The 138,576-nt window shown below is 55.6% G+C and overlaps 4 protein-coding genes across 11 annotated transcripts in view; 1 reads left to right on the forward strand and 3 right to left on the reverse strand.

Annotated features, from left to right (window-relative positions):
• The first annotated feature begins 17,144 nt into the window (after positions 1 to 17,144).
• TLE2 (TLE family member 2, transcriptional corepressor) lies at positions 17,145 to 53,054 on the forward strand. 6 transcript variants are annotated; one of them, XM_075070893.1, is made up of 22 exons: positions 17,145 to 17,379; positions 17,855 to 18,007; positions 18,997 to 19,382; positions 19,570 to 19,667; positions 20,382 to 20,445; positions 22,254 to 22,298; positions 26,119 to 26,181; positions 26,463 to 26,537; positions 27,151 to 27,337; positions 32,198 to 32,214; positions 38,664 to 38,765; positions 40,682 to 40,726; positions 41,706 to 41,846; positions 43,829 to 43,970; positions 46,492 to 46,652; positions 47,698 to 47,774; positions 48,370 to 48,619; positions 50,498 to 50,745; positions 50,921 to 51,068; positions 51,194 to 51,344; positions 51,788 to 51,864; positions 52,346 to 53,054. In XM_075070893.1, the coding sequence occupies exons 3-22, from the start codon at positions 19,359 to 19,361 to the stop codon at positions 52,451 to 52,453; spliced, it is 2,223 nt and encodes a 740-aa protein (XP_074926994.1). In that variant the 5' UTR covers positions 17,145 to 17,379; positions 17,855 to 18,007; positions 18,997 to 19,358; the 3' UTR covers positions 52,454 to 53,054. The 6 variants fall into 6 exon arrangements, with proteins under 6 accessions (XP_074926994.1, XP_032636452.1, XP_032636537.1 ...); XM_032780561.2 differs by having other exon boundaries at positions 27,154 to 27,337; XM_032780646.2 differs by having other exon boundaries at positions 19,582 to 19,667.
• Positions 53,055 to 57,879: 4,825 nt separating this feature from the next.
• On the reverse strand, positions 57,880 to 84,364 carry LOC116825171 (transducin-like enhancer protein 1). Of its 2 annotated transcripts, none has more exons than XM_032781059.2 (21): positions 84,320 to 84,364; positions 83,039 to 83,181; positions 82,163 to 82,302; positions 81,413 to 81,476; positions 80,690 to 80,734; positions 74,687 to 74,749; positions 74,416 to 74,457; positions 71,170 to 71,356; positions 70,325 to 70,341; positions 68,277 to 68,381; positions 67,982 to 68,026; positions 67,367 to 67,522; positions 65,854 to 65,992; positions 63,831 to 64,015; positions 63,670 to 63,746; positions 63,094 to 63,343; positions 59,953 to 60,200; positions 59,650 to 59,797; positions 59,374 to 59,524; positions 58,683 to 58,759; positions 57,880 to 58,408 (listed from the first exon to the last, which is right to left on the reverse strand). In XM_032781059.2, exons 2-21 carry the CDS (start codon positions 83,060 to 83,062, stop codon positions 58,301 to 58,303), a joined length of 2,271 nt encoding a protein of 756 aa, XP_032636950.1. In that variant the 5' UTR covers positions 83,063 to 83,181; positions 84,320 to 84,364; the 3' UTR covers positions 57,880 to 58,300. The 2 variants fall into 2 exon arrangements, with proteins under 2 accessions (XP_032636950.1, XP_032636865.1); XM_032780974.2 differs by having other exon boundaries at positions 74,383 to 74,457.
• Positions 84,365 to 107,431: 23,067 nt separating this feature from the next.
• Positions 107,432 to 119,679, reverse strand: PLPP2 (phospholipid phosphatase 2). 2 transcript variants are annotated; one of them, XM_032781185.2, is made up of 7 exons: positions 119,495 to 119,664; positions 118,459 to 118,548; positions 110,966 to 111,117; positions 110,247 to 110,524; positions 109,996 to 110,053; positions 109,347 to 109,523; positions 107,432 to 108,465 (listed from the first exon to the last, which is right to left on the reverse strand). In XM_032781185.2, the coding sequence occupies exons 1-7, from the start codon at positions 119,544 to 119,546 to the stop codon at positions 108,331 to 108,333; spliced, it is 942 nt and encodes a 313-aa protein (XP_032637076.1). In that variant the 5' UTR covers positions 119,547 to 119,664; the 3' UTR covers positions 107,432 to 108,330. The 2 variants fall into 2 exon arrangements, with proteins under 2 accessions (XP_032637076.1, XP_032637148.1); XM_032781257.2 differs by lacking the exon at positions 118,459 to 118,548 and having other exon boundaries at positions 119,495 to 119,679.
• Positions 119,680 to 133,916: 14,237 nt separating this feature from the next.
• LOC116838490 (granulocyte colony-stimulating factor receptor-like) overlaps positions 133,917 to 138,576 on the reverse strand; it is a 22,382-nt gene continuing 17,722 nt past the window's right edge. The window contains exons 11-15 of the mRNA XM_075071361.1: positions 138,440 to 138,576; positions 138,212 to 138,352; positions 137,433 to 137,529; positions 135,939 to 136,020; positions 133,917 to 134,543 (exon numbers count right to left, since the gene is read on the reverse strand). The exon at positions 138,440 to 138,576 is cut by the window's right edge and continues 10 nt beyond it. Of these exons, the coding sequence (XP_074927462.1) occupies positions 133,917 to 134,543; positions 135,939 to 136,020; positions 137,433 to 137,529; positions 138,212 to 138,352; positions 138,440 to 138,576 (1,084 nt within the window). The remainder of the gene's footprint in view (positions 134,544 to 135,938; positions 136,021 to 137,432; positions 137,530 to 138,211; positions 138,353 to 138,439) is intronic.

Genomic DNA, 138,576 nt, shown 5'->3' on the forward strand with positions numbered 1-138,576 from the left:
ACTGGTGTTGGAATGAATTTGCAGCCTCAGCAGGTCAGTCAAGGGTTGAATGAACAACAAGACAGTGTTTACTGTGAGCTGCGGGATCCTGACAGCTCTGGGGGAAAGCATGTGGTGTTGCTACCTATGCTGTATATAGAGCATCAGTCTCCTTGGGCCCTAACCCACCGTAAACAGCCATCTCTGGGCAGATGCTGTGCTCATCTGACATTTCTCTTCTTTTCTGAGCGTGATTTCTATGGGTGCCTATTGATTTCATGCCTCTGGCTTTCCCACCAGGGCATATGACTTCCCAGGCTAGTGCTAGCAAAGCACGGTGGGTCTCTCTGGTGTTTCTGTCTCTCTCTGGTCGGTTTTTGATCACTCAAAGAATGTTTGTCTTGGAGGCATATGAAGGCAGCTGGGTTTTCTGATGCATTTTTTTCTCCAAAAAAAAAAAATCACCCTAAAATTTCCCCCTTCGCTAGCTGAAACCAAGGAGACGTGTCACTCTGGTTCCAAATGTGCTCGTCCCTCTCGGCCTGTTCTCTCCTCAGTACACGCTTCTCTCCTGCCCTAGTGCAAGAGGCAAATGGCTGGATTTTTCCAGAGCCCTGTTAGTGTGATTTAAGTCTAGCTCTTGGATTCAAGGCAGCTCTGCTTTCTGAGCAGGAGGTTAAAGCACGAGCCACTTGTTAATGTTGAAAGAGGAACCCAGGCAGGCAGGTTGATAAACAGCCCCTGGCACCAGGATCTTTAAATCCTGCAGAAACGCAGCTCTTAAAGGGACCCCCCTCACACACCCGTGTTTTTGCTTTGCTGGGCTGTCTGGCTCCCAGCACCTCACCTTTTGCTGTGTGTGTCTCACCTGGGATTTATCTGGCATGTCTGTAGTGCCTTTAAATGCAAAGGGCCTCGCAACTATACTCCATAGCACCAGTGAAATGCAGCCACATCTGGGGTGGAATGTGGGAGGAGGGGAAATTTTGGCCGGAAACACCTGGGTTGATCCTTGCTCTTAGGAAGAGCTCCCGGGGGATCTCTGACATCCAGGCAGCACTAACCAGTGCTCAGTTTATCTATCATAGGAGGACAAAAGTCTGAGCTGCCTCAATCAGGATCGGAACCTGTCATTTCAGGGAATCCAAGTATTTTAAAACTGCTGCTTAGAGCTGGCTGGCTTTAGTGCTAGCTGCATTTGAGGAAGGAAATGAAGCCAGGTGAATACAGAATGGAGCCCGTGGCTTTTTGCTGGAGTTGGTGTTTCTGATCCTAGTTAGGGGAAAGGAGGCAGAGCTGAGAATAGAATCCAGGGGTCTTGGCTCCAGTCCAGTCCAGGAGCCAGTGCTGTGAACATGGACAAAGCCGGTTTCACGGGGTGGACACTCAGAATTGCAAAGCAGAAAGTTACCCAAGCTCAGGTGAAAAATACAGAGGCAAATTTTCATTCTTAATGCTACAGTGAATGTGTAAAACTCCAGAGCTGTAGCTTGCAGGTAAATTTCTCTTCAGTGAAGAGAATTAAAAAAGAGTTTAACTCCTTCCCACCTGCTGCTTCCTGCAGTTGCTGCTGTCATGGGAGGCAATGTCCAGCATTCAGGGCATGGACATCAGAACACCTGGGTTCTTTGCCACTGACCTGCTGGGTGATCTTGGGCAAGTCACTTCCCCTCTGGGTTTCTAAGTCCCCTCCCATCCTTTGTCTGTCTTGTCTACGTAGATGAGAAGCTCTTCAGGGCCAGAACTGTGTTTTGCCACGTGCCTAGCACAGTAGGGCCCTGCTCTCAGCTGGGGCCTCCAGACATTGCTATCATACCAATAAGTAATGCAGCCTCTGCTTCTCCAGGTGCCTCTTCTCAGAGCTGTCTCTGCTGCCCCTGGCTTTCCTACGAAGATCATCCGGTAAGAGGTAAGAGTTTTAGAGGAGCCGGTGCTGGTCGTGTTCACCACTGGGATGGAGTTCAGGGTCTTGGGATGATTGTGCTGTTTGTATGGGGCTCATCCTATTGGTGGAACATCCTTAATTGCTCCCTGGGGTGGGCAGAGCACAGGGCTTGGGCCAGGAACTCTGCAGTAGTTAATATTTGTATGGCCATAGTCCCTGGGGGACTTAGCTGAGAGCAGGGCTCCATTGTGCTAGGCGGTGTACGTACATTGAAAGAGACAATAAGAACGGCCATACTGGGTCAGACCAAGGGTCCATCCAGCCCAGTATCCTGTCTGCAGACTGTGGCCAATGACAGGTGCCCCAGAGGATCCATCCCCTGTCGCCCGTTCCCAGCTTCTGGCAAAATACAATCACTGCCCCAAAGAGCGCACAAGCTACATAGACACAACCGAGCCAGGATGGGAGGAGAAACAGCAACACCAGAGCGGGGAGGTATCTTGCCCGAGGTCACCTGCTAGGTTAGTGACAGAGCCAGAAAAAGCTGGTGTCCTGGTTCCCAGCCAAGTGTCCTCTCCTGGGACACACTGCCTCTTGGTACAGCAGTAAACCTGCAAGAGAGCGGTGGCGTAGAATCCAAGTCTTTGCTCAGCCTAGTGCCCCACCCACTGGACAGCACTGCCTGTTATCCTGGCTCTGACACTGACTCCTGCTTGCAGCCTTGGGTGAATCAATTAGACTCGACTGCCTTGGTTTCCCCAGCACTATGGCAGGGATAAAAGCACCTCCCTTCCTCGTTAGGGGATTAACCTGTGCAAGACGGAAGCAGATGATATTTGTTTGTTTTAGGAAGCAGCCTTACCTAGTGGACAGAGCACTGGACTGGGATTCAGGAGACCTGGGTTTTATTCCTGCTTCTGCCAAGGCATGACAGGTGACCTAGTGCAAGTCATAGTCCCCTCTCTGTGCCTCAGTTTCCCTATCTGTAAAACAGGCATGATGAGACTGGCTTCCTTTGTAAAGCGCTTTTGAGGTTTATGGGTGGAAAGTAATATATAAGCAGTGCTTAATTTCTGCCAGGGCTGAGCCCCAGCATCTCTGGGCCTGGCGGTTCATAGCTCTGGCACCCCTGGACCTGGCAGTTCAGAGCCCCAGCACCTCTGGGCCTGGCAGTTCAGAGCCCCAGCAGCCTTGGGCCTGGCCGTTCCTAGATCTGGCACCTCTGGGCCTGGCCGTTCAGAGCCCCGGCGCCTCTGGGCCTGCCCGTTCAGAGCCCTGGCGCCTCTGGGCCTGGCTGTTCAGAGCCCCAGTGCCTCTGGGCCTGGCAGTTCATAGCCCCAGCACCTCTGGGCCTGGCCGTTCGTAGCCTCAGCGCCTCTGGGCCTGGTCGTTCATAGCCCCGGCGCCCCTGGGCCTGGCAGTTCATAGGTCCGGCACCTCTGAGCCTGGCAGTTCATAGCCCCAGTGCCTCTGAGCCTGGCGGTTCGTAGCCCCGGCATGTCTGGGCTGCCATGTCAGTTATGAAAGTAAAAAATTGCTTGAGCCCCAGCACCTCTTCCATTATAAATTATGCCTGGCATATAAGTGCTAGGAAGTGGCAGCAGTTGGGTCCCATGGGTTTTGTCACCATATTCCCTACTGCGGCCTCCCTCTCTAATGACTGAGCCTGTGAGATCCCTGTCACCTCTGCAGCAGCAGCTCCCCCGGGGTGCCTGGGCTCGGGGGGCGGTCGGGAGGCATCGCTTTGCTCTCAGCTGCCTTGAAACGGTGCCAGAAGCCACAACCCGGGAGTGCTTTGTAAGGGCGGGAGCTGGCTGGGGGGAACAGTTCCTCCTTCCCAATTCATCACTAATGCAGGAGCCGCCAGCCCCTTATGGCTGTGGTGAACATGAGATAAAAGCTAACAGAGACATCAATAATTAAAACCCACTCAGGATCCGGTAAGTGCAACCAGAAGCAGATCGAAGGGAGCGCCGGAGGAGAGGCGCTGACAGCTGCTGTGCTCCTTTAAGGACTCAGGGCTTTTTGCCTCCTGCCCCAGCCCCCCACCCCTGGAGTGATGTGGTGACAAGGTGTCCTGGAAGTGTGACCGTTTGGTGGCTTGGCCCTACCTGTCTCCCCTGCAAGGAGGCAGCGAGCTCCTTGCCCAGCATGGCAGGAGCTGAGAATTTAGCTTCCTGGAAGTAAACAGCCTCCCAGGTCCTATTAGCATCAGCAGCTGGTCTGCTGGAGCAGCCCTGGGCCCTCGGCATGGCTGCAGCCACAAATCCGAGCGCTGCGGGAGGAGGGAGCCTGTGGCAATACAGATCAACTAGAGGTTCCGAGGTCGAGGTTCTTTTCCCAGGCCTGCTGCTGATTACTTTAATGGGAGGCAGCGAAGTCCAATGGATGGAGCCCTGGACTAGCAGAAGACCTAGATTCTAGTGCTGGCTCTGCCACTGACCTGCTGGGAGAGCTTGGGCTAGTCACATCACTGCCCCGTGCCTCAGTTTACCTTCCCGTCCTGCATTTGTCTTGTGTCAGCTCAGAGCAGAGCTGTGGCTGTCAGATCTTGTTGGAGGTCTCTAAGGGCTCTCAAAGTCAGTGTTGGCTGAGGGGGAGGGCTGTGTGGGGCCCTTCCTGGGTTAGAGGGAAGTGCAAATTAACAGCCCCGGAGACAGATTGTTAGCAGATTGGGGGCAGTGGGAACTCCTGTCTATTGGTATAACACAAGAACTAGGGGTCACCCGATGAAATGAATAGGCAGCAGGTTTAAAACAAACAAAAGGAAGTATTTATTCACACAACTCACAGTCAGTCTGTGGAACTCCTTGCCAGAGGATGTTGTGAAGGCCAAGACTATAACAGGGTTCAAAAAAGAACTAGATAAGTTCATGGAGGATAGGTCCATCAATGGCTATTGCCAGGACGGGCAGGGATGGTGTCCCTAGCCTCTGTTTGCCAGAAGCTGGGAATGGGCAACAGGGGATGGGTCACTTGGTGATTCCCTGTTCAGTTCATTCCCCCTGGGGCCCCTGGCATTTGTCGCTGTCAGAAGACAGGATACTGGGCTGGATGGATCTTTGGTCTGACCCAGTATGGCCGTTCTTATGTTCTTATGGCGTGTTTCTACCCTGCAAGGAACAAGAAGGGAATCCTGTCTCCACGGGGCGTTGTGTCCTTGGTCTCTATGCTCAGGCTGCCCACAAAGGGGTTAATTAGTGCCAGGAGAGCCATGCCATGTGGATAGCCAGCTGCTGGGCTGAGACCCGCCAAACTCATCTCATGCGGTCCTAGAAGCAAACTTCAGCTGCTGCAAGCCTGGGTGAAATTCGAGCCAGCAGCTTGGAGGCGAAAGGCTCTGTCGGCCTTTGCTGGTCCTGTGGAGACCGCGTACGTACAGCCAGAGGGAACTCGTTTGTCCTGTCTGCCATCTGCAGCAGGGAGCTGCCTCCCAGCAGCCATCCAGGTGAGCCATCTGCCCCAGGCGAAGGCTGTGGGTCCCGAGGCCTTGGTGCTGTGCTTACGGACCAGCTAGACCAGTCTGTAGGATGGGGTGTGGGGTTAGCACCTCCCTACTGATGAGTTTCAACAGCAAAGCATCTGTGAGTGCAGCGTGGTTTGAGCATTGGCCTGCTAAACCCAGGGTTGTGTGTTCAATCCTTGAGGGGGCAATTTGGGGATTTAGCTGGGGATTGGGCCTGCTTTGAGCAGGGGGTTGGACTAGATACCTCCTGAGATCCCTTCCCACCCTGAGATTGTATGATTCTAACATGAAGCTACACTGAGAACAGGTCTGTCCCTGGAGGGGCAGGGAAAACCCTGCCTTTACATCCCAGTGGCCAAGGAAGGACTGAATGCAGCAGGGTCAGTAGGGGGCAGGGTATGAGGAGTCTCTACAGGTGTCCTGCAGCCCCTACTCGCATGGAGCACAATGCAACCAGCGCGCTGGGTGCGTTGAGTCTAGCCAATGGCCAAGCATCCTCCACCCCAGCAGTGGCTCCATGGTGGGCAGGGAGAGAGGGCTTTGCAGCCATCACAGAGGCTACTGCAGCCACAGGACGGTGTCACCACCCCTGCCGGCTCTCATAGACTCAGACTTTAAGGTCAGAAGGGACAATTATGATCATCTAGTCTGACCTCCTGCACAATGCAGGCCACAGAATCTCACCCACACACTCCTGCAACAAACCCCTGAGCTATTGAAGTCCTCAGTTTGTGGTTTAAAGACTTCAAGGTGCAGAGAATCCTCCAGCAAGTGACCCATGCCCCATGCTGCAGAGGAAGGTGAAACCCCCCCATGATCCCTGCCAATCTGCCCTGGAGGAAAATTCCTTCCCGACCCCAGATATGGCGATCAGCTAAACCCTGAGCATGTGGGCAAGATTCCCCAGCCAGACACCCAGGAAAGAATTCTCTGCAGTAACTCCATTTCCACCTCATCTAACAGCCCATCACAGGCCATTGGATATATTTACCGCTAATAGTCAAAGATCAAATAATTGCCAGAATGAGGCAGTCCCATCATCCCATCCCCTCCATAAACTTGTCAAGCTTAGTCTTGAAGTCAGATATGTCTTTTGCCTCTGATTCCTTGGTCTGTGCACGCAGGTCCTGACCCAAAGCTCAGCTTCCCCTGGGCACCAGTGGCTCTGCAGCAGGCAGGGGAAAAAACCCTGAAGGAGAACGCTGGGCCCAAGGATCAGCATCGAGGGGTGCTTTGTACCCAAGTCGCCTGCAGGATGCTGGAGAGAAAAGCTTGTGTCCGAAGTCATCGAACTGTATTTATATCCTGAAAAATTGTATGTATGGAGGCCCCAACCAAGATCAATGCCCTGTTGTTCTGGGCATTGCAGACACACCCTGCCTCATAGAGTTTACAGTTGAAATAGCCATGGGTGGGAAGGGAAACTGAGGCACAGAGAGGGCAAGTGACTTGCTTAAGGACACCCAGCAGGTCAGTGGCAGAGCTGCGAATAGAACCCAGGTCTCCTGGGTCCCAAGTCACTGCACTAGCCATTGCTGTTCAATAGCTGCTGGCCCCTCTGTTACCAAACTGCTGCAACTAAGCCAGAGACCAGCCCCCATGCAAGTGAAATCTTGCCTGCAGTTTTGGTTCAGCCTGGCTGTCAGGACTCCCATGTGCTTCTAAGCGAATAGGGCACTGAGCCCTAGCCAACCATCGCTTAATCTGCCGGTGCCTGATCTGAGACCGCTCCTCAGCCGTTCGCTTGGGAAGATTACACAGTTATCCGATTTGGATTTGAATAGAGTGGAGCCCCTGGCCTGTAATCGAAGTGAGTGCACGGTGGATACCATACATCTAATATTCTGTTCCCACCCAATCTGCTGTGCTCAGGAATCTCCTGCTGACCCCCAAATGCAAATCAACTGAGACTCCGGAGATGATCGTTGTAAATCTGATTTCACAGACTTAGCAGAATTTTTCATTCTCTAATGGGGAGGGGGTGTTTACGGGTATTTTAACCATAACCCCTTCAGCCCCAGGATTACCTCCCAGCTCCAAAATCATCAGCAGAGGGAGGATTTTCCCACCAATTGGTTCCCTGTAAGTTATTTTTCTAAATGAATTTTTCACCAGGGCAAATAACTGCAGGTATATCTGCTGACACTTCATGACCTCAAGCCACCCAATTTGCTATTGAATGCACCTGCCAAATTGCGTGCACAGTTAATCTGCAAGCACAAAATCAAGGCCCTTAAGATCTTGCGCTTATTTATCACGCATGGCTTTTTGCGAATGATTGTGTTTGGATTCTCTTGGAAAGGCTGAGGGGCAGCGAGGACACAGCCCTGGGTTCTGTTCCCAGCTCAGCACTGACCAGCTGGGTCACAGCCCCTCTGTGGCCTCAGTTTCCCCTCCCACTGTAGATCTGTCTTGTCTATATAGATTGGAAGCTCTTTGGGACAAGGATTGTGTCTCATTGTGTATTTGCACAATGGGGCCCTGATCCTGGCTGAGGCCTCCACACGCTTATGAAGAATAATAATGGGTGTTTGCGCCACTTGAGTTATAATGAAAATCGGTTTGAGCAGCAGAGTTTAAACTCCCAGCCATAGTCTGGATGGCAACCAGAGTAACTTCCATTCCAGGCCGGCTCTGGGTTTTTTGCCGTCCCAAGCAAAAAAATTTTGGCTGCCCCCAACCCCAGCCCAGGGCTCTCCCCCTCATCACCGCTCCTCCCCCACCCCCTGCCACCCCAGCACTGGGCTTTCCACCCCACCCGCACCTCCTACCACCCCAGCCCTGGGCTCCCCCCACCAGTGCTGATTCTGACCACTCCCCCGTTCCCACCAGCTGGTCCCGCACTGGCAGAGTTGGGGTAAGCAGTGGGGCTCCCAGGCCACACCTCAGCCCAGGGTCCCTCTAGCCAGGGCTCCCGCCTCCAGGACCGGCCGGGACCCTGGAGGGCAGAGCCGGGGGACTGCCCCGGCACGGGGCTGAGGAGCTAGGGCAGGGTAGCCCCAGAGGGAGTGGAACCCCGGAGAGCAGGACGCGGGCCCCACATGGCAGCACCCCACCCTCTATGACCTTGCTGCTGCTTCTGGCCACCCTGCCGCAGTCTCTGGGCAGCTTGGGTAGCTTCTCCCAGCCCCGTCTGTGGCGCTGGGGGCAGCCACCCTGTGGCACCTGCAGGTGGCTACGGAGCGCCCCCAGCCTGAGTGTCCCCCTCTCCAAGCCTGCCCAGGCCAGCCACAAGGTATGGGAACTGCTCCCCCTTGGCATGAACTGCAGCATCCCCAGGGCATCCCCATGCACGATGCACTGCAGCTGCCAGGGCCGGCTGTAGGCTTTTGCCACTCAAAACAAAACAAAACAAAACCCAAAAGATGGCTGGAATGCTGCCTCTGAAAATGCGCTGCCCCAAGCGCGTGCTTGGTTTGCTGGTGCCTAGAACCAGCTCTGAGTCCGTTAAGGTATGCCCAAAGACCCGCCGAAGGGAGACCCCTTTTGTGTGGATGTGAGGCCATTCCCCACATCCACACACAAGGGGCCAGCAGCAGAAATTTTCCCAGGTGGGCAAAGCCTAAGAAGAGAAGGTAGGTCTCTGCTGCAAGAAGCGTACGCTCATTATACACTGGGATTTGCCCAGATTCCAGCCCTCAGCCGCCAGCTGCTTTCAAGCAGGGGGGAACTCTGTGTGAAGACCAGCTTTGCAGGCTGCGCTAGGGGTCGGTGCCAGCCACTGGGACTGTGTTGTGCAGGAGGTCTGAGCTGGAGAAAGGTAAGGAAGAAGGATGATGGATTTCGGAGAGAGAGAGGGTGTGTATGGCAGGGGGTTTCTATTGCACCGGATCCGGCGTGAGAGGAGCTGGGAACTGGGACTGCAGGGGAGGGCCCGGGTCTCGGCCATTTCTATTCATATTACAGCTGCCCCTGGAGACACCAGTTGAGATCAAGCCCCTGGTATGCCAGGTGCTACACAGACACATAAGACAGCCCCTGCCTCCAAGAACCTACAGCCTAAAGATGGGATGGGCAAAGGGTTGGGAGCGGAGACAGCAGCCCAGCAAGGGGTAGTGACTTGCCCAGGGTCTTCTAGCAGGTCAGTGGCGGAGGTGGGCACAAAGCCCAGGTCTTCTGCTGCCCAGCCCCATACCTTATCCACTGAATCTTAACAAGGGGCAGCCCTTACTGGATCAGAATGGATGGGGCATCCAGCACCACCACACTGCCTCCATGGCGGGGTGGGGAGGGGCAGCCCATCGGGTCTCTCCAGCTGGTGTGCGCAAAGGGGGTTCATGGTAGCTGACAGCAAAAGTTCCTTCTGTCCAACGCTGTCACTGAGCCGCTGGCATGGCTCAGAAGGAATCCTGCCAGCACCTGCCCAGCTTGGCACAGGCCCCAGCTCTCTGGCGGAGGCTGTCAGCAGGTTGAGCAGCATCCGTGTTCTTGGAAGGGGGGCTTGGCTTGACTTTTGGCTTTCCTCTTATTTTCCAGACAAGCTGCAATAAGCAAGGCTGGGTTTGGGGTCTAGAGGGAGGAAAGTTCAAGAGGGTGCCTAATTTGAATAGCCTGTCACAGCTGGAGACCCTGACAGACCAGCGCCCTTTTGTGCTAGGTGCTGTCCATATGCATAGAGATGGTCCCTTCCCCAAAGAGTTAATACCCTAAGCAGAGAAAGAGTAGGAGGATTTTTTTGCAAATGGGGAAACTGAGGCACAGAGTGTGTGTGTGGAGGAAGACTTGCCCAAGGTTATGCAGCGAGTCAGAGCCAGGAATTGACACCAGATCTCCTGAGCCCTAGCCTGGGACCGTAACCCCCAGACCACCCTTCCTTCCACTGTGGGGTGGAGGGGGGAGCAAGACAGAGCTTTCCCCAACATCGCGTCTCCTGGCCCGACTGTGTGAGAACCAGCTAGGGTCCAGTCAGATTTTGAAAGCAGCAAATGAATCGTGTTGAAACAAGCAGGCTGGGCTGGGGATCCCGCCCTCCAGGGTCACCAGAGCTGCGGAGCAGAAAAGGGTTGAACCTGGCTTGCCTGCAGATAGGGGCTCACCTGGGTGACTCTTCAGCTGAGACGATGCACAGGTACATTTGGGAGATGCTGCAGCAGCCATTCCCTGCCAGGTGATGTTCATGGTGGCTGTTTGGTGGGAGCAACATTTCTTAAACTAACCCAGTTTTGTTTGGGTCGGACTCTGAGTGCAAACCCCAGCTCAGGAATGCCCTAAAGGCCAGGCAGGGTGGTGGATCCTACTTGTTGGGTTAGAGAAGGGCTGTTTTCAGCACACGCCGCTGGATCCTGGCTTTGATTTCAAACACCCCCATCATACTGATGTCGGTCGGACTCATTGCTGACAGACAAATGGACATAGCTATATGTGGGAGGCCACATGGCTACTGGACTGGGACTCGGGACACCGGGCATCTATTTCTGGCTCTGCCACTGGGTGACCTTGGGCAAATCACTTACCCGCCCTGTACCTCAGTTTCCCCATCTGTAAAACAGACAGAATGATAATGACGTCAGAGGCAAAGGGTTCCCATATCTACTGATGATAAGCGCTAGGTGGTTTTTATAGCCTAGTTCCAGTGCACACTGATCCAAATTACTTCTGGGCTCTAAATTAACCTGCTTCAAGGGATGAACCAATCACTGCCTCAGGGTTCTGAAGATTTTTCTTCCTCATCCTGGTTATTCTATAACTGCCTATTTCAGGGTTACTTGTAACTTCTTCTGAAGCATCTTGTACCAGCCGGGGTTGGAGACAGAATAGTGGCTAGAGCTGAGTTAAAAATGCTTTTGGTTGGTTGGTTTGGTTTTAGAAAAACAGAAAGAAAAAAAAGCTTTTCGTTTTTGTCAAAATATCCCACAAAAATTGGTTTTACCGCAAAAATCCAAAATTGAAACGTTCACCTCTCCAAAAACCAAAACAACCCCTCCTCCCCTTCAGATTTTTTGGTTAAATTTTTTTTTCAGTTTATAAAAAATGAAAAAAGTTGACAAAAATCGGTTTGTGATTTTTTGCGGTGGGCGGGGGGGTCAAAAGCTGAAATTTTCCTGTGGAATTTTATTTTCAACAAAACACCATTTTCTGTTAAAATGACGCAACACAAACATTTCTGTCAGCTATACCAGTGAGCTCTGCTTGGCACGAGGACGTCTTTGCCCCACTAAAGTCAACAGAGTTTTCATCTCTTATGCCAGCGGCAGTTAATCGTAGCTTATTGCTAGAGGTCGGTGCTGCCTTTGCTCCATCCTGAGAAATGTCCAAGGGGGATTTTTTTAATGAAGAAAAGGAAAAGCAGCATGAGGAAGGAGTTTGCTGGGCAGGGAGGCAGGTTGGAGCTGCATTTGAGCATTTAACTGCTGCAAGGCGAGCCGCTGTGTTCCACTGGAGGGATGTACCTGGAGGTGAAATGGGGGAAAATACCAACTGCTTAGTAAGAGAGATGAATTTAATGCAGTGTGTGAGCTGAAGAACTCGGGTGTACCTCTACTGGTCCGATAGCCTCCATCATGCTTTTGACCAAACAGTTATGCCACAGATGCACTCTCGTGACACCTGGCAGCCCTCGTAGTCTGGGCAGGATGCAGTTATCTTGCGATTTTTTGGGGAGCCGATTAACCCTTTTGTGTCTGTGCCAGGCTACAGAAATGGGCCAGCTGGGCATGCAGGGAGGGGAGCTCTGCGAGAGAGGCAGGCTCTTCATCCAGCAAGTGTGAAAGGACTTGTCCTCTTCTCAGCTAGGATCCGCCACATATTGTTGTAGGAGAAAGAGCAGGGCCCAGGTGCGAGGGTGCATGGACACATAGTCCAACCCAGTCCCTGCCCTAAATCGACAAGACTGACCCAGGGTGGGAGGAAGAAAGGAGCATTCTCCTTATTTTACGTATGGGGAAACTGAGGCACAAGAAGATTATGGGGCCAGATTCTGAAAAGCTCTTGGCACCAGAAGAATGGAGCAGCTTTTAATAAACCCAGCGTACCGAGCGCTATTCAGTGACTTGTCCAAGGTCACTGAGGGCCTCTGGGGCAGAGCTGGCAATCAAACCCAGATCTCCTGAGTCCCACCCCTGTGCCCTAACCCCCAAACACCCCCTCCCCACTCTGTGTTCTGTACACACCCATGCCAGGCTTGTCCCACCTCTGGGAGTTCCCGGTGCAGACGTGGCCCCGGTGACCTCACCCCCCATTAGCCTTGCTCTGAGCTGGAGCGGATGCCCGCGGTGGTGGAAACACCAGCTCCCGTCTACACTAACGCACTGACTGTTGCTGTTGCCGGGGCTGCTGCTCCGGTGGTAGCAACAGCGGATGATTTTAGGGCTGGGGGGTTGGAGGAGTCTTAGCCTGTATGTTTGTCAGCTCTGCTTCCTCCGATAGCCTCCATCCTGCGGCAAGTAAATAACATAATTAATAAAAGATTAGGAAGAAATGTGGTGTATTAAATATTTAACCTCCTGGCTGCCTGTGTGCAGAGGGCCAGGTACAGCTGGCTCCTGCAATATTTAAGGGTTGGCTCTTCCCCATCCCCTCCCGCCAAAAGTGGGAACTCTCCAGAAGCGTAGGCCAGCACGGGATGCAGCGCGGGCAGGGCGGCTGAACCCTTCCAGGCGTGGGGGTGCCCGGTGGGGACGCATGGGGCTGCTGGGTGAGATACAGGCATCAGAGAGGGAGAAAAGACTCAAGGCTGTTCCAGCTGGGAACTCAGCTCCTTTCTACAGCCAGGAGCTCTCTCTCCCTTTGTGGCTGGCAGCAGAGCCCCTCTCCATGCCAGAAACCTCAGCTCCTGGGTGCCTGGGAAGGAACTCAGCCCTTTTCCACAGCCAAGAGCTGTCACCTCCCACCATGGTTCTGAAGGGGGGCACCCGTGGCGGCCAGCTTCTCTCTCCTGGGTGCGTAGCCACTCAGCCGGTGCCCACAGCTGGGAATATCTGCCCTTTCCAGGCCTGGGAACGACATGCCCTCATCATAGCTGAGGCTGGTCACTCATTCTTTCTGGGACCTCTGCTTTCCATGGTTAACAACTTCCCTTCATGGTACAGCCACACACCCACAGCAGGGCAGGGTCGTGTCCTGACCAAAGAGAAGGATTGGGTGCCACAACAGGTCTCTTCCAGTTCTAACGTTAAGGACCTCTGATTAGGTGAGGAAATGTCTAGTGGGCAAAGGAGAGGGCTAGGAGCCAGAACTCCTGGGTTCTAGGCCCAGCTCTGTGTTGGAAATAGTACCTAGTGGCTAGAGCATGGGGCTTCTCAGGTTCTGTTCTGAGCTCTATCCCTCACTTGCTGCTGTGCCTCTTGGGAATATCCCTTTGCCTCAGTTTCCCCTCATGTGACACGGTGAGAGAAATCTTTTCCTGCCTCCCAGGGGTGCTGCTACACTAAATTGATTTGAGTTCTCCCCTGACAAAGAGCTTTAAGGCACACCAAAGTTCTGTTATTCCAGGAGCTGAGACTGGAGAGGGGAGCAGCAGGGCTTTGACAGCTCCATGCATTTCAGGATCATCCCTTCTCTTGAGCCCTGAACACAGTTTTAATTGGACAGCAAGCCCCAAGAAATCAGCGGTCGATTAGCAGTGGCAGTAAAAGGTTTGTTGCGTATTAGCCTGATGCCAAGCCAAGTGTGGTTAATACCCTGAAATCCTGGGAATTTACGGCGGTCAGAAGCGGTTGCTGGGGCGGTATCGACGCTACATCCCATGCGCTTGCCGGCTTTCCTAATTGCAGCTTTTCTGTTTACAGCGAAACATGCAGAAAGGATGAAATCATCCCTTGGAATCTTCTTGGCAACAATTCTAGCACTTTCGGGTTTGTCTTTTTGGTTTTGTCTAGGTCCCACCACCCCCTTCTCTCTTCTTGGGGTGTGGGGGGAGGGGGAAGGCCTGCTGAAATCCAGTGAATAACCACACATAGCATCTTCCATCTGTCAATCTCTCATTGGGTCTATATAGCATTATCTTCTTTTCAAAGCTGGAGAAACTGAGGCATGGGGACTCGTCAAAGGGGATGCAGCACATTGGTGGCAGAGTCCAGAATAGGACCCAGGCATCCTGGTCCCTTCTGGCTTGATGGGGGGAGATGAATCAGTCCCTGTGCCTCAGTGATTCTCAACCTTTTCCATGCTAGGACCCCTTTTCTGTCTGGCCTGGGACTCAGGCCACTCTGGGTTCTATGCTCAACTCTGCTGGGTGACTGTGGGCAAATCACTTCCCTGCTCGCTGCCTCAGTTTCCCCATTTGCAAAATGGAGATAATGATGCTAACCCCCTTTTGTAAAGCATGTTGAGACCTCCTGATGAACAGCACTCAGGGCCAGCTTTAGGTCTATTCCACCAATTCTCCCGAATCGGGCCCTGCGCCTAGTGAGAATCGCTTTCCCTGGCTAGAGGCGCCTTTTTAATTTTTACTCACCTGGCGGCGCTCCAGGTTTTTGGCAGCAATTTGACAGTGGGTACTTCACTCGCTCTGGGTCTTCAGTGGCACTTTAGCGGCTGATCCTTTAGTGCCGCCGAAGACCTGGAATGAGTGAAGGACCCACCGCCGAAGTGCTGCCAAAGACTCAGAGCACCGCCTGGTGAGTACAAGCCTGGCTTACTTTTTTTTTTTAAAGTCATCCCTGTCAGGGCCCTGTTGAAACTGTTTGAATTGGGCCCCGCACTTCCTAAAGCCGGCCCTGACAGCATGGTATAAACGCTAGCTACATTATCTAATCCAGGTTTCAGCAATATGGGAAGGGCAAGGTAATGATCACCCCCTGGCACCTGGTCATCACTGCCAGCATGGGAATCCCAGCTGTGTGTCCTTCCATCTGTGGACCCTCTGATGAGGCTGAGAAGAAGGGAGCTAACAAGGGCTGACTGTGCTGGGGGTTTTTTCCCCATTAGAAATTGGTCTGAGAACCAACGACTTATTACAGCTAAGCAAACCATCCAGCAGCCTGGGTTACGCAGAAGGGCAGCTGCAGCGATCATTTTCTATAGCCTCTTGCACTGCTAAGGGCCACCCCCACCCCTACAACCATGCTTCACAGCTACAGACAGCCACACAAAAACAGCCACTTCAGGGGTGGTGCGTGGCCCATAACACGCCACACAATACTGGAAGGAAAGTATCAGAGGGGGTAGCCGTGTTAGTCTGTGTCCACAAAAGCAATGAGGAGTCGGATGACACCTTAAAGACTAAGAGCTTTCGTGGGTTCTGGAGAAGTGGGTTTTTTACCCACGAAAGCTTATGCCCAAATAAATCTGTTAGTCTTTAAGGTGCCACCAGACTCCGTTGTTTTTATTGTGAGGAAAGGACATTTGGTTTTTGGGCTGGGGGGCTGTTCTTATGATCCCAGCAACTTGAGGATCTTTAACATCCCTGCAGCTGGGACAAGACCTCAGTTTGTAAGTTGGGAGGCCGCAGAGGGGAACTCTGGGGCTGCATTCACCCAGCTGTGCGTTGGAATTTTTAGGGTTCCAAGGGGTCAGATGCTCAGATCACTCCCCAAAAAGGTGGTTCTGTCTTTGGGGCAGTGTGAAGGGAAGAGACAAAAATAAGCTGGGTTTTTACTTTGCTTGTTTTCACTTTGCCGGGGTGGGCGGGGGAGACTGGATTTGTTTGCTTCTCCCTCTGCTGCGGGTGCAGCCCAGTGGAGAGGGAGCTGGGATGTGTGTGTGTGTCTGCAGAGGCCCTATGGTGATGGAAGGTGCTGTGCTTAATGTTAAAGGGACATGCTCCTCTCTGGAAAGCCTGATTCGTGGCCAGCAGGAAAGCCTTGCTCAGTTAGATCAATGTGCTGTAATTATACCATCCAGCCACTTCGGGTGGGGATGCCGAGGAGGGAGCAGGGCCCACGTTACTTTGATTGACAGGGCAGAGGGACTAGTCGCAGGAGCTTGTGGGCAATGTAGTTTGCAGCTGCCCTGCGCTTTGGGGTTGCTGGAGCAAGCTCGGGGTTGGAAGATCAGGGAGTTAATTTGTTTGCCGGGAGGGGGAGGGGCAGGAGCAGCTGGCTCAGGCACAGAGCGAGGACAGCCCTGGCCCTAAAGAACTGCCAGGCGGGGGCCAGCTAGGGAGGAGAAGGACCCTGTCAATAAATCATAATCCCTAGCTCTTATCAGCTGCAGCTCACCCATCAGTTTCCAACGGTGCTCAGGCTCCTTCTCCCGTTTACATCTAGGGAAACTGAGGCACAACCCAGCAGTTCTCAGTCTGTCCCCAAAAGGACACAAGCCCTATGGGTGCCGTTTGGGGGACAATGGCCCCCTCCCCGAATGCAAGCCTAGGGCAAGTGTGGAATTTGCTCCTCCACGCATGGCCACACTGGCTTGACAGGAGCTTCTGCCCCCAAATCTAGAAGCCAAACTACACCTTCGATAGGCCCTCTCTGGTACATCGCCTTTAGCCCAAAGGCCAAGAAGCAGCGACTGATTCCCCTGTGTGTCTGGGTGTCTATCCAAGCAGGATGACATTGAGCAAGGAAGGATGCTTGGAAATTGAGACTCCCTCCTTCCCTCCCAGGAGCACACCAGCCCCCAGCCTGTGCAACCTCCGACCTCCAACAAAAACCAACTCTGGGAGCTGCCCCAGCTGCAGCTGTGCCTTGGCAAAACCAGGCGCTCGAGGGGAGGAGCAGAGAGAACTACAAATCCCAGCCTGCCCCGCGGCTGTTCCCTCCCCCACCCCCAGCTCACTCCTGTTTATCCTCCAGCTGCTCTCGCTCCTGATTAGCCTCTGAAGCCTTTGACATCAGAGACCCATGTGGGAACGGGCGGGGCCGATTGGCTGGCGCTCGCAGCCAATGGAAGCAGGGCCCCAGTAGCAGAGGCTGCAAAGCTGTTTAAGGTGGACCTAGGGGCTGGTTTTCTCACCAGCATGAAGGCTTGGGCGTAATAATAATGATTAATAATGATCCTGCAGGGAGTGGGGGCCCTACTGGAGGATTCTGTTTCGGGGAGGAGAAGGCATCCATGGCCTGGCTTTTCGGGTGCCTGGAAAGCCAGGCTGCCTCCCTGCCTAATAATCCGTGGTTGTCATTTAGGGGGACTCTCTTCTGTTGGAGTCACACGCGCACACGCAAAGGTCTGGAGAAATTGCTCCTTACAGCGGTTCCAGCAGGAGGCACTGTAGGGAATTCCGGCTGAAAGGCCGTTCACAGCTTGTCTGGGCTCAGGCCCTGCCAGCAGGAGGCCCGGGAGGGAAGGGTGCAGGAGAGGTGGGTGTGGGGAACTTCCAAGTCCCACCTATGTCATGTGTAGCTTCACTCAGTAAGAACCATGCTACAAAACCCTCCAGGGAGCCATGCCGGTCTGCTCCCAGCAGGAGGCGCTGGAAGGAACATGGCACAGCGGTGGGGTGGCTAACCACCTGTGCCATCCTACCATGAAAACCAGCTCTGAATTTTTTCCTTGTCTCCCCAGGAAAATCTGTCCCAGTGGCCTAGGGAATGCCACTAGACTGCAGCCTGGCTTGGATCACTGGGTCAGACAGAGGCTTTAAAACCCTGAGTATATTTTATGATTATATATTTATGATGCTTTTACTGCTGTGCGAACAGCACGTGCTATTTCCAGTGCCCAGTGTCAAGCCATGGGCTGGCGAGATGCTGCTGCGTAATGCTGGCAGACTGTTCTGTTGTCCAAAGGGCCAGGAAGAATGAAACCAGGCGGATGGAGGCAGCGTGGGCTCCCAGAGGGCAAAGTTTATTAAAGTTGGCTTCATTTGGGTCGGGGGGGGTGGGGGCTTACAGCCAGGCCCAGATCTGGGCCCACCTGTCTGAGGCACTGGCAGTGGGGCAGGATGGATCTCTGTGAGAGCGGAAGATCTCAGTGGGGTGGGAGCCCTGTATGGAGGAGAGAACTGGGGGCAGAGGAAGGGAAAGTGGGATGGGCTGGAAGAGGCTGGTGTGTCTGGGGTGCGAGGGAGAGACTCTGCAAATGGGAGCTGCACAGGAGTGGAGGGACATTTGGGAGGGGTCCCCATCATTTTGGTTGAGGCAGCCCAGCCCCACACTTAAAGGGGGCCCACGCAGGGATATAGCAGAGCCAGCTTGGAGCTGAACAGCCCAGGTGATGCAAAAGGCCAACGAGGTGGCCAACCCCAGCTCCCCAAAAAATCCAGGGCCCTGTCCTCAAAGGCTAATGAGGAGGCCAAACACCGCCCTCCCCCAAATCCGGGGTCTTGTCCTCAAAGGCTAACAAGGAGGCCAACCCCTCCCCCCTCCCCAAATCCAGGGCCCTGTCCTCAAAGGCCAAGCAAGCAGGAGACTGAGCGGGCCAGGCGGCTAGCAACCCATCCTCCCACAGTCCAGCAGGATGTAGGGGAGCCGCTAGGGAAGTGGGAGCAGCTGCTTCCCTCATGCCTTCCCACCACCCGAGGAGGGAGGCGGGCATAGAGCAGGGGTGTGTAGTGGGGGGAATCTGCCTCCCGGGCCTCGCTGCCCTCCGACACCTCTAGCGGGTGGGAAGCATCCCTGGCATGGAGCCCAGAGCCAGCGGGCAAAGCCCCTGGTGCCACCTCCTACCGAGAAAGGACCACCTTAAGGATCCGGTTGGACAGACTCCCCTGCTCTGCCTTTGCCTTGCCAGGAGGCAGTTTTCATTCTAGCCAGGGACCGCTATTGAAATCCGGCCAGATTTTCTACTGACCTTCTGTTCCTGCCTTTTTTTTTTTTTTTTTTTTTTTTTTTGGTGCTTTAAGACAGATTATATTTCCCCCCAGCCCTGTGTCCGATGGGGGGGTCGAGGCGACCCGGCCAAGCACGACCCACTGGGGAGGAATTCTCTCTCCCCTTTCACCCGACGGAAATGTTCTTCGTCCCGGCTGAGCCGTACCCACAACAATAAATAATTGTATTTCCAAAAAAAAAAAAAAAAAAGCCCATCGGAGGAAGATTCCAATATCCGTCCATCCGTCCCTCCCGGAGACAGGATTCCTTCGCCCTCTTGTTCTCCTGGTGACCAGCGGCTCTTGGAGAAGTTAAAGCAGCAGCCAGGGTGGGGAGGTTAAAGAGGGTGTTCTCCCTCCTCCGGTGGGCATCAATTTTGGGCAAGTCCTCCAGGATGTACCCACAAGGACGGCACCCTGTAAGTACCATCCTGGGCTCCGGGTGTGCTGGATGGGCTGGGGGTGAGGAGAAGGGTTGGATTTTGGAATGGGAGGTGGGGGCTGATGGAGAGGAGAGGATTGGGGTTGGAAGGTGGGTCAGGGCAGTGCGTTGGCGATGGGGTGGGCTGGGCTGGCAGCAGCGTTGTTGTTACTGATCCACTCTAGGCTCCGCTTCAGTCTGGGCAGCCCTTCAAGTTCTCGATTTTGGAGATCTGCGACCGGATTAAGGAAGAATTCCAGTTCCTGCAGGCTCAGTATCACAGGTGAGGGGCAGGCTGTTTGGGGAGGGGCGGGCAGGCGTGGGGGCGGGGGCCATGGGGAAGGGACCGTCCTGGGGTCGGGTGAGAGATGCAGATAGACAAATGTCTAGGATCACAGGGGAAAGGGGGTTGGGATTGAGAGAGTGGTGCCCAGGGGTAAGGCAGGGGGTGATCACGGAGGGGCAATTCTGAGGGTCTCAAGTAAGGAGTTTGAGGCAGGGCTGGGCGCACACAAATCAGAGGGGGAGCTCCGAGGGGTCTTGGGGTCACAGATCAGGAAGAGGGAGCCGGGGGGTGGGTGGGACAGTTAGTTCAGGGGATACATGTCAGGAGAGTGCCAGAGCTGTGTTGTGGGTCACAGGCAAAGTGGGAGGAGGCAGGTTCATTTTCTCAAGCCCCAGCAAGGCCTTGCTGGACTCGGTGTTACAAAGGGAACAGCAATGGGAGGGGAGCTGGGACCAGAGGGGAGCTCAGGGGGTGGGGCTGGGTGGGTGTCAGGCCGGGGCCAGATTTATACCATTCCAAGCCACTGACCAGCTGGTGGAACGCCGCTGGGGACGTGCGTGGCACGGAGCGATGGCTGACTCCTGCTGCAGGGATGGCCCCTTCCCCTGCAGTGGGGCTGGGTGGGTGGTGTGCAGGGTGGCTCCTGCAGCCAGCGCCCCTGGGGGTGGAGGTGGATCTGGGGCCGCAGATGAAGACGGTTTCCCCTTGCAGTCTGAAGCTGGAATGTGAGAAGCTGGCGAGTGAGAAGACCGAGATGCAGAGACATTATGTCATGGTAAGAGACCCTTCACTGGCCCCAGGGGTCTCTTGATCCTCCGCTCCCCCCCAGGCCCTGTAATGATCCTACTAGGGCAGGTCAACAAGCCATTCAGCCTGAGAGCTGGCCTCCAAGGACCGCCACTCCTAGCTGGATGATGTTGCACTCGCTTGCCTATGGGTGCTCTCCCAAGGGGGTGGGGGTGGGGGTGGGGAAGGCCACTGGTCAGGAAGGAGTTAACATCTATTCCTGGCAGCGGTTGGTTCCTGCTGCGCCGTCTGCTGCTGCTGCCATGATGCTGTTAGATGCTGGGAATGATGCCATTTTTTCATTTGGCCTCGTAACTATTGACGTCCAGCCCTTCCAGGTGGAGAGAGGGTGGCTGGAAGCAAACCGAACCCCGGGGGTCGTTTCGTACGACCCCTTTCAAAGTACTGCCGGAGGATGAACTCTGAGAGGGGCGTCTTGAAACAGCCATCGCGGGGTTAATCAGAATTGCTACTTGCCATTGCCCATAATTCCAGCAAATTATAGGCCTCTGGCGATCAGCCCGGTGGCATTAGGGCTGAGGTTGGAAATGGGATAGGGACACAGGAATTGCTATGGTGAATTAAACCCAGGGTCTGATTCTAGCCCAGTATCTTGTCTCTGACATTACCAGCTGCTTCAGAGGAAGGTGCAAGAAACCCCTCAGTAGGCAGTTATGAGACAAGCTGTGTCCAGGGAAAACCTCCTCCTGACCCCAATAGCTAGGGGTTGTGCATGCCCTCAAGCATGAGGGTTTATTTCCCTTCCAGAACGTTCATTGATTCTTTAATCTTTACTGTTGTCACTCTGGCTGTTGCCGTTCATACAAATGTATGATCTCTGTCCAGATCCTGCCAAGTTCTCAGCCTCAGTGACTTCTTGTGACAAGGAGTTCCACAGGCTAAATTGAGCTTTGTCTGGAGAAAAAAAATCACTTCCTGTGATCAGTTTTGAATTTCCCATTTTTCTGTTTCATTGACTGCTCCTTTGTCCTGGTATTATGACAACAGGACAAATCAAAGATCCTGAGCTACCGGCTTTAAACCATAATATACCTTCTCCAGGTCACCATCCTGAACTCATGCTAGATTGTAAGTGACTGAAAAAACATTTCCATTCGTGATATGAGTTTGGTGGGTCTCAGTCCAGTCCCTGGTGGACAAGTGCCTCTCCCACCATCACGAAAACCCATTGTTGCCCTTGGTGCTCATTGCCAGAGGGAGTATTGCCCAGTGGTTAGTGCTGGACCCAGACAAGTCAGCCCCTTAATCTCTGGGTGGCCCAGAGATTCAGAGTCCAGCGCTCAGTGGTGATCAGCTGTGACAGGCCATCATCAGAGTTGGCCTGGGTTAGATTGGGCTATGGAGACTGAACTCCCCTCCAGGGACAATGCTGAGGAAGCTTGCCCAGGTGGCTACACACAGGCCTTCAATCTCCAGGGCTGGTGAACCATCCCCCTGTCCTTGTTTTCATCCTCCCGGCTTAACTGAATCCTGGTCCTGTGGCCCCTCCCTCATCTGAAGGGGCAGGCCTTCTGTGGGCTCCTCCTACCTTCCCTGAACTGAAAGAGGCCAGTGCCTATCCTGGATCTGTCCCTCAGTCAATAAATCTGAGCCTGACCCTGGGAAGAGCGAAACCCATCCCTGTAATTGACTGCTGATGGAGTTACATCAGGGCCAATTTGGCCGGGGGGAGGGAGCCGTGTGGAGTGGCTACTAAGACCTGCTGGTAGCTGGTTTGTCATCTGGTGGCGAATGGGGAGTCCTCTTCTAACCAGCTGTCCTCTGCTTTGCTTTCAGTACTACGAAATGTCTTATGGGCTGAACATTGAAATGCACAAGCAGGTGAGTGAGGTGGGCTCTTGATTAGCTGGGGGGAATGGGATAAGGATGCAGGAGCAACCCCCCACCATGGGTGCTCAGCATCTCTGGAAACTGTTCCCCAACCCCAGTTATCTCTGAGGCAGACCGTTCTGTGTCTTTGTCTGGGGTTGGGGCTGAACGCAGAGCTTCTGGCTTAGACTCAGGGTGGCTGGGAGAATTTGCTTAATCCCATAGGACTACAGCCTGGAGATTGGAAACTGAGGTTCCCTTGGGGGCTGGACCTCCAATCTGCTCAGGGACTTGAATTCAATAGGTAGCCAGGTGAGGAGACCAGTGCAAGGCGTTCCCAAGGCACCGTTAGCCGAACAGCCACATACCTGCTTCAGTGTGTAAGCTCTTACCAGACCACGGGCCCCTTTCACCGCTGGCCTGTATGTTGACTTGGAAGGGTTCCATTTGTATTGGTAAATGTTGGCAAGCGTCATTTTCACCCCGCGTGCACACACCCCAGCAAAAAGATTTCTGTCGCTGATCATCTAAATTTACAGATGGACAAAGGAAGAAAAATTCAGCCTGAGAACTTTTGATTTAAGGCTGTTCCCTTTGTGGATTTTGACAGGTGATGTTGACAGGTTTTGTGTTCGAATGGTTCTAAAGCTTGAACTTTCTGGATCTCAGTATTAAATATTGTCTGATGCCACGCTCCTCCCCAACAATTTCCTGCAACTGTGAAAATGTAAATTGATAATAACCGGGAGAGCTGGGGCGGGGGACCTAAAACCCCTAATTTTGTGCAACTGTGAATATTTAAATCGATAACAATTGCAAAATGCACATGGCAGAACCTCTGGGTGTGATTATGAATTACGGAGAACCCCGAGTAAGATACTGCCCTTACCCTGAAAGTCTTGCAATCCTAACAGATTAGACAGACCCAGGGGAAGGGATCAAAGACCTAAGCAGGATGATCAATGTGATAGCTGCAGATAGCATGGTAGCGCCATGATTTTTCTTTCGTTGAATAATGTTTGGGTGGGTTTAGTTAGGAGGAGATCAGCTAAAGCAGAGAGACGTGGGAGGCTGCGAAGGAGAAAGGTGTGAGGGATAGGTGTGGAACCAGTGTAAGCTGGTGGTTATCTGTGTGCTTAGGTAAAGAACCTAGCAATGGGCTGGTAGGGGGTCACTTGCTGCCTTCGGGTCTTAGCCAATCTGAGGGGGGCTAAGGGTCAGATTTGTTAAGGTACTTCGGCATCTAAAGACACAGCGCCATTGATTTCAAGGCATTTCTGCAAATCCCACTTGGGGCCAATTTTCATCTGCAGGCACCAAAAGACCTTTAAAAATCTGGCCTGCAGCCCCCTAATTAGGCCTCAGCACAGTGGGCATTAGCACCGCTGGCTCTTAGGCGATGGTTTATCTGGCACCTCTGTTACAGGGAAAGCTGGGGGTGAACAGCAGGGAGCTGGAGAGAAGGCTGAGAGGAACTGAAAATCAAATGGATCTTTTCTTTTCTTCCCTTCCCAAAGAGGCTGGAGTGTTTTTCACCATCCTGGTGTCCTTTTGTTCCAGTTGTAATTTGCTTTCCTCTTCAGATTTATCAATCTAGTCATCGCAGGGCTCTCTGCCAGGGAAATTAGTTTGGAACGGTGCCTGACAAAGTGGCAAGTCGACTGCCATATTTCTCCAGCTGGCTCAGCCCTCCAAGTTTGCTCCTTTTGTTAGCAGGGTGGTGCGGGAGAGTCACTTTCATTCTCAGCTTCCTAATTTACTCCAAACTCTGGTGGGATCCCGAGATCCGGCAGGAGCCCTGGGAGCTGAATGAGAACAAACCATATTTGTTTGTTCTACAAGGCAACAAAGCTACAGTGAGATGGAAGGGAGTGTTTCCAAGTGGTTAGAACAAAGGAGCCTGGGAACATGGACTCCTGGGTTCTAAACCCATTCCTATGGGTTTAGCACCCATATGGGAGTGGGTCCCAGGACTCCGGGGTTCTATTCCCAGTTCTGAATGTGTGTGATCTAGCGTTAAGAGCAGAAGCCTGAGTCTGCAGACTCCTGGGCTCCAGTCTTTAGCTGTGGGGGGAAGTACGTGTTAGTGGTTAGAGCAGGGAGTGAGTGGCAGGACTAGAGCTGCAGGTGAGGAGTCATGCTACTTTTATTTCCACTGGGCTGAATGAACCTCATTTGGTGTCTGGTTGCTGCAGCTCAGGTGCCCTGTCACTGGCGGGTGTCAGGAGGGAAGACTGGGTGGAGTTGCCTGTGCAATGTGCTGCCCTGGCTGTGGCAGGGAATGCCCGGGGCTGTGTTACTTAAGGAGCCTGGCAGATTTCCTTTGTTCTTCGCTGGGCTTTATATTAGCGCTCGCGAGCTCTCTGCACCTCTCTCAGAGAGTCCTAGAAATCTGAGATGGAAAAATAAAGCAGACCAGCTTGTCTGTGTCCCCAGGCGAGTGCCAAGGTGGATTTGCTGCATGAGGCATGTGGTTTAAATGTTATTGAGCTCTGAGGCTTTCACTCCTTCCCTTGGGAAACTATTCTCGTGCAGGAGGCAGGGGGCCGGAAGCGAGGCTGAGAGGTGGGAGACCTGGGTTCTACCCCTCTCCCTGCTACTGACTCCCTTTGAGATTGTGGGCAAGTAACCGCGCCTTGCGGTGCCTCAGTTTCCCCCTCTGTAAAACGGAGATGATTGTGTTGTCTCCTCTTCATAAAGGGCTGTGAGATCAGTACATGGAAAAGCCAGCTGAAGGGTGAAGTGTGATCATGCATCTAAATAAATACCAGGGCATAAATCATGTCTGGGCAGCCCACCAGCCTTGGCAGTTTAGAGATTCCATGAGTGGGGGTGACAGATCAAGCCCAGTGCAGGGGGTGGAGCAGATGTTTATATCCCTAGCTACTGCCCTGTAGTGAAAAGCCCCGAATCCCCCGAGCAGCCTGCCAGAAAGAGCTCAGTGTCGGGTGGATGAACTGCTTTTGCCTTATTTTGAACCCACTCGAACTCACTGTGGGTTGGAAAGTTTGACTTCAGCTCAAACGCTCTCGGTATCAAGTTCCACTTGGCAGGGAAGGGAGAGAAACATCATTCAGAGGAGCCAGTCCTCTCTAGGGCGGTCCCTCTGCTCTGGCCATGGGCCAGCCAAGCGTCGGGGCTCTTCTGTGCCCCGCACTGAGCACAGCCTGTCCTTTGGCTAGGAAGAGTTTTTCAGTTGACTTGGCCGTGAAAGAAAAGACAGCTGTTAGGTGAGCGAGGAGAGCCAGGGGCTCAGGAGATCAGGGTTAAATCCTGTCTTGTAAGGTACTTAGTCTCTCTGTCTGTTTCCCCATCCGTGCAACGGTGACCGTAATGCTCCCCTCCTCGGAGGGGTGTCGTGAACTCCGCGTGTCTGGGCAGTGGTGCTTGGGGGCAGACGAGAGACCCCCTAGGAAGTGTTCTGGGTGAATACCGACTCCTTTTGCAAACTCCAGAAAACGGGGGTTAGCCAAGCACCCAGCCCTCATACCAATGGGCAAAAGGCACAGGCTGCATGCAGGATCTGTGCCCGGCAGGATTGGTGGAGCCCGTGAAATCGCAGGGCATGTCCCCAGGGTATTACATGCACTGGAAGTCCCCACCAGGACTCTGGAGCAGGGATCCCTCGAGAATCCATCCTGGTCCTTCCACCGAGCCCCACTGCAGGCTGGGAGGGGAGGCTGGGAGTTTATCCTAGGCTATCAACACAGCTGCTAGCCCTGAGCCTTCCTATGGAGCCTGGGCTCGGAGGGGGGCACTTGATTTAAAAACCCCTTGTCCTTCTAAGCAGCACCAGTGCCTGGCATGACAGCGCTGCCTTTTGTGCTTTCAGGCTGAGATAGTGAAGAGGCTGAGTGCTATCTGTGCCCAGATCATACCGTTCCTGACGCAGGAGGTAAGAGGGCATGCACCGGGCTGCATGCAGGATGGGTAGAGTTCTGGCATGGTGGAGGAGGAGGACACTAGGTTGCACTGGGTTAAAAAGTTGTGCTGTGTAAGAGGGAGATCCCCAGGAGGGTGAGCGCCTCTGGGGGTGTTCCGCCTGGGAGGGTCCCCTGAACCATAACCCAGGAGGGGGCAGCTCCGCCTCATCCCCCGGATGCTCAGTTGTCTTTTCGATGGGGCGTGAGCTCACACCCGGCCGGGCTCCTGACCTGCCGTGCCTTCCTTTCCCAGCATCAGCAGCAGGTGCTGCAAGCCGTGGAGCGGGCCAAGCAGGTGACCATGGGGGAACTGAACAGCATCATTGGGGTGAGTAGTCCAGCGATGGGGGAGGGGAAGGGAGTTCTGATCAAGGAATTTGGAGCCGGGATGCCCCTGGCAGGGTAACCCCAGACCACAGCTCTGGGCTGCCCCCATCCAGCTGGACGGATGCTCCCTTGTGTCCTCCTCCTTTGCAGCCACCTTGAGCAAGCCAGACGGTGTCTTCCCCCTGTGGCACACGCACCACTCGGTGCCCTACCGGCAGCAAAAGGCAGGGAAGCTGGGTGGAGGGGAGGGAACGTCACGGCTTCAAGGGCGGTGTTGGGTGGAGACCAGGAGCCTTGTGACAGCAATGGCCAAACTCCCACTGACCTAGGAGCTGCTCCGGGCCTTGGGAACTGTTGAAATAGCACAGGGAGCCTTGGGGGTCATCCTGCAGCAGAGAGGCCTGATCACCCCCCACCTTCGACAGGGGGGCCCTGTTTGTGCTCAGCCCTGGGCACCGTAGGCCTCAGCTGCTGTGGCTCGTGGCTGCAGCTGGGCAAAGGGTCTTGGAACCGCTTTGGGACAGGTAGCGGGGTTAGGGGGGTTGGGTGAATCAGGGGGAAGGGACCTTCCTGGGAAGGGCGTCTCCCTGCAGCCCTGGCTCTTTCTCCTTCAGCAGCAGCAGCTCCAGCACCTCTCCCACCATGCGCCTCCCATCCCGCTCACCCCACACCCTTCGGGCATGCAGCCTTCCAGCCTGGCCGGCGCCTCGGGACTCCTGGCCCTGTCAGGGGCACTGGTGGCCCAGTCTCAGCTCGCTGCAAAGGAGGACAGGGGGGCTCAGGATGCTGAGAATAACAGAGGTAAAGGAAAGAGACTTGCATGGTGCGGGAGTGGGGAGGGACAAGGGGCAATTAGCCCTTTGAAGCCTGAAAGATGCCCCTTCCTCCTGGGGAGCAGAGCCAGGCTGGCTCGGGCGTGGACTGGAGGAGAAGTGATTGGTCCCTAAGGAGCACTGCCATTTGGTGCCAGCCAACAGCCCCCCCACCAGGGGCCTTCTGCAAACCACAGCAGTGAGAGCAGATGTCGCCCCACTCTGCCCTTTACCCAGGGCTTGCTGGTGTGCAGCAGCTGCCGGCTCTGGCCAGGAAAGCGCCGGGTGCGGCAAGTGACAGATAAAGCTAATTAAGTCTCTGGAGCCTCGCGAGGTTGGAACAGCTGTGGCACCAAGTGGACCCCAGCAGGCGCAGGCGCGTGTGCAGGATGTGTGCCTGGTTGTGTCCGTGAAACCCATGCACAGGATGCATGTCACTCTGTCAGTGTGCCCCATGCATGCAGGGGTGTATGTGCCACTGTACATGCATGGATTTGTGTATGCACGTGAGTGTGTGCTCGTGAACGCACGCGCAAAGGCGCGTGTGACGGACTCTGCTAGGGAGATCAGCGGGGCTGCTGCTGTTTCTTTGACACTTTGCTCCGTATGCCTCCCTGGAAAGCGCCGTCGTTTACCAGGGGCTTTAGCTAATAAGGGTCCTGTTATCCAAACTGCTTCTTAGTCCGGTCTCCAAACAGTTTGGGGCGGACGATGCCATTAACAGCCTGTTCTGTGTGGCTGCAGCCTCTGCACTGCCACTCGGGGACTGGGGGGGGACCCCCTATTGGCTAACATCCAGCTTCTAGTCTCCTCCTCCCAGCGCGGCTGAGGGTTAGGAAGGCTGCAAAGGTAGCACAATGGGCCTTTGCACCTCCCAAGGATTAGTGCCAACTGGCTCGGACTGGGCCCCTCTTGGATGAGGTAGGAGGGTGGGGTATGGAGCCAGGCCCTGGACCCTCAGGTGCCAAACAAGGGCAGGGAAGATGCCTGAGAATCAGCTTCCCCGAGCCAGGTGGAAATCAGGAAGGAGGGTAGCCCTGCTACAGTGTGTGTGCCATCCACCCCCTTGGCATCTTTCTGGGTTCCAGCAGCGGCTGCAACCTCCAGCGCTGCCCCCTCCATCTTTCTCGGTCACGTCCCGTCATTGTTTTTTTTTTTTTTTACCTTCTGGACTCAGCCCAGCTTGTTCTGTGTCCACCTGCTCCTTGGGCAGAAATTGCTTTGCAACTGAATGAAACAGCCACCTCCACCTCTCGCCTTCTGTGGCTCTGGTCCTGTGTTCCTCCTCTCCCTGTCCTACGCTGGCGTTTTTCTTAGACAAAGCATGGATTTGAGCCTGGGTGTCTCAGTCCTGGTGAGTGCACTAGGCTATTCTGGGGTGGAGAGAATCCATTTCTCGCCCCCCTGCTTGCATGTGTGTGCTTGTGCTCACTTTCTGTCTTTTCTCATGACAAAATTTTGAAGGGTTTCAGTTTTGCTCTGATAACAGAACGAAACCAAAGGTTGAAATGGAGTTGTTGTTTTCCAGCCAGCCCTACTTTTTATATCAGCATCAGAAAATGCTTTACAACCCCTTACCTACTATCTTAATAATCATTAAATTAGCTAAAGGCTAATGTGGGTCATCAGAGTATTTAGCTCTAAAGCGCTTCTTATCCACAGAGCTCAAAGCACCTTGTGACAGAGGTCTCGCAACCCCTATTTTACGTATGGGGAAACTGAGGCATTGCGTAGTGAAAAGCATTGCCCAGAGTCACCTGGCAGCCTAGATCCTCCTGGAGCCTTATTGCAATTCCTCCCAGCCAGAAATGAAACCCAGGGCTCCTAGGTTAAACACTGGTGCTCTATCTGCTAGGCCATACTGCCTTCCAGCAGGGGCAGTGTATGTTAAACATAGGTTGTGGTTAAGAGGGATAGCTCAGTCCTTTGAGCATTGGCCTGCTAAACCCCAGGTTGGGAGTTCAATCCTTGAGGGGGCCATTCAGGGAACTGGGGTAAAAATCTATCTGGGGATTGGTCCTGCTTTGAGCAGAGGGTGGGACTAGATACCTCCTGAGGTCCCTTCCAACCCTGAGATTCTGAGTGTGTTCTGAGCCCTGGAGGTGCTAGAATTGTTGTTGTGATTGATTTAAAGGAAACAGAAAGGGTTTCCTTTAAATCCACTTGTTTTGTTTCTCTACACACACATCCCCCTGTAATGTTAGCAACCCAAACGCAACGGCCCTAGTCCGGTTTATGAGATGCCAGAAGCGAAACCGACCAGTCTAAGGTCACTGCTCAATTGCAGACAAGACCTAGACTGCAAACTCTTTTTTGTCTTTGCAATAAGCATTACGGTGCTTTGGCCCGTTCCCTGATGGAGAACCCTCAGGTGCAGCGCTATATAAACAAGAACAAAAAGGGTGAAAGGGAAACGATGTTTTTAACATTATTAAAAGCAAAACTAGATCATTGTAAGTGGAAGAAGTGGCACCAGCAATCGGGGCTGAGTGTGTGTGTATACACCCCTCACCCATCTGCACACGTTGGTGCACGCTTTTAATTTTGACAGTGTCTCTTTAAGGGTGCACCCCACCCCCCAAAGAAAGACAACAGTTGGAAGAGGAGAAATGCAGGCTTTACACTATCTTGCTTAACCCTCGGAGAACCAGACAGGTAGGCCGATGGATGCTTCAGGAGGAAGCTTGTCCTGTGCACTGCTGGGCTAGATGCAGGAGACAGTAGGTGTCCTCCTGTGGGCTGGGTTGTGTTGGATTAGATGGTCCCTGTTGCCCTTAAAAACCCGTGCAATGCTACATACATCTAAGGGGTAATCCTAGTATCTCAGGGGTGAATTATTCAGGAGCTGGTATGATTAAATCCATCCTGCATTATGAGATTGTAATCCCCACCCCTTAGTGCTGGCCGGTGAGTCCTGGAGCGGTTAAATATGTTCAGAAACCCCCATCTCTTGATTTCCGTCTGCTTCATCCCCGAGCATCTGTCCTCCTGCCAGAGAAGATTGGGACTCTGCTGGGAGAACCCACTTATCCTCTCCACATGCTGATGCGATCATTACTGGCCAGGATCTTCAGGGAGCAGAGAGTGTTGTGCAGAAAACCTCAGGCTGAAAATTTGCAGTCAGACCCCTGGTGATCTCGGCTCATTTGAGGAGATGGTGTTTGTGTCACATGTGTTGCATGCAAAAGAGGCCTGGCTGAAGCCTGGGAAGAGGGAAAGCACACACAGGGCCTGTGGGTATGGGGATGCACCTGGCTTTTTTCTGCAATTGTGTCCAGCATCTGTTAGCCTGTCTCCCTTTAGCCAAGGTATTGTGTATCTGCCTCCTGCACCCAACCTCTGTTTTCTCCTGCCCCCAGGCTGAGTATCCTCAAACTCTGGGGAAGTTCAGACCCTCCCTTTGTAGCTAACGAGATCACAGAAGGGTGGTCTAGGGCAGTGGTTCTCAGCTGGGGGTTCACAGACCCCTGGGAGGATGCAGGGATCTTCCGGGGGAGTATTCGCTTAGTTTCACAACAGGCTACATAAAAAGCAGTAGGGAAGTCAGGGCAAAGTAAAATTGCACACAGACAACGCCTGGGTTATATTGCTCTGTGTACTATACACTGAAATGTACGAACAATATTTTTATTCCAGTTGATTTATTTTATAATTATATGGTAAAAAGGAGAAAGTCGGCCATTGTTCAGCACGAGTGAGCTGGGACGCTCTGTTCTTTTATGTCTGATTTTGTAAGCAAGGAGTTTTGAAGTGAGGTGGAACTTGGAAGGATCCAAGACAACGCAGACTCCGGAAAGGGCACAGTAATCTGGAAAGGTGGAGAGACACTGGGCTCTAGGCTGGGACTCAGGAGATGTGCTTTCACCTCTCAGCTCACCCACAGATTTGCTGTGGGACCGTGGGCAGGCCACTTCATCTACTCTGTGCATCAGTTCTCCATCTGTGAAATGGGGGTAATGTCCCTATCGTGCCTTTTGAGCTTTACACAACGAAAACAATACAAAGACACCTCACAGGTATGCCTGGGCTCCAAATAACCGTTCTCTCTGGCCAGACATGGACAAGGCCAAGCTGCTCTGGCTGGCCTCTGGCAGCTTCTAAAACACAGAATATAGTGAGACCACTAGTGGGCTTACAGACTATTCAAAGGGATACCACCCAATTTCTTGCCGCTGCACTCTCCCTATCTCACTTGGTATTCGAGAACAGTCCGTTAGTGATTGTGAAGTGCTATAATACACACTGATGAGACCCGAAGATTTTGCAGTTCCCGTATGGGTCACGAGTACAAGCAACATCAGCCCTGCAGCCCAGGCCAAGGATCAGGGGTTCACGCTGTCCTCCACCAGAGAACATTTGCTTTTGTTTTAAATGGACTGTTGCTCTTTATGGTACAAGCTGCTACATCACAGCCCTCAGGCTTTGGGGTTCTCTGAATTCCTGCTTGAGGGCTGTACATCAGACTCAGATGGGTGTGTTTCAGACGCTTACCTGTGATTATGTGGAGTGACCGGACCTCGTCCTCCCTCCAAGGTAACCCTTGATGCTGGAATGAAGCCCATGGGGTGGAAAGATCTAATTCTATTCCTATGTGATCGGGACCATCCATTCACTAGTGCAAGGAAATGATTGTGCCCCATAGCCGGCTTGTCAGGAATGTCTCTGTCCAGCCTTTCCTGGCTGATAGAGAGCCCTGATTACTCTGGGGACGTACAACCCAAATCAGACCCCTGTGGCTTGGGCATGGCCATGTGACATCAGAACTAAAGGAATCTCTTTGTTCTCCCTTTATGTTTTCCCGATCTGGGACTATCTACGCACCTGTGTCTGCCTGCTGGCTGGACCCCAGAGCGCACGCCAAGCCGGGTAAGCCATGCGACGGGGGCCTGGAGAGGACCTGTCTGGGCGAGGGTGGATATTAGCTTAAGGGAAGGTGTTGGACCTGAAGCAATGAGCGAGGGGTCTTACTGAAATGACAGTCTTGGTGCTCTGGCAGGGTGGGTGCATCTCATCCCCGCCCGACCTGCAATGATCAGGAGACATGAGGTCAGCTGGGCTGTGCACAGGCCTGAAAGCTGAGTTTGGATCCCAGCTCTCAACCTGACTCTGGGCAAAGAGGCTTCTGGCTTTGGTGTCCAGTGGGGCCCTGGAAAGCAGAGGTCAGCCACAGTGCAGGGTACTCCAGCCAGGCCATAGGTGGGAGCAGGTTTGGTGCATAGGCCGTACACCTGCGATGCCTCCTGCATGGCAGGTGGATTCCTGGGGGCCACCCTTTGAGGCCCCAGAGCAGCAGAGAGAATGAAGGGCTGAGGGGTTGCTCTGTTGGTGAGAGAGGCTCAGGGCCACCCAGAGGATTCAGGGGGCCTGGGGTCTTCGGCGGCAGGGGGCCACTGCCACCGAATTGCCGCCGAAGACCCGGCACTTCAGTGGTGTGTCCCGGAGCTGAAGGACCCCCCACCGCAGGTCTTCGGGGCACTTTGGTGGTGGGTCCTGGAGCGGAAGGACCCCCCACCAGCGAAGACCTGGAGGGAGTGAAGGACTCCACTCCAGGGACCTCAAAAAACTGTCATGGGGGCCCCTGTGGGGCCCGGGGCAAATTGCCTCACTTGCCCCCTCCTCTGGGCGGCCCTGGACAGGCTCAGCCAGACTCCGCCTTTTGGTGCTTTCAGGAAGAGCCGTGAGGGGTGTCTTTTCTCCAAGCCTTGCGCCCGGCTACCTTCTCTTGTGGTTGCACTGGGATTCCCAGCAATGTTTTGTTGCCTAGACTTTTCAAAGCAAACAGCCCCGAGATAGCATTCCTGCTGCCCTTTGTTTTCAATGCCAGGGCTAGAGACTGAGCTGGGGTTTGGGGGAGGATTCGCGGCTGGAGGGGAACCAGCAGGAGAGAACCTGGGATGTTTCTGCAGCACTCGGGATCCACGTTTAATTTGCTTCTGTGGACAGATTATTTCCAGGGGCAGAGGGTGGAGCAGTATTAAAGCCCCATTTGGAGCTGGTGTCAATTGGCATCACTCCATTGACTTCATGGGAGCTGCTGCTACCTCCGCCAGCTGGGGATCTGACTCCAGTGGGATTCTCCCCTGCCCCGGGGGGCGAACCCCATGGACTTCAGCAGAGCTAGGCGTATTGACAGCAGCTGGGGGCTGGGCCCCACTGAGTTCAATGGAGCTATGTCAGTTTACACCATCCAGAGATCCAGACTCATTGAGGTAAATGTAGCTACAGCTGTTTGCACCCGCTGAGGATCCGGCGCAGAACTGGAATTTGCATCAAGGAAGCAAAGATCCTTGGCGCATTCCCGAAAGAGCTTTGCTTTTCCCTCTCCGGGGTGAGTGCACAGGATGGGACTTGCACTCAGATCTAGCCTGTCTGATGGCCTTGAGGAGTGGGGGATGAGTCATGGTCCCGTGTTGGTGGAGAAGGATGATGGCCTTGTACTTGTTTGTGCCGCTCAGTCGCTTCTCTGCTCGATGCCTCAGTTTCCCCCAACTGTCAAACGGGGACTGTGATCCTCACAGGGCCGGTCTGGAGGCTCAATTGTCTGTGATTTCCAGAAGGAAAGAGCCAGGGAAGTGCCAAGGTGATTTGTCCCGGGAATGAAGGCGAAGGACCGTAGAGGCTGAATTCCCCTCCCGTTCCGATCTCCAGGGCGAGTGCCCGCTGGCAGGAGCCAGGGGGAAGCTTACAGAGGGCTGCCCTGGGCTGTGGACGGAGGAATTGGGTCTCCCAGCACTAAAGAGTTGAAGGCAGATCCCTTCCCCTCCTCTAGAAACCAGCCTCGCTCAGAGCTGGCCTGATGGAAGGGAGCTCGAACCGGCCAGGGGCGCAGCACCGGCCTCACCCTTGTTTGTTGTTCTGTGCAAAGTGTCTGGCACTTCCGCTGTCACCGCCAAGCTGGGAGCAGATGGGTCCCAGCTTGTCAGCCCAGCGCCCTCCTTCCTAGGCACAAAGGCTGTGTGCGGTGCTGCAGTGAGAGGCGCGCTTCCTGTCCCCTCCAACACGCGTGTGCACACCCCCACACACCCCTGAGAGCCTTTATACACACACACACACGCGCGCACACACACACACACGAAGCTCATAAATCAAAGCTGCAGTGACTGTCAAGAACACACAGTAATAATCATGGCCAGGTGCCTGCAGGTTGCAATGTGTAAAACAGGTGCATCTATTACACTCTTGTGTCCACTGAAGGGGTTTCTGGGAACTGGGGGGGCCTCCCCCCCCCCATGGCTGTACAGTCCGCTCGAGCCAGCCCCACAGGAAACAGGCATATCCCTAACAGATCAGAAAGTGCTACCTGGGGTATCTCCTACTGTCCTCTTCACCCTATGTAAAAGCGCTACAAAAAGCACACAGGAAACCCATTCACCCACCACTAAAATGCAGCCACCTCTGGGGTGGAACATGGTGGCCATTTAACAGCACCCCAGCAATGCCACGCGGCAGCTCAGGATGGGAGGCGAAGGGTAACGGATCCAGATGAAATCTGTGGGGAGCTCTAAGCAGAGTTGGGGAGGGATCAGTGATCAAGTCTGAGCTGGGAATGTGCTAGATAAAGGGGTTCCTTGTTGGGGGATAAAATAACCCCCTTACTTTGACAGGTGTGCACCTGTAGGGGGCAGTTTAATGATGGAGGTGCTCAGATCTGACTTGGCCCATTTGCCTGTTCGCTGAGGCTAGTGTCTAAAGGTCAGGCTCATCCCAAAATAGCCTCTTACGTCCTTGCCGAGGAGAGAGCTGTTCTGCCCTGCTCTGGCAGTGATCATCTGCGCGTGCTGTGCCTCCCGATCCCCGTGCTGCCATAATCCAGCCTTGCCTGCCAATATACCGCTGTCACCTGCGTGAGCAGGCTGGGCCAGGCCAGGGGATGCGCCAGGGTAGGGGTGGCCTGGTTGTTGCATTCCTCCATACCACAGGCTGCACACAGCACGTGTGGGTTCGTACGTGGCCCTCAAGGACTCCAGTTAAAGCCGCTCCCTTGCATCTGTGCCTGGCATCAAACCCCAACTTAGCAAGTCCCTAGCTCTAGCCAACCAAGGGTCATGGAGAGGGAAACTGAGGCACGGAGCAGGGAAGTGAATTGCCCACTATCTAGCCAGGGCCAGGAATAGGACCCACGTGTCTGGAGCTCCCAGTTCTAGGCTTGAACCACTCCTCCACCTTTTGAGCTCTCTCTCCCTTTGCATGGGCTCTGAGTGACAGCCCACAGAACTGGTATCTCACCTGACCCGTGTCCACCTGTGAAAACCAGGTGACTCGACAGGAACCTGGTGGGAGGAGGGGGAAGAGGAAGTGTGTTCTGATCTCCCCAGTAGAGCCAAAAAGACCCTATTCAAATGTATCCCACATTCATGCTACTCAGGCATTTGTCCTGGTGGAATAGGAGGCTGGGGAATGCTTCAGGGCACAGGGAGCAGGCACAGGGCACAGGGAGCAGGGACTGGCGGTGCCTTGGTGTTAAATTGCTTTGTGGTTCATCCTTTCTGGTCTGTAGCGAACGGTGGAGGCAGGGCAAGGAAGGGTTAAAGATCTCGCTGTGCCCCTCAAGCTGTCCAGTCATTTGCATCGATCCCCCATGAAGGATGGTCTTGTAATTCCTCCGAGGATGAGCAATGACGTGGGCTAGACCCGTGATGTGCTAGGCAGCCAGCACACACAGCACGGGAAGAAAGAACCGTGGTTACTGTGCCACAGCAGGGGGATTGATCCAAAAAGGGTCAATTCCAGATCCTTAGAGGAAGGCGTAAGCTCTTTGGGGGCACGTACGATGTGTGTTCATACAGCACCTTGCACCGTGGGGTTCTGGGCCCTGACTGGGGCTCCCAGGCATTACCGCAGTACGTAAGTGGGGTAGACTGGGGGAAATTCTGCCTGACCACAGCCACGGCTCTGCTTGTGCCCTGAAGCCTGAGGATTGATGGCCCTTTGTCCTTTTCATCTTGGCACGTTGTCACCGGAGAGGCCAGACAAGTGACTAATCCCTGGAAGCTGTTTGCGTTCTACAGCAGGGAGTCCCGTGCATTAACTGTCTGAGTTTACTAGTGGGAGATCTTTGCTCCAAACAAATGCCAATTCATGGAGAGGAGGAGGGTGGGGAATGACCAATTTTAGGCCAAAACTTACCAGCCTGGCCACTGATTTTGTTTTCAGATCTAGGTGCCCCAGGGCCTTATTTTCATAGATCCTGGCCACCTACAGCTTGTAGGGAACTGCAAGTGCCCAGCAGCCTGGCACATCAGGCCCCAGGATGTCTCTGGGGGAGCACCCCAAAGCCCAAGCACCCTGACATCAGTGCCCACTTTGCAACCCCCTGCAGACCAGTATCCTCTCAACCTAATCAGGTAGATTAGATTTCCTGTAACGCCAGTGTCAATCCAGTGTCACTCCAGATTATACGCCAGATCCACTGGGATCAGAATCTGGCCAAAGCAGGTGTGTGGAGGTTGGGGGAGGAAAGAGTTGTTTTTATTATTATCAGAGGAAACCAAAAGACATGGTAGCAGGAGATAAAGGGATTGAAGACGCCCACACAGATTTTGTTACAATTGAATCTACACCAGGCCAGAGCCAATGGGGCTGGGGGGTGGGGGGAAAGGGATGTACTAACTGATCTTCATACCCCACATCCCTAGTTCCAGCGGTGAAGGGGTTAAGGCGGGGAAGTGCAGAGTAAACAGGAGACTGCTGATGAGGATTTTCCATTCCTGTCATGCCTCATTATCTCCCAAAGGGGCAAAACTTCTTTCAAGTCCAGGGACTAAGGGAGGCCACTGTTATTGGACGGTTCTTTTCATTTAGCCAGTATACAAACATCTCTCTTAGGACTGGTCTGCAAAGAGACCACAGCGCTTCCTCCAGTGGTGGTGGGGAGAGGGGTGGCCCAGCGCCCCCCCCCCCCCCGCTTTTGCTTCTGGAAAATGCTTATTTAAGTAGGTCATTTACGAGGCCCACCTGCCGCACATAGATCTGTTTGCATGTGCCGGCTTCCAGCGGCTGGTATCTCTCCTTGAACTGATACACACACACACACACACACCACCCCCGGCCAGATGCACTGGCGGTGCCTGACTGTGGAAAGGCATGTAGCCTTGTTGGGCTGGGTGGATTTTTTTTTTATTTCTCCGTCTTCCTTCAGTGCAAGCACAAAAATCCTGCCAGCCCAGCTGTGGAATGATTTACTGAAGAAATGACATGCTGGCAGCTGAACAGTGTTCGTGCCCCAAGGTGGCTGAGCCCAGGAGAGGAGAGATGGTTGTTGTTGTTTTTTAAGGAAGGCGTGTGGGGAGCAGGCAGATCTCAGTCTGGGCAGTTGCACAGGCTCCCAGCCAGCGCTGGATGATTCTTGGCCATGGGAGCTAAGGGCAGAATGTGAAACTGACAAAACTCAGCAGCTGCTTGGTGCCTTTTCAGGGAGCTCTTGAAGTGTTTCGTAACCGTTCAGTGAATTAATCCTCCTGGTCTTTGCCTCCCCCTTCGAGAGGGAAGTAAGGATCATTATCCTAATTGTGCAGATGGGGAAACTAAGGTGCAGAGAAGTAGTTTGCCTGAGTGAGTCGGTGATAGGGAACGGAGGAGTCCTGGCGCCCAGTCTGTGCCGTGTTCCTGGAGTGGGCAGCAGAACCCAGGAGTCGTGACTCCCTGATCCACGCTTGACCCTTAGACAAAATTCCCCCTCCCTAAACCAGGGGTAGCCCCGCGGAGTCCTGACTCCTAGTACCCCCCTGCTGTAACCCGCTAGATCCCACTCCCTCCCCAAAGACAGGACTCCTAATACTCGCTCTCTGCTCTAACTGGGAGAAAACCTGCCTCTGCCTTTTAAATTTGGGGTGTGAGTTTGCACAGTGCCAATCTGAGAGTTTGGGGGTGCGTCCAGGTAGGGGCAGGGTCCCAGGGTGCTAGAAAAGCAGCTGGAGGGCGGGGGGAGCTGAGGGCATGAGCTGACCTCCCTTTCACATCCTGCTGCCAAGACAGCGGGTAGGATGGAGGTCTGGGCCAAGCAAGCCCCCCCCCCCCCCCCCCCGACTAGCGAGGGAGATCATGTGAGCGGCAGCATTTACAAGACCCAAAGTCTCCACCCTGGCCTTTGAAGGGGTTCAGATGCCAGAGCCCAGGGGCCCATAATGTTAATTCCTCACTCTGAAAAGAGTGAGGCCACACAGGCTGCCGGCCAGCCGCAAAGCTGGCAGCTGCGGGCCGAGCCCCACTCCCCTTGGCCTCCGGGGAGGAAGCTGTGGGAAATGGCTTGGCAGCTTCTGGGACTCTCCACCCTCGCTGTGCATTAACTCTGGTCTCCTCTCGCTTCCCCTGTGCAGAGCATTTCTGCCTCCCCTCCGGAGAGCCTGCAGGGCGAGGAGCGCCCAGGCGGCACCGGGCTCAAGCGGAAACGAGAGGAGAAGGACTTGCTGGGACATTACGTGAGTGCAGCCAGGATCCCTGCCCCTGGGAGAATGGGCTGGGTATTGCTGTGGGGGGAGGGAGGGTGGTGCTGGAGGTGGCAGAGGGCAAGGTCTGGTTTTGCCATGCAGTGATATGAAAGGGAGATCCCGCTCCTCTGGGGCTGTTCGGAAGAATGGGTAGACAAACTCCTGTCCGGGATTATCTTCAGTTTACTCAGTCCTGCTTCAGTGAAGAGGGCTGGACTTGTAGAGCACTCGAGGTCCCTTCCAGCCCTGCAGTTCTATGATTCCATAGCCAGGGCCGCCGAGAGCGGGTTCAAGCCCCGGTGAAAACATTTTTTCGGGCCCCCAGTGAGGGCAGACTGGTTAAACAGGACCAATGAAGCCAGGAAAGCCAGGCCTCAGGCCCCCTTCCGGACTGCTGGGCCCTGGTAATTTGTACCGGCTTTCCCCTGCCCCCCCATCAGCCCTGTCCGTAGCAAACTCCACTGCATCAGGCCGGGGGGCTGCCCATGTGTGAAGCTTGAGGCCCCCCTGAACCCCCAAAGGGTTATCTGAGAGCCTCAGGCGGGGTAACAGCCTAGCTGTCATCAGCAGACGTCCCCACTAGGGCCTCATGCAGAAAGGTCGCATGGTTCAGTGGATAATGCAGTGGGCTGGGGACTCGGGAGACCTCAGTTCTAGTCCTGGCTCTGCTGGGTGACCTTGGGGACGAGCAGCTGGGTGCCTCCCCGGGAGTTGCTTGAGAAGAATCTGGGGCAGGAATGGAGCGGGCCTTATGCTGATGTTGCTTTCAGGGTGTAAATCAGCTTCAATGCCATTTAAGTCAATGAGGCAGATTCTCTGCTGGGGTAACCTGCACCCTGGGGGAGCTCCCATCCCTTATGGAGTCTTTGGAGGCAAGGCCTTGGTCTGTCTCCAGAACAGAACCCCAGAGGGAGTCTGCTCCAGCCTCTCTCATTAGGGGTCGCATAGGCAGGTGGCATGTTCACTGGATTGGGGACCAGCATTTTTTTCTCAGCTCTGCCACTGACCTGCTGGGTGACCTTTAATAAGTCACAGCCCTCCCCCGTGCCTCAGTTTCCCCCTCTGACCTTTTTCTCTCATGTCTAGTCAGACTGCAGTCTTGCAGTCTCTCCTTAGTTGTATGTACAGCACCTGGCGCATTGGAGCCCTGATCTCAGTTGAGAGCATTCGCCTCTTTTCCAATACTGCTAACAATTCGACACTTGTCCAGACTGTTGTTTTTAATGTTGCCCGGATGCTATGGAATTTTTCTTCCAGATTCTGCAGGAGATTTGGGGGCAAAATCTGGGGGATGATGATGATCACTTTAAAAAAGAAAATTCGGTCCGGACCCTATGGAGATTGGAAATGGCGACTCTGAAGAGACTTTTTAACTAAAAGAGACCTTTCAACATTGCTTACTAGCTTTAAAGTGCTGCAGAAAAATATTTGGGAAAATACCTCATAAAAGAATTCCACAGAGAACCCTTAAATCCAAGGCATTTCTGGGTCTCTGCTCTATCTGACGCAGCCTTTGCTTGTGTGGGATCTCATCCAAAGCCCATTGAAGTCACCAGGGAAACATTTCATTCACTTCCTTGGGCTTTGGGTCAGGGAGATGAGCCAACAGAGTGGAGAGAGAATAATAATCCTTAGGGTTTATCTAGTGTTTTCCAGCAGTTTGCGTCAAACACTTTACAAAGGACATCAGTATCATTCTGCCTGTTTTCCAGATAGGAAAACTGAGGCACAAAGAGGCGACGTAACTCTCCCACCCAGCAGGCCAGTGGCAGAGCTAGGAATAGACCCCAGGTCTTCTGAGTCACAATCCAGTGCTTGAGCCACTAGGCAGCACTGCCTCGAAGATCTGCCCTGTGTCGGTATTTTGCTGTTTTAATTGTTCCTGGCTCTGTTTCTCCCCTCGGCAGGACAGCGACGGGGACAAGAGCGATTATAACCTAGTAGTGGATGAGGTAAGTGAGATGTTTTTAATTAGATCTCTTAAGGCCTTGTCTAGACACACAATTCATATTACTTTACTGTTACAGCTGCAACCTAGGATAGAGGCAGTTCTCTCAGTGCACAGGTAATAGCTGTGCAGAAAGGGGAATGAATTATGCTGGGGTAAGGTACCTCTAGCAGCTGTACTGATAAAACCATATCTGGAAACGTCTCTCCCCGAACTGGAATAATGATATTGGTCTGAAATCTGTGTATAGACCAGGTCTAAAATGGTAACTGAAGGTGATTCTGTTAGACAGAGTTGCGCCTCTGGTGGTTGTATCACAAGTCTCGTGATATTCAGTGTTTTTGGGGAAGCCCCAGTTCCGTGACTGTATCAGAATCTCAGTTTTCTTTTTTAAAAAAAAACAAGTCGGTTTCTAGCCTTCCTGACTATGGAGAGAAGCTGGGAAGTGTGACCTTGGAAAGACAAATAGAAAGAACCCCAGAGCTGTTATTTTAAAAGAACGAGTCTTCCTGGTCGGCCAGGTCCATGGGTTGGCAAACTGGAGGTGCCTGTCCCTGAGTGGAGACTCGACTGATTTGCAAACAGTCGTTTTGTCCGGCTGGTTGATTATATTGTAGCAAATCGGCGGGTGTCCCCCAGTTCTTCCCAGTTGCTACCCAGCTGCCTGTTGCAGCCAGTTGGAAAGCACCCAAAGCATTAAAAGAGAGAGAATTAATATGGCTTGCAAAATTCCCAGTTCATTCAAAAGCAGAGGCAATTTTCTCATGTCCTCCTAGGCTACATCTGCAAAAGCAGGTCTGGAACCTGCTCCACCACCTGTGTGACTCTGGAGCGTCTGCATTCGGCCCCGCGGATTGACCCTGGGGTGTGGCAAGAGGAGAGCCTGCTCTGCTGCTGGCCGTGCCGTCCCTGTGCAGTGGGCGCACACTGGGCCCCGGTTCCCTCTCTGAAGGCCTTGTCTGCTTTTCTCTTCCCCGCTGCAGGACCCGCCCTCTGAGCCCAGCAGCCCTGCCCATGCACCCAGCACTAAGCTCCCACCCGCCCGCAGGGACGTGCCCGAAAGCCCAGCCTCCCTGGCCTCCAGCCGGAGCACAACGCCCCTCAAACTGAAGGACCAGAGCCTGGTAAAGAGATGGGCTGGCGAGCTGGAGAGAGGCCGTGGGATTGGGCGGGGGGTCTGCACCTACCTCTGTTTCCTAGGGCACTGCCCCAGGGTGTCTGTCCCTGCTGCAGCACAGGGAGTGGGGAGGGGGAGCCCGGAGCTCCTGGCCAGTAGATCTGGGATTCTCTGTCCCTGCTTAGAGGGCATGTCGCAGGCAATCCAGCCTGGAGGATGCACGGGAGGCTGCCCCTGCTGGAGCTCTGGATTGGGGAAAGGGATGCTGCCCCCCGCAATCCCCTCCCATGCGCCTTTCCCCATCACATGCAATTACTTGGGCTTCCCGCCTGGTCCTTAACCCCTCAAGCACTTAATGAGAGAGCTTCTCACCACGCCCTCTCCCCATCATCCTACTGCTCCCTGCCCACCCCACATCTTCCCCTGGCTCCCCTGCCAGACACCAGGGAAGAACCCAGCCCCCTCCAGAGGGAAGAATTGCATTGCACTGCCTCCTATCCTGATGCAACCCACGTCCCTGGAGGGGTCATAGACTGGCAATGGGGTAAGAGGGATTGTGGCAGGTGGAGAGGTGGCAGCGGGAGCCAGGGCAGGGGGCACAACAGACCAAGGGTTACTCCTCCTAACAATCCTCTTCTGCCAGGATCCCTCCCTCCTTCCCCCCACTGAGGGCCAGCCAGAAGCCTAGGAAACAACTTGGTCCCTAAAGGGTTAACCCTCCAGGCCACCTTACGCTGGAGTCAAACCCAGGGTCTGTGTGTCCCCTGGAGGTTCTCCAGCACTCTAAGGGTTAACAGCTGCCCAGCGAGACAGAATGGTTTGGGATGCAGGCAGTATGTGGACTTTGCTGTGCAATCAGCAGGCAGCCTTGCCTAGTGGTTGCAGCAGAGTGGCTCTGGGAGCCAGAATGCCTGGGTTCTGTTCCCACCTCTGTACTGACTTGCTGCACATCCTTGGGCCACTCAGTTCCCCTCCCCGGGCCTTGCCTCATCCCATCTGTGCAGTGTGTCTATTGCACCGTGGGAGCATGAGGAGGCTCTAATTAATGAGTGTGCATCAGGTGCTTGGAGATCCTTGGCATGCTGATTAATTAATAACGAATCCCTGCTCTCGCTAGTGGGTCTCCCGCGCTGCCTGGCAAGGGGCGAGTGCCTTTGGAAGGGAGGTTAATACGCGGGTAACTGGAGCCTGGCTCTGTAGGTATTTTCCATCCGGCTGCCTGCAGAATTCCCCTGGGCTCCTCCGTGCACTGTGCAATCTATCGATTTGCCCAGCAACAGCCTGATTCTCAGATTGAAACATCAGCGGGAGGGAAGCATGGGGAAGGAGGGTATTGATTGCGCTGTCATTCCCAGCCCAGCCATCAAGCGGAGGACCAAGAGACACTTACCAGATTCAGCGGGAGCAATCTGTCAGATGCAGGGGTTTGGGAGCCCTCTGTAGGGTTGCTGGCACTTGCTGGCATTTCTCCCCAGGATAATCTGATTAGAGCAGCCGAAATGCCCTAAGTGGTGTGAGATTCGCGGGCTCCGCTTGGATTTCTATCAGTCTCCACAAAATCCCAAGGAGAGCAAAAATGGACACCCCTTCAGTGAAACACTGGGCAGGATGGGGCAGCTGGTCGATGGGCCTGATCCTGGGGCAGGGGCTGCAGACTCTCTGTGCAAGTATTAACTCGAAGGGGGTGTTCTCTAAGGGGTCAGAGCAGGGGGCTGCGAGTCAAGACTCCTGTGCTGTCTTCCCAGCTCTGGAAAGGGGTGGGATCCAGTCCCAGTGGTTGAAGTAGCAAGAGGGGCCGGGAGTCAGGACTCCTAGGTTCTATACCAAACCCGGGCATGGAATCTCTCCAGGAGCTTGGGTAAATTACATCACTGCCTCAGTTTCCCCACTGGGGTGTGTGAGGTTTCATGAATTTGCAGGTAGCGCTCTGGGGGGCCTTGGCTGGAAGGCTCTAGAGCAGGGCAGGGCAACATCTCCTTTCCATTGCAGAATGATGTCTCAGCCAACACTCCCACCTCCAAGTCCTCCAGCTCCTCTCCTCCACGGGACTCCCTAACGCCCGGCCCTGGGCCAAGCTCGGCCTCCCATCTTCGGCAACTGTCCTCCAAGCCGCCTGCCACGGACACCATCAGTGAGTCTCTCTAAGGCATCTGCATCCTTCTGAGAAACTGCCTGGCCTCGTAACACAGCATGTGTGTGTGCGGGGATGCGTGGCAGCTGCTACAGTTACCACAGGGCTCTGGATCAGTGGTGGATTTCCACCCATATCACAGCCAATTTTATGGAAGCGCTTCTGCCACGGTAATATGGCGTGTATGTCAATTACAACAGGTCCAGTGCGTTAAGCTGCTGAGAGCCTGCTGTGCAATGCAAGGCCCTCCTTCTCAGGTGTGGGTCCATCGTATGTTTGTGTCAACCTGTGGAACTCACTGTTGCAGGAATTCAGAGTGACAAATACTGTGTCAGGCTTTTGGAAAGGGTTCTGCATTATTTCTGACTCGTAATGTTTCTGGATATTCATGTGAAAACAAGGGTGATCAAAGCGCATGCTTCAAGACATTGGCTGAAGGGGTCAGGAAGGAACTGGCAGAGGAAGGATGATCTTGTGGGTATGGCGCTGACTGGACAGGGACTCAGATCTGGATTCAGTTCCCAGCTCTGCCACAGACTCTCTGGGTGGCCTTGAGCCAGTCATTTAGGCCCAGATCCTCAAAAGTACCTAACTCCCATTGATTCAGATGTCTAAATACCTTTTGAGGATCTAGACTTTACTCTCTCTGTGCCTCAATACTCCATCTGTGCAAATGAGGTTGTCGGCTTTTCGTCTCTTTCAGTGTATCTACACGGTGCCTAGTTACAAAGGGTCCCTGGTTTTGGGGGCGGTGGGTTATTTTGATACAATTATTTGATCCTAATGTATTTTCGTCCCCACCAAAGTGCGTGTTGCTCTGTAGCCCAGGTGCCTTTGGAGAGTTTTCATCCTCTTCTGATGCATCAGATACTGGCCACTCCCGGAGACCAGGACCCAATGCTGGATTTTTTTGTTGGTGCCGGGCGTGTGTGTACCCTGAGGCTACGTCTACACTGCAGCTGAAAGGTGTCGTTCCCGGCCTGGGTTCTTTGAGCGGTTAGCGAGCGCCTAAAATCACAAGATAGCTGCAGCGGCTCGGGCTAGCTGCCCGAGTGAAACCCCATCAGAGTTCCTCAGAACGTAGTAGGTGGCTAGACTGAACCACTGTGGCTACGTTGTGATTTTAGGAACCAGGAAAGAAAGACAGAAGCAGACGGAAAACAAGCAAACTCTTACACTGGACACTCTTGGTCTTGTGCTAGGAGACAGGACGGAAGCTCCCAATTCTCCCTTCTCTGGATCATTCAGTATTTTGAGACTCTAGCCTGTGCCCTCCGTTCGTCTCCTCTTGCAGGTGATGCTCCCAGTCCGTTCCGTTCAATCTCTCTTCCTAGGAGAGTTTTTCCAGGTCCTCCGTCATTGGTGGCTCTGGGTCCCCTCCAGTTCTGCAGTATCCCTTTGGAGATAGGTTGGCTGGTAGCCAGAAGAAGCCGCACCGTTGACGTATTACTCCATTGAGAAAGCGGTGCAGGATTGGGCCCTGCAAGGGTTTGTTGTTTATTTCACAGTTGTGCCCAGAGGCCCCAACTGAGATCAGGGCCCCGTTGTGCTGGATGCTCCACAGACAGCAAGACACACGGTCCCTGCCCTGATGATGTAGCTGTATAAGTGGGGATCACTTGAAAGCCCACAGGGGTGTGGCTCAGTGTTAAAGGCCAGCTCTGCCTCTCTCGGTGATGCTGGGCAAGTTACTTTGCCACTTGGTGCCTCAGTTTCCCCATCTGTAAACCGGGAGCATTACCGACTTCAGAGGAGTTGCCATGAACTGGTGTTTGGAGAGCGCTTTGCAATCCTCCCGTGAGAGGAGCTGTGGAGCATCGGGGGGGATTTCGGCTAATAGAAATGCATCCCAGCTGAAAGCTGGGTAGTGGTTGGGAAATGGTTTGATCAAGACTGGCAGTTTTCGAAGTGGAAATAGAGCAAGAATTTGAGAAATGAAGCCCCTTGTCTGTGCTAGAAAATTACTCTGAGGGGATGGAAATGGATCTCGATAAACCAGGAGAACTTCTGAGATGAATGCACCAGGATCAGCTTAGAACTCACTTGCGCTGGTTTAGCTTAATTCAGTATGAGCCCAGTTTAAAGGGATTTCGGGGTTTACTGCATCAAGGGTTTGAAAGGCAGCATGGCTAGAGCCGCTGACTTGGGACTCAAGAGACCTGGGTTCTATTCCTGGCTTTGCTGCGATGCCCCAGGTCACCCAGGAGAAGTCCTGTTGCCTCTTTGTGCCTCAGTTTCCCCTTTGTCTGCCTTGTCTAAGACATTTGAGGCAGCAGCTGATCTGATCTCAGGTGCGGCTTCGTGGTGCTACTGTGGTACAAATATTAACTACTCACAAGTTCCTGGCTTCCAGCCTTGGCTAGCAGAGCTGGCTCTTGGCACTCAGGCATTTAGATCCACTGGTCCCAGGTTCAATCCCCACTGGCCATGACCCACCTTGGGGCGTTACGCTACGATAATGCAGGTAACCAGCGCCCAGGGGTGCTGCTCAGTGGCTGCGTCTCTTCTCTCGAACCCCCAGCTCTGCGCAGCCCCCTGAGCGTGCCCAGCACCTACGCGTCTTCGTTCGGGATGGTGCCTCACGCCACCATCAATGGCGAGCTCGCGGCCCCCAGCTCCTACGTGAGCATCCACCTCTCTCCACAAGTCAGCGGGACGGTGCTGTATGGACGGTCCCCTCTGGTGAGTCGCGGACGGGCCAGGGCAGAGGCCAGCTCAGCTCCAGCCGCCTCCTGCAAAGGCCCTTTCCCCACCCTGCTCCCCAAAATCCCATATGTGCGGGGGATGGAGAGTAGCAGTGGTGACCTCAACAGGGGGCAGCTCAGTGCAGGGCATGGGCCAGTCACATACAGTGGGGCACCTTCAGGGCCGGATTAACCTTTTGTGGCCAAACGTATCTGTGAGCTCCCAGAGAGGCAATGGAACATGGCATGAGGAGGTCCATCCCCGGAGTGAGGGGCCGGCCAGGGGCAATGGGACAGGGCATGGCAGGGGCGGCCCTACTCCGCCCAGCCCAGTGCAAGGGCACTATTTACAGACTGGCAGTTGCCAGGCGCATAGTGGCCCACCTGGCCCTGTGCTGCCATTATGCCCCTTGCCCTCGGGGGCAGGCCCATGCCATGCAACGTGGCCCCCTCACCCAACACCTTCCCCCGACTCCCAATGGCCAGAGTCCCCCTGGATCCACTATGGCCAGCACCCCTCCAACCCCCGCACAAATGCACAGTGCCCCACTTATGCCCCTTGCCCTCGGGGGCAGGCCCATGCCATGCAACGTGGCCCCCTCACCCAACACCTTCCCCCGACTCCCAATGGCCAGAGTCCCNGCACCCCCCTGGCCACAGCCCCCCACATAACCCCCACTCCCTAGTGCCCCAATACACACATTTTCCCCTCACACCCCAGCACCTCCCCCAGCCGGCACTGGGCACCTTTCCAGTTAGATGCCCGGCTCCGTGTGTGTGTGTGTGTTTTCCAGGGTGGTGCCCTGGTCCCATCAGCATTTTGCTGCCATCGTCAGCAGGAGCAGGTCTCAGCCATGGGGGCTGTGGCCACTGGTGTCAGCCGCTACCCCCTCCCGTATATTCTTGGAGGAAACAGGCTGCAGAGATAGCCAGAGAGGTTGTCCTAAGCCAGGGTGGCTGGACACTGCTCCTCTGTAGGCCCAACTCCTGTGGCCCCCTTCCCACCACGCTGCTTTGTGGACCAGGTTCCCTTTGCTTTGCAGGTGGCGTTTGAGTCTCACCCTCACCTGAGGGCGTCCACCGTCTCCTCCTCTCTGCCGGCCATCCCCGGTGGAAAACCGTAAGTGCAGTCAAATCTGTGCTGGGGGCTTGGGGTGCGGGGAATCATGGAAATGCCCCAGGGGGAGGTGGTGGGATGCAGGTCACCAAGCCAGGCTCTCACCAGCCCCGGCAGAATTCTCCACAGGAGCTTCTGCGTGAATCCGGTAATAAACAGGCCAAGGCCGTGCTGTAGCTGGGAAGAAGGATGGCCTAGTGGTTAAGGCTCTGCTGTGAGACTCCAGAGCCCTGGGTTCAATTCCCTGCTCTGGCCCTGACTGAGTCGTGTCATTGTTCTATGACTCAGTTTCCCCATCTGAGTGCTGGGGTTTACAGCCCTTCCTCTTGGGATGGGGGCTGTGAGGACCAACACAGTAAGGCTGGGAGTAGCTCAGCTACTACAGTAATGGGGCTGGGTACCTACCTGCTTGGAGAGGCTCCCTCCTTGTCTAGCATGTGTCCCCCACCCTACCCGGCAGGGGGAATCCTCAGCACAGCCAGCCGAAAGCTCCGGGACAAAAGTGAGTGACAGAAGCCCAGCCACGGAGCGTAACGCCCAGGAGAGCTGCCTCCCTTTAAGGCCTGCCAGCACTTACCTGCCTCTCCCCCTCCTCTAGTGCCTACTCCTTCCATGTGAGTGCCGACGGGCAGATGCAGCCGGTCCCCTTCCCTCCCGACGCCCTTATCGGCACCGGCATCCCCCGGCACGCCCGCCAGCTCCACACCCTGACCCACGGCGAGGTGGTCTGCGCCGTCACCATCAGCAACTCCACCCAGCACGTCTACACGGGGGGCAAGGGTTGCGTGAAGGTGTGGGACGTGGGGCAGCCTGGGACCAAGACGCCCGTGGCGCAGCTGGACTGCCTGGTAAGGGTCGGGGCATGGGGACGAAAGAGCTTCAGTTGGCTCCGACACAATTCCTTGCTACCCTTGAGGGCCAGATCCCTGGCTGGGGAAAATCGCTGAGGATCTGGCCCTGTATGCCACAGCAGCCTAAGGCACCGGTCCTGTGTCACAGTCGATACGCACTGGAGATTGTCACTAGGTTTGTTGGAGTGGCAACTTCCCCAAGGCCCCTCTTGGCTGGCGGACTGGACCACAGACTTTGGACTCAGGATCCCCGAGTTCTAGTTCTGGCTTTGCTGCTGTGTGCCCACTGTGGGCTGGGCTCTGAGGCAGGGCCTCAGTTTCCCCTGTTGAGCCGGCAAAGGAACCTTCCCAGGTGGTGGTGGGAAATGATCTGTGTGCGTCAGCTGGGGCCATCCCAGGCCCACTTTCCCAGCGTGCTGGGAGCAGCGGCAGAGACTGGAATTGCTCGATCACTAGAAAACCCTCATCAAAGGGAAAAGCAATTAATAATTGAGCTGCCCCCTGGGGGCCCTGCTCATTAGCATGCCAGAGACTCTGGCGCTGCTGCCATGACTGGAAGGTGCTGTGGAGTGTGGCAGGACGGCTCATGGCTGCAGCACTGGGGGGAGAGGTGGGGGTGCACTTGTTCTCCTCCCATCTCTGCCCAGTTTTTGTCCCTCATACCCCCCACCCCGACACACACACACTGGGGCTTTTCTGCTTCCAAGGCCCCCATGTGCAATGCCATGATCGCGCCAGCAAGCGCAGGGGCATATGCCAGCCTGCCAGCCAGGCCAGGGCAAGGGGCGCCGCCGAGGCTGCTTTACAAGGCAGGGGCGATCGGGAAGAACTCAGGAGCAGAACCTGCAAGGTATTTCGGCTCCTAACGCCCTGTGAGGAGGCCGCAGGCCAGGGAGGAGCACAGCCTAGCGTGGAAGCTGGTGGCCTCAAATGCCTGTATCTGAAATGCCTAATCCCGGCGGAACTTCCTGAAGCCCAGAGCTCCCAGGCCAGTGACGAAGTGTCCCAAGCGCGGCGGGTCTGGGAATGAAGCAGCAGAAGCTTGGGGTCACTTCAGCGCTGGGCCGGATGCTGCGGTGCTGGAGGTATTGGTGGGGGCTGGGCAGGTTTGGCTGACTGGTATGTGCTGAGAGCTCCCTGTGCTTTGCACTGCTAAGAGCCTGCGAGGGGCGCTCTCTGTCTCCCCCAGGCCTCAGAAGCCCTGACCATCAGTGGGATGGAGGGTAAAACAGGCCAGTCTCTGTGACACCTTCAGGCACCCGGGACAATGAATGGGCTCGTGCGTAAGGTGTTGGCCGGGGCTTCAGGAGATCTGGGTTTAATTCCTGGCTCTGCCACTGATTCCCTGTGTGACCTTGGGCAAGTCATTTAATTGCCTGTGTTCCAATTGTAAATCCCTGGGGTCAGAGCCCAGCCTTTGTTTTGTGTGCGTGTGCTGTGGGGCCGCTAGGCAAAGAATAAAGCTCGTCTCAATGGCTTGATGCTGAGACCGGACCATGGGCTGCTTTGCCAAGGGTCCTAGACTCTTGGCAATGGGCAGGACACTGGGTGAGGTTGGGGGGAAGCAGAGGTGGGGAACTGGGCTGCTTTGGAGTAAGGTAGAAATTGCATCAAGGCCTGGAGGGCTTTAGAGCCTGGCGGCTGAGCCCTGCAGGGTGAATTCCATTGACCTCCATTGAGTCCCTCGCACAGGCCCCCCATCCTGGCAGGACAGGTGGCACAGAGAGGCAGCAGGCCTGCAGCTGGCCTCGGGGGTCTGATCCAAAGCCTGCTGAAATCGGGAGACTTTCCACTGACCCTTAAGGGGCGCTGGATCAGGGACCCCCACTCTGCAGTGACTGGCTTTAAGGCTGTTCCTCTCTCTCTCTTCCCCAGAACCGCGACAACTACATCCGCTCCTGCAAACTCCTCCCGGACGGGCGCAGCCTCATTGTGGGCGGAGAGGCCAGCACCTTGTCCATCTGGGACCTGGCCGCTCCTACCCCCCGCATCAAGGCGGAGCTGACCTCCTCGGCGCCCGCCTGCTACGCTCTGGCCATCAGCCCCGACGCCAAGGTCTGCTTCTCCTGCTGCAGCGACGGCAACATCGTGGTGTGGGACCTGCAGAACCAGACGATGGTCAGGTGAGACTCCCGCCCCCCGCCACCCATATCTCACAGGGCCTTCTCTGCACAGCCCCCTGGGTCAGGATGCAATGCGGTGCAGCTGGCTAGCACTGGAGAGGGGAGGTGCCCCCTGGCCACAGGACCCGAACCTGCAGCAGACGACGGTGCCTGATGGCCGCGCTCTCCCCTCCAGGCAGTTCCAGGGCCACACGGACGGTGCCAGCTGCATCGATATCTCCAACTACGGCACCAAGCTGTGGACGGGGGGACTGGATAACACGGTGCGGTGCTGGGACCTGCGAGAGGGGCGCCAGCTGCAGCAGCACGATTTCAGCTCCCAGGTAGGTGGGTGACGGGGCGCTGCAGAGCTCGAGCAGGTGGGGGCGGGCGCTGTGCTCTCCCCTCCTCCAGAGAACCAGCCTGGCAGGGACCCGTTTCCTGGGGCCTGACTCTGCCTTCTCCCCAGATCTTCTCGCTGGGTTACTGTCCCTCGGGGGAGTGGCTGGCTGTTGGCATGGAGAGCAGCAACGTGGAGATCCTGCACGTGGCCAAGCCAGAGAAATACCAGCTCCACCTCCACGAAAGCTGCGTCCTCTCCCTCAAATTCGCCTCCTGCGGTAGGAATGTGCGCGCAAGTGCAGACACGGGCTTGGGCCGGCTGAGGGGTTGCATGGCCTAGTGGGCAGAGCTGTGGCTGGGACTCGGGAAAAGGCATCTGTTCCGGGCTCTGCCGCTGTCCTGCTGGGTGACCTTGGTTCAGTTACTGCCTCGCTCTGTGCCTCAGTTACCCCTCCAGCCCCAGAACATGGACTGGAGCTGGGCAAAGCTTGGAAGGCTGCATGGGTAGGACTCCATGTTTTCAGGCAGGCTGACAGTTAATCCAGCCTGGGCTGTGCTTTGGATGCTCCCAATGCATCGTTCTCTGCTCCCAGGGCTGGTGGTTGCTTGTGGGATGCCACTGGAATCCCCCACGCCTATGGGCAGCGTCTCCCCTTTTGCTGAATCTCTCGTCCGTGCACGTGACAGGCTCCCGCTGACCCACTGGACTCTCCCGCTGCAGGTAAATGGTTCGTGAGCACAGGGAAGGACAACCTGCTGAACGCCTGGAGGACGCCCTACGGAGCCAGCATCTTCCAGGTGAGGAAGGGGCACTCTGCCGGGAGGCACATTCCGGTTAAATCCCTTGCTCCCGGCAATGCGTAGGGTGGGAGCAACTGCCCAGCCCATCAGTAGCTGCCCCAAAGCCAGGTTCGTAGATTCCAAAGCCAGAATGGACCCTGGTCTGACCTCCTGCAGGACGCAGAACAGGAGTGTCCTGAATTAATTCCTGACTGACACAGAGCATCAGTTAAATCAGTGGGAGGCTTTTTCCTTGGTTTTAATGACCTTCAGCGCCAGCCCTTCCTGCCCCAGCGGCCCCCAGCCGGAGATCAGGGAGTGCTGCGAGAAAGAAAGTTGGGGTCCGATTTTTAACTCCTCTCAGAACAAGGCCTCGGCCAGTCTTTGGGACTGGTCTTTCTGGCCCTGCTTTCAGCTTCCCCCCCACACACCCCGGTTATTCCTCTATCAAGGCCACCCAGGGGGCAGGTTCCCTGTCCTAACCTCCATCCCCTCTCAGTCCAAAGAGTCCTCGTCGGTGCTAAGCTGTGACATCTCGATCAATGACAAGTTCATCGTCACGGGCTCCGGCGACAAGAAAGCCACCGTCTACGAAGTGGTGTACTGAAGCGTGCGCGCGGGGGTGGGCCTTGGAGCTGCCGGGACCAAGCTGTACCCTGACCAAAACCCCAGGGCCACCCGGGGCAGCCTGGCCAACCACCTGCCGCAGCCTCAGGAGGCGGCATGCTCCGGGAGTGGGGCCCCCTCCCCACCGCTTCAGCTGCGGAGCAGCCCGAGAGCCTCGCGCAGTCGTTCCCGGCTTGGAAACGGGCTCTGTCGGTGCTTCCTCAGGCCGAGTGCGACGCTTCCGCCACATGCAAACAGGTGTGGGCGGATGGAGACACGAGAGGCCTCGCTTCCTTTCTGCATCTTCCCCGCGTCCTCCCAGGAGCAGATGTGGGGGAATAAGGACGAGCCGGGATCTGACCCGCATGGGGGTTTTGGAGGGAGAGGCCAGGCCCGAGGGGCTTCCCAGCTCGGGGACTAGCAATGGCCAGGTCCCAAGACACGGAGGGGAGTTGCTACAGGTGCAAGTGATGCTGTTATCACTCAGCGAGTGAAGGGGCTGGGTCCTGCCACTTCTTCCACATTATTGCTACTGATTTAATGACGCCAATTTTCTGTTGAGAAAACAGCTGTAATTTCTCCTCAGTAAGTAAATGTATTTGACAGGCCCCGGGTTCAATCCCTGCATAATGAAATGTGGGGAGTTTCTGCATGGCGGGGGACACGCACGGGGCTCAGTTCAGCACATCAATTTGCCATGTCAAATGGAGCCTGGAAAAACACAGGGTGGGGAGAAGATTGGCTGCGGGCTGCTAACGAGACACCCCCTCCATGAGCGTTCTGCCCGGATTACCCCCAGAGCCCCCCCTGAAACACACCTGCTGCTTCAGTGACCTGTAGATACTGATGTTGGCTGGGTCCTTTCACTGGGGTGGGGGCTAAGGTCCTGGGCTGGACCTTGGGCGAGCTGGGTGAGTATCCCAGCTCTGCTACCGCCTCTCTGGCTGACCTTGGGCAAGTCACTTCCTCTCATGAGGCCTCAGTCCTTCACCTGTAAAGTGGGGATAATCCTTCCTGGCTCCCAGGCTTTTGGGGGTTTACTGTGAGCTCTTCAGTGCAGGGCCTCCCCCTCCCCTCCCCCTTGGAGGATGCGCAGTGCCTAGGGTTCCCCATGGCCAATGGAAGCTGTGGGGGTGGTGCCTGCAGGCACAGGCAGTGCACAAAGCTACCGGGCTTCTCCTGCCTGTGTCTAGGAGCCACAGGGGCATGCTGCTGCTTCGGGGAGCTGCCAGAGATAAGTGCTGCCTGGAGCCCCCTCCTACCCCCAAACTCCTTCCCAGAGCCTGCACCCCAACCCCCTGCACCCCTCTCCTGCACCCAAACTCCCTCCCAGAGCCTGTACTCCAACCCCCTGCACCCAAGCTCCCTCCCAGAGCCTGTACCCCCCCTTCTGCGCCCCCCAACCCCCTGCACCCAAACTCCCTCCCAGAGCCCACACCTCCCTCCTGCACCCCTGCCCCAGATGGGTGAAAGTGAGCAAGGGTGGGGGAAGTGAGCAAGGGTAGGGGGGCCTTAGCCCAGGGAGTGGGGCAAGTGGGTTTGGATTTGTGCCATTAGCCACTTGGCAACTCTAGCAGTGCCTAGCCCCACTGTGGGGCCCACCCTGAGAAGTGGGAGATGCTAATGACGCTAAGAGGTGGGAAATGGCTGTAAAGCCCGAGCATTAAGAGCCTCCTACAAAGCTCTATGGACTAATTAAAGCAGGAGTAGGCCCCCCCCAGCTGGGGGGGGGGTGTGTCTGTTCTTCCAGGGAGTGACACTGGCGCAGCAGGGGCTGCAGGCGCCACGCTGGAGAAATGAGCTGTAGCTGAAGGGCTGCCTGGAGCCAGGGCAGCGGTGTTGGCTGCAGGCACATAGGTCAGAGTGCGTGACGGCTAATAAGGGCTGGATGCGCTGATGCCCTGCGGACGAGGGCCTGCGCCTGCCAGCCACCAGCCAACCAGGCCCCTGACAAGACTTAGAAGCCTGTGGCTGAGCGGCCAAGAGGCTGCCCATCCATTGCATAGTAGCCGGTGGGGATTCAGCATTTGATTTTCATGCTGCAGGGGAACAAACATGAGCCCCGTTGAAGGCCGTGCTCAGCCTGCTGCAGAATCTTTTCTGGCCCAGCTCCCTGAATGTCAGGTAGGGGAAGAAATTCAACATTGGGTTGGCCCCAGCTCCGACCCATCCACAGCGGTACAGTGCCTGCGTCTGCAACCCCACTATGAGCCTGCTGCCAGCGGCCTGGAACTAAGTATTGCTTCAACGTTGCCAAAAAGCCCCGTTTTAGTGCCAATGGCGGCTACGCTGGCTGAGACCGGGGTTCCGAGCCCCAGCTTTTCCGTGACCAGGTTCAGGGAAGGTGGCTGCCTCCCAGCTGAAGTTGGAGCTAGAGTTCCAGGAAACCTACCTGAGTTCCGAGTCCCCCCTGGTGCCTTCCCGCCCCCAGCCCTCTCACCAGCTTCCTTGCCAAGACACAACTCTCTCACCATGGCCCCTTGCCCAGCAGAATACAGGCTGGAGCAGCCGAGCCCCAGCCCAGCCAGCTTGAGTCACTGGCAGCTTGATCCCAGCAGCAGCCCCTGCCCCGTGAAGAGGAAAAACAGGTTTTGAGACAGCTGAATAGAGGGCGGATCCAGTCTGGGGCTGAGCTGCCACCCACCTCTCCTTCCAACTGCCTGGCCAGCCCTTGCCAGCTCAGCACCCCCTCGCTTAGCTTCAACGCCAGGGAGCTCATGCCGAAATAGCAGCCCCTTTTCTGCAAGGGGATGCAGCTGGTCCTTGGGGGAGTGGAATAGTTTGGCAGAGTCTCCCTCCCGTGCTCAGCTAGAACCTGGGCTTCTACTGTCACCCCAAGCTGGGGCAACAGGCCATTGCACAGGACCAGGGGGTGAAGGGCTGGATGGCCTCATCCTGGGCACAGGAAGCTGCAGAGAGCAGGTGGCTCAGTGCATAGCCCCTGGGGTGTGGATCATTGCAGTGGGGTGTATCTCACACCCATCGCTGTAGGACGTGGATACCACCAGCATTCACCACCCCCACCTGCTGCTTCTATAGATTTGAGCAACTTTTATTCTCTCTCCCTTTGCTGGGGGCAACGCGCTGCCCGAGTCTGCCTCTGCGCTTGGTCTCAGCCTGAAGACACACCAGGGGAAGCCCAAGCATAGCTGTCCCCCTCCCTTTCCTTCTCCCAGCCCTGGCCTAAGGGCAAAGGGAGGCTGGTGCGACGCTGCCAGAGGGCGCAAAGCATGTGCGAAAACACACACGAGGGCTGCACTGGATTGAAGTGAGTGTGCATGCACAAGACCAAGGCACACGCAGCATAGCCAGCTCTCTGACCTTATTAATACCGAGCGCTTTGCACAAGTAGCTCTCAAAGCATTTTACAAAGGTCACCCCCCACCCCACTTCACAGGTGGGGAAGTGACTTGCCCAACGTCTGCGGGCAACAAGGGGTTAAGACTCAGCACCGCTCAGTACTGGGGCAGTGCACTAGCTGCTCACGCGCACTGCCTTCCTCCTCAAAGGCTCCCTGGGCAGGAGAGAGAACTCGCCCATGGGCCCCGCTCTCCCCACAGCTGCAGAAGGTCCCTCGCTCAGAGACGGGGCAGTAGTGGGGAATTCAGAGGGAAGGATGATCCTCAGCGCCCAGCCCCTGTACTCACAGTTCACCACTGATACCACAACCGCAGCCTGGGCATTCCAGTCTATGCCAAACGGGAGCATAAAGACAGGGCAGGAAGCCAGCGCTGGAGCCAGTTGAAAGTCAGACAAATCCCCGCCCCATCCAAAACAAGAAAGGGCCATTTTCTTTTACCCAGTTTCCTGGAACTGTAGCTCCTGGCTGAGAATTTCAGCCGGAAGCTGGTGCAGGTTCAGGCTGGAATTTCTAGGCAGAGCCAGGGCTCCAGCCCTCCCCCGAGACGTGGGAGTAAAGATGCTGTTTCCAAACCCCATTCTGCACCCTTCAGAGCAGGGCTGAGATCCTGGAGCAGCCAGGTAGTTGCCCGACCTCCTGGGCTAGTGGCCGTTCTGGCCAGCAAGGCCAGTTCTAGCACAGAAGTTCCAAAGGTCATAGTTCTCCCCTTTCGCAACAGAACAAAAATCCTTAAAACATCCAGTGCTTATCTCTCTCTCTCTCTCTCCCCCCTCCACCCACCCCGCCAGGGCCACACAACAGAATAGTTGTTTTCTGGCCAGGCTGAGCCAGTGCTTCCAGCCCCAGCAGGGTAGAAAGCCAGAGGTCAGGGCAGGCAGCCAGCAGTTTGCTGACACACACCTGGAGGAGGGGGAAGGCAGGCATTGTAAATAGGGCAGCAATTAGAAACACGCCCGCCCCCACTGCCTGAAGCAGAGAGCTCCCCCTCACACCCAGAGGAAGTGATGGTGGGTGGGAAGGAGGAAGAGGTTTTTGCTGAGGAAGCTGAACAGTTGGGCCCAAGGAAGCGGCCTGTTCTCTCCCTGCTGTACGCATGCAGGCAGCATCAGATGCCAGCTGGAAGGGTAAATTGCTGGAGCGACCCAGGCGGGGGGCCCGGTCACAGACCTGTGCCCAGCTCCAGAGCTATACCTCCCCGCAAGGCATGTGCACTTGCGAGGGGCAGGGCCTGCCCCTCACTTCTTGCAGGTGACTGAAGAGGAGCGAGAGAGAGTTCTCTACCCCTGCCCACGGCGGCTAGGGATGGGGACTGCTCCCACGCTCAGAGCATCGGGAGCTTCGGCCCCCAGGCAGCCAAACACAGACCCTACAAGCAGCCCTCTCCCCTCTGCACCTGTAGCAGCAGAGGCACACAGGGGAGGCCTAGGGAACATTGGCACCAGCCCCTGGTGCCCGCACATCTTTCTTTAGGAGAGAGGGAAAACCTGAAGCAGGACAGGGGCCCCTTCCAGCTGGGGCGCCATGTTCCCTACCTACGCCATGAAACCAGGGGATTTGCCTCCGGTCAGTTACATGGCTCCTGCCCAAAGCCAGCTACGTAAGCAGCAACCTCCACGCCTGGGAGCTCTCAATTCCATACAGATCAACCCTCTTTTACAGGCATGGGGCCATGTACTCCACTGCACCAGGTGGAAAGGGGTGGGTGGGGGTAGGAATTCCAGCAAATCTCAGCCTTTCACCTCCACCCCGTAACCGAGTAAGTGTCCACCCAAGCTGCGGGGTGATGGAAAATGAAGCCCATGCAGGAAAAACGATTCCAAAATCGCTTAAGGCTCAACCTCTTGCTAGGCACTGCCATTATCCCTGCTTCGAGGCAGTGGCGGGGGGGGGCAGGCGGCAGAGGAAGGATCTCTCAATACACCATCACCCCCGCTCCACTAGGAGCTGCCGGGGGCTACCCAGGAGCAGTTCTGGTTTGCCAGCCCTCGCTCAGGATTGTTTCGGAGCTCCACAGCACCGTGGGCTGCAGCTCCTTACGGACTTCTAGGCTCACCGCTCTCACAGGGGATTGTTCAGGTGTTTGGTTTTTTTATTAAATACAGCCCAGAAGCCAGACAGCCAGAGGTGGAGTGGCCGCCTCCTTCCCAGCTCAGCCTGGAGCATTAAAAAGAGGAGAAAAGGAAAAAAAAAAAAAAAAAAAAAAAAAAAGTGTCCCCCAGTGTTCAGATCAAAAACCCAAAAGAATAAGAACGCCCAGGAAGTTAGATCTAGGCAGACGCTGTCCCTTCGGGCCGAGAGTGATGATTTCCTCACTGGAACTCCACGGGTCCCCCACTTCGCTCTTCTCTCCAGCTTCGACGACACACCCCCCTCCCCGCTCCCTTCCAGGGGTTCTTTGGAAAGTCACTGCTGTGGATGTTTGTCCATGGGGCAGAGGGGCCAGCTGGCATGGACGCCCGGCCTGTTCCCCCCCCGTCCAGCCACCTTTCAGTAAATGACTTCGTAAACCGTGGCCTTCTTGTCTCCCGAACCAGTCACGATAAACTGGTCATCGGTGGAGATGTCGCAGCTCAGGACCGAGGAGGATTCCTTCGACTGCAAGGAAGAGCACGGAGAGGAGACTTTGCAAAGCAGCTCATTTATGAGGCCGTGGAGCAGTGCAGTGATTTATATTAGCTGGCCCTGAACCACTTAGCAAGGCCTCCAGGGAGACACTAGGCTGTGCTAGTTCAGAGAGCCGACTGCTTGAGGATAACAGATTAAGACAAATTTACTACTCGGCTAAAAATTGGTCTCCTGCTGAGACCGCCTCTCCTGCTGCTGCCCCAAGTTTAACCCCTTGCCAGGGCAAGCAACCCCCTTTGCTCACCTGGAAGATGCTGGCTCCATAGGGCGTCCTCCAGGCGTTCAGCAGATTGTCCTTCCCTGTGCTCACAAACCATTTACCTGTGGCAGAATGTCAGCACGTGAGCAGAACGGAGGGAGAAGTAGGGAGGGCCGCACCAAGCATGTGGCCCCATCCCCAGAAGAGTCACAGGATAGCCCCAGGACAAAGAAGCAGGGGTGTGTGTGTGGGGGTGGGGGGGGATGTCTCCCCACCCCCTGCACGGAACCAGAGTCATGCACCAAAATTATACTCCAAAGCCAAACGAAGCAAAGGAAAAAGGGATTGCTCTGATTCAGGCAGAGCAATCAGTGGATTGATGCCAGTGGAGATACAGGTGAGGCACTCATGCTTCAGGGAATACCAGACTCGCTGCAAAAGGTCAGGAAGGAAGGCTCCTCTGCTTCCTCCTACCCCCACTGCAGAGCTGCTTAGGTGCATGCTGCAGAAGGGGCTGTTCGCCTTCCCCTAGGGGCTCAGACATGGGACTCTGCTGGCAAGAGGGTCCGAGAGCAGAGGGGATATGGGGCTGGGGCAGGACAGCTCCCTCCCACTGCAGGTGGGACAGTGGCATGGCTCCAGAGGCAGGACGCAGGCCTTCACATGGAACCCTGGTACAAAGGGGTTCACAGCTCCGCTCGGCCCAGGCAGCCCACAAGCAACTGGGCGTCCCTACCACAGGAGGCGAATTTGAGGGAGAGGACGCAGCTTTCGTGGAGGTGGAGCTGGTACTTGTCCGGTTTGGCCACGTGCAGGATCTCCACGTTGCTGCTCTCCATGCCAACGGCCAGCCACTCCCCCGAGGGACAGTAACCCAGCGAGAAGATCTGGGGAGAAGGCAGAGTCAGGCCCGAGGAAGCGGGTCCCTGCCAGGCTAGTTCTCTGGAAGAAGGGAGAGCACAGAGCCCACCCCCACCCGCTCGGGTTCTGCAGCGCCCCGTCACCCACCTACCTGGGAGCTGAAATCGTGCTGCTGCAGCTGGCGCCCCTCCCGCAGGTCCCAGCACCGCACCGTGTTATCCAGTCCCCCTGTCCACAGCTTGGTGCCGTCGTTGGAAATATCGATGCAGCTGGCGCCGTCCGTGTGGCCCTGGAACTGCCTGGAGGGGAGAGCGCGGCCATCAGGCACCGTCGCCTGCTGCAAGTTCGGGTCCTGTGGCCAGGGGGCACCTCCCCTCTCCAGCGCTTGCCAGCCGCACCGCATTGCATCCTGGGAGGGATGCCCAGCAGGTGGCAGGCAAACCCTGGTGCTCACCTGACCAGAGTCTGGTTCTGCAGGTCCCACACTACGATGTTGCCGTCGCTGCAGCAGGAGAAGCAGACCTTGGCGTCGGGGCTGATGGCCAGGGCATAGCAGGCGGGCGCCGAGGAGGTCAGCTCCGCCTTGATGCGGGGGGTGGGAGCGGCCAGGTCCCAGATGGACAAGGTGCTGGCCTCCCCGCCCACAATGAGGCTGCGCCCGTCTGGGAGGAGCTTGCAGGAGCGGATGTAGTTGTCGCGGTTCTGGGGAAGAGAGAGGAAGTGGAGCGGAGGGGTCAGCTATGGCTATGGCTCAGACATCCGCTTGAGTCCTAGCCAGTGGCCAGTCACAGCCTCCCAACTCCAGAGGGGACTCCCAGGGAGAAACCCCAGCAGATGGGCTGATGTGGGTGGTGGAGAGAGACTTGCAGCCCACACCCTCTGGAGCTTGGCTTTCAGCAGTGAACACATACACCCAGGGGACCAAGAGGGGGGCCTTGACCTTACTAGCACATGATTGTTAGTGCTTCATGCCCACAGCATTGGCTCTCCCCAGCAGCTGCTCAACAGACACGGCTGGTTCTGGCACACGAACAAGAGGAGCAACCATGCAAGAGCCTGTGGGATAGGGCTCATGGCCAGGAGCAGATTAGTCAGGAGGGACACAGGCCCTTTTCCCAGGTGGGAAGAGCTAGTGGTCAGGACACTGGAGGAGACTTGGAGTCTATTCCCAGCTCTGCCACAGACTCCACATCTGACCTTGGTCAAATCACTTAGCCTTGCCGTGCCTCAGTTTCTTCACCTGTAAAACAGTGACAGCAGCACTTCCCTGCCTCAAAAGTGGTCACAGATTTTTAAGGCCAGAATGGGCCACTATGTTCATCTACTCTAGCCTCCTTCCTGACATAGAACAGAGAACCTTACCCAATAATTTATGTACCACCTACAATTACTAAAATACAGATTTCCCCCTCTCCTGGGTTTCCAATGCAGCTTGAAGTGATCATGACTCATCCTCTTTCTTGTTTATGCATCAGTATCTTCAAGGTCAGCACAACTCCGGGGAGAAGATTTGTTACCAGACTGCTGCCTTAAGGCCAGCGGGAAGAGAGCGCTCCGGATTTTGTTGTTAGAAAGGGACATACTTGAAATCTAGTCAATGTTAGAAAGAGTTCCAGGTACTGTCCCCGCCTCAGTGGCCCCAGAATTCCATTTTCCAGGATGTCTCATTAAACAAGGGACTAAAAGACCCCACAAGCAAAAGCAGAAACTGACTATGGCCAATCCTGCAAACCCATATGCAAGTGCTTAGCTTTAAGCACATGTGCGAGTATTTGCAGGATCAGGGCCTCAAGGACTATATCCAGGGGAAACAGTGAAACTGGTTACCCACATCGCTGGCAAAACAGACCGACTCATTTCCTGTCTGCAATAGTAATCAGTTCACCATGTCCTAACATCTCAGCAAGGGAATTCATTCTCACCAGATCATAATGAATCCGGACAGAGCTCTGAAAGCCACGTGCACCCACCCCGATGCACAGGTCTAAGCTGGACTGTGTGTGTGTGTACCATAGTTGTGCGTGTTCACACAACACTGGGCTTGTGTGTGTTCCTCAGTTGGGGTGCATGCTACTGAAAGATTTTTGCTCTTTGTACACACATAGAATCTTTTATCTAAGAATCAGAGTGCTTTATAATACCACTTTTCATCCAAAATCTTAAAGCATTTGACAAAGGAGGTCAGTATCATCACCCGTTTTACAGATGGGGAAACTGAGGCATAGGGAGGCAGCATGACTTGCTTGTGGTGACCCAGCAGGCTAGCAGCAGAGCACACGACAGAACCCAGCCCCCTCCCAAAGACCCAATCCAGCACACAACGCACTAAAGCCATACTGCTTGATTCAAGGCCCAGCTCTCTAAGGAAGTAGGCTCAGTTATATTAGCCCCAATTTACAGATGGGTAAACTAAGGCACAAACATTAAGTCATTTGTGCAAGGTTTAAAGGGAGGTGAAATTTGCGGGCGGGCCAAGACACGGAGCAGGGTTTAAAATCTATGTCCATTATTTTTTTTAAATGACTCACTGGGACAGAAATGCCTACACGCTACTGCCAGAGGATGAAATGCACTGACGGGGAGAGACCAAGACATTCTGATGACGGGGGGGCCAGGGAAGTACCTAGACAGAGATCCCCAGGCTGCTAGTGGCCACCAGTGGTCACACAATCCTTTGCACCCAGCACCATATCGAAGTACCAAGTGGCAAAGCTGCTGAGCCCAGATCCTCTTTGTGGCGTTTCTACTGAATTAACTTCCTGTCTTAAACCCTCGCATTAGCCCAGTGGCCATGTCCCACCTGAAAGGCGGCAGCTAGAAGTGATGGGATGAGGGGGAATATTCAGGCTAATTTGCAGACAACTTCCCATGTGTTTCTCTGGGTGGGAACTTTGCACCTGCAGTTCACTGGGTCTCCAGAAGCACCTCCCTTACTCATCTCGGGGAGCTGCTTAAATACAAGATGCCCATTGAAATGCTTCCCTAAACCGGACACACCCATGTGCACCCACAAACACTGGAGGCTGCATCCAGCCTGGCAGGGTCTGTCCCCCCCGAGGCTGCAGTGGAATTCCGAGGAGGTAAAGAACATAGAGACGCCAAACTGGGTCATTTAACCCAGTATCCGACAGCAACCAGTACTAGAGCATCAGGGGAGCGTGTCCAGAACAGGACAGCTGGAGTGATCCACACCCGTCTTCCCCTCCTGGCTGTCAGAGGTTTAGGGCTGACCCGAGCATGGGGTTGTTGCCCTGGCCATCTTGGCTAATAGCCATTGATGGACTTAACCTCCATGAACTTAACCAGGTTCAAAAAAAACTAGATATTTGGCCAGAACAACATCCCCTGGCAGTGAGTTCCACAGGGTGATTGTGCATTGCACTTCCTTCCATTTGTATTAAACCTGCTGCCTACTAATCCCATCAGGTGACTCCTGGGTTGTGTGTGTGATGTGAAGGGGTAAACACCACTTCTCCAAATCACCTTCTCTACACCCATCACGACTTTATAGCTCTCTCCCATATCCTCTTTCTAAGCTGACCTGCCCTAATCCATTTCTGCTTCTCTTGCTCTGCCTTCCAACCCTTCTCCTTACCAGGCAGTCCAGCTGCGCCACAGCCGTCTTGGTCCCAGGCTGCCCCACGTCCCATACCTTCACGCAGCCCTTGCCCCCCGTGTAGACGTGCCGGGTGGAGTTGCTGATGGTGACGGCACAGACCACCTCGCCGTGGGTCAGGGTGTGGAGCTGGCGGGCATGCCGGGGGATGCTGGTGCCAACGAGGGCGTCGGGAGGGAAGGGGACCGGCTGCATCTGCCCGTCGGCGCTCACGTGGAAGGAATAGGCGCTGCAGGGGGAGGGAAGCATCAGCAAGACCAAGTCTACTGCGCAAACTGGATCCGGTTCTCCCTCCACTCCCAGAGGACACATGGCATTAATAAAAGCCCAGCATCAAACCCAACGCCTCCTCGAAGCCGGGGGGCTAGGGGTGATTTAAAGGGAAGGAGCCTGCTCAGAGCCCACTCAGCATCTGCAACTGGATCTGCTTTGCCATCCAATGCCCCAGACTCTCACTTGGCCAGGGCTACGCTCAATATGGAGCGGTGGCACACAAGGAGAATCCCCACTCCTGGCACAGCCCACATCATCTCAGCTGGCGTGTGCAGCACTTACGGTTTGCCTGAGGTCCCTGCCTGCATGCCGGCCGACAGCCCCGGGACACGCATGTGGCAGTGCGGGTCGTAGCCGACCTAGCCAAGCAGAGAAGAGAATTCCCTTCAGCCACCCGCAGGAGGAGGCCGGCTGCCGTCCCGCCATCCCCCCAGCACACTCACCAGAGGGGAGCGGCCGTAGCTGGCGGCTCCCACAGCCGCTGCTGCCCCGTTGAGCTGAGAGGACACCAGGTGCAGCCCTGCGTAGGCCCCAGCCCCGGCCATGTCGCCATTGACGGAGGGGTGCGCCATGCCGAAGGCAGCCGGGTAGGAGCTCTGCATGGCCAGTGGATTCCTCAGGCCCAGAGCTGGGAAAGGAGAAAGTCACAGAGATAGAGGAGCAGCAGCAGCCAGGACCGGGGGCGGGAACAGGACCAGCGCTAGGGGTTTGAGCGCCCTAGGCGCACGGCCATTTCGCCACCCCGCGCGCTGGTCCCCCGGCTCCGCAGTCCTGCCTGCGGACGGTCAGCTGCTCCCGCGGCTCTGGTGGAGCTGCCGCAGTCATGCCCGCAGGAGTTCCACCGCAGCCACGCGAGCAGCCAACCATCCGCAGGCAGGACTGCGGCAGCTCCACCGGAGCCACCTGCCGCCCCCTCCGGCAAAATGCCACCCCCTAATAATGCTGGCGCCCTAGGCGATTGCCTAAGCCGCCTAAATGCAAGCACCGGCCCTGGGTGGGAGGGAGGAGCTCAGGGCAAAACCAGGTTATGGTGTGAACAGGCCCAACCTCACTGCAGTGCCTGGAGCAGCATCACTGGCCGCACGCGGGGCTAGACATGAGCATGGCCTTGCTTGGCGCCCGCTCTAGCCCAAGGGAGAGTGGGACCACCAGCTAGGGGTTGCTCTGGCCACCTGCCACAGAGAACGGCACCACCATTTACAGGGGCCACAGAGAGCTGGCTCTCACCGCCACACCTGTGCATCTTGATATTGAGCGACTCCCAGGTCATTGCTGCTTCCCGACGGCCGGATCAGCTGACGCTGCTGGCTCTGAAGCTCTGCCTTTGCCAGCGAGGCAGCATCCCCCAAGGGCTGCGCGTGAGCTCGTTCACAGATCCTTCCGCTGTGCCCTCGCTCAAGTGCCCCTGCACCTTGCAGAGCGGGCAACGTGCTCGAGGGGCACGGATAGGGGAGCTGCCTTGCTGACCGTCAGGCAGCCGGCTCTGCTTTCAGCTGCTCCCTCTTAGCCCTCGCGCTCAGCGAGGCTCCAGCCCCAGCTCTGGGGCCGCCCTATGTCTTTGGGAGCTGATTGCTGGGTACCTGAGCCAAGGTCTCTGTCATGGTATAAATCCCCACTTTGAACCTTAGCGTCCAAAGATGGGGTACCAGCATGAATTCCCCTAAGCTTAATTACCAGCTTAGATCTGATAGGCTGCCACCAACCAGGACTTTCAGTGCCTGATACACTCTGGTCCCCCCAAAACCTTCCCAGGAGACCCCCAAGACCCAGGTCTCTTGGATCTTAACACAAGGAAAGTACACCCTTTCCCCCCCACTGTTGTCTCCCCCAGACTTCCCCTCCCTTGGGTTACCCTGGAAGATCACTGTGATTCAAACTCCTTGAATCTTAAAACAGAGAGGAATGCCACCTTCCCCTCTCCTCTTTCCCCCTCACCAAGAGGCCATACAGATTCAAGCTCCGTGAATCTAAAACAAAGAGGAAATTCACCTTTCCCCCCTCCCCCTCCTCTCTCCCGGAGAGAGAGAGAGAGAGATAAACACAGAGAGCAGGTTTTTCCTCCCCCCTTCTCTCATCAATTCCCTGGTGAGTGCAGACTCCCTCCCCTGGGCTGGGTACCTGAGCCAAGGTCTCATTCTCCCAGGACAAGGCCTCTTAGAGCCACTGGATTTGATATCGCAGAGGTGGAGGAGGCAGCTGCTGGAGCATCCTTTCCTCATCACACGACTCCACCCTAGCTGGGGTGCCCTGTCCCAGGAACGGCCCATGGTGCCACCTCTCAAGACATGGGAGGCATCAGATGGGTCTAGTCCCTGCACCAGGGCGGGCCAGAGCCAGCAGCCCAAGCCCAGCCTCCTGGGTCACCACAACAGGCTGATTTGCATCCAAGTGCTGAGTGAATGAGTCTCGCTGCCCCCTGCCCCACGGTCACCGTAAACTCCGTCCTCATCCCCAGCCTCCCACTACCTAACGAATCCACTGAGGCCTTTGCTGCCCCTGGGCGAAACTGCTGGGTGGCACTGCTGCTGCTGGAGCCTGGCACCGTGGCGTCTCCTTGGGAAGTCGGGGTGCTGGACTTCAAACCGGGAGTTGCAGCTTTCTCCACCTGCAAAGGAGAGAGACTCAAAACTCAGCTGGAGCAGCAGCCTGGAAACCCCCCGCCCCCATAGGCACCACCTTCAGCCAAGGCTTTTCTGGGCACCGTGGGCTCCAAACCCCTCCCACCCACAGCACTGCAGCCCTCGGCTCCAACCTGGCAGCCATCCAAGCCTCTGATTTACTGCCTGGTTGGGAGCAGAAAGCCCAGCCTGGCTTCCCTCCAGGAGCCCTGGCCCCAAAAATGGCTGGGAAATCAAGATGCTCCCCTGGGACCGAGAATGGGGAGACAGAGGGCTCTGTAGGGCGCTAGTCTAGATGAAAGCCTGGCATTGGTTTAATTTCGGGTAGCTGCATGTTATCGCCACGCTGCCCTGGCACACAGGACCCCAGCAAGCCAAGCTGGCTCTGTCCTTGCCCCCCACGCACAGGGTTTAGCACAGGAGCCTGGTGCAGTGGGAAGAAGGACTCTGTGACAGGCCAGCAAACCCACCTCACCCAGGGCAGAGGCCACTGCCAGAGACCGCCGCTAGGACAGCGGCTGCATGAGATGGCCAGGAAACACTGCCCTACTCTCTCCTCCTGGAGAGGGCAGCCTGGATCTGCCCTTGCAATGTCCTGCATGGCTGGCGGGGTGGACTCCTCTCCAGCAGAGCTCTCCGAGCACCGGTGGGCTGCACTCGGGGCTCGCGATAGGCAGAACAGCTCCACTCCCACAAGCGGGGGCACAAACTGCTCCGCTAGCACGAGGCAGAGCAACCCAGCTTGTTACACCGAGGAGGCGGGCAACTCCAACCCAAGCCCAGCACTTGCTCCTGCTGGCAATCAGTGCAACGGCCAACCATAATGCCCTGCCCGCTCCTGCCCCCCAGAGAGAACAGGCAGCCAGTTTCAAAGCCCTGAAGTCTGAGCAAAGCCAGACCAGCTGTGCCTAGGACACGCCTGCGTTGCAAGGGGGACAGCCTGCGTGGGCACACTGGGATTGCGCTAGCTTGCTACACGGAGCGGAGGAGCTGCAGCAGCACAGGGCAGTGGGGTCCGTACCTAGGGGCCTGGGCAGGACCGTGCTGGGGGCAGCTAGCCCGTGCTGCTGCGGCCACACTGCTATTGCTAACCCACTCAGAGCTAGCTCGGATACACCGACGTGTGCTGCCATCGCCCCTCGGAGCCCCCATTCTGATCTCGCTCCACCCCATGGGAAACCGACGTCAGGACGAAACACGCAGGTTGGCACCAATGTGAAATCAGACTCCGGCTCAGCCTGGCCGTCCCTTTTCGTGACAAGGGGAGTGTGCTTCCTCCCCACACCCTACTGCTCCCTGGATAGCAGGAAATCAATAAACCAAATCAAACACACACCCACCCGCCCACCCCAATCACATACTGTGGGCTGGTCCTTGCTCCGGGATGGGGAGGTGCTGCTGGACGAGGCCATGGAGGTAGGACTGAGTGGCACAGCCTCCTTCCGCTGCAGCGGGACCTTGTCCACCCCGTTCTCACGGGAGGAGTACGAGTGGACACTGTGCGGGGAGGAGGGGTCCTGTGGGACAGAGAGAGAGAGAGATCAACCAGCCTCAGGTGGGGGGCTCTGGCTGCTAACGGGTACAGGAGCCAGGCACCTCCCACAAAGCCAGCAGCGAACTCCCTACACCGCCAAAGGCAGAGTGAACTAGTGGTTAGAGCAGGGCTGGGCAGACTGGGCCTCTGAACTCCTGGGTTCTGCTCCCAGCTCCAGGAAGGAGTGGAGCATCGCAGATTAGAGAACTAGTCAGACTCCTAGATGCTCTTCCCAGATCTCCGGGTCTAGCGATCCGATCAGGACTCCTGGGTTCCACTTCCAACCTCTGCTACACAGTAGTGCAACCTTAACCTCTGAGGGCCAGTTTTGTCTTCAGTAACAGGGCCAGGCCCTGCCACAAGGAAGGTCTAGAGCCCACCAGACTGAACTGCAGCCCATCTAAACGCCGAACCGAGCCAAGGCATGTTCCCGAGCACTGACCTCATCCACCACCAGGTTGTCCTCGCTTTTTTCCGCATCGCTGCCCTGAAACGCAGAGAGAGGCGCGTTCACACCCAGTAGCCGGCACGGCCCCACGCACGGCTAGAGACAGGAACCAGGCTTTATCCCAACGAGTCAGGGCACCGCTTAGGCAGCATCCCATGAAGGCCTGCTCACGGCTCGGCACACACAAATCCAGCCTAGAAAAAGGAGCAGTAGAGGGGAGAGGCCCCCCATGACCTCCTCTGCCCCAGGAACACACCCCCACCATCGGCAGCTGCAAAGAACCACTCACGTAGTCCGTGACGAAGTCCTTCTCCTCGGCCTTCCTCTTCTTGCTGTTGCTCAGGTACTCCGAGATGGCTCGCACCCGCTCCCCGTTGGGCAGCGCCAGGGAGCTCTGGGGAACGAGATGAGGAGCAGCTGTGTTACAAAGCTGATACTGCAGGCCCAGGCTAACCCCACATCACCACCAAAGAGGGTTCTGCCCCCCGCCCTCCCAGCAGGATGGACAGGGATAATGGCAGAGCCCCCTACCCTCCACCCCATGGTGCACAGGAGACGTTCCCATGAGGTCGCTGCCTTAGGACAGCTGGACTCTGCTCTGCCCACTTGCTCACGAGAGACCGAAGCCACTTAACCCTGCCCTAGCTGCATCTCAAGCAGCACGAGATGAACTGAAGCTCTGTTCGCCTCCCCCACTAACCCCCAGGACAGCAATGGGAGTAGAGCGTAAAGCCGGAAGGGGGATCTGGCCAGGAGGCGACCTCCTGACTCTGGGGCATGCGCCTGCCCAGGGCAGCAGGAGCCTCTAGACCCAGCTGCCGGGCAGTTGACAGGCCCACACCCGCCCCGCATTGGGAAGTGGTTCCTCCAGACCAAGCTTAGGTCCCAGCTCCAGCTCACAGCAGAACACGGGGGTGGGGGCAGCGGCAAGAGACTGGGTCAGAAAGACACAGGAGTGAACTGAGCTCCATGGCCCCCAGGGCTCCGTTGGCAGCTTGTGGCCACAGCCCCCCCGCCCCCAGTTCCCACTAGCCAGGAAGCTGGGGCCCCAGAGGTTTGTGCAGGGCAGCAGAGCAGGCTGGCTGTGGGGAGGCACACAGCAAGCTTTGCAATCTGGGAGATATCCCCCGCCCCCGGATGTGGATACTCCCAAGGCTGCTGGACCAAATGCCGTCCTCTTTCCCCTACTGGCAGGTCTCTGGGCACCCCCCGATTGGTGGGCAACAGGTGCATTGCAGGAATGGCTCCAGTTCCTCAGTTAGAACCCACAGCTCTGCCCTCAACCCCAGGTCACAGTGCCCCAGGCTTTGGCCGTCTCGGACTCGGGCACCTGGCAAGTCAGCTGCTCCTGCCACCCCAGCTCCAGCCTGTGTCTACAAGGCAGCTACCGGGGGCAGAGGCAGAAGGGGAGATCTAGGCTGGAAAGGTTCCCAAGGGGGTTAGTAAGGCACTGGCAAGTCCCTGTCTGGTCTGTGGCAGCCGGGGGGACACCTAGGAATGCCACTGGCAGAGATAGGAAACCGCTCCTCCACTCCGATATTAGCAGGACTGCTGGCTTCCACTACTTGTATGATATCCCTCTACCTCAGTTTCCCCATCACTAAACCAGGCATAAACTTCACCGGCTGCCCACGCACCCGGGGCTGCTGTGGATCCAACACTGCCCTGGCATCAGAAAGGCGATCCCAGCCCAACTGGAGTCAACAGGAACTGCACCCGTGGGGCTGAGCTGGGGCCCCACTCTCTGCACAGGGCATCGAGCTGCAGAAGTGGGAGAGCAGAGGTGGCGGGCGAAGGAAGAGGGAGATGAACCCGGCAGCCCAAGATGGGGAAAGTCTGGATTGCGGGGACCGGGAGGGCTGCCAGGGTCACAAGCTGCAGCAGCGCCAGCCCAAACGGGAAGATTTTGCCCAGCTCTAGCTCTAGACATGAAGGGTGCGGCCCCTGCCCCCCAGAACCGCTTTCCAAGGGGTGCGCCGCTTCCAGCCCCCATGGCGAGCTAGAGGGCGGGTTCATGTGAAGCCCCTTCTTCCCCTCATACGGGGGTGCCACGCACTGCCTCCCTCCCCAGGCAATGTGGGCGGGGGGCAGGAAATATTCAATCCACCATGACCTTGGCTGCCTGGCAGCTGCACGCAGCGAGGATGCTGCTCGAGGTTGTAACCCCTCTTCCGCCAGACTCGCAACCTCCTCCCCCGCCCCGCCGGGAGGAAACCTTCCCCCTCCAGCTAAAAGGAAGCTTTTAAAGGCTCCCCCAGACTCCCTGGCCAAAGCCTTTCGCAGCTGGAAGGAAGCAATAAGCGCAAGAGGAGGAGGAGGAGGAGGAGTACTACTTACGGGACCCAGGTCTCGCTCTGTCTCCATGGCAACACGGATCAGCAGCAGGGCAAGAAAGGGAGAGAGAAGAGGGTGCTGCTTTCAACTCCGAGCCCCCCCCCCACCCAGCACACACATGCTCTCCTGCCCCCCCCATTCCTCTCATGGGGAGGCAGCATCTGCTGCCACCCACTTCTGCAGCTTGTGGACAGGACGGGCTGCTAAGCTGGTCCCTGAGACCGGCCCGGCATGTTACTGGGGCGCATAGGGTGGGGGGTCAGCTCCCAGGATTTAGAACCCAGACAGTGGGGAGGGGACCTTCCCCTTCCTTGCTGGGGGCATATCCTGCACCCTAGTGTGCAACCCAGGGCAGAGCCCTCCGCCCCAAACCCAAGAGTTCGTTGCACCCCCTGCTAGCGGCTGGGGAGTTCCCCCAGGGTGGAGGAGAAGGACTGCTGCCTGAAATTGGCTGAAAAAGGCCCTCGCTGTAAGAGATCCCCTGCTGGCAAGGACCCAAGGGAAACTCAAACCCCCTCCCCACCACCCAGAGGGCCCCATCCACCGATGCCCCACCCCGTGCCCAGTTGTGCTCTGGAATGACTGAGGCTGAATCTCTACTGTTTCCACCCGCAGCACTTCGTCCCATCCAGTCGCCAATCCCAGTGCAAGAGAGCAGGGTGCCCAGAGAGTCTGAAATGGCCTTTACACTCTGTCCGAGGCTGGCCGGGATGGGGTTTAACCCCAGGGCTCTGCTCCCCCTGGCCAGGCGTACCCCAGGCTCCCTACTCTGGAGTTCACCATCTCAACAACTGGGAAGTCAAGGTCAAGATTCCCTGCTCTCCCAACCCCCTTTACCCCAGCTCTACCTCTGTGCTCGCTGTCGTGAAGTCCCCTGTTGTCCTTCGGGAGCAGCTGGCCCTGAGCTCCCAGGGCCCCGGACAGAGCCAGCAGCCCAGAGGCTGCACCGATGCTGGCGGGCTGCATGCTGGAGGGGTGAGAGGTCAGCGGGATGGGAGGGGCGTGGTGGGACAGGTGCTGCGCCTGGAGCTGATGCTGCGGAGAGAGAGCGCGGAAAGCCGGGCGGATGAGATGCCAGTGCCTGCTTTTCCTCACCCTGCCCTCAAGGGCCAGGCCAGCCTCGCTGACGCAAGGCTGAGAATCCGTGCAGGCCACGCTCTCCAAGAAGCTGGCGGCAGCGAGACGGACAGAGGCTCACTCCATCCGGGAAGGAACCAGAGGCCGCTGTCTGACAGCAGTCGCAGGCTGGCCAGGGCCCAGAGGAAGTTTGCCTGGCCACTGCCACCCATGTGGTACCAGCACTATGGACAGAGACATCAGTCTCCAGGGCTCTCAGTCCAGCCCCTGGCACCACAGCCGCTTTAAGAAATAAAGGGAGAGGTCAGAACTACAGCTGTGGAAGGACATGAGTCTGGGCCTTTCCTGAAGAGGGCTCTCAGGTAACATCCCAGACAGGGAAACAGCGGCCAAAATAACCTTCCTGCCTCCGCCGCAGCTGTCTTGGCTTCCCTGTCTTGGCTTCCCCCGGCCACCTAAGATATCACAAGCCAGGAGCCAGGCTGGGCTAGCAGCGTGATTCACCATACACAATAATCCTGCGCTTCAGCCAAGCATCGCTTTCTCCCTTCCTTCCAAGCGAGTTTTGGATGGCTACTGTTGGGAAGATGGTGGAAAGAAAATCTCTTCCCAATAAGGCCACTTGTCAATTTCACTGCAAACCAAAAAATAGACCCCAAACCCATCCCTTTCTCCAGCTGAGTCCCTAACGGTCCTTTACAAAGTCAATTACAATCCACTTTGCATTCTGCACACCTGACTTTCTACATTTCTCTCCGTGGGGCCAGAGGAATCTGTTTCACTCGCATTTTTAGGGCTGAAACACCCAGGTGGCAAACTACATTACAGAAGAGTCTGTTTACACTGCAACAGAAAGCTTGTCAGAGAAGCACCTTGCTTAGCGTTCCTTTTTTATAAGATCGTTGTGGGGGTACTTGATTTTTTTTTTTTTTTTTAAATCACAGTATGAATCTGGAGTCACAATACAGCTTGATTGTGTCCTCTCAAGTAAAAATAGGCATGGAAGGATCAGATTTTTGTTGGTAAATATTACTGTGTCAATATACACACACATTTTCCATTAGTATTGCTGGAAACACTTACAAACAGGCCAAGTAAGAAAAATGCTCTTTTGTGAAGTCAGTGTTTGATTTAAGAGTTTTTAATTCGTATATTTTGACACGTGAGGTGATGTTGGTAGTTTGTGTTTTAATGGTTATAAAGCTTTAACTTTTTGATTCTCAGCATCTACTACCAATTAATAAGTATTGGCTATTCCATCCATAATTTCCCACAATGGTGAAAATATAAATATATGTAAAAAAAGGAAAAAATGCTTTAAGAGAATTGATACTATTCATCAAAATGATATATAAAAATATTGAATTCTGCCAAGCCTTCCTAAGAAGTGTTGATGTCTGTGGCTAAGTAACCCCACAGAATCCTCAGCACCCAAATCTATTAAGCAGCAGTAAAATAAATACACACACCAATTATCCATCTCTGCCATGATCCAGCTCCATCATTTTTAATGTATTCCTCCTGAGCAGCGCTCCTCTGCCTCACCAAGGTATGCAAGTGCTAACGCTCTTAGATCCTCATTTGGGAGATCCCCTTCCCCGCACCCCCTATTCTCCTGCACCATTTGTCCTGCTTCTCTGTCACATCCAGGTCTCTAAGCCTCCAACTCTCAGCTGCGTTCAGCCTTCCCATCACAGCTTGTAAGAGCCAAGCTGCCAGCCCTCCCCGCCGCCAAGGATCCATAATGCTTCCTCGTCTCCTGTGCTGCACACTGGCCTCTGCGAACGCCACATTTTGTTCCAGACGCTCTGCTCGGCGTCTCATGCCCCCAATCCTTGGCACACCGTGCCAAATCCAATTACCCTGTTCCATTATCATTTTCACAGCCCTACGTTTAAAGGCTCTCATAATCTGCTCATTAAGTGCGGCTATGGAGCAAGTTGTCACCGCTCCTTTATTGGGCCTCGCTTTCTTCCTCCTGTTTTATTTCTGCCAGCATCTCACATGCTTCCCCTCCGCTCTCGGCTCCAGGACAGGATTATGCTTCCCTTATCCTCCCACCACTCAGTACAAAATCCCCCTCCTCCCCCGAAGTCCCCAAGACGGCCGGCTGTGTGCCTCCATCCACCCACCCACCTGACCGGCAACCGACCTGACACAGAGACAGCCCTCCCAGCTTCCCCCCCGACACACATTCACCAGTTTTCAAGGGGGCTCGTCAACCCACGTCCCTGACCAATAGCTCTTCTCTGGCCAAGAAGGGGGCAGCCCAACCTTAAAACAATCCTAGGGTCCACGCCCAGTGGGGATTGAACAGGGCTGGTTTAAGGCACTAGCCTGTCTGTACTGGAGAGGGGGCAGTTGACGCTCAGAGGGCATTTCCAGGGAGTCTTTGGAGGCACGCGTATCGCTGGCATTTCAGGAAGACGAAGAGAAAGGACCCTGCCCTCCAGTGAATGGCACATCTCCTCGGCAGAACACAGGTGTGGAGGACCTATGGAGTAGCTATAGCACTGGCCCTTTAAGAAACAACACCCACCTCCCCCCAAATCTGCCCTGCACAGGGTTCCCTGAAACTCGGAGACTCTGCTCCCCAGGGGTCAGGGCAAATTTTAAAGGGCCAGGAACGTCAATAAAGCATATTAGGATTCTACCCCCTGCGATGGGCAGGGAGGGAAAGTTGGAGAGCAGGAGCTGTAGCAAGTTAGGGAAGCTGCTTCCCACCTTGCTGTTAGATGCCAGAGCTAGTGGAGTGCTCCCCTCCCCACTGAGCTCATTATGGGATAGAAGCCACATATCACCCGAGGTCCCAGACAGGCACTCCGAGATGTAGGAGAGGCATCACCCAGTGCCAGGCAAGCCCACATGGACCCCGCCTTGAACAGGCCAAGAGCCCTCCCCATGGCTCCGGGGGCAGGAGACCGAGTTAAAACCCTGGACGGGTGGTACACACTGTGGCCAGCAGCGGGGGACGGTCCACATACCCCGATTGCCGCGTTCAACTCTGCCATAGTCACCTGCTTGGCTCGCTCCACTGCCTGGACCACTTGCTGCTGATGCTGGGAGGAGACAAAATAAAATAAAAATCCTCCCGTCACCTTTAAAAAGCCAGGGAAAGGAAGTGGTATGACCTGACCCTCCCCAATGCGCAGGCAGAGGTGCCTGGCTTGCCCAGAGGTTGAGAATACAGCTTGGGATGTTTCAAGCCCTGGCTGGAGCCAGACCCGCTCAGACAGCCTGTATGATCCCACACACCCCCTGCCTGCGGGGACAACAGGTTCACCTCACCTCTTGGGACAGGAATGGGATGAGCTGGGCACAGATGACGTTGAGCCGCTTGGCGATCTCTGTCTGGAAGGAGAAAACATGCAAATGTCAGCGGCACCTGTGAGCTGCTCCTGTTGCACTTCCGTTCCCCCACAGGCTTGGGCCCCTAGGCAGGGCTCACCACGGTGTGCAGAAACCTTCAAGAAACACCCCCCCCCCCACCTTTCCTGCCAAGGGCTGCCCGGTGGCCTAGCCTCCAAGCCAACAGTGATCTGGAGCTAGGAGGCACTGTGCCCATTAGAGAGCCCAGGAGGAGGAGCTCAACCCCCTGTGTTCTGACCCTATTCTAACACAGGGGTTACCTTCCACCTCTAGGATCCCACTTCAGCCACCAAACTTAAGCCCTGTTGTGCCCCATCGAAAGCAGGGCCGCCCAGGGGGCCCCACGAGAATATAATATTCTATAGTTTTGCAACTTTTTTTTTTTAATGGAAGGGGCCCCCAAAATTGCTTTGCCCCAGGCCCCCTGAATCCTCTGGGCGGCCCTGATCAAAAGCTTCAAGCATGTCACGTGCAGATCCGCTCATTGCCAGTGCAGCACGGCTGGTGCTAAGCAGTTACCACGTCCCATCCCAGATTTGGCTGCATTTCAAACCGAATTATACACAGATGGGCTCTCCCAGCACCAATGAGTTCTCACATACACACACACCATCTGCAGCTCAGTCGCTCCCCTCGCCAGAGAGGTAGGTAGGTATCACTCCTTCTTATTGAGGGCAAAACAGAGTGCAGAGCAGGGCTGTGACTGGATGTCCCACTTTTATAGGGACAGTCAATATTTCGGGCTTTGTCTTATATAGGCGCCTATTACCCCCCGCCCCCGGCCTGATTTTTCACACTTGCTGTCTGGTCACCCTACTTGCTCACAATCGCTGTGGCGGAGCTGTGACTAGAACCCTGGAGTCCTAGACCCCCAAGTCACCTCTACGGCCTCTTCTGCTGTCAATGTGCATGCGTGATGTCCCACGCTCCCCATTTAGCGTTACAGGGTGGGCAGCTCATGCAGCCACCACTCAGAGTGCAGCAGAAGCCAGTGTGACATGTGGATTCTCCTGCTCCATGGAGCAAGCGGAGAGCCACAAGCCGGACAAGCGTGCAGGCTGCCGGGGCTCATTTCTTCCTCGGAGAGCTCCCTGGGAAAGGGGGAGTGTTGGGGGAGGCAGGCTGTCAGCTCTCTGGGACAGAGCCCGTTGTTTGTGCAATGCCCAGCGCAGAGGGGAGCTGCTCCAGAACCGGGGCTCCCAGACGCTGCTGCAAGCCAAATACATACTAGTTCCCATCCCCGGCGGAAAGAGGACTCCCCAAAAGCCACTTACACACCAAAGCCCATCTAGATGGAGGATGTGACTCCCAAGTGAGCTCTTCATTCTTTGCTGCATCTGCGGCCCCCAGGGTAGGAGACACACTTACCTGCTTAAATACCCAGCTCTGCCCCCTCCCTTGACAGCCACTCTCTGTCCTGCGGGCTCCTTCCAACCCAGGCCCTCCAGACCCAGCAGGAGTCCTGCTGCCCAGCTACAATGAATGGGGGAAGGCAGAGGAACCCCTTCCTGAAAGGACACCGTGTGATCCAGAGAGCACCTGGAGGGGACATGGGGGTCCTTACTGCAGGGGACGCCACTCAGCTTCCCTGGGAAACCAAGCAACGGTCACCCCTGGAAAGGTGAGGAACAGAGCTCCCTGCACCCCAAGGCTGATCCAAGCCAGTCCCTGCAGGCTCAGCCTGCTCCATGTTCACTGCTCCTCCGGCCTTGGGGCAGGAAGCCCACAGCATCTCAGAAGCCAGAGCCGAGCATCCAGACCAGGTGCTGACATGTCTGCTATGTCCTATCCCAGAGAAAGCTCCCCCCAGATCCTGAGTGCAACCATCTCCCCATGACGGACAGCTAATGAGCCATGCACCACCAAATTTTGGTGATAGCATCCTGCCCCCTCCCATGTCCTGTCAAGATGCTCACCCCCAAAGTCTCCAAATCATTCTCCAGCCCTGCCGAGTGCTAATTGATGCTCTTGGTGGTTTGCCAGGAAGCCCTGGAGAGGTGCTCTCGTTACAGCTGCTGTTTTTCTGCAACACTTGAGTGCCACAAGCAATCAGAGGGCCTGAACGCAGGAAGAGAGCAAGGGAGGGAGAGAGGACCGCACTGCACTTCAGTCAATGCCCCAGCTACGAAGTTGGGCAAGGCCAGACAAAGCCTCCCCCGCCAACGTTCCAGCTTCAAGCAGCTGAAGAAAGCGGTGAATTAAAGGGACAGGAATCCCCTCAAACACAGGACGGAAGCCAGGCTGGGGTGACCCTCACACCCCCCACCCCACGAATCAGCTGTGGGGAGGGCATTCCAACTGAGGAACCCCTTCCCAGAGCTGGTTCATTCACACTGCCCTGAGGCCTCCTTCTAGCATGACCCAGCTGTAGGGGAAGGGAAGGGTACCTGGCACCCCAGCTCTCACCAGCTTCGGGCCCGAAGCAGCTCTGCTCTTCTCAATGCTGGAGTGAAGGCAGCTGCTTCTAAGAAGCCACCACAGGCAGCGCAGGATGGGAGGCAAGCGGCCTCTGGATTTGATTCCCAAATCCAGAGATTTGCAGGGCCCTGGTGGGGGCATATGCCCGAGAAAATGACCCACTACAGCCCACTCAGAGCACGCTGGGCAGGATTCGAGCAGACAGAGAAGAGAACATCAGACCCACCCACAGATGGCCAGAAAAGGGTCCCCACGTCTGTGGGAGTAATATGGGCCCGAAGAGATGCTCAGTACCTCCCCCTTTATCGCTATCTAATGGGGTGACCCTCATTCGAGCCACGTGCCGAGGGGGGCTACTGGAGATCAGTCAGAGGCCATGCAGCCTAGCAGATAGGGCACCAGATTGGGAGTCAGGCCAGCGACCTGGGAAAGTCACCTCCCCTCTCTGGACCTCCATTTAGACTGCAAGCTCTTCTGGGGAGGACTGTGTGTGTCCATCCAGCATCTAGCAAAGTGGAGCCCTGATCTCAGCTGGAGCCTGTAAAGCTGATGATCCTGTCCTAGATCTCTCTCTCTCATGAAAAACAAAGCCAATAGCCATGTGCTCTTTGCATTCCCCCTCCCCTCCCCCAATACACACCAGCCCCCAGGAAAAAAAAAAATTGGCAGTAGGTAGTTTCTGGGAAGGATTTAGCCATCTCCTGGGGCCAGCAGTGATGGATTCTCCTTCCTAATGCACTGATGGGCAGCCAGCTCCTCGGGGAATGCTGCCTCCAATTCGCTGCCGCTCGTTAATGTGCAATTTACTGGCACTTTAACGCTCTCAGCATGAAAAATGATCACGCTGTTTTCAGGGCTTTTTCTCTCCCCCATCTCCTTTGCTCGCTAGTCTGGGTGGAAAAGTCCAAATCCAGGCAGATTTGAGGGTTTTTCCTGGTACAAATAACATGCCAAAAAATATCATCTCGCCGGGATCTGCCTGCATCTTCTCCCGCCTGGACAACAGCAGGGTTTATGGTGCTACATGGAGCAGCCGTTAAAAGAAAATCCAGCTCCTCCAGCCGCAGTGCAATGAATCCCCTGTTGAATGCTTAGGGACCAGGGCTTCCTTCCCAGTCCAGGAGCCGGCCAGAGAGAAGAAAGCCATTCCAACAGAGCTTGGCCCGCACCCACCAGCCTCTTCAAAGCTCTGACACAAGAAACAGGCACACGACACAAGGGAGAAACCAGGCGGCCTGGGGAGAAGTAACGGCTTAACTAGAGCGTCACGCCCGGTACTGAAGAGTGGCCAGGGTTAAAAGGGATTGGACAGGTCGGTTGAGAGCTGGTGGGATACAGAGCCTTTTGACCGGGTTGCCAGTTCGAAGTCAGCCGGAGAGCAGCAGTGGCAGCGAATCCCAGCATGCCATAGCGACGCCAGAAGAAGTGGATCGCCGTCATCTCGTTCCGAATGGACGGCTGGGGCCAATGCAGCTACCCCCAGCTTCCTGGCTGTCTCAGCAGAAGGGCTAAGGATGGAACGGCACCAGTCCCTTGCAGCTCAGAGAACTTTGGTCCCCAGCCCCTGAAGACTCCACCTGGCCAGGAGGCAGCACGGCCAATCCCACAGTAACAACCCACTGAGCGCTCGAGACAACGGAGTTTTGGGATCTTTCTCTGAGCTTATTGAGAGCAGGGCGGAAGACCCAGCTCAGCGAGAAGCGCTTTGGGTGGGCTCCTCCTTTGGCCAGCCCATTCAGCCGCTCATCCTTTTTATTAACGAGACTCCTTATTGAGCATTAAGTTAACGACGCGCTCTTTATGCCAGCAGCTAGCGGCGCACGATAAAGCAACATAAAATAGGGCTTGTGTGGGTTGGCAGAGGCAGAGGGCCAGGGAGGTGGGAGCAGACAGCAGGCCCGGGGCATTAGGTTGCCTGCTGGAGAGGCGGGATGGGAACGGGACAAGGTCCAGAGGAAGGCTCCACTTGGGACGATGAGGCAGCCGTGCAAAGGAGAGGTTCTGTCTCCCCGCAGCACCGATAAGCTGCAGCCTTCGGCGCGGGCAGCTCCCATTTCTCACACGAGGGCCATTGGCTGTCAGAGCGCAGACTTACGGGCCCTCGTTAAAAGTGCAGACAGCACGCTGGCAGGTGGCCAGCGGCACCTGGAATCGGCAGTAAATACTGCTGTCTGCGCAGCGCTGCGAGCGAGCAGCCAGATGAAATGGGGGAGAAGGGGGAGCAGAGCTGTGTCCGTTTCCCTTCAGCTCTCACTCTCCCAGTTGGCCTTTTCCTTCTGCTGGAAAGGCAGCAGAGAAGCAAGCCGGCTCCGCAAAGCCAGGGCAGCCGTCAGTGCAACCCAGAGCTAAGGCTGCCCCACCACATCCCCCAAGGCTCCCGAGGTGAGGGGGAACAGCCTAGTCTTGGCTGCAGCCAGGTCTCCAAACCACCCACAATCCTGGCACGAAGCTCCCAAGAGAGACACCCGTGCAACAGCTGGCCAGGCCGGGGGTGTGGAGTCCACTAGGGTGGGGGCGAGGCGGAAGGGATGGGCCGGCGAAGGCACATGCTGCCAGACTCCTATGCAGCCTCTTTAAAAATAGATGAGAAGAAACCTTCTGTCTCAGAGCAGCTGGTATCCCAGCGCACACTGCAGCGCGGGGGGAGAAGGGGGAGGCGAGGAAAGCCTGATGGCTTCCAAGGCCCTGGAGTCCCCTCCCCACATCCACCTCTGCTCCCACACGGGCTCCCTGATATAGAAGCCGCATGACCACTGCGGGTAGCAGGGCAGATCTGGTAGCAATGGGAGAAGATCCAACACTTGGCCCTTCCTTGGCATCACAGGGCCTCAGGACACTTGCCAGGCCCCCAGGCAGCCCCGGCGTAGCCACTCACCGGAGCTCACCAAGAGGCTGGTAACGAATTATCTGACAGCTTCCACCCCAACTTGCACAGCTCAGTTCTCACCGGTCTTCCATTCATTGGCTGAGTGCCCAAGGGCTGCCTGGCTTAGCTCAGGGGTCCCACGGCGCCAGGTCCCCAGACTGGACAAGCAGAACGGCAGCGAAAGTCAAAGCCTGCCTCCCACAAGTGCTTGAGCACGCAGGCCCAAAGCCCATCTTCCCCGCATGCTCGCTGAGTTTCCCCAGCACCAGGCAAAGGCTCAGTGGATGCCCCTGCCGCAGGGGCACATGAAGACCACCTCTGTCGGCCAGAACTATCCCCATATTGCAGAGGGGAGGCGACATCGAGGGACCATCCCAAGGGCGCTAGGCAAGTCAGTAGCAGAGGTGGAAATGGACTCCTCCACTCTAACTTCGCAACAGTGGAGCTGCCCCCATCCCATGTAACATGGGAAAGGCAGGGTGGAACCCACACCCCAAGCTGTGTTTTGCATAAGGAGAAAAACAGCCGGGTTGGGTTTATCTGGGACGAGGATGGGCTATGAAGCAGGAAGCAAGGGTGAGCCCACCGAGGGCTACCACAGGCAGCTGGCAGGAAGACCAGGCATGCCGGAGACTCACCTGTTTGTGCATTTCGATGTTCAGGCCGTAGGACATTTCATAGTACTGCAAGGGAAAGAACACGGCGTCACTAAGGGAGATGCACAGCTAATGAGCAAACCACCCACTGCAAAGTCCTCTCCAGCACAGGCGTGCGAGGTCAGCCTGACCCCGAATTCCTGCATTATCGGGACCTGCTGGGATCAGAAGATACTGCCCCAAATCTCTCTGCCAGGCACGCGGCGAGCTCTCCCCAGCCCCCCACCCCATGGAACAGAGAAACAATATAGCAACCAGGACGGTCGTCTTCAAACACAGGCCCCACGTTCTAGGCAATCTCTGCTGCTCACTGTCTGGCTCGATTTCTCTTCCAGCAGAGAGGAGAGAGATGGAAAAGGGAAACTAACAGGCAGATTCTAACCCCTTCCCCTCCCAACTCCAGCAATAAGAGCAGAGATGGGGCTGTACCCGCCTGTCAATTCCCTCCCCGCACAGCTTGGGGCCCAGTAAATCATCAGACCAGCGCTCCCTCCCACCCTTTCCAGCAGCAATAACACGCGGCTGAAAGCCATCAAAGCAGAGCTCAGCCGCACTCATCTCATGAGTGAGGTCACCCAGCCAGATCTCCGGGGGGAAGGCGCAGCAGCCCAAGTACAAGCCGGTAGCCAAGGAAACCCAATCCGGCTGGTCTTTCGCTCGCTCCGAACGCTAGGAAAGGGGAGCGCCACCCCACACCCCGCTCACCATGACATAATGTCGCTGGATTTCTGTTTTTTCTGTTGCCAGTTTTTCACATTCTAACTTCAAGCTGTAAAAATAAAGAAGGAGAGAGAGACCCCCATCCACCACCCCCCCACCAAGAGAACAAGGGTTAGTCGGTGGCACAGAAGCTTGAGTTTAAGACTTATGCAAAACTTTAGTCTGCCAACCTCTAGCCCAGAAAAAAGAGCGACTGGGCAGAATCCATTCCAGTCCCATCTGCCAAGAGGTAGGGAACTGGAAAAGGGGGTGGGGGTGGGAGGGGATTCAGGCAGGCGCACAGGAAGGAGTGTGTTGCATGGGCTTCCGTGCTCCAAGGAAACAGGTTGCAGGAAGTTTGAATGTTCCCTCATCTGCTTTCCAACCGTAGCAGACTACGGAGCAGGGAGTGCATTTAGGGATTGCTCAGCCTGGCAACAGAACAGGCAGGAATCTGGACCTGGATTACCAGACACACAGGGGGATGGCCCAGGCCCGTGTTGGGATAGAGTCGAAAGCACAGGAGCACTAGACGGGCTTTTGGGCAGCGCTGCCCAAGAAGAGCATTTCAAGGAACCAAGGTGGCTTCTTACACTCTTGCTACACGTATGGCTCAGTGCCCGTGCCGGCGTGGGGTGCCACTTCCCAGCCACCTAGACCTAATGCCCAGCGTGGAGATAGAGGAGTATTTTGCGGCCAGCCAAGTTAAAGTGGCACCGTTTCTCGCTGGCGCGGTGGGGCTTGGCGGCATGTTACCTGTGGTATTGGTTTTGCAGGAACTGGAATTCCTCCTTGATCCGGTCCAAGGTCTCTGGGTAGGTCAGTTTCAGGGACTGAGGGGTTGTGGAAACTGTGCCGGCAGCTGCCGAAGCCACTGCGGGTGCCTGGAGATGAGCCTATGGCGGAGGGCATGGAAGGAAGAGGGCAGTCACCGCATCGTGACCATGCTATTCACGCAGCCTGCAAGAACCAGGCTCTCGGGAGGGGGACAACGACCGCAGAATCCCCAGTCCCAATTCCTGGGGCCACCGGCCCCACACCTGACCGTCACAAGGCAGAGACAGAGAGCAGGCACTAGTGGGAAGGGGACAGCTGAGGGAGAACGGACACAAAGGAAATCAGCTCCTCAAAGGGCGATCCTTTGCCACCTTTGGTCCCAGCTCGACTGCCAGGGTTTAATAGCCAAGCTGGAGAAGATCAGCACTAAGACAAACGCAGGCCGTACCATCAGAGGGGTCTAAACCCAAGCTCCATCTAAGCCCTCGCACGTACGCAGAAGTTGCACCAGTTTTAAGTGGATTTAGGTAAATCAGCGCAGCCCTCCTGTGTAAACACCGGTCATTCAGTTTATCTTAGATCCTCTTCCTAAAAGAAACCGGAATAAGCGTGTCCACGCTGCCTTTCGCACCGGTTTAAATTCACACTTTAAGCTATACCAGCGGGACTTGCATGCAAAGGCAGAAGCACAGATACTTGCAACAACCGCTTCCTCCCTCTCCTAGGTGGTGCAATCCAGATAGGGCGGCCTGCAGGGATGTGGTGGGGAGAGGGGTCAATTTAGCGCAAGTAAGGAACACCCCAATGCTGCTCCACACTGGGCCTATGGGAACGGAGTCTAACCGGGGCACTCACCGGGGGACGGTTTTGGGGGAACATCTTTGGAGCAAAGCAGGCCTGTAATCCCAGCGTTATCTCACTCCACCACTCCCGTCACCGGGTCCTCTCTCAGGGCCCAGGCCCAAGGAAGCCGGCCAGCTCCAGCACGGTTACGGCCTCTGAAAGAGACAGGGACAGTCATGTTCCAGCCAAGGAAACTCAAAGGAGGAGGATCCTCTTCATTCCTTCCCCGCCAAACCCCCACTACCACCAGTAGTGCTACACCGGCCACAGAGCCATTGCTTCTCATCTTCCCTCATCCCGTGGGAGGAGAAGGTGAGATCCAACCAAAAAATGCTTCTTAAATTTCAATAGGAAGGTCTCTGCCTTACACACCCCTTCTCTATGCATCCCAGTACAACAGTGCCCTCAGCCAGAGGTCCCTTCCTCAGCCCCCAACAAATCTCTCACCCATTGGCCCACCTATTTAACAAGCCCACACTCACTCAGCCACAGACTCTCAGGATCCAGTTCACCCTGATCTAAATTCCAGCACCACCAACCCAGACACTCCTCGCCCAGCTCTGTCATTAAGATCCCACCTGCCACCCTGCACCCGAAGCACCTGGCTGGCCCCCCATCACTGAAATAGCTAGGCCCACCGGGCTTGGCTCCCGTGGTTCCCTATGCACCCCCTAAGTGCCTATGTCCCGTCTATGCACCCAGCCTGCAAGCACCTCTGCCAGCCCTGCCCAGGGGAGGAACTCAACCCTCTTATGTAGGTCAGGCCATTGACACAGACTGCAAGGCCCTCTCAGGCAATGCCTCTTCCTAGCCCAGACCCATGCAACACCGCCACGAGTATATGTCCATGCATGGCCATGAGCTGGCAAGGAATACAGCCCCCGCAACCCCAACCTTGCAGGCTCCCCTGCTCCTAAAGCAAAAACCCAGCACCCTGGGCATCCCCCCTCTAGTGCCCCCTCCATGGCCACCCTCGACAATATTCCCCACTTACGGCCACCCCAGAAAAAGCGCTCCACCAACGTCCTGCCTGCACCCCAGCATGCACCCCTCCCTGGCAAGCCAGCAGGCAACCCCCTCCCTTGCACCTCCAAAGAGTGTCCCCTCCCTCGCCCCCAAGTGCCTTCACTCCTTCTCCTGCCCCCCCGAGAACGTGCCCCCACTCCCCAGCTCCCCCCCTCCAACCAAACAATGGGCCCTGCCCCTCCGCTGCAGGTAGAGCCCGGCGGGCAGCAAGCAGCCCCGCCGCCCAGCTCCAGCTCCAGCTCCAGCTCCCGCCCCCGGCGGACTCACCGCGCCGCTGGCCCGGGCGGCTGCACCCAAGCGCGGTGGGGCGGCGGAGTCGGGGGCTGCCGCGCGCTCGCTCCGCCCAGCTCGGCCCCGCCTCGCCCGCCCGCGCGGCGGCGGCAGCAGCTAGCAGCAGCTTTGCTGGGAGGCCGCGATCAGTGAACTAGCCCACGCTCCACTGGGGCATGGCTCGTGCGGCAATCGCGACCCGGCGGCATGGAGAGCGGTGAGAGCGGCCCGCCCCCACGTGGGGCACAGCTCGGCTGCCGCCGATTGGGCGGCCGGGACCTGCCGCCAGTAGGATGTGTCAATCTGTGGAACGCGATGTAGCGGAGAGGCAGGTTAACCCTTAAAGGGGCAGGAGCGCCCAGTTAGGGAGAGAAGGAGAGACTCGTGTGTGTGTGTGTGTGTGTGTGTGTGTGTGTGTGTGTGTGTGTGTGTGTGTGAGATGCAAAGAGAGTGAGGGTGCGTGTGAAAAGATGAGAGAATGAGTGTGCAAGAGAAATTGAAAGAGTAAAGTGCAAGAGCGCACAGGCGAGGTTCCACGTGCAAGAGCGTGCAGGCTAGACTGTGTGCACGAGAGCACGCGGGCACTATTACATGTGCAACAGTTATTGGTTGGCTGAACAGCAGCTTGCTGTAGAAGGGAGTTGTGTGCGGAAGGAATCTGGCCTGTGTTGTGTGGAAGCTAACATGTCAAGTGACGAATTTGGGTTGTGTAAGTGCATTGTGCATATGCTAATCATTGACACTGGGGCTGTATGAATGAACAAGACTAGGCTCCTATTACCCCCCACCCCCGTCCTATTTTTCACATGTGCTGTCTGGTCATCCTAAACAAAACAGACAAAGATGAGAGAATGACCATGAGAATCCACATAGAGGGGATTTTCAGAGCTGTATAGGGGATGGCTGCATTTTGAGTGCATGACATGAAGTGCGGTGTGTGTATGTCATAACACAAATGAGTTATGTGCCCATGGGTTTTATCTCTGAGTGAGCGATGAGCAAGCAGGAGGTGTGTTGAGTAGAAAGGTTAAAGCAAGTGTGTTGTGGGTCAGGCTGCTTAGTTGTGCTCAGGGCCTCCAAAAATCACGAGACTGGCTTAAAATTCAAGAGAGAGAAATCAGTTGTATTCTTTTCCTTTTGCCTTCTGGTTTCTGAGACCATAGGTCACGCTTTCAGGCTTTTCTCCATAACCATAAGAACTAGAAACCAGCGGTGTGGGAACAATTTCTCTAGTGGAGCTAGGTGCTGAAGGTTGAAACCATCTATTTGGGTTGTCATTACTACTTCAAGCCAGAGGGTCCAGCAGCACTCCCGGAAACCCTCCTTCCAGCACCTATTCTAGCCAGCTGAAATTTACTCCATGGAACTCCAGGTTTTAGACCATCGCTGAAGACTCTTGCAGTAAGATTGTGAGAGCTGGTAACACTTCCTGGTGTGTTGTGAGCACGTACAGAGTAGGAGGAAGGAATTGATATTAACAGATTTTAGGGAGAGAATTAAAATAAGACAGGAATCCCACAGCTCCTTGAAAAGGTGGTCGCACTTTTAGGTACACGTCTTGCAACATTGGTCCACCTGCTGGCCTAAAGGGGTCCACCCACAAGGATCCAGTTGTGGGATCAGGGCCTTAGACATTGATTCTCCATTACGTTATTTTCTTTCCTTCAACTTTTAAATGACTATGAAAAACATAAGAATGGCCACACTGGGTCAGACCAATGGTCTGTCTAGCCCAGTATCCTGTCCTCTGATAGCAGCTGTTGCCAGACGCTTCAGAGGGAATGAACAGAACTGTGATCCATCCCCTGTCGTCTAGTCCAGAGGTTTTCAAATGGCGGGTCGCACCCCAGTACTGGGTCACAGAATGTCAGGCACAGGGTTGCAGCGGCTCTGGTCAGCACCGCTGACCTGGCCATTAAAAGTCTCATCAGTAGTGCTGCCCCGCTAAGGCAGGCTAGTCCCTACCTATTCTGACACTGTGCTGGAAGTAGCCAGCGGCAGGTCTGGCTCCTAAGCAGGGGGGCCACAGGGCTCCATGCGCTGCCCCCATCCCAAGCACCGGCTCCGCACTCCCTTTGGCCAGCAACCGGCCAATAGGAGCTGGGGTGGGGGGTGGTGCCAGCAGGTGAGAGCCGCATGGAACTGCTTGTGCGCCTCCATCTAGGAGCTGGACCTGCTGCTGGCTGCTTCCGGGGCGCAGCCTGGTCTGTGGTGCCAGGACAGGCAGGAAGCCTGCCTTAGCCATCCCGCTGCACCATTGACCAGGAGCTGCCTGAGGTAAGTCCATGCCCCAATTCCGCACCTCAATCCCCTGCTCCAGCCCTGAGCCCCCCCAACCCAGAACCCCTTCCTGTACCCCAAAACCCTCATTCCCAGCTCCATTGAGTCATGGGCATCAACATTTTTTTTCAACTGGGTCCCCAGAGAAAAAGTTTGAAAACCACTGGTATAGTCCCATCTCCTGGCAGTTGGAAGTTTAGGGACACCCAGAGCATGTGCTTGTGCCCCTGACCATCTCAGCTAATAACTGTCGATGGACCTACCCTCCATGAACTTATCCAGTCCTTTTTTTAATCCAGTTCTACTTTTGGCCATCACAACATTCCCTGGCAAGGAGTTCCACAGGTTAACTGTGCGCTGTGTGAAGAAATACTTCCTTTTGTTTGTTTTAAACCTGCTACCTATTAATGTCTTTGGGTGATCCTTGGTTCTTGTGCTGTGTAAAGGGGTAAGTAACACTTACTTTCACTTTCTCCAGGCCACTCATGATTTTATAGACCTTGATCATATGATGCCCCCTTCCTCATCTCTTTTCCAGGCTGAACAGTCACAGTCTGTTTAATCTTTCCTCATATGGAAACTGATGAACAACATTTTATATCTCAAAGGATCCATCCCGGCCTCACCCAATGGGCACCTCTGTGCTTGAAGGTGGCAACCAACCGGCACACAGCAACCAACATCATGGCAGGCGGCGGAGTGGAGAGTGTGAAATTTTGGTCAAGGACATCAGAGTAAGCCTAGCTTCTTATGAACAGGCCCTGCAGAGTGCATAGAATCGAAACGCACACACACGCACGGGGGAAACGGCAGGACATTAAATTTGACTTCCATAGAAGGTTGAACTGGCACAGCCGAGCTTTGAGCCACGGACATATTTCATGCCCGAAGCTTAAGACTAACGGAGCCAGCCTTGCCAGTCCTCTGTGTAAGGAGCAACGCTGTCTGGTGTTTTCATCTTGATTACAATCGTTTTGTTTTCTAAAGGCGGCCCTGGTCTGTGACGTGCTAGATCCGAGCAATGCAAGGATCTCCGAGATCTTTGCTAGCAAACCTCCAGACCACTTCAGCGAATGACGCAAGCTCATTTTATAGCTAGAGACGCAAGCGCAGGGAGGTGAAATCAAGGCAGGAGTAGAATCCAGGCATCCTGACTCCAGTCCCCTGCTCTAACCCCTTCCCGCTCCCCGCATGCCCCATGGCAAAGGGAAGAACAGTATTGCCAGAGTACAGGCAGGTGTGTTTTAAAAGCTTTTCCTGTTTAAATTTAGGGAAGGGGTGGGAGGGTGGAGGAAAGTGATGCCTCTCAGCTGACAATTCCCTGCCCACCCCAACCCTCATGAATCTTCAATTCCTCCTGGACACAACATCATGCACTAGCAAGAATCACTTAATAGGCAGGGGAGGTGGAAGAAGAGCCTGAATTAGTGGATCTGCTTCCAGCTAGACCATCTCACCCCCCCCACCCCCCAGTTCCCATGCCCTCCCACACACCTAGGCCCAATGAGGAAAGGCCAGGCTCCCAATTAATATTCCACTGGGCCGGGGCCAGGTCTGAGCAGTTATCAGGCCGGGAGCTAACAGAAGCACAATCTGGTGCGACCAGCAGGGAAGAGGTTTTGGAGTAGCTGGGACCAGTGGGTGGGGATCCTCCAAGGAGCAGGGTTTGTGTGTCGACACGCTGCAAAAAACGGAGTCTCCTCCAGCAAAGCAGTGGGTGTTGCTCTCTTTCATTCATCCTCCCTAAACCAGAGGCTCCAGCTACATCTCCCTGCCTTCCACAGTCCCCTTTCAGCAGCTGCTTTGCCAGCCGAGTTCCCACGCAGGATCCCCGTGCCCAACACCAGTTCAGAAGGCGCAGCTCCCCCTGCACCGTGGGCATAGCCTGCCACTCTCCCTCTCTTCCACCGCCCAAACATTCGCTGGAGCGGGAGAGGCTGAAGCAAAGAACTTTCTGTAAAAGGACCCTGGAGCTGTCAGCTTGTCTTGCTGCAGGATCTCTGGGGCAGGGATATAGGGTGATGAGGTCAGAGTGGCATGGATTTTCAACCTGGAGGCCAAGATCTCTCACCCATCCTGTGGGATGGGGGTCATGCAGACTGGTTTCATTATACCCCTTTGCCCCACTGCAAGGGCTCACAGCATTTGCCAATGTAAAGCCTCACACCCATTCCTGTGAGGTAGGTGCCTCTCGATATGTCGTTTTATATGAGGGGAAACTGAGGCACAGGGAAGGGCGGCAGGTTTTGTGTCACAGTTGGGAATAGAACGCAGATCTTCTGGCTGGTAGTCCCCGTCCCCAACCACTGTTTCGATCACTAGTGCAGCGAGTGGGAGAGCCCAATGTACACTACTGTTCTTCTTTGTACATTTCTTCCCACTACTCTTCCACCCCTGCCCTGTTTCCTGTTACAGTTTTCCTAAACTAGGCCAAACGGTTCTCTCTCTCCAGCCACACACATCCCCCGACTCCCCCACTACCTGAACGGGCTTTTCCATCCAGACATTTCCCCCGCTGTGATCGACAAGATCCACTGAATTTTTCTTCTTTTGTATGTTAGCTGGTTGGTTCAACGTTTCACAGTGGCTGCAGGTCAATTCAGGTTTACAGAGCGAAGAATAAGACATTTCAACAATGGTAGCTGCCAGTTCTGTATCTTCTGAGTGGCCATGGCCTGTATTTCTATTACGTTAATAGCCACAATCCTCCTAGTCTCTGGGCTTAGCCCTTTTTTTATAACTTTGCACACGGTCTCAGAGCTGCATGTGAAGTCCAAATTGCATTTCCAGGCACCGCAAGTCAAGTCACAACCGAACAAAACCTTTGCATTCTGCCTCCCCTATAGTAACATACACAGATAATGCCTCACAAATTCTGGATGCCTACCCCAAATTCTGGATGCCTACCCCAAAAGGTGCCTTAAAGAGATTGGCTGGCAGCTCAGCTTTTCCTGAACATCAGGCCCCTTTAAGGGGTTCCAGACCAGACTTCCAAAATCACTAGCCATTGATGAAAGTCTCAGGCGCAGCGCAGACAAGAGCCAGGAAGGAACAGCTAGATAGATAATTAAACAGCTTTTTTAGCTACGATCGCTAATGGAGGAACCATAGTGTGGCTGATCCATTAAAGGCTGAGAATCTGATGTAGGGCTTGTCTACATTTAAAACGTTGCAACTGTGGCACTGCAGTGAAGATGCAGGCAGGTTCTCCCGTCGTCGGCATAGATAATCCACCTCTCCGCTAGGTCGACAGGAGAATTCTCCCATTGATCTAGTGCTGTCTGCACCGGGCCGGGGTGGGGCGGGGGCTTAGGCTGGTTTAACTGCATCTCTAGGGGGGGTGGATCACTATCCACGTCACGCTCCCTGTCAGCACCCGGCTCGGGCCAGGGAAGCTAATGGTCCAACCAGCGGATCAAATTCAGTGATGAATCCTGGTCATGTGCCACTTGAGGCACATTGTGCAGATGTTAGGAAGAAGACAGCATTGCTCAGGGATGTGGATTTTTCACACCCCTGAGCAACGTAGTTAGACTGACCTAAGCATAGACCAGGCCTTAGAGAAAAAATCCTAAGGGAGTGAGGGTTTGGCTACACTGGCACTTTACAGTGCTGCAACTTTCGCACTCAGGGACGTGAAAAAACACCCCCCTGAGCGCTGCAAGATACAGCACTGTAAAGCCTCAGTGTAATCAGTGCGCAGCGCTGGGAGCGCGGCTCCCAGCACTGCAAGCTACACCTGTAGAGGATGTGGTTTACGTGCAGCGCTGGGAGAGCTCTCTCCCAGCGCTGGCGCTCCGACCACACTCACACTTCAAAGCGTAGCCAAAAAAGAAGCCAGTTTCTGAAAGAATTAACCCCTTCAGGCCCCCTTGAAAACCTCAGTTGAACTATGGTTTTAAAAATGACTTAACTATGGCTCCAATCTTTCAGACACTGATACACTTGCTCAGCCTTGAGCGCTTGGGTGGTTCCAATGGCGTCTGTGGGACCACTCACATCTTTAAGTATATGAGTCCTTTTTATAGATTTGAAGCTGATCATTTAGCATGTCTGTACCGCACCTCGCTCAGCTGCTTTCCCAGCACTACCGTGATATAAGCATCATGTCAGAATATAGACACACTTTTTCGTACTGACCTGGCTCCACGGAGTGGTGCGAGCGTGTTTCCATTTCACTGTGTTGCGGTCTTTATTGGCCTCATATTCCCCCCAAAGAGGGTTGCTTCAGGCCCAGAACCTTACTAGAAACACAGGCAACCAAAGCTCAGTGAGAGGCTTTCACAGGGACACTACCAGATCGAATTCGGGCCTAAACAGAAGTTCAAAAAAAATTACAAACCATAAGAGCAACAGAACATTTTTCCATTTATTTCCTCTAGCAGCGTTTGCAGCCCAGAGACGGCAGCCTTGTGTGAGACCATGGGAACAAGAAAGTGAAATTGACTAGACACAAAGGGGAAACCGATGAATGGATTATCATGCTGAATGAAATGCAGAAGGGAAACCAAAAGCAGCAGTTTGATTTTATTTTGTTTTACAGTCACTCAGCAAGGCCCATTTACGTTGCTCTGGGTAGCTGGGCCAGGCCAGGAGAGTTCTTCTCAGGGACAACTACCTTAAGAGCCCTAGACTCAAAACAAACCAATCAAATCTTCCCACAGGTCAGAGGATTTCAAACAGAAGTTCAGAAAGGTGCCACACAGCCGGGGCTCCAACCTCAGCCAGGGTAATGGCCGTAGTTCTTTATGCTAGCCAAGCATGACTCCTCACAACATGGCTCTCCCAGTGTGCTAAGGGGATTACTTAACCCACCACGGCTAGGCCAGCTCCAATGCCTTGGCAATCCATGCACGTACAGCATGCAGCTCCCTCTACTCAAGGGAAAGATTCACTCTCTCCCCATCCACCATAGGTGTCCACACCCATCACGTAACAACGGTGAGGCATCCCCTCTTCCTCCCCCTTTAAATACACAACTTTTAGCCTGACAGTTTCCCTTTTCCTGTGACGGTTCCCTTAACCCAACAGTTGTCTATAATGTACGTTTCCGGTGCATTCAGACATACAGCTGCATTTTGCTAATACGTGGTGCTTTCGGGAGGAGGGTGCGTATCGCTGAGCCAGCGCCTCCCATTGTGCGCCTCAGCTGCCCTTATTATATTTTAAAATGTAATAATGGCGATATTTCTATTTTTGTAGATGGTGCTGATCATTTCTGGAGTTGGGCCATAAATCTCAAGGCACAGGGAGATGAAATTACTTGCCCAAGGTCACAGCGAATCAGCGACAGAGTGGCAGAAAAGATGCTGGCAGCCCTGACACGCAGGTCCTTGTACCAACCACTAGGCAATCCTTTTCTCCCAGAACCAAGAGGAAAACCCCGGAGTCCTGACTTCCAAGGCCCTGCACTGACCACTAGACCACACTCCCTTACTGATGCCTTTTGATGCGTATCCTGAGATACAAAGAAATATTCAGAAATGGACCAGGGAACCTGGGTTTGGGGTTTTTGCAAAACCTGGTGAGTTACATTGTTGGGTTTACAAAACATGGACCAGGAGGGTTTGAGGCTGGGTTAGATTTTATTCATTATATATGTGTGTATATGTGTGTGTGTGTGAGAGAGAGAGAGAGAGAGAGAGAGAGAGAGGACGTAGAATCTCGAAATCAAAAACTCTACACCTAAATTTTACCCCCTTTTCCTACTCAATTCCCCCCCCATCCACCAAAAAATCACAGTATCTGCAATAATAGCCTTTTGTAAACCCTACAATGCCCAAACTGTCATGTTTGGACTGTTACTCTGTTGAGCAGAGACAGAGCTGGAGAAGTGGCTTAGTTATAGGGAAATCGCTATGCGATACATTATTGTGGCAGCCTCTAGAGGCCCTTACTGAGATCAAAGCCCTTTTGTGCTTGGTGCTGTAGACATACATAGCAAGACCCAGCCTGCAAACAGTTTCCCATCTACACAGACGAAAGAGACAAAGAGTGGGGAAACAGAGGCATGGTGCAGTGAAGTGACTTGCCCAATGTCACACAGCTGATCAGTGGCAGAGCCAGGGACAGACACTTCCCCCCCACAGGTGTTCTGAATCCCAGGCCAGAGCGCTACCTCTGGAAAGTAGCTCATCTTGCTATAGGAATATCCATAGGATTAAAGAAAGGGTGAAAAGAAGTGCCCATAATTCGTGTCTAATCCCAGCTGAGACCTCCAATCCCCCCGACTGCATCCTTCTGGCAAAGAGTACACAGACTTCAGCTGCTGAGAGAGGCTCCGGTGTTGAACTGGACAGAGCGCTGACAGTGTTATCCATCGTGGTAGAACAGCTTTCTGCTTCCACCTGGCTGCCTGATGTCATCCTGGCTCAAGGGAGGGTGGCCTGAAGACACCTCATGACACTGCTGGAGGGCTGACGCTTGAATCAGTAAACCCAGGGGGGAAGAGAGCCTGGGCACCAAGCAGAGGAACAGCTGGGGCTCACTGCAGGGGGATGCTCTTTCCTCAGAGTCAGTGCTCCAGCGCAGAGGGATGCTGAGGTCGCTTGGATCCCAGGCATCTCTGGGCGCCTGAGCTCTGATGATCATTAAAGACAGCACGGCCCTGGTGTGAACAGCAGAGAGGTCAATGAATTCCCCCTAAATCCCACTCTGGCCATTTCAGCAGGGATCCCATGTTTCTCCTCCACGGCCTCCCCTCCGCTGTTGCGTAGCTGCTATGGCTCACCCCAAGGCAGGCGTGAGACGTGCTCAGAGCAGGTTGCTGCTCAGCGGAAGCCATTTGCAGGCCACTACAGGTTTTATTGGCCCTATCAAGCCCTGGCATCAGGCTGTATGTTCTCAAGCGCCACCTACTGGCACTTTCTCTAGTAGCATCCTGTTTACATCCATAGCTGTCAGCAGAAGTTTGGGCCGCAGACCCTGATTTAATAAATGTCAGATCTCACATTGGGCAAATCTAGGCTGGGGAAATAGATACTAGCAGGTGAGGGTGAACCCCAGGGGCAGCTTTTCATACATGAGGCTTTGAAGTGGGTCATTTCTTGTTTCCGCCTCCGCTCCCTTCTGTAGAAACGCAGCCCCAACCACACACCCGCTGACGACCAAAGAACCTTTTCCCACGATTCCAGCACCGGAGAGACTGAATAGTCCTGTGGCCCTTCCTGTTGTCTGTCACGTGCAATCCGTTTCAAACTGCTTCTCTGCACAGGATCCGTCTAGGGGGAGGAGATCTAGCAGAGCCCCGGGCTCGCCTCAAGAGGGCTAGATCTAAATTGGCTTTATCACAGCCTTCCCACGTCAACACGGGCAAGTCGGAAAAGGCCACATTTGCAAAAGAACCCAGCCTGCCAAGAGATCGCGTTAAAAACTTGCCCTTTGTGTCTCTGTGCCTCAGCTCTCCATCTGTAAAATGGGGTTAAGCATCCTTCCTTTCTCCTGCCCTTTGGCTGCCTTCTCTAGTTAGATCTGGGGGGGGCAGGGAGTGTCCTTCGCTTTGTGTTTGGGGGGCAACTGGCATAATGGGGGCTGGAGCTCAGCTGGGCCTTCTTGACTGTGCTGTAATAATGCTATATAATTATAATGATAAAAACCTCTGGGGGCAGGGGGTGTTCCTCCTTATTTCCTACCTGCTTTTTCTAACAAGTTTCTTTGATTTCCCGGTATTGCTGCTGCCAGACCTGAGCTCATGCCCCAGTGCCTGCTCTGGAAGCCAGCAGCAGCTGCCACGGACAAGGCATGGCTGGTACCAAGTGCCCACTGGTGGCAGCACTGACTGGCACACCCTAAGGTAGTGGTGGGAGGGAACTGCCAGGGTTTGAATTTGCTCTGGCACTGACAAGCAGATCATGCTTGGAGGAAATGAGCATTAGAGGCAGAATCGGCGCCAGGCAGGACACTGCCAGGAGGAAGCTCACAGCACACGGGCGCTGGGACAGGGCACTGCTGGGAGGAAGCTCACAGTACATGGGGGAGGAAGCTCCCACCAATGGGGTTCTAAGACAGGGCACTGCTGGGAGGAAGTTCACGGCACACGGGGTCGTAACCAGCCAGGCACAAGGACATCAAGTAGACTTGATTAGGTTGGAGCTGGCAAAGCTCCTCGGAGGGCAGTCAGCCAATCCCCTCGGCCAGTGCCTGTTCAGCCACAGGAAGCGGAAGGGGCTGCAGGGATGATCAACATGCTGGTCGCTCCTCCTCCTCCACTCCGTCCTAAGCTGGGTTAAATCTGCTCTGGTGCTGCCCTCTCCTGCCCATCTCAGCCCTTTGCAGGCACGCCAGGGCTGGCTCAGGCATCTGCTCACCTTTGGTCTTCCTGTGCAGATCCAGATTGCCTGGCATGGCCCACGGAGCCACCCTCCCTTTCTCCCCCTCTGGCCCATCCCTAGACCCTCTCACCCGGCCATGGGGCATGAGTGGTTAGCTTGGATGAAATCCCTCTGATCCACCTTCAATAGAAACTCCCCGGCATGTTGCCCCCTGCCAAAGCACCGAGACCTGCAGCGTGGGAGCGACAAAAAACCAACCCCACACATCTCCCCTCCGCAAGGGAAAATAACAGGCCAGATCCTCAATCAGCGTCGCTTCATTGACTTTCAGGGATCTAGGCTGATTGACGCCAGCTGAGGAACCGGGCCAGGAATCCACCTCCCAGCTGGTCACAGGAGCAAGGGATTCTGCAAAGAAACTAGCAGCCGATAAGCCAGAAGCGTTAGCCCAGGATTTCAGCTCCAAAAAGGACATTAAAAGCAGAGTTGGTATTTCCAAGGAAGAACAACTCCCCAGGATCAGGCTGGCTGTAATTACCTTAGTGACACAGTCACAAAGGGACACTAGAAATTGACCCAGATAATTATAGAGGGAGCACGGGGCTGGAAAGGAAACCAGCTGGGAACACTCTGTGCAAGGGGCACCGTGTTATGTGTGTGATAGCAGGAGCCAGAGGCCTCAGCCAAGATCAGGGCCCAGGCGCCAGGCACTGCACAGACACAGCACGAGAGCCAGCCCCTGCCCCAAAGATCCTGCGGTATAAATAGGCAACAAAGGGTGAGGTTGAGGGGACAGTATTGTCTCCATTTTACAGGTGGGGAATGGAGGCCACAGAGCTGCCACAGCTTGTCCGGCCTCGCATGGAGTCAGTGTTGGCGCTGGGAATCGAACCTGGATCTCCTGAGTTCTGCGGAAAGATCAAAGAAAAGCGAGGGTCTCTAACAGCGCCGTGAAGGGGTGGCTGCCAGGAAGCAGGGCCTGTCACGGCACCAGCCTCTGGGCAAGCTACAGAGCACCGCTGGCCTGTAGTCGGCTGCCTGACTAGCTGCACCGCTTGAGTAGTTGGAAGGCCCAGCAAGCCGGCTCTTAAGCCCAGCAGGTGCTCCAAGCATTTGCCTGTAGCTGTGGTAGTGCTCGTGCCTGCCTGTTCCCAGCCGGTCCTCACTCGAGACCCCAGTGCTGACCCTCGGCTCCGCTTCCTCAGCTCTGGGCTCTGGTTTCTGGCTCCTGCGCTGACCATTAGGCTTGGCTGCTTTGACCGTCACTCCTCTCTCCCTGGTTTATCATTTGTTGTCCCCAGAATTTACTAGTGGCCTGGGTTCAATGGCCTTTAGCTGTGGGTGGGCTTACATCTGCTATCGCCTGGCAACCATCAGCGGTAGGCCTGGCTCCTGCTCTGACCACTAGGCCAAGCTGCCCACAGCCCCACTCCCATTCATATCAGCCTCCATGTCTCACTTTGATTGTAAGCTCCTTGGGGCAGTGACTGTGTCTTTGTTCTGGGCTTGCCCAGCGCCACGCCCAATGGGGTCCTGGCCCATGACTAACTAAGAAGAAGTGCCTGTGCTCAGCAGCGCTGGCCTCCCAAGCGGTGAAGCAAACGGCCCCTCCTAGAAACACAAAATGCCCCCAGTGCTGAGCCAAGATGAACCCTTCCCCTCCCCACAGCGCAAGGAAGAGCAAAGGAAAAAAATCAGACTTGGCGACTATATCCTAGAGGTGGAACCTGGCTTATGCAAAGCATTGGCCCAAGCCAAGGGCTTGTCCAGCCGATACACCACACAGTGCGGTGCCTCCTACTGCAACGTCCAAGCGATGGTGAGAAAGATCTTTCCTCCAAAGGGCAGGACTTTTCCAGTGGCGCATAACGCTTGGGGGGAAGGAGGCAGGACAGCAGAGGGGGTGTGGTGCAAATCCTGCGTCTTGGCAGGGGGTTAGACTAGCCGACCCTTGCGGCCCCTATGGGTCAATCATTTTATCTAGCAGCTGGCCGGTGGGGCAGGGCAGTAAAGTCACGTGGGCTGAGGCGATCGAGCATCCTGAATCTCACGTCTCGCCCTCAGCTGGAGACGGGGTTGGGGTGGGGAAGAGGGCTGCCTCTTCTACACTTCACCAACACAGGGTGGTGGATCCGCAGTAGGGGTGGGAGGCAGATTGTGTCTGGGAGACAGAGGTGAGGTTGGAGGGCGCTGTGACAACACTGGTCCCCACACGTACCCTCCCTGGCCTCAGCTCTCGAAGGACTGAGTCACTGGCGCCCTGCTTCTCAAAGGTATTTGAAAAACCAACGGGAGTTGGGCACCTCTGAAGGTCTGGAGGATTGACCACAGTGGACTTTGGATCAGGGCTGGGTCAAGGTCAAGGTCTCAAGGCACTTGATGGTATAGGTGCAGGATGCCTGCTGAGCACCATCCTCAGCACCTCCGCTACAATGGCATAAGGCTATGCAGGTTAGTACAGGAGACGGGTGGGGGGCTGGGTGGAGGGCACCAGGGGCTGGTGAAGGAGTGTGGGACTCACTCCCACAGGAACTAGCAACCATCTCCTCACCCCCTCCCCTTCGAGCTGCAAGGAGCCCTGCCCACCTGAGATCACATCAGCGAACAAACCCCCCTGCCTGCCCCCCCCCCCCAAGGAACAGAGACAGACCCGGGAATGGCCCATGCCAATCACGTGACTCAGTGCTTTGCCAAAAGGCACTGTGGTCCCAGCTCCTCCAAAGGGCTTTAGGCACCTAGCTTCCCTAGGAGCCTAAATATCTTTGCGGCTCTGGGGCTCAGATGCCACGGTGATGGGCGTCGCGTGCGAGCCTGGAATCATGCTGCAGAGCCAGGGGTGAGAACCCTGGGCCCTGAGCCTGCTCTCCTTGGTCAGGTTACGGTCCCCTTGAAGCGAAGAAGGCAGGCTCAGGCCCTTTCTAGAGCCATGGTCCCTAGCTCCCTGTGGGCGCCGCAGGCCCAGGCTACAAGGCATTTGGAGACGGGCTGGCAGGGCTGGAGCCTGAAGCACGGGAAAGGGTTTGGCTGGACTGACTCTGCAGGGGCTGGCAGGGCTGTGGACAGCAGGGGTCAAGCCCACTCCTCCCAGAGCGAGTGAGGGACCCCAACCAGCAGTCACCGGTGCTCTGGGAAAAGGGGCCCGTGGGCCTCAGGGAGGGCACTGGCCACCAGAGGGCGCAGGTGCCCCTCTGGAGTGACGGGTATAGGGCCATTGACAGCAGGGCAGAGCAGCCCCTAGCCCCCTGCAGCCGGGCACAGCAGCTGTGTCCACACTCACTCCCTGCCTCTTCGGAGCTGCTCTGTTGGGCTGGACACGGCCCATGCCAGCGCAGGATCCAATATAAACACAGGCCGAGCTGCGGCCTCTCCCTCCCTGGAACAAAATACTTTTTGGGGGGGGTTCGAGGGGAAGCTGATCCACAGCCCACTGGAGTCCCAGGGAGTCTTTCTGCCGGAGCTAGCGGGCTCTGGCTGGGGCTGGCAGAGCACAAGGCCAGCGGGCAGCAGGCTGGCCCGAGCCCAGGCCTGGGGCACAGGGCTGTGTTCTCTGGGGGCTCTGGACACTCCGGTCAATTCCTCCCCGTGGACCCCACCCCTGGTTTTTCACTGGTTGTCTCTAGTATTTACTCCTGGCCTGGGTTCAGTGGCCCCTCCCCCTTGGTTAAGCCTTTAGCTTGGGGTGGGCTTAGACCTGCCATCTCCCAGCAACCACAACAGGTACTCACCTCAGTGCCTCAGTTTCCCCCCATGGGGATAACGACACCCACCTGCCTCCCCAAGGTTGAGGCTAACTGGCCACTTCTGAGTAGGCTACAGGGAGTGCGGAGCAAAAGGGTGTGATGGATGGGGCAGGAGAGGGGCTGTTTGTGGGGGGAGGATGGAGGGAGGTGTGGGGGAGGGGAGAGCATTGCTTGTGGGGGGAGGGGCAGGGATGGTGCCACTCAGGCTAACATGCCCATGAAGCAATCCCACTCGGGCTCAAGCCTTTGGCACTGAGCAAAGCCTATGCGGGGGAGCATGTGGGCCCTGCACTTCCAGTGACCCCAGTAGTCCCTCTGCTCCTGGAGGCTGCAGACTGGGCCCACTGGAGCAAGTGGGGGGAGCCGCGCTGGCAGGGCGGCTGGGCCTGGCCTGGGGGATCGCAGGCAGGCAGGGCTGGAAGCTGGCGAGGGAGCAGGTCGGAGCATGTTCTCTCCCAGAGACGAGAGCAGGCGAGGCGGGAGGAGGGAGAGAGCTGAGAAGGAAACAGAACAATCCCAGCTGGAAGATGGGAGACACCACCCGTTGCACTGTCATCTCCTCCCCAGCCAGGATCCACCCCCCGGCTTGTCTGCGAACTTGCTATTAAACTTTCTCCTCTCCCCCTCCCCAGCTGGTCCTACCTTGTGCCCCCCCCCCATCTCTCCTCCCACCCCCAGGACTCCATCCCACAAGCTCTTCTCCCCGCAGGCTCCACCCCTTGGGCTGCCGGCCAGGTTGGAAGGGGATGCTTGGGAGCTGAGTAATATCCTCTGCTGGCAGATCCTGGATGTGGAGGGGAAGCAGCAGTGCGGGTGTGTGCGCAAGCAGAGCAAGGGAGGGGTGGGGGGGGCAATGCTGGCAGAAAGGCCAGACTTTCTCCTGCCTCTTGCCCCCAGGAGTGTGGGGGGCAGCCCAGGACACTCCCTGCCAGGGCAGTGGGGCCTGAGCAGAGCCCCTAGGGAGGGTAAGGCTGGGGAAACAGTGCTAGGGATTCTGTCCCTGAATAGGTGGGGGGCTGAGCATGCTCCCCGCTTCCTTGGCATCCTCCTGAATAGCCCAGTAAACTGGATTCTTGTCTACTTACCTAGCAGGGTGCACTGCCTCCCTCCGCCACCAGGGGATGCCCCACTTCCCTTGCCCACCACTAGAGGCGCTACCTCGTGCACCCTGCCCCTTTGCAGGGTGGGCCCTGCCTCCCCTGCCCAGCTGGAATTGCACTGCCGCCTTCAGCCTGCAGGGGCGCCCTGCCAAAAGATTTTGGAAGCAATGGAGCAGCTGCAAGCAGGGCCGGGCTTGAGACTCAACAGGGGGCGCTCCATAGTGTGGGGAATCCAGATCCCCTAGCGCAGGGTGGTGGGATGGAGTGGGAGAGGGGCAGAGAGCAGTAGGGAGGTGAGAGAACGACACGTAAAAGGTGTGGGGGGGGGACTCTTCACTGGCCCGGAGCCCTGGTTCCTGCATGGGGTTGGAGGCAGGATCCCTGCCAGACGCTGCTGAAAGCGGCTTGTTTTGGAAAGAGGGAGAGCTGGCCGGGCGCCTTGGAGCCCAGAGTTTCCGACAGCGTTCGCTCGGGGGGAAGGGAATGGTTTCAAAGTGGAATTTCCATGCAGGGTTCCCAGCACTGAGCTCTCTCCCTTGGCTGGCAAACCAGAGCGAAGGCAAGACAGCAGGGCCTGAGTCTGCCCTGGCTGCCAGTGGTGCAAAACACCAGGGAGCCTGATCCATCACTCCGGCTTCCCCCAGGGGAACTCCAGCGAGCCCAATCCAGGTATTCCGGATTCACTCCAGTGTAACTCCATCAAGTCACTCCCGATTCCCCCCAGGGGAGCTCCAACGAGCCAGATCCAGGTACTCCGGATTCACTCCAGCAGCACAAAGCAGCATCAGGCCCTAAATCTGACATGACCTGCCCCTGCACCTTCCATTCAACAGGCTCCTAGTTCTTTGCAAGCACCAAGCCTTGCACACTCCAAATGGCCAGGATGAATCCCACTTCACACCCAGGGAAACTGAGGCACAGATCTAGAGAAAGGTACCTGCCCAAAGTCATTGGCAGAGCCAAGAATTGTCCTGATCTCCCAGTACCACGCCTCTCTAACCCCTAGACACCACTCCCATTTTTCTATGGCTCCCTTCAGGCCTAAGGATCCCAAGGTGCTTTACAAACCCACATGCAGTTACACGGCCTGAGCCGGAAAGTTCAGAGTCCAGATCCAAATTCCCTCCATGGTGGGAGCACTGGGGGGATGCAGGGTTAACCCTTGAGAGAGGGGGAGAGACTTCAGACACAGAGCTGGGATCTAGACTTTCCCCTATATCTGAGCCAGGCTTCGGAGCAGGACCCTTGCTTAGTCCCATGTGCTTCTAAGCCCAGCCTGTCTCCACTGTGATAACAGAGGGAGCAGATCCCAGCATCGAGATCAGAAGCCGAGGGGAATCCCAGCACCGACTTCAGGTTCAGGGCCCCAGCCTGTCACCATTGACTTCAAGCCCCATTTCCCTCCCCGCTCCCTTCACTGGACCTACCCCAGAAGCCTGGCTCAGGGCTTTTAACTGCTCCCGCTGACAAGGGACTGGTGAGGGGACAGAGCACCTTGATGGGCCAGGCTGCTGGGCTGAAACCAATCTGTTACTGTAAGTGACCGAAAGCCACTTCCAGCCGCTGGCCGTTCAGGGCCCGGCCTGACACAAGTTGGGTGGGTCTCAGCCACCTTCTCAAGTGCCCACCTGACAACCCCCCCAACCCCCCATCAGGGCAGAGGACCCAGCTCTGCCACTGTTCTGTGACCTTGGGCACATCCCTTCCCTCTCTGTCCCATCTTTGCTATTTAGCTGGCGGCACTGCGGGGCCGGGGCCGGGGCCGTCTCTCACTGTCTGTGCAGCCCTTGCCCAAGGGAGAGACTGGAGGTGCTGCCACACTATGAACACATCACGAGAAAGGACTGACTGGGCCTTGGATGCAGAAAGATCCATTCACCCCGACCCTGGGTTCCTCCAGCGCACGAGGTGGTGAACAAAGTGCGTCGGGAAGGTTTGCGCGGGCGGAGCTCTAGCTGCAGCACCAAATACAAAAACTAAAATAAAGACAAAGCAAATCCTCCCTCTGACTCAATGGAGACTCGGCCATTGCAGATCCCACTGATCTGCCCCACTTGTGTCACGGCAGGAGCAAGGGTCATTGACCGCCGAACTGCTGAGTCTGGGAACGGGAGGGAAAAGCTCATAGGCCCATAAGGCGCTCAGACCTCCGGAGCACCGGGCAGTGTTGGCTGGGCTCCGGGCAACATCACCACCACCATCTGGTGCTCACCAGAGGTGGCTCCACTCCACCAGCTCAGTGCTACAGCTGGGTAAACTGAGGCACAGAGCAGGGACTTGCCCAAGGTTACACACAGGTTCCTGCCTCTCCTCCTCCTACATTTGACTAGGCTGCCTTTCCAAGGTCTGAGAACTCAGAGCATGGCTGGAGGAGGCAGGGGGAGAGAGAAGATGCAAGGACAGGACTAAGGTCTTCTTTTCTCTTCTCTCTCCCCCCACCGCCCCCCAATCTTCAGCTTCAACCTCACCTCTGGAGGCACTGGGGGGTGGGTGGGGGGAGAAGCAGAGCTCCCACTTGTCCAGGCTGGGTCTGGTGGTATCCTGCTCATGCCAGGCTGCCCCCCACCCCAGCAGTTTTGTGAGGGTTTATTATGCAGCTTTGCACAAAACCACCAGGAACATTTTGACTGGGCCAGGCCCAAAACTCAGCTGGCTCCTTCCCTCCCTACTGGAAAGCCAGTGGGCCAGAACCCCACAGCTGGTCCTTGGGGGCAGAAATAGATGGAAGGTGCAACATGCCACCCCTTCCGTACTGGAATAGGGGAGAACCCAGCTTCCAGGGGGTGGGGCAGGGCCACTCTCCCAGTCTTCGGCAGGGGCTCCAGTGCAGTTGTAATCAGCCCCCTCCCCCTGAGTATTTTGCCCTATTTCCCCTGCACTCACACAAGCAGTGCACAGGATCCAAGCCAAGGTGGCCCTGGCCCTTTAAGAGCCAGATTGTGGCCCAGCTGGTTTTTCCAGAGATTCATCTAAACAGGGAGATCCTTTCCTGGGGGAAAGGAGCAGCCACATTGTGCAGAGGGAGAGAAGCCCCTTGTTCCTGCAGCTGCAGAAGGCAGATTGCAGGCAGGAGGCTGCAAAGGAGCAGTTTGAGGCTGTATCTGCACTGGAGCAGGGCAGCTGCTGGCATTTCAATCACTGCATCCTCTTCCGCTGCTGAAAGCTGGCCCCCTTCATGACTGGGAAGATAAGAATACCTGGTGGTGCTAACAGTGGGACTGGGATGGGGATACCAACAGTATGCAGGAGCCGAGGCCTGGAGCGTGGAGGTGGAGGGGAAGCTGGAGCCATGGTCTTGCTATGATCACTGAAAAAACATGATTCCAGCCTGCTGAAAAAAGTCTCAAGATTAGCTTGAAAAAACATGTGAGTTTAGAGCTAAGCCAAACGGGGTTCTGTTTATTTGCAGGTTGAGTTCTTGCATTCAAGTTTTTCTCCAGAACCACCAGGCTAGAAACTTTCATTACAAACAAACCCTAAGCTGAAATCCCCCCATAGTCACCTGACTCCAGGAGTTGGGGACTGAAGAAGCGCCTCGAATACCCCAAGACTTGCAATAAAATCCCAGGAGTCACCTAGACAGATCCCACCCCCCTGACCCCAGCTAGGCTCGGCCTGCTTTGCTGGAGTGGGTATATTGGCGTACCATCCCACCCTCATCCAGATGGAGCTTATCTGCACAACATTCCCAGGGTAGCTCATTCTCATAGCAAGGGGGGCCCGGGCGGGGAGAGGCAAGTCAAGCAGGGACTGTGCTGGCCCTGAGGAGAGGGAAACTGGATGTAAAGAGCGAAAGCAGCGTAAGGGCCCTGTGAGCAAACACAATCCGCGGGACAGCGCTCTCACGGCTAGGTAGCGGCTGGTCAGGGCTTGTCTAGACTAGACACGTGCACTCTGCAACCACACCAACGCAGTCTAGTGTAGACAGGGCCTTCGGCATGGAATCCGGGGCTCTTCCCCTTCCAAGACTCTCTGCTTCAACTAGGGGCTGCCGCCGGGCCAGGCAAGGACAGAGACCAGCTCTGCAGCTGGAGCCAGAAGCCAGGGCTGGGAACTGCCATTTCAGCCAAGGGGGTTGTTCTGGAAGCCGGGTCTCCTCTAGACTACAGAATCTGCCCCCCCACTGCAGAAGCCTGAGTCTGCAGCAGGCCTGGAATGAGCACTCGGAGTGTGGACACTCCGGCATGAGGACAATCGTTACGCGTCTGCTTAGGGAACTGTTTCACTGATGCTCACATCCAGTTAAGGGGCTTACCCCCAAATCCTGAATGGCTGAATGGTCCCTGCCCAGCTGCCACTCCCTCTGCCGGATGGGGTTGTCCACTGGTAATGCTCAGAGCTAAAGCGTATGGAAAACCACGTGAAACAAATTGCATGCAACTTCAGAGCTGCTACAGCCGTGGCATCATTCGTTCGCAGCCAGCATCTCACGTCTGCTGCAGAGTCAAGAATCTCGGAGAGACAGTTTAGATCCAACTGGCCACGGCCCTTTGCTTGTAAAGGTAAAGCTAGTTTTGTTCCAGCAGGATGCAGGATTCCCCATTCTGGCCCCTCCTCCTGAGAGGCGCCGTGCACCAACAGCTACTGCGGTCAGGAGCAGCTGCAGGCATGGGGCCACTTTGCTACCAACTGGGTGAACTCAGGTAAGTTGCAGCCCCGCTCTCTGCCTCAGTTTCCCTACCTGAAAACGAGGCTGATACCAACCTGCCGACGTCACCGTGCTTTGAGCTCATTCCAGGTCGAAGGCTGCAGAAACACCAGCCATGCTGTAAATGGGCGATGCAGGCACGAGGGGTCTGGCCAGACTCGCCAGCACCTCTCAGCATTGGCACCACATGCACCCTGCCCTCCTGCTGCTGAGGTTTTGGGGCAGAGAGACCCACCTTGCCCAATGCTGTGGATGATGGGAGCAGCCAACAGCGACAGGCAACCCTCCACCCCCCGATTACTGATAACCTGGGCCACCTCCCCACAGCAAGCCACTGTTATCCCAGCTCCTCACAGCCCCTCTGCTCTCCCACCTTCCTCCTCCAGCCAGACCCAGCTGCTCTGAACCTCTGCTCACCACGTGCAACATGGAGAGAAGGATTTGTCTAGTCAATTTCCACTGGGCAGGGTCCCCTCCCTTGGTTTCGCGCAGCACCTCGCGCCAGGCCTGGCTCTCAGAGGAGGGCTAGGATCTGTTTGTAATACAGACCACAGAAGCTGGGCAGAGCAAGGAGCATCCCCGGTCGATTCAGACGCCATCCTTCAAAAAGCAAATGGCTCTTCCCAGAGATGGGCAATAAAGAATCACAAGAGGCCATGACTAGTGCTCAGTCCCTCTCTCTATTATTAAAAAAGGCTAATTGGAAATCTGGAAGATAATAAATCACCACCGAGATCCTGGTTTTACAGGGGGTTTTTTGCAGCTGGCCAGGCAGCAGAAACATCTGGAAATATCAGGCAGACGCCTCTATCCCTCTTTTTGTTTTGCACTTAGTTTTACAGAGTTGGGCAGGTCAGACGAGCGCCTGAAGTGAAACATAAACAGCTACGCTTTGCTGCTGGTTGCAGAGGGCTCCAGGGGGAATGGTTTGCACAGCTCAGCCCTGCCTACATGCCCTGTTCTGATCTCACACCTGGAGACAGCCTGAACTCCAGATTTGTGCCGGCATAACAGAGCTCCGAATCAGGCTCTCATGCCCCATAAGCCGAGTCCCATCTCTGCCTGCCCCTCCAAGGGTGAATGTCATGCCTGTCCCAACCTGTCATCTGTGGCATCCCAGCTGTGAAGCGAGGAAGGCTTAGACAGAGGATTTGTTCACTTTCCTGAAGCCCAGCTCCACAGGAGTGGACGTGCAAGGATCAGGCCCAGAGGATCACGTCCAGCTAAGGACAGACTTACACACTATTCCATACACAATCCTGCATTCCTTGAACTCCTGAGTGTGCACAATGCAGGAGCAGGTGCTTACCCACCCAAGGGTCTCGTCAGCATTCCCGGTGCCAGCCAAGCCATCACCATCTATCCCTTCTATGATCTCACCTGGCCCAGGCACCTATCATTCAAGGGCCAACAATTTGGCTGCTGGAAGGCACCACCAGCCTCTCCACTCTCTTTGCAAGCGCTAATTAAGCAGCTGCACCTTTATGATGTAGGTGAGTAGCATCGTCTCTGGTTTATAGATGGGCGAAACTCAACGCATGGATAGTCAGGTCCGGTTTTTCCAAGACAGCTAAAAGCATCTCTCCCCTCATTGACGAGAGCTGCTCCATACGGAACGCTTGGGCTTAAAAATGACATGACCGTGATAACACTGCAAATCAGTGGCAAGGTTGGGAATTGAACTGGCTTCTCAACGCCCCAGTGCACAAACCATTACTCAGTGCTGCTTTCCACCACTCCAAGTTTATCATCTGAGGAGCATTTTTATGCATGTTGCCCTATGCATTTCAAACCTCTTCCAAGTGTCCATCCTCTCACCCCCTTCTGTTTCTAAACCACCGATTGCCTTGCCAATTACAACACACTACGAAACCCGACAGCAAGTCCTACTTTCCGTCCCTGACCACAGCTTTTGGACTGAGATTTTTTTTCCGTGGCAGGCCTGAATGCCAAGGGAAAGATAGCTTGGAAAGAGAGTCACTCAGCTCTGACTTGCAGGGGAATGCAAGAAAAACAGTTCTCATTCAGGAAGCTTTTAAGGCCTTTTTTAAATGTCGATATAAAATAATAATCCTGCCCTGGTCCCGTTACACAGAGCCAAGAAACTTGCATGGTTACCACCTCTGCCTCGCAAGGAGCCTGCAGCGCTTATTTGCTCTAGCAAACTTTTAAGGCACAAGAAATTTAACAGCCATCTAGAAACCTGCTAAACTTTCCTGATCTCTCTTAGGTACATGATCCCCCCCTCACTGAAGTATCTGAGCACCTCACCATTTTTAATGTATTGATCCCCACAACACCCCTGTGAGGGAGGCTAGTGCCATTGTACAGATGGAAGTCCAGAGAGATTAAGTGACTTGACCAAGGCTGCACAGGAAGTCAGTCGCAGAGCAGGGAATTTAACTCAGGTCTAAGCCTCAGACTAGAGCACTAAACCCAGGACCACGCTTCCTCTCAGTGAAGGTGGTGGTTTCCCCATTGGTCCACCTCCTGGTGGAAAGGACAGCCAGGTTAAAAATCCTAATTAAAGAAAAGAAAAAACTAATAGACGGAGAGCGAATGAAGTTTACAAGATCTGAGGCATGAATTGTGCAATCCGAGCCACTAGCACATAACACAGAGCCAACCGCAGGACCCGTGCCCATGTTCACTTTTCATCACTCCTCCTGTTTGTTTCCCTTTCACATGTCACTCCTCTAGGATCTGCTGAAAGTCAGAACTGGTCGGTTTCACTCACTCTTGGTTCTAGTCATTTTCATATAGCCGAGCCCAATTTCCTGGTGCTTGCCTCACAAAGCCAGCAAAGAAAGGGATAGGGGGAGGGTATCAACGTTAAGAACCCAAAACCCATTCCCACTGAAATGTTAAAAATCTATAATTTGAGGCAAACGTTTCTATCAATTTGGGGTTTCATAAAAATCCCCCGTTTTTGAAAAACAAAAAACAAAAACATTTAAACCCATGTATTTCGAGGCCACAAACATCCATAGAGTAAACAAATAGACCTGACACTGCCATTCTTTCAGGATGATCTAATTTAAAAATAAAAAACACACTGAATACAAAAAACGCATCATCATGAAAATTTATGTAGTTTAAAAGGAGGCCCAAGTATCCTTGGTGCCAGATGCAGCTGTGTGGTAGAGGCGAGGTTGTTAGCAGGAGCTGGACCAGGTAACATGCTTTCTCAAAGGGCCAGAATCCGTGCCCATCTCCAGACTGCAATTTATTTCCTTTACCACAGAAGATTTTCCCCCCTCTCCCCATCTCCATCCCCCCCATTAAAAAATCAGCTGAGGCGGCTGCAGAGAGTTTCCTATGGAGCGTCCAGGGCACCTCACAAATTCAGGCGGCAGTTCACCCCGGTGCGGCGGGGTCAGGAGTGATGGGAGCAGACCCTCCCCAGGCATCGATCATTTGCATCGGCTGCTGAGTACTGGGAATATTTTAAGGTGACCAAGCTGCAGAGAAGAACTCGGGTTCAAATCGTTAGCCCAGCAATGTTCTGGTGGCATTGGCCTCCTGGTGATGTCCCAGCGAGGATCTGGAGTCATCAACACGAATATAATTTGACGCTCTCAGCACCACACCACCTCAGGCTTCCCATGGAGTTTACTCTTCGCTTCACAAGCAGTCCCACCCCTGTGCCTCTTCCACACACAGGGCTGGAAAGCCACCCTCGGAAGCATGAGATGCACCCACCCACTCATGGAGGGATCCAAGCCCCTGGAGCTGAGAGGCAGGAGGGCTGGTTACCGCACAGCGCTCCATATGAGCATTAAAAAAGTCTTTGCTTGGTTCCCCCCGGGGGGTCCCTCGGGTGCCGTGGCACTACACAGTAATAAGGAACTCATTAGCCGTGGAACCAATTAACCGGGGTTCCCCCCTCAAAGCCCTGGCAGGCAGCCTGGTGGGGCCTGGGATTAGCCATCAGCTGTCCAGCAGCGCTGCCCCCCACAGCTCCCGCGGCTCAGGGAGCTCCCGGATAGCTGTAGTGGTTGCGATCGGGCTCGCTCCTGGTCAGCGGTAAGCTGGGTTTGTGCTCCGGGTCCTCCTCACACTGCAGAGGCGGACGCTGCTTGAAGAAGTCAGAGACATAGCGGACCTGGGGCAGGGAGGAAGAAAGAAGAGAAAAGAATGAGGCTTTAGGGGATAATTCCATCAAGGGAACGTCTCTCAGTGGATCCAGGCCAGGGCTCAGGGAGATCCTGTGTGGCAACACCGGCCCAGAGAGGGCCACGGGGTCTGGCTGCGTCCAGCAGCCTCGATAAAGTTTTGGTCTGAGTGACTTGCCCAAGGTCACGAAGCAAGTCGGTGGCAGAACTGGGAACAGAGCCCAGGACCGCTTGTGCCTGGGGACCGTGACACCCTGCTCTGCTGCACAGAGTGACGGAGGAGAAGGAGGGTGTGAAGCAATGTCACAGAGCATCCCAAACAGCTGCTGCTGGCTTAACCTGTTAGTTCTTCCTCAGCAGTCTCTGCTGGGGAACCAAGCAGCACCTGAAACTCTGATCTGCAGCGAGCAGGAGTCAGAGCCTGGGGCAGGAATTCAGAGCTTGGAGGTCACGACCCTGCCGAGACCCGGAATAATCCAACCCGGATCTTTAGGCTGTTCCCACTGACCCCTGGGGCGATCGGCGGAACGGGGCACAATAGACCAGGTGCTAATGAGATGGCAGAGCAGGTGGGTCGCCTCCCTCAAGCATCAGGCACCTGCAGTTACCTGGATTTGGGCAGGGCCGATACAGAGGGAGGAGGCTGAATCGAGATGCCCCGTTTCTGGGCTGGATGAGGTCGAAACCACCATCCAGAGAAAAGCTGCCAGGCGTGCAAGATTGTGCGGACAGGGGGTGGGCACAGGGCTGCAAGGCTGGGGAGAAGGGGGGGCACTAGGATCCATCCACCAGCAGGCGGTGCCCACGGCAGAGCCAGAGCTCCCACAGCGAGCATGGAGGGAGGGGTGGGGATGCCCCCCTGTGCGCTTACAATGAGGATGGCAATGAGCGCCCCTTGGAGGAGCCCCACCAGCACATCACTCCAGTGGTGCTTGTAGTCAGAGACCCGGGTGTAGCCCACGAAGATGGCGAAGGCGATTAGGAAGAACTGGATTGTGGGGCGCAGGAGCCGGGCCCATTTCCCAATCAGCCGGGCCTGGACGTACAGCTGGGGAGAGAAGGGACGGTCAGTCAGTCGCCCCAGTGCCACTCCCAGCCCAGTGCCAGCAGGGTCGCTTCACCTAGATGTTCCCACCCTGGCATCGCCCCGTGGACCACGCACAGGGACCCAAAACCAAGCAGGGTTGCACGACGATGCTAGTGGGGGCATGGGTGGTGGTGGTCATACCGCTGGATTCTGCCCCCAGCAGGCGGGGGGGGAGGGGACGGACACTGCAGCTCAGCCAGGCAAAGGGATTAACCCAAGTTCACACAATCAGGGGCACAACTGGGAACAGAACCCAGGAGTTCTGACTCCCACCTCCCCTCAGCTCTACCCACTGGACCACACCTCCCCCTAGAGCTGGGAATAGAACCCAGGAGTCCTGACCCACCGACTCCCCTCAGCTCTACCCACTAGATCACACTCCCCCCTTCTCTGCTGTGACGCAGCGCATGCACACCCAGAGAGAGCTACTCACTGCCAGGAACACCATGCAGTACATCCCGAAGGAGGAGTGTCCGGAATAGAAGGATAACCTGGAAGAACAAAGACTAGGGTCAGGAGGAGAGACCTCACTCCTTCCACCCTGCCCTCAAATAAGCCCACGGGAGCCCCCCCACGGTGGATATCAGTCTGGTGGAACGTTTCTCAGGTTCTCAAGCCGCCCTCCCCCACCCCCAGCACCCGTGAGAAAGCTCCCCCCCCACCTCGTGAAGCCTCTCGTGTCACCTGGACTCGGTGATGTTCCTGGAGTTCCCCCGGCACACGTTCTCCAGCTGCTTGTAGACGGAGCAGTTCACCTTGGACCAGTCGGGGTCGCAGACGTCCAAGAAGTTGGGCCGGAGCCGGCCGATCATGTACTTGGCCAGGTCGGTCAGAGACTGGCTGACGGCCCCGCCGAAGAGGAACGTTCCCACGACCTTGTAGAGGGCGGCAAGGTAGTTGTTGTACTCGGACTTGGAGTGGAGCTGCTCAGCGTACACCAGGTAGGCCTCGCCCGCGGAGATCTGCGGAAGCCAAGCGAGGACCAGTGAGCAGCCGCCCAGGAGGAGCCGGCCAGCTCTGCTCTCCAAGACCTGGGCAGCAAGGACAGCGGAGCCAATCCCAGCTGGAGCGGCCAGGAGCATCGCTGCAGAGTATTGCTGCGGGGTGGTGGTGAAGGGAGCTGCTGGCTCTCGGGGAAGCTCCCAGCAGGGGAAAGAGAACCCTTGAGAGTTACCCTGCCCTAGCCTCTCCCCGCAGGGAGCCGGCCACACGGACAGATCAACGGGACCAGAGATACCCTTTGAGCCCCAGCAGGGCCGGCTGGTCAGTGCGGGAGTCAGCTAAGGGATCTGCTGCCCAGATCAGCCAGGTCGTGGTGTTTCAGGATGGGGTGGAGCAAGGCCGTCTAAGAGGGTGCTTGGGGGGCGGGGGGAAGAAAGGGGGAGTCCCGCAGGTTTCCTTACAATGAGGACGGTGCAGGTGATGGTGACTCCCGCCATGAGCCCGTGGGTGATGGTGTCTGGCCTGTAGGGGTAGCGGATGGAGTCATCGTTGCAGTAGAATCCGCGCTCGTACGGAGAGTTCACCAGAGTGAGGATGACGAAGGGCAGGGAAGCTGAAGGCAGAGTGGGGAGGGGAGTCAGGGGGTTCTCTCTGTAGGAGGGGGCACAGTCCATCCGCCCCAGGGGTATATCTCCCTTGCTCCCCTCCTTTCCCTCTGGAGGGCAGGGAGATGCCCAGCAATGGGCTCCGTGTCCCATCCTGGCTGGCACGGGTGGAACCAAAGTCCCTTTTGCAGGTTCAGAGATTTGCTGACTCCTGGCCCAGCCACCCCCATTCACCCAGGCCTAGCTGAGCTCGGAGCGCCACAGACCAAACCCAGACAGCACCGGACCCAGCAAAGCCGCCACCGGCCACCCCTGCCTGGATCTGCGGTAGGATTTGGAGCATCCTCACCCCTAGGTGGCCCGGTCCTGGTTGGAAGGAACCAGACATGGGGCCCATCACAATCTCTGTGAAAGGAGCTGGCAGTTCCCTGCTCAGTGGGCAGGTGCCCATGACACGGCCACTGGCATGAACCCCCCCCCCCCCCCGGTTCAGTCCTTACCTGTGTGCTGAGCCTGGGGGGCAACGGCAGAGGGCAGCACACGGGGGAAGGCTGCTCCAACACTCCCCACATGGCACCTACTCTCTGGCTAGAGGGGGCTCCCGAATCCAGAGGGGACAAGGCAGCCCCTCTGGCTGGCACTAGAGTCACTTATGACCCTGCCCCACGCCCCTGCCCCCATGACACGTGCCACTCACGGAGGGGGGTAGCCAGGGTCTAATTCAATGCAGACGCGCCTCTGGGCTGGGGCAGATCCCAGGGAAGGATCCCAAACTATCCAGCACCTGAGCAAGTTCGGAGACAGGATTCCAGGCCAGATGGACCCTCAGTCCGACCCAGCACGGATGTTCTAAAGGGTCTTTATAGCCCTGGGTCGGGGTCACCGGCAGGACAGCCTGGATGGGCCCAGTCACTCCCAGGCACCCACCTTCCCCCAGGGAGGCCACGACCTCAGTCACCGCTCCCCTGATTCACAGGACTCTGCCTTCCAGGGATACAAGGCAACTGGCAGAGGATTTGGCACCCCCTGGGCCCTCCCATCCGCTCCCTGGCTGCTGCCGATTAGCAGAGCCCCATTATCAGGTCCTGGCAGCTGCGAAGCTGCTGTAAACACAACCACCTGCAGAGCAGAAATTGCAACTCAGCTGCAAGGAGCATCTCTCCCATCTGCCGCTCGGCACTAGCCCCCCTCCGACAGGCCCGCGTGTCCCTCAACTACGGCTCCGCATTCAGCCACCGCAGCAGAACCAGAAAGACCCACCAAGCCCGGGTCAGTGTGAAATTCAACAGCCATATTTAGGTAGGAAGGGTGGTCTTGTGACCAAGGCCCCCACACTGGCACTCAGGAAATCTGGGTTCAGGCCCCAGCCCTGCCACAGATGCTCTGTGTGGCCCTGGGCAAGTCACTTTGGTTCTGCCTCAGTTTCCCCATCTATAAAAAAATGAGGGTCCTACTTTTCTCCCAATCGTTACCTGTCTTGCCTCCTTAGATTGCAAGGTCTTTGGGGCAGGAGCTGTCTTCTACTCTGTGTACGTACACCATCTCACACAATGGGGCCTGATCTGCACAGGGGCCTTTAGGTGCCACTGGAGTAGACAGAAAGACATCTAACAACCTGCCATTCTCCAAATGCTCCACAGTCCGTAGTGAATCCTCATAGCTCCCGCTGTGAATTTCTCCCTTTTACAGGTGGGGAAACTGAGGCACGGAACAGGGAAGTGGCTTGCCCATGGTCACCCAGCCCTGTGTTTATATCACAGCCCCAACCATGTCCTAGCTGTGCTGTGCAGGCCCAGTGCAGCCTATGTGCAGAGAGGGGGTGATATGCTGGGGGGGTGGGGGGAGCTTTACAGTAGTACCTCGAGCCTCCAATCAGGAACGAGGCCCCCGTGTGCCCAGTGCTGCACACAGCAAAATGTGGCTTCTGCCCTGGAAAGCTTCTAATGTACCTTCCCAGAGTCATGCAGAGCCAGGAGTCACAGCCCCTTGCTCTAACCACCAGACTATACTGCCCCATGACCTACAATACTACAGGGGCTGGCAGCTCTTCCTCATCCCACCACAGCATCCAGTGAGACGAGGCATCCACGGGTCTCCAGCCTCCTTGCTGGGGAGTTGCAGTGATGACTAAGGACAGGCCCATGCCAGCGGGCCGGGCACAGAGCCCGAGGAGGTGGGGCCAGTGATTTCAAAACTCAGCCATTCCCAGGGCCAACCTGCTGCCAGCTTCCCTTGCGCCCAGGAGGCCTCAGAGAAACCTTCATCCTCACCTTCCTCCTACACCGTCTAGACCCACCCAGGCCGGGCTGACGAGAGGGGAGGAAGAGGGAGGACAAGCATCCTAAGGCCTCTGACATGCAGGCAGCCGGATTCAGGCTCCTCTATGCAGGAGCAAGTCTCTGGGGGACCCCCCCACCCCAACCCCTCTCAATCAACAGAGCAGGTCGCCTGTATCTTTGCCTTCTTCAATCTTCCAGCTGCCCCCGTCCCTCTGTCTCCTGACCACCACCAGCCGAGCCTGGCCAGTCGACTTGTTTCTCTTCAGCCCAGTGCTTAGAAATGGGGTCCTAGACCCACCCCATTCCCTGGGCAGACAGCACATCCCTGGGGTTGCCCCCGAAGACCCCGTAGCCTTCTTACAGAGCCGCTCTTCCCAGGATCCGATAGCTCTTCACTACCGACAGTGTGAGAAGGCTCCCAGCCTAACTTTGCGCTCTTCCAAGCCAAAGGCAGACCACTTCCTCTGCCTGCAACGGGACCACGCCACCGGTGACTAGCCCCTGGGTCAGGATGAAGGTAACGAGCCCCCCACGTCTCTGTCCCCAAGCTGAGGCTCCACCCCACCCTGCACACCATCCCCTCAGCCAGCTGGCTCATTCATGTCAATTAAGATGGCAATTTTCAGTCCCAGAGGTTTTACCCAAAATAGCAGCCCCGGCGCCTGCGTTTGTCGGATGAATAAGCTGTCGTTAGTGTGACAGCTTGCAGCCTCTCAGCAATTACCTGTGGCTGCTAAGTCTGGAGGGGGATAAGGAATGTGTGCTAAGGAGCCTTACTCTGCCTTATAGATGGTGCCACGGTGAGTGCCCCCGAGGGCCAGGGGGCAGTGCCAGTAACATCACTCAGCCCAATCCTGTCCATCCCCTGCACACCATTGCCCAACTCAGACCATGTCGCAAGATCCTACCCACTCCCTTGGAGCCCCACAGATTCGACCTGCTGCTCCCCCTGCATTGCCCCAAATCCCCTCCCTGCAGCAGAGCCGTTTCCCATGGAGCGAACTCCGTGCTTGCTTCCCTCCGAGCAAGACCAGGTGGATATTTACACAGTCCGCGTCACAGGTACAAGGAAACTGTTCCCTCCACCTTCCCGCACACGACACACGCCACCCGGGCCAGCTCCCGGGCCGAATCAGCAGCGGAGCAGGACTCGTTCTGTGCCACCTCAGGCAGAGCGGAGGCCTGGAAGTCAGTGCCAGGGTGGGGCAGGAAGAGATGGTCACTCCAGCCAAATGGTCCAAACCCTGCCTACTGCTGCCACTGGAACAACTTGCCAGGCTGCAGAAGGGCATGCGGACCGAGATACAACGGCCCTGGTGCGATGGATCCAGGGCAGGCGCAGGACATGAGCCCAGCAGACATACTCCAGGGCTGGCTGGGCCGCAGCAGTACTAGCCCTAGCCAGGCAGTCGTGGATACACACATCCCCCTGCCTGGTACCTGGGGGGATTCCCCCACCATGACTCCACATGGGGCTTGAACCTCAGTCTCCAAACAGCTCCAGCCCTGCAGAGATGCCTGCGAGATGGGGCCCTCCTGCGCCCCCCTTTACTCTGCGGACACCGTGCTTTGCCCCAGGAAGGGACGGTGCTTTCCCAATGGTGACCCTATGGTGACACGGGGGAGGAGGAAGCCGGCAGCGCTGGGAGGTAACCGGGAAAGGAAGGATTCAGCGACAGGACCGGATCAAGGGCAGTTTTCTGTTCAACGAGGCCCTGCATGTGCTGGAGCCCACCCAGCCCCACCCTCCACTATGACAGGGTCCCATAGCCGCCTTCGCGGACCCAAATGCTGTTCTGGGAGCCAGGCACCCCAGTGCATTCCCACTTGTGGGAGTGGCACCCCCTGGTGTCATGCTCCTATAGCCACACAGGCAACATAACCCCTTGAGGATGTACCCCCTCCCCACCTTCTGTAACCAATCTAAGAGGTGCTCTGGGAACTGGCATCTCTCCTCCATGATCCCTGGGGGAAGCCATTCAGGAGCTCAGTGTCTGCTGTCATATAGGGGAGACTGCAGGGGCTGTGGCTAATGGGTTGGTTCTACCCGTGGGCACTGCCATGCACAGAGGTAGCTGGTCAGATAAGGGGGGGATGGAAGGGGGAGGAGACAAAATTCCATTTCCAAGTTAACTGAAACTTTCCAGTCGGCTGCATTCTTAACGACACTTTGTTGTGCCTGGTCCCTGGACTCAGTCATGGCTTTGCAGGGTGGTTTATAAGCACTTGGAAAGCAGGGAGATTTCTCTGTCCAAGCACAGATGGCAGAGCAACCGTCGGCCACCTGGAGGCGGCAAGCTAGGCCTTGTCAGCACTAGGATTTCTGTCAATGGTGCAGCTGCACCAGTGCAAACCCCTCGTGGAAACACAATTTGCACCAGCAGAGCTTACGTTGGTTTAAGACAAGGATAAGTGGCTCTGGTGTAAGTACCATCTTCACTAGAGGTTTGCGCTAATGCACCTATGCTGGGGGCTGAGATCCCAGTGTAGACAAGGCAGCAGTATCCATCTGGTTTAACACTAGGGATCTGTCTATATTGGGGTGGGTGGCTCGTTTGTGCTTTCACTAGTGCAACCTGCCCCAAAGTGGATGTGCTGCCCTGGTGCAAGACGGGGCTTGCACTAGTGAGATTTACCCTGTAAATTACCAGCATACATTTCACTTGCACAAGCCCCATTTTGCACCAAGACAGTGTCCACATTAGGGGCTTGCACTGGTGAAGTTACACCAGTGCAAATTACTCTAGCACAGACAGGCTGCAGGATCAGCCACACTCCTCTTCAGCTGCAGGACCCTTCCAGGCCATGGGACCCAGCACCAGGTGCATCCGAGGCAGGGCTGGGGAGCCGCAGGAGGCAAGAGGTTAAGCAGGTTTGTTTTACAGCATTGCAAGAGGCTGCATTCTGATCTGTAGCCTCTCTTAGAGTCTGTTCTAATCTGCCCCAGGCCATGGGCCCTCAAGGGATGGTGCAAGGCCAGCGCTGGAGGAAGAAGAAAGGGTCAGCTGGACAGAGAACTGACTTCAGGGGACTGGACGGCTCAGCTACTGAACAGGGAGCTTTTCCCATCTAGGCCTCTGGAGTTCAACTCCTCAACCAGGCTGGACGCGGCCTAAAGCTGTTACCATCCCGTGGCTGTGGGGGTTTGGTGGAGAGGGGCTTTACCCAGCCCCCAGCAAGGCAGGCAATCCCACCACTGAAGCCACCACCAGACAGTCATTCGCCTCTTGGTGAGCACTCCTGGCAGAGAATCCCAGTGCTCTGCTCCCACCTCCAGCCCAGCCCAAGGCAGCCGGCAGTAATCTGCTTGTGCCGCATCCGAACAGAGGATCCCAGCCCTACACTAGCGCTTGAGCACCAGCAAGCCAAGGTGCCTGCGTGAGTAATGAGGGCCGGAGGCACTGGGCTGCCTTAAAAGGGACGCATCTCCCAAGTTCCACCTTTAAAACAATTTCCATCCAGTCCATTGTTTAATAGGCCTCTGTGGGTAAACAGGCCCCCTTTGTCTCCTCCGTGCTGCACAAAAGCAAAAAAAAAAAAAAATTTTTTATGGAGGTGGGGAAAAGGCACCTCCACCTTTCTTGTGCAGCCTCCTGCCCAGGTGAAAAACTCACTCTGCTGGTTCCAGCAACATGCAAAATTCTCCCTTGCAACTTTCTCTGGCGGAAACAATGGCAGGGGGGAAAAAAAAAAAAAAACAACCAAAAATAGCAACAGGCCTGTTGCTCCTTTCACACGCCCCAACTGCAGAGGGCTTCCAGGTGAAACGCAAACACAGCAGGCATCTTAAAAATATACCCAAGACGTTCATTTGCAGCTCAAATTAGGCACCAATTTTCCTCGCAGGATAATTTAATCCACAGCCACTAAAAATAGAAGAGCGATGCAAGAGAGAAACCTAAACAAAACCCGGAACCTCGGTTCCTTCCACCTGTGGTTTACATGGATCCCAGAGGAGGTCCAAGCTGAAATTAAGACCTGTGCCTTTATTTTAAGGGTATTTTAATTATGGGCTCGTAGATGGCTATTTTAGAGGCAGCATTTGTCTGCTCAGGGAGCAAAGAGGGAATGGGAGGTAGCTAAAACCGGCTTGTGCACATTCAATATTTTTAACCCACCGGTTAACCCATTGCCCAATGGGAAAGTCAGTGCCAAGACCAGGCTGGTAGCAAAGAGAAGTCACCACCATCCAATGGCCGTTGGGTGACATGAGATTGGTGGGTCTCTGTTCAGTTCTTCACAGGGTCTGGTTTACCAGTGGAGCTGCCAGGGAAGGTAGCTGATCCCTTTCCCTCCAGGGCCCGGCTGAGGTGCATTGGCAGGGCAGCGGGCCAGTGCTGTAGCTGGGCTGAGGATAAGGTGTCTATGATCCAACACCTTTCACCGGCACTGATTCTCACAAGAGACCTGGGGGAGACACGTGCACTGGGGGAAATGCATACATGCCTCAAAATCCAGAGTGATGCCACCCTGTTCCAGACCTGGCTCCTGCTTGAATCCGCCAGCGTGCAAGTCACAGCAAGAAGGATACTAGCCAGTGCCCCACCGTTCCAAGCCACAATGGTATAGGGACACAGAGCAAGGCGGTTGGTTCAGCCAGGGCAAGCCAGCTCCTGGCAGCAGCCTACACTCAAAGCAGAGAGTCTCCCTCACCAATGCACTGGCTGACAGTGCCAGCTTTACGCTGGGAAAGGGTGAGGGCAAAGAGGAAAGTCAACTGCTCTGCAGCCCACCAGCTGCACACCCCGCGCCTCTCCTCAGAAACCCATTCTTGCGCCCCTGGCAGGGCTGGGGAGATTAGACAGGACCCCAGCGCTGATGCCATTTTGCCTCTCTGCATTGGCCAAGCTGCCCCTTGGTGCCACTGTGGCCAGAGCAGAAGTTCGGATGGGCCTGACTTCGTTGTTTACAGATAAAAGGGCTCCCAGCTTTGCTCTCATTTAACCCTATATTTGCTGGCAAGTCAGCAACTTGCAGTAGAAAACCACTTCCCTGGATAAACCCCCCACAAAGAATGCTCATTTAAAAACAGAATTCATGGCAGGCATCTGCCTAAATCAAGGCCCGCACCTTTGGCCTTTCCACTCCAGATGGGATTTCTTAAACAGCCCAGCTGTCCAATTCTTTGGAGCAGGATCCACGGCCGTCTCTCCCCACCCCCTGCAAGTGCACAGAGGGTGAGCCATAAACATACGCTGCCTGCTTTTCCCAGCACCGAAAACACTCTCTGGGTGGCAGGGTGCCAACGCTGCCCACCTGTGCAAATGCTCCTTGCGGATGCAAAGGCCAAAGCCCTTAATTCTTATCGTCCCTTCCCTGCACAGTGGCTCCAGGCTGGCAGATCGGAGGGAGACCAGTTCCTTATTGAGCCATAAACCCAGGACTGTGCCCTTATGAGCTGGCTAATGGCCTTTGGGAACAAAGGGTAACTGGGTGGCAGCTCAGGTGCTCACTCACCCAGCAAAGAGACAACTCACATCCTCCAACACATCTGGCTCCCACTCCCCAGCTCACCTGCCCCGCTGCAGGGGGCCGCTTCCATTAGGGTCACACACACTCCCATTAGGAGGGCAGCAGGGCTCCCTCCTGCAATGCAGGTTCACCCATTGGGCATGGGGCAGCCCCCAGAAGCCCCAGGGAGTGACATGGGGTCTCAGGGAAGAGGGTCTGCTCTGGGGAACCAAGGCCAATTCCAGCAATAGGTCGAGAGAAGAAGAGACACAAGCACATGAGGGTTAAGGGAGTCTCCCTTAACCAGCCCCCCGACCCTCAACATCCTATGCCAGCCCCACCGCTCCCCATCCCCTTCCCAGTTCCACCCCCCAGCCCTGCACAGGCTGGAGCTGGGCCGGGAGGGGGAGAAGCTCGTTCCTCTCCCCGCTGGGGCCGGGCCCGGGGCCGGGGCCGGGCCCTGGCTCGGAAAGCTGCGGGCAATGCACAGCTGGCGCCGGGGTGGAGGGGGTTGGGGACACGCTGCACAGCTGGCGCCGGTGAAGGGGAGGGGGCTGCACAGCTGGTACCAGGACCGGACGGGGGTAGTTTTCCAACTGGCTCCGAACCGGGCAGCTGGCGCCAGGACCGGACGGGTGGGGGGGCGGTTCCTTACCGACCACCACGCAGAGCACATCGAGCACCACGAAGACTTTCCTGCGCTCCATGCTGGCTGCGGCTCCGCTCCCGGCCCCCCGTGCGCTGCCCTCCGCTCGGCCCCGCCGGCTCACATGGCCCCCGGCAGCAGGAGAAGGGCGAGCGAGCGAGCGACCTGCAGCCTGGCGAGGAGTTAAAGTCCGGGGCTCTGGCGGGGCGGGCCCGGGCTGGGAGCGGACCGCCCTCCGCAGCCGCCTGCAGCCGCCAGGGGGCAGCGCCGCCGCCTGGGGAGCACGGGAGGAGATGGGGGCAGGGGAGCGATGGGGCAGGAGAGGGGAGGGGGTTATGGGGCAGGAACGAGAGGTGGGGGTTATAGGGTAGGAGATGGGGCAGGGAAAATGGCACAGGAGAGGGGAGGAGGTTATGGGGCAGGGATAAGAGGTGGGAGTTATAGGATAGGAGACGGGGTCAGAAGGCAATGGGGAGGGGGGTTATGGGGCAGAAATGAGAGTTGGGGGTTATAGGGTTGGGGATGGGGAGACGGGAGTTATGGGGCAGCAATGAGGGGGGGTTTATAGGATAGGAGATGGGGTCAGCAGGCAATGGGGAGGGGGGTTATGGGGCAGGAATGAGAGGTGAGGATCATAGGGTAGGAGATGGGGATGGGGAGAGGGGAATTATGGGGCAGCGATGAGGGAGGCTTATCGGGTAGGAGATGGGGTCAGGAGGCGATGGGGAGGGGGTTATGGGTCAGGAACGAGAGGTGGGGGTTATAGGGTAGGAGATGGGGATGAGGAGAGGGGAGTTATGGGGCAGCGATGGGGGGGTTATAGGATAGAAGATGGGGTCAGAAGTCAATGGGGAGGGGGGTTATGGGGCAGAAATGAGAGTTGGGGGTTATAGGGTTGGAGATGGGGATGGGGAGACGGGAGTTATGGGGCAGCAATGAGAGGGGGGTTTATAGGATAGGAGATGGGGTCAGGAGGCAATGGGGAGGGGGGTTATGGGGCAGGAACAAGAGGTGGGGGTTATAGAGTAGGGGATGGGGAGAGGGGAGTTATGGGGCAGGGATGAGAGGGGGGTTATAGGATAGGAGATGGGGTCAGGAGGCGATGGGGAGGGGGTTATGGGGCAGGAGCGAGACGTGGAGGTAATAGGGTAGGAGATGGGGCAGGGAAAATGGCACAGGAGAGGGGAGGGGGTTATGGGGCAGGGATAAGAGGTGGGAGTTATATGGGGAAGTGGGGGTTATGATGTGGAAGATAGGGCAGGAGATGAGACTGAGGGTTTATGGGGGCAGGGGCTGATGAACTGTTGATGGGCCCGAAGACAGGGCACAGGCGTGTTATGAGGCTGGAGATGGGGGGCAGGGAGTGATGGGGCAGGAGATGAGGGGTAGGGGCTTTTAGGACTGGAGATAGGAGGTGGGGGGGTTTATGGGGCAGAAGATAGGGGCGGGGGGAGGAGAGAATATTTCTGGTCACTTGGGGAAGGGGAAAGATTCAGAAGACCAGTTACCTAGTGCTCGTGAGTGGTAATCCCAGCTCTGCTTTCTGAGTGTCGGGGCCCTGCTTAGCACCCACTCCTTCCCTGCCGCCCATCACCGTGGTTCTAAATCTCTCCTCTCCTGATCTAGGCTGGCTCCCTTCCCACCTCCCCTGCTGTGCTGTGCGGGACACACCCCCAGCCCCTCACTCTGGGATCCTGCCTCCTAGAGTGCCCTGTACCTACCGCAAAGCAAACTCTCCTGCCCCCTGGCCAATTGTGCAAGGCTTGACCCCAGCAGGGAGGAACCTAACCAGCCAGGCAGGTAGTGGGGCCTTCAACCCGAGGCTGGGAGAGACACATCCTCCATTGCACCAGCTGTAAATCCAGGCCAAAGAAAGGGAACTGTTTGTTTAAACTTTCCCGTGTCCCAGCCAGGGCCTGCGAAAGGGAGGACGAGATGACCTCATAGAAACAGGAGAAGGAAAAGAAGCATCACAAATACACAAGATCCTGGACTTGATGGGCCATTGGCTTGATGTGAAAGGGCAAATCTCATCATGAGCGACCTCTGGGCCTGTGCAGGACCATTCCCTCCAGAGTACTGTATTCCAGAGTGCTCTGTCCCTAGAAATGTTAAATGACTCCAGCAATGGGACTGTTGATGCTTCCCCTGGGAGATGATTCTGCTGCCTGATAGATTTCAGCATTAGGAGATTTTTTTTCCTGTGGAAAATTGGGACAGGGGGTGGGGGATAATAGGAGCCTGTATAAGAAAAAGACCCTAAAATTGGGACATCTGGTCACCCTAGGAATGGGCGACGGGATGGATCACTTGCTGATTCCCTGTTCTGTTCATTCCCTCTAGGGCACCTGGCATTGGCCACTGTCAGAAGACAGGACACTGGGTTAGATGGACCCAGTATGGCCATTCTTATGTTCTTATAATAGGTCTTTCCCAGCTCTAAATTGCTGTGGCTAAAAGAGCCCCTGCCATCCTTGGAGGGAGAAAGATGGGAGTCGTGAGGTGGGAGGGGATTTGCCCTTTGTACACAGCCCTGGGGAGAGTGAGGCAGGAATGCCATATCCAGCTGTGATCTGCTCAGTTTGAAACAGAGGTTGAAAAATTGGAGAGGGGGCAGAGAAGGGCCACAAAAATGACCCAAGGGGTGGAGCAAACGTCTGATGTGGAGAGATTCAAGGAGCTCAGTCTGCTTAACTTGCCACGAAGATGATGGAGAAGTGACTTGATTACCTTGTACAAGTACCGCCGGGGGAGAAAAATGCTGGGTACTAAAGGGCTCTTTCACCTAGCAGAGAAAGGCAGAACAAGAAGCAAGGGCTAGAAGTTAAAGGCAGAACAAATTCAGATCAGAACTGAGGCATGAATTGTGAACAGCGTGGGCGGCTAACCACCGGAACCAGCTTTCAAGGGAAGTGATGGATTCGCCGCCTCTTAATGTCTTCAAATCAAGTCTGGATGCCAGGAAGAGACGTTAGGGGTCAGTGCAGGGATAACTGGGAGAAAATCTATGGCCTGTGGTGTACAGGATTAGATGATCTAACATTTCTTCTGGCCTTAAAATCTATAAATCTAGATTCTTTGAATCTAGGGGCTTGGCTACACTTGAAACTTCAAAGCGCTGCCGCGGCAGAGTGAGTATGGTTGCAGTGCCAGCGCTGGGAGAGAGCTCTCCCAGCACTGCACGTACTTCACCTCCCTGTGGGGATTAGCTTGCAGAGCTGGGAGCCGCGCTCCCAGTGCTGGGGCACTGTTTACACTGGCGCTTTGCAGCGCTGTATCTTGCAGCGCTCAGGGATGTGTTTTTTTCACACCCCTGAGAGAGAAAGTTGCAGCGCTGTAAAGCGCCAGTGTAGCCAAGGCCTAGGTAGCAGGGCATAGACATTAGCCTAGAGATGGGGGACAAAGCCTGCAATGGAAAACTCAAATGATGCAGACGATAAAACAGCAAAGGCGAAAGTCCAGCATGCCAGGGCTCCATAAAACATTCGATTCTCACGGTGATGGTTGTCTATATTGCATTTATAGTGTCAGTTGCATTTTGTTTGCTTCAGCTTTGTAGGAAAGGCCCAGACCCCAGGACTGAGTCTTGGTTAGAAACTGAAGGAAATGTGATAATAATGTAGAAACCACCCAGATGATAGCTACCAATCCAGTTTGTTTACACACTTCATGGCTGTCTTGTAAAGGATGCTCATGGTCATTGTGGGAAGCCAGCAGGCCTGGAAACACTTGCAGGATGCCCCGGGGTTTAAGGAGAGAAATATAATTGCTCCCTGCCATCCTGGAAGGTCCCATTCACTCAACATGTGCTCCGAGGCCTGGCTTTTACAATGCGATCCACCTGGGTGGAAGGAGCCCCATTGATTATCGTGCAAACCCAGTTGGCTGGGTGCAAGGGGCTGGTTGCAGGATCCATTAACTCAGGTTGCAGGCTTGAGGCCTAAAGGGAGGGGGACTGATTCTGCAGTGCCCTGCACCCTGCACAGTCATTCCCGCTGGGCAAAGTGGGTGCACAGCAGGTGTAAGACGTCCCCATTGCGTTTTGCACCCATGTTGCACTAGTGAGAATGGCCGCACAAGGTGCAGAGCCAGGCCCTGAAGTCCTATAGGCATGTCCTCCCTCTGCCCCCATGCACACACCTCTTTAAGCCCCACATCCTGCAATGAGCGCAAGCAGGCGTGCCCCCCACCCCCGACTTCCTGGCCAGAGACCGGCTTGTCTGGAGGCCACTGCAGGATCAGGGCCTGGAATTCAGCCTCTGATGGCTTCCCCAGCCACAGGTCAGCAAAGTATTCGGCTGCACGCTCTGCGTCCCTGCTGCCGGGGGGTGGCACAAAACAGGAGTGCCACAGAGGACTTTGCACTTCCAGCCGTTTGTTCTCTAGTGCCACAACCCTCACTAGTAACCAAGTCGAGAGCAGCGCCTCCCTTTCCTTGGAGACTCCCTGCTGCCCCTCCCAGGGCATGGACCCCCATCTGCAAAGCCCATCTATGTGTTTAACTGCCTCATTGCCAGCAGCTAAGAGCTTAGATTCTTGCCTATTTCCTTTCCTTGCTTGAGGTCTTTCTGTGGGAGGAGCTGATCCATAGAGCTCCTGGGAGAGCTGGCAGCCAGCCCTGGGCGTTGATTAGGTAACCAGGCCGCGTTTCTTTCCTTGGTGGGGTGTAATGTGTGCTACCATGTGTGTGACAGCCGTGCCGCCCTCAGAATGCCGCCTAAGTCAGCACACGGCGCAGGGCGGGGTGGTTACCCAGGCGTGTTACCGTGTGGGGATGTCTACACTGCATCTAGGAGCCAGTGGCGAGGTGGCTGGAGCTGAGGCTTGCTCCCAGCTGCGGTGTAAACATCCCTGGGTGCTGGGGGTGGGCAGCCAGGTCCCCCACTCCCGCCCAGAGAAGGGCAGTGATTCCAGCATGGCCGCTCTCCTCTCCTTGTCTTTAAAGGGCAGTTTCTCTGATCCAGCTCCGGCTGCCTATGCATGGCCTAGGGGAAGGAAGGGTGAAAAGAAGACATGGTTTCAATAGGGAGGCATTGGGCAGGGGGGGAGTGGGGTCAGGGGAATGTTTCCTGGGTATTTTAACTAACCCTTTCTCTCCCACGCATCTGGCACTAAGCTCCCCGAGATCTCTCTTGGGGCTCTGCTAGCCCTTAGGTCCCCATCGGGCTGTAGCATTAACCCTATCATCCCCTCCCTTCGTACCGGTTCCCCCAGCTCCTCCAGGGCCCTGAGACATTTGAAATGACTGGACAGTGGCTCCGTGAGCTGAGCAGCCCTGAAATCTCTCTAGACTCCCTGGAAAGACAGGATCAAACCCCACCAGACTCACCCAGCTGATCCCTCCAAGGCTGGTAAAGTGTCAGACCCCTTACTCTAGGTGGCCGCTGAGCCCTCGGCCTGCTCTGTGCAGATACTGAAGATCCAAGATCACTTTCCCTAAGGACAGGGGGTTTCCCCTGCTCTCCTCGGCCCAAACCTTTCCCCGCACCCACAGGTGCTGCAATGTGCAAGTTAGTGGCGTCTGTCCAGAGCTGCTAGCGCTGAGCAGCGCTTGTCTCTTTGCAGGGCATGATAAGCAGGCTTCTAGCCGGAGCTCTGCCCACAAAGGGGCTTGCGGGGCAGGGTCCTTCGGCAGAAAAGGCGCCGTATATACATCAAATATTACTAAGCCACCTAGCAGCCTGAACTGGCATCAGAACTGCTAACAGGCCCTTGCGCCGAGCAGAAACACGGCTGTAATACCACGATCTACTGCAACCTCCTTGCAGGAAACCTGACGTGCTCCTGCTAAATTCTCTAGCCAGCCCTGTGGTCTACTGGAAATGAAGTGGCTCCTGCCATGTCCCCGGCTTGTTTGCTTAGCCTGGGTGCAGTTAAACAAACAAAAGAGCGCAGCTTTTCTTCCCCGCACCCAGCTGATTTGCCTGGAGGGAGGTGGTGCAGCTGAGAACCCGCTGCGAACGCGATCGTGGTGCTCACAGGTTGCAACCAAGGCTGGTGGAGGGGTAGGTGGAGAGTTGCAAAGAGCAGATGAGCCATGTAAGGCCCTGCCTGTAGATCTGTTCCTCCAATCAGGATGTTGCCGGGTGAGTCCCATGGGGCCTTGGAGAACCCCAACCTTATTTCCAAGGGGTGGTTCCATTCGAGTGACTCAGGCCCCAGCTAGGGTTGCCAATTTTCTAATCCCACAAAACGGAACACCCCTGCCCCGCCCCTTCCCTGAGGGTCTGCCCTGCCCCTTGTCTGAGGCTCCACCCCCACTTGCTCCATCTCCCATCCCTCCATCACTTGCTCTGCCCCACCTTCCCTCACTTTCACTGCGCTGGGGCAGGGGGGTGGGGTATGGGGGCGGTGAGGGCTCCATGCCTTTGATTGGCACCGGGGAGGGCTTTGCCCCAGGATGTTTTCTTTCCCACCTTGTCCATTTCAATTAATAATTAAGCAGACAGGGCTGTGTGGCCCAGGGGGCTGCCCCGCGGGGAGTCCATGACAAAGCTGGGGCTGCTGAAAATGTGAGTCTCTCCTGGCTAAGCAACAGATCCAGCCTCTGGCTGCAGCTGGAATAGGGTGTGGGGGACCCCCTAACACACACTGTCCAGTGGTTGCCACTCCCACGTACGTGGAACGCTCCCATTCTGGTCTGGAGGCTGCCTGCCATTTCTGGTGGTTCTACAGCCACATTCTCCCATTTTCAATCAAGATTTTGCTCCTTCTGCTGCTCCGTGAACCCACGCATCCACCCAGGAGAGAGGGGAACCCAAGGAATTAAGCACCTCTCCTGGAGATTCAGTGAAACTGACGCTATGCAAAGGGCGAGAAATCATTATTTCTGTTCAAATCTAATTTCTTCCCCTTAGTGTCGTCTTCCATGGTTCTTGGAACAGTAGGTAAAAAAGGCCAGGTGCGTCTGACCTTAATACTTCAATCGAACTGGGGTAGTGGGGCAGAGGGGCAGGTGTCCGGGGAGCGAGACCGTTAAATAATCCCTATGATTTAATGACGTGAAATCCCATTAAGAAGGGGAAACTCGGGCTTTTTTGAGACAGGCCCTAGCACAAGCCTGGCCAAAAGGGGATGGCTCTGTGGACCCTAGGCAGGGCTTTAATTGCTCGACAGGAACAGGCAGAAAGGCCCAGGAAAGGGACCGAACTCACAGGATTAGGTAGGGTCACTTTGGGGTTTGAGTTGAGAACAATGAAAAACTGAAGCTCTGTTGCCCTCCGGTGTCAGAACAGCAGAACTGCAGCGGCAGAAACCAGTCCAGGATTGGCATCAAACCATTGGCCCTCCCATTTTCATGACTGGCCAGGCAAGACTCTAGGAAAGGAAGCATGAGCCCTCCCCCCCCGGCCCCCCGCCCCGGTCACCTCTGCTCACCTATCTCCCAGCTATCAGCATTACAGGAACACTCTGCTGTGTTGCTGACTTATGATCGTAGTAGGACCAGTGCCAGTGCAACCCATTAGGTGACCTAGGCGGTCGCCTAGGATTCTAGCATTTGAGAGGTGGCATTTTGAGTCCTTCGATGGCAACCGCGGTGGCCGGATCTTCGGCCGCTCCGGTCGTCGTTGGCATTTAGGTGGAGGGACCTGGGGCAGGGGGGCGCGGGGAGGGCTGTCTGCAGCAAGTAATGGGGGGTGCGGCACACAGGGGAACTCCCCGCCCCAGTTCACCTCTGCTCCGCCTCCTCCCCTGAGTATGCCGCCCCGCTCTGCTTGTCTCTCTCCCAGGCTTGCAGCATATGGGGGCGGTGAGGGCTCCAGGTTGATTGGCGCCGCAAGCCTGGGAGGCGGGAGAAGTGGAGCAGCGAGGGCATGCTCGGGGAGGAGGCGGGGCAGGGGTGAGCTGGGGTGGGAAGATGTCACATTGCTCCCCGGGCTGGGGGGAGCTGCCGCAGGGGGGGCGCCTCAGGATGGAGAGGAGGGTGGGGAGCTGCTGCAGGGGGTGGCGCCTCAGGGCCGGGGGCGGGGGCAAAGAGCTGCCACAGGGCTGAGGGGGGCACAAGGTAGAAGTTTCGCCTAGGGCGTGAAACATCCTTGCACCTGCCTTGAGTAGAAGAGGGTGTGTGTTTTGGCTAGCGGGTGTGTGATGGCTGTAGCCAAGGCTAAGTGGGCTGTATGGTGGGCCCGCAGTTTCAAATGGACGTGATAGCCTTTGCGTTCTTCACTTTCTGTCTTGCATTGTGGCTGTGTGCCCTGTTCTGCCCCAGCGGTGGCCGGATTTGATAGGCACAGGGGATCCTTGCATTGCAGAAACAGTTTGCCAGTTGCGAGTTAGCTGAGCGGTTTGATATCTCCAAATGAAAGGCATTATGGGGAACATTTGCAAAAGCCTTTCAGTGACTTGGAAGGCCAAGTCCCATTCGGGGACCTCAACACGGCACACACCCAAAAAGACCTGCAGTCATGAGTCTCAGAGCCTCAGCTCACACCCTGGAGGGTAAAAATAACAGTGTAGCTGTTTGGGCTCCGCTGGAGCCTGGGTTCTGAAACCCAGTGAGGGTGGAGGGTCTCAGCGCCCAGAATCCAGCCCAAGCCCGAACATCTACACTGCTGTTGTCATTCCCAGAGCGCAAGCCCCGCGAACCCAAATCAGTTGACCCGAGCTCTGACTTGCTGCCACGGCTGGTGTTTTTGCAGCGTTCAATGGACCCTGTGGCTCTCTGAAATCTAAATCCCATTCCAATAAGACTCAGGAACATTGGCAAGGCTGCTCTCTGGCACTGAATGGCTGCGTAAAGCCGAGGTTCATTGGGACACTGAATGAAACAGGATAAAAAAAACTGACCTGGTGACTAGAGCATAGTGAGCTAATGCTGCTGTGGTTGCATTTTGGCTACAAACCTCTCTGGCCGTGCATGAAATCTAGGCCAGGCTGACATATGGCCGATGCAGGGCTGGAAACAATTTGTGTGTATAAAGTGGTCTAGGTCAGTTTCATCCTTATTGTGTGCAGTGGAGTAGCTTCTAGAGCAGGGGCTCTCAATCTTTCCAGACGACCGTCCCCTTTCAGGAGGCTGATTCGTCTTGCGTCGCTCCAGTCCCACCTCACTTCCAAACGACTTGCTGACAAAATCAGACTTAAGAAGAAAAAGTGTCACAGCCACACAAGCGCTGAACAAGGGCCAACTTTCTTGTTTTCACCATCTCATTGGAAAATCAATCGACTGGGATACAAATATTGTGCTTGCAAGTTGCATTTCAGAGGGAGACTTCAGCCTGTTTTTCACTTGTGAGCTTGTCCAAAGCCTGAGCTGCCCGGGGCTGAAGCGTGTAACTTCGCTTCGGGGGGCCTCTTGGTGTGTGGGGCCCTGAGCAATGGCCCTGCTGGCCACCCCCTAATGCCCTTGCAACCCCCCTAAGCCTGTTGCACAACCCCTAGGTTGAGAAACACTGATCTAGATGAGTTGATCTACCCCCCAGGAGACCTCTGCACACCCCCAGGCGTATGCTTACCCCTGGTTGAAAACCACTGCTCCATAGGGCCACACCAATCTCAGGGCCCCACAGGCAGAAGCGGCACCAGGGTTTTTGCCGCCCTAGGCGGCAGTGCTCCTTCTCTGAGCATTCAGCGGCAGGGGGTCCTTCCACTTCGCGTCTTTGGGGCACTTCGGCGACAGGTCCCGGAGCGAGTGAAGGACCTGCTGCTGAATTTCCGCCGAAGACCCAGAACGGAAGGACCCCCCGCTGCTGAATTTCCGCCGAGGGCAGCAAAATGCCACCCTGCAAATCCTGCCACCCTACGTGACTGCCTAGGGTCACCTAGTGGAAGCGCCGGCCCAGCCCCCAGAGATCTTGTTGTCAAAGTACACAAGGAATGTTAGGACCCTTTCCTGCAGGCTGGCGTGCCAGAGGCCCTTAGATACAAAGCCATAAGCCAGGCCCAGCCAGGGCCCACAGACCTTGGGGGAAGTTAAGAACCAAAAACTGCAGGCAATTTCTACCCAAAATGTCTCTGGTTTCCTAGGCTGAGAATTTCTGCACCACGTTCTCCTCGCAGCCACCATGACAGCTGCTGCGTACGGACCCATCCCTCCCCTTCCCGCTAGCAGCGGCTCTCAAGCTGTTCTCTAGAATAATCAGCCACACGTGCAGGCTGGAACATTCGCCAGAACAACGTGTCGGGTTTTGTCTGGTTCCGCGGGAATGCGCCGAGAAAGGCAGCCGGCGCCCATGGAACAAACAGTCCCTCGTGATTAACCCCTTTGGTCACTGGATTAAAAACAATACAACAAAGCCAATATCCAAGCACATCCAGTCAGGAAAAGCTGTGTAATGTTGCTAAGTACTGCTGGGTTTTTTTTTTAAAGACATGCAAAATGACCTCAGCCCTGCACCCTTTGGAGAACTGTGTGCACGAAGCAGGTATCCAGTTGGCATGCAAATCAGCTCTTCCCATAATGTGCCTGTGGACATGATGGCATTTAACAGGACCACGAAAAGTTAGGTCTTAAAGCAGGGCCACGATTTTCAAAGGAGACTAGTGATTTTGAGTTCCCGGCATGAGCCACCTGCAAGGGGCCTGATTTTCAGAAAGTACCACGCACCCATTCCTCTGAAAAATCAAGCCCATTGAAAGGTCTCAAGGCATTAATGCCTTTTGAAAACGTAGGCTGACAGGCCCCATTCTAACCAGATAGTGACAGTGAAAGCCAGTCCCAGCTCTTCGGTAAATACCCCGGACTGAGCCAGCATTCGATCCAATGGCCGGCATGGAGAGAGAATGGAAAAGCAGCTTCCAGATTGTGCTGAGCTCCTGGAAAACACCCACCTCCTTTTATAGCTTCACTAATACACTCGCCCTTGACAAAATAAACAGGAGTCTGTCTCACGGGGAAATCCGAACAGAAAGGACTTTGTAGCGCCGCCGCGGGTCGAACGGCACTCAGCAAAGGGCAGGTGAGTGAAAATGAAAGCGGGAGTGAAGCGAGGATGGAAAATCCCAGATCACACTCCTTGCATTTCCTGCCATTAGCCAGTTTGCAGCTTTGCTTTACTGGGGAAATTGCAAAGGTTTGAGTCCCAGACCAACTGGTTTATATTGCATCGCTGCACTGAAAAATGACCTTCATGCAAATATTATATGTGTGCATTTGCACCACTGCCTTCTGCTGTATGTAATCTGAACTGAGTGTGTCATAAGCCCTATACTGCGAGCAGCTCATGACGATTCTCTGTTAGCTCAAATGATTAGCGCCTGGGCTCTTTGGACCAGAAGGGTCAGTTCTATTCCCACTGCTGCTGTGATATGCTGCATCCTAACAGCTGTCAAGTTCCTAGCTAGATGCCTCCTTGCTGAGCAGCTCTGTTACCTGCATTGTTCCTTGTCACATCCACCAGCTTCACCCATGCTACTTCGTGTGCCCATTGGCATGAGTAGAGGGGATGCAGCCACACCTACAATCAACCACATTCTCCCTACATGGCCGCCTCGGTCCCCCATCTGGTAAAACCGGGAAGATCCTTACCCGCTTCTCCCGGCCTGTGTCTGGTCTATTTAGCGTGTAAGTGCCTGCGTGCTGGAATGGTCTCACTGGGTGTCTACCCGTGAGTCCCAGCTCTAGGAGCCATGCTGGCTAAAAAAAGCATATAGTCGCAGCAGCAAGGCTGGCGGGATGGGCTAGCTGAGCTGGGGTGGGAGGGCGAGCCCCTCCTGCTGCCCCTGTGGTTAGGCTCTGCTTTTCACAACCTAGCTAGCTGACAGCGAGCAGGAATCTGCCTCCTTGTGCTGGGAGTCACATGCTCCACTCCAAGCATAGCCAGACCCTTAATACAGATGTACAGCACCTAACACAGCTGGGCCCTGATCCCCTCAGTGCTACCGTAACAACTCCTACATGCTAGTGCTCCTCAGGGGAAGGGCGCCTGAGCAGTGCAAGCAGGGTGACCAGACAGCAAGTGTGAAAAATCGGGACGGGGGTGGGGGGCAATAGGAGCCTATATAAGAAACAGACCCCAAAATCAGGACTGTCCCTGTAAAATCAGGACATCTGGTCACCCGAAGTGCAAGCCACGGCCGCTGGGTCCCGTAGAGTTTCCGCAGCACAGCTGTTGGGGACCGATTTTCTTATAAAGCCCATTGAATTGAACCGTCAGTCTATATTCTCTCTCTCCCCCCCCCACAATGCGTTTTAATTAATTTGCTCTCTCCTCTTCAGAGCTGTTTTGTTCCCCTGTTCAATTGTTTCCCTGTTTGCTCAGCCTTGTCCCTGCCAGAGGCCTTCACAGCTGAGGTTCCTGGCTCGAAAGCCTGGATTCTTTGCCGTCGCACAATGCAGCGCCACAAGGATTGTTGTAACTGGAGGCAACTGTCTGTCCTTTTCCCCCCACGGCAGCACGACCCCCACTTGGAAGTGTCTCACGCCCGGCCCCTGGGAAAGTGAGTCACCCCTTTGTTTGCATCTCCCCTGCACATACTTTCTTTTCTTTGGGGTTTATATTTAGGTCTTTTCTAAATCATTCATTTGCGGAAGGGGGTGGGATTTGTGTTTAAACAAGTGACTCTTGTTTGTTCTCAGCTCCGCTCTGACCTTCCTCCGTTTAGTTAATGGAATTCTTTGTGGTTCGCGAGTTGTGTTACGGCAGCATTACGAGGCCCCATCCAAGATCGGGGCTGCACGGCCGAAGAGCGAGAGACAGTCCCTGCCCTAAAGAGCTGACAGTCAAAACAGACAAGGCCAACAAAGGGTAGGGGGAAAGGAAGGCTTGGGGAAACTGAGGCAGAGAGTGTTGGCACACAGAATCACCCAAATGGAGTAGGGCTGAAAAGGAGCTCAGAGAGTCCATCCTCCCAACCTCAGGCAGGATTAAGTATGTTTAGACCACTCCTGACCCACGTTTAATGGCTAATGTGTTCTTGAAAACACTGACGTGTCAAATTGCTCCTGGGGAAAGGGGCCAGCACGTCCGAACCTCTGGCTATTGAATTCGTTCACTCCTGTTGAAGTGACTTGCCTAAGGTCACAGAGTCAGTGTCAGAGACTGAAGCCAGAGTTCCTGCAGTCGGGGCCATTATCATAATCCCAAGACCAGCCTCTCTCTCTGAAGAAGGTCCCGCTCTGCCACTGGCGGGACTGTAACAGGGGCAGCTTTGCGCTAGGCACTGTACATACATAACGAAGAGACGCCCCCTGCCCTGCAGCACTCACTAAGGCAGGAAAGGACGAGACACAACAGGTGTCTATAAACAGCACGAGGTCGCACTGAGAGGACAGTGGGACAAGTAGCAGTCCTGGCCTGGCTGAGGGGAGGTCTAAGGTGGGATCTGAAACCCACGGCCTCCTAGAAAACAGGAGCGTGCAGCGGGGTGGAAATGCAACAGATCGGCTTCCTCTGGAGGTTTAATAACTGGAGGGGAAATTATTACACGTGCCCCCGCATTGCCAAAGACTTTGGTGCTGAGCAAACAGTTACATTAAGACACAATCCAATCCCCATCCAAACCAGACATACCACAGACCAGCAAACACGCCCGGTTTAATTGCTCCATGCAGACTGCACCCCTGGAGCTGTGGGGGGAGTCAGTAAGTCATAAGCACCCACAAAGAGCAACGCCCACAAGAAATTCAGAGCGAAAGCTCCATAAAGGACTCCAGTTTAATCCTGCGTCAGCAGCTAAACCTCAGCAAATGCTCCCCGCCAGTGAGGCTGGCTGGGCTTCCAAGCAAAGCGGTGGCAGTTCAATTGATGGGGGTTATTTAAGACACAGAAAGTATAGAAATAGAGGCGTATTCCTTTAAATAGTTTGTAGGCCCTCCAGGGGTACTCACCGTGTTCTGTATTGCAGAAGCTGCCAGAGCAGCAGCATGTGGGGCTTGACTTGGCTTTTCTGGTTTTTTGGGGGGGTAAATTTAGCAAAGTTATTTGGGACCCAACAATGTACCGCGGGGAACAAACCCCGATAGGTGGAGGGAATGGATAACAATCCCCCCATCTCCAATGCCTATGCTCATTGCTAATGAGACCCAGGAGCATGTAGCAAGAGGGACAGGAGGCCTCTAAACACACTGGCAGGACTTGCTAGCTGGACGGTCGCTGTCTCGCTTGACAACACTGAGCGTGAACCTCCGGAGCAGGAGCCAGGCCCCATAGCCAGGGCCTGGGAGACGCTCAGCTCATCCAAAGCTCAGGCACAGAGAGCAACATGACACACACGGATCAGCAGGCTGCACTAGCGGGAAAAGGTTGGCCCAGGCTGGCTAAGCATGAGGAAAAGGTGACAGAGGCAGGGGAAGAGGAACGCCTCCCTGCTCCTGTGACTATTGCATGGAGATCCAGGCCAACATGGCTCCTTCCGGCCCCGTTTTCAGCCCTCCCTGGTATCAAGGCCATGTTTTTACCAGCAGGGCTCTCACTCCCACCCCTAGGGGAGCTGGGATCTGCTTGACATCCCACCCCTCTGCCTGGTGAGGTGAGACTCCACCGAGACAGCCTTATTGCCCTCCCTCATTCGGACGCATGCCCCAGGAGCGGAGGTCTCTCTCCAGAGGCCGATAGGGCATCATTGGGCTGAGCGTGCCCGCAGGGTGATCTCCATTAGGCTGGAGGTCTCCAGATCCCTCCATCACCAGGGTCCTCAGGAGCGGAAATGCCCCCAAGGAAGCAGGCCCTCCATCCAGCTGTTGGCTGCATCGCCAGCATGACCCATCCAGGAGTTCACAGGATGGGTTTTGGAAGCAGATCCTCCAGCCAGGCTCACGGCTGGGACCAGAGCTCTCTGGGCTCTGAGGGGTAGGTTGGGGCCAGGGAGCAGTGGAGCTTGGTGGGGCATCACCAAGATATGCCCAGACAATCACTGTGGAATATTCCACCGTGCTTTGGCATCTTGCCTGGGAATGGTCTGGGGTGGTCACGTCTCCCTGGAGGATGGTCTGGAGAGGCTGCCTGTATTTATCTCTAGCACTAGAGATCTCTGCTGCCCAGGTGCTTTCCAGGAAGGACTTGCGCATCATCTCCTCCTCCTGCTGGCCACAGATGATTCCTGAGACCCCCCAGAATGGGAAGTCGGGATACCCCGCTCTCTGCTTCTTGCTCTGCTCCACTGAGAAGTTCCCCAAGTCCTGCAAGGAAGAGGAGATTATATGGGGAACTGAACGAATCATTGGTTTTTTTGGTTTAGGGGCAGATGCCCTCCCTTCAAAGAAAGTAAATGGTTTGGTCTGAATCAAAACTGAATTATTTGGGGTTTTTCTCACTGAAACAAACAAACAATTTTTGGGTCCAATAAAATGTTCTGTTTGACTCTGAACAATTTCATTCCCCCCCTGTTTTTTGGAGCAGGTCATTTTGGGGTATTTTTCACCTGCCTTTCAAAAAAAAAAAAAAAAAGTTAGCCAAAAACGTTTCATTTCAAAATGGCCAAACTGGTTTGACTTTTTCAATTCCTCCCCCTCCGTTTTGTTTTTCCAGCCGAAACGATCTGCTGAATTCAACCGAAATTCACATGTCATTTCGCTGTCTCTCAAATGCACTTTTTCCGTGAATTTATTAGCTGCCAAAAACACGCCCCCCAGAGCTAGTAATGCGCCAGCAGCTGGTGACCTCTGACTGCGGCAGCCTGTGGGTAAATTCCATGGGCCCCTCCCACCCCCAGTAACATGATGGTGCCAGCCAATGGTACACAAAGGAAGGGCCCAGCGAATGGGGAGCTGGCAAGCGGACTGGCAGCACGACTGAATTTGGAAAACCCGCCAGGTGCCCATGGCTGAAGAAATACAGACACCCGCCCCTTGCAGTCCTTGCGGGGGGAGGAGACATATTGCTAAGTTTACGGGGCTTAACGCAGCCAGAGAGCAGCTAGACGATGGGCCTCGTTCCTGGATGCGCAGCACTCCGAGATGTCAAGTCACTGGAGAAGGGAGTTTTCTTGTCCTGTGGAAAGGGCAGGGAGGGTGGCTCGGGGTTGACTGGGGACCTGGCAGAGGCCCGGAGATCTCCCAGCCTGGGCTGTCTCTCTCCATTCCACTCCTGCCTTCTCTCTGTGCTCCTTGGAGACATGACCTCCAGCTCTTACGGCACTAGGTGGGGCGGGTGGAGGGAGAAGCTTACAGCCTGCTCCCAGGATACGTGCCAGAGACAGCAACCGATTCCCAGCGTAGGCCGCAGGAAACCTCGGGCAGGGACGGGGGTGGGGGATGGGTGTAGCCAGCTATTAGCAATCCTCATATTTGGCTGGGGACAGAGCCTGACCCCCCGGCTTTCATGTTCAAGGGATCTGGGTATTAGCACCTGCCTGACCACTTACTGACACTATTTCTTGTTAGTGTGCAGCCCTGCAGGCCGCCAGCACCCAGCTCCTTGTGGACTGCCCCAGGACTGCCCCACGCCGCTCTCTCAGGCAGTGGCCTTCCTCTTACTGGCGACTTTTGGTTAATTAGCAACTTCCTGCTGGGAGCAGAGAGGCAGCTAACACACAGACCCACCATATCTCTGTGCAGAAAAACGTATATACTCACCAGCCACATTTTCTGTGGCAGCCAGCTGGCCAGGTGGCTTTTCGCAGGGTCAGGGACTTGCGGCCACAGGCAGCCCTGTATTCTGTAGAGGACAATACCCAGCATTGGTACTGAGATGACCATGCCAAGGAGGGAAATGCCTCTCTCTACATTCTCGCGACTAGTCTCCCCAGGGATTGGTGGCTCCTTAATTAAGGCCCTGACACTGGATCCAGAGGTCCCAGACCAGGGGGCTGGTCCAGCGCTCACTGAAATCGATGACAGTCTGAGCTTTGCTGATCATGTCTGCATTGCCTAGGGATGCCTACGGCATTGACTAACCTCCCAAAGTCCTGTCCCAGGATGCTCTGGCAGGAGGCCTGAAGGGAATGCTAAGATCACAGGGACACTAAGTGTTTTAAAGGGAAAGATGAAGTCCCTTCTGTAGGTAGGAAAAGAACTATGACTATCCACATTTCTACAGGAGCACTTCCCATCCCAGAGGGCTCGACAAACGCTGCCCAGGAATTCCTGCAGCTCCCTGGGCTTGGCAACCTGCCCTGGAGGGATGAATCCTGCCATGGCTGGGAGATGGACGGGGTGGGACCTCGTAGGTCTCATCCAGCTCTGACTTCTAGGATGCTGCCAGTCCCCTCTAGGGGAATGAGGCGGGTTTTTAACAGCACCTGGCACCCCTATCCTGCCGCTCGGGACAAGGAGAGGGGAGGAACGTTGTGTCCAGCTAGAACTGCAGGAACAATCAGGGAGGCTGAAGGGGACGGAGGACACCAGGGCTAAAATCTCCTTGGCAGGAAGTGCCAGGAGATCATTTGCGGCCGAAAGCCCTCCTGGGGTTGAGTGTAAATTTTCATCGACAGGCTGGACCCTGCAGCAGCACAGTATTCCCTAGCACCGTGCTGAGGTATGGGGTGCGTAGTGCCTTCTCAGCACGAAGAGCATCCTTCGCTGAGTTACCCCCCACCCTCCCCAGCCCCACACTGACTCAGCAGTGTGGTAGGGGGTGCTCTCTTCTCAAAGGCCACTGCTTTATACAATAGGACCAGGGCCAGCTCTAAGTTTTTGCCGTCCCAAGCAGCGCACCGAATTGCCACCACGGACGGCGGGGGCAGTCCATGTGCCCTTAGGGCGGCAGGCGCGTTTCCGCGGCGGTGGCAATTCGGCGGCAGCTTCTATGTTTAGCTGAAGCCGCCGCAGAAACGCGCCTGCCGCCCTAAGGGCACATGGACTGCCCCCGCCATCCGCAGGGGGAATTCGGCGCGCTGCTTGGGGGCAAAACAAGGGGGACTGCTGCCCCTTGCAGATTGCTGCCCCAAGCACCAGCTTGGAATGCTGATGCCTGGAGCCAGCCCTGAATAGGACCAAGGTGTCCCTTGATGGTCCCCTGTCCAAGTACTAACCAGACCCGACCATCCTTAGCTTATGGGATCCAAGTGTGGGGGAAATCACCCTCACAAACAGAAGTGTGGCTGGGATGGGACTCACAAACATACGTACAGGGGATGCTTTAGGACGCAGACCAGAGTGGCTGTGATGAGCAGGACGACTAGCCCCACACACAGGGAGGACAGCAACAGTTCAACCTTCCCGTCATCTATAAAGAAAGCAGGGAAAAGCTTTAGGTGCAAAGCCACTGGGAACCCATGAGCAAGAGCCCTTGGGAGCCTGCACTGCAGCCCCTCAGCTGGCGCTAGGTGTTTGCCCAGGGACAGCCCAAGCCCTACTGCAGCCCACAGGGACTCTCTCCCGTTCTCCACTGCCCCATGTGATCCTTTGCACCCGTGCAAGGTGGGCGGAAGACAAGACTATTCTGGCAGGGGAGACCTTGGCCCCAGCGTACAGGGCTGTGCAAGGCAGCGGAGGCACAGGTCTTGTGAATGTATCTGCCGCAAAATAGAGAGACCGATCTCAAGCCTTAGGAAGCCTGGAGACTCTGGCTTATGGGGATGAGAGGGGGAGAGATGCTCACCCCAAGGGGGAGAGGACCAGTACGGGATACTCCAAGGGGATGTAAACAGGAGCAGTTGGATGGAGCTGGGCAAAGGGGGAAGTGTAGGCTGAAGTGCAGAATTGAGAGCAATCCAGCAGAGGAATCATCAGCCCCAAGGAAGTGGTGGAAGCCTCACAGCTTGGTTGGAGGAGGTGCTGGTAGGAATCTATCCTACCTTGGCCAAGGGAAAGGCTAGATGTGCCCAAGCGCCATCTCATTTCAGTGCCCGCTGAACCCCCAGCACCCTCACTCCAGGGCGTAGCACCCTGTTCTCCACTTTCCTCACCAAGGCTTCTGGTTCTGATGGAGAGGACAGAGCCCTGAGTGCTTCCCCCGTCGTTGCTGACAGAGATGCCCACCCTCACCACGGAGTCAGGAGCCAGACCCGCGATGAGATAGCGACGGACGGAGCCGTTCACCACCACGGCTGTAAGACAGGAGATGCCACTGCTCAGTCCCAGCTGGTGAGTCCAGGCCCAGCCAGCATGGAGCACAAAGCCAGGTGGTGCCTCACCCTGGGTGTCTTTTCCCTGCTCCTCATAGGTGATGGTGTAGTTCCGGATGAAGCCACCTTGCTCCTCCAATGGGACCTCCTCCCACTGCACCTCCACCTGGGATGGCCAGACACGGGTGGGATGCAGAGCTGGGGCA

This window comes from Chelonoidis abingdonii, chromosome 11, assembly GCF_003597395.2.
Source record: "Chelonoidis abingdonii isolate Lonesome George chromosome 11, CheloAbing_2.0, whole genome shotgun sequence".
NCBI classification, from domain to species: Eukaryota; Metazoa; Chordata; order Testudines; family Testudinidae; genus Chelonoidis; species Chelonoidis abingdonii.

Excerpts from the sequence above, each read along its gene's own strand:
- TLE2 (XM_075070893.1), top strand. The coding sequence starts at position 19,359 with ATGTACCCACAAGGACGGCACCCT. Across the intron at positions 19,383-19,569 it reads ACCCACAAGGACGGCACCCT|GCTCCGCTTCAGTCTGGGCA; the intron begins GTAAGTACCATC and ends GATCCACTCTAG. Across the intron at positions 51,345-51,787 it reads CCTCAAATTCGCCTCCTGCG|GTAAATGGTTCGTGAGCACA; the intron begins GTAGGAATGTGC and ends CTCCCGCTGCAG.
- LOC116825171 (XM_032780974.2), bottom strand. The coding sequence starts at position 83,062 with ATGTTCCCCCAAAACCGTCCCCCG. Across the intron at positions 67,523-67,981 it reads ACAACCTGGTGGTGGATGAG|GACCCCTCCTCCCCGCACAG; the intron begins GTCAGTGCTCGG and ends TCTGTCCCACAG. Across the intron at positions 59,798-59,952 it reads CAGAACCAGACTCTGGTCAG|GCAGTTCCAGGGCCACACGG; the intron begins GTGAGCACCAGG and ends TCTCCCCTCCAG.
- PLPP2 (XM_032781185.2), bottom strand. The coding sequence starts at position 119,546 with ATGGAGCGCAGGAAAGTCTTCGTGGTGCTCGATGTGCTCTGCGTGGTG. Across the intron at positions 109,524-109,995 it reads ACTGCATGGTGTTCCTGGCA|CTGTACGTCCAGGCCCGGCT; the intron begins GTGAGTAGCTCT and ends TTCTCTCCCCAG. Across the intron at positions 108,466-109,346 it reads CGCTCATTGCCATCCTCATT|GTCCGCTATGTCTCTGACTT; the intron begins GTAAGCGCACAG and ends TCCCTGCCCCAG.